Source organism: Prionailurus bengalensis, chromosome B3 (genome assembly GCF_016509475.1).
Source record: "Prionailurus bengalensis isolate Pbe53 chromosome B3, Fcat_Pben_1.1_paternal_pri, whole genome shotgun sequence".
Taxonomy (NCBI): Eukaryota; Metazoa; Chordata; class Mammalia; order Carnivora; family Felidae; genus Prionailurus; species Prionailurus bengalensis.
The window spans coordinates 653,219-773,330 of NC_057355.1; the positions used below are offsets into that span (position 1 = coordinate 653,219).

At 57.8% G+C, this 120,112-nt stretch overlaps 4 protein-coding genes and 1 long non-coding RNA gene across 12 annotated transcripts; 2 read left to right on the plus strand and 3 right to left on the minus strand.

Moving 5' to 3' along the window:
- Positions 1-8,948: 8,948 nt before the first annotated feature.
- LOC122468159 lies at positions 8,949-12,072 on the minus strand. Its single transcript, XR_006293141.1, has 3 exons — positions 9,534-12,072; positions 9,264-9,420; positions 8,949-9,149 (listed from the first exon to the last, which is right to left on the minus strand). It is a non-coding gene; the product is annotated as an uncharacterized LOC122468159 (long non-coding RNA).
- A 28,256-nt stretch (positions 12,073-40,328) lies between these two features.
- Positions 40,329-67,559, plus strand: ACSBG1 (acyl-CoA synthetase bubblegum family member 1). Of its 2 annotated transcripts, XM_043554579.1 has the most exons (16): positions 40,335-40,502; positions 41,007-41,153; positions 43,801-43,899; positions 44,702-44,802; positions 53,050-53,270; positions 53,650-53,738; positions 53,927-54,047; positions 58,970-59,050; positions 59,134-59,283; positions 59,543-59,719; positions 60,326-60,507; positions 61,280-61,510; positions 61,981-62,198; positions 65,867-66,006; positions 66,519-66,765; positions 67,309-67,559. In XM_043554579.1, the coding sequence occupies exons 2-16, from the start codon at positions 41,104-41,106 to the stop codon at positions 67,392-67,394; spliced, it is 2,193 nt and encodes a 730-aa protein (XP_043410514.1). In that variant the 5' UTR covers positions 40,335-40,502; positions 41,007-41,103; the 3' UTR covers positions 67,395-67,559. The 2 variants fall into 2 exon arrangements, with proteins under 2 accessions (XP_043410515.1, XP_043410514.1); XM_043554580.1 differs by lacking the exons at positions 65,867-66,006; positions 66,519-66,765; positions 67,309-67,559 and adding an exon at positions 65,012-65,203 and having other exon boundaries at positions 40,329-40,502.
- Positions 67,560-68,180: 621 nt separating this feature from the next.
- IDH3A (isocitrate dehydrogenase (NAD(+)) 3 catalytic subunit alpha) lies at positions 68,181-81,640 on the minus strand. Of its 3 annotated transcripts, XM_043554582.1 has the most exons (12): positions 81,528-81,580; positions 78,277-78,339; positions 76,714-76,815; positions 76,100-76,183; positions 74,807-74,921; positions 73,488-73,675; positions 72,906-73,039; positions 72,111-72,213; positions 71,949-72,013; positions 70,609-70,693; positions 70,012-70,164; positions 68,181-69,496 (listed from the first exon to the last, which is right to left on the minus strand). In XM_043554582.1, exons 4-12 carry the CDS (start codon positions 76,121-76,123, stop codon positions 69,413-69,415), a joined length of 951 nt encoding a protein of 316 aa, XP_043410517.1. In that variant the 5' UTR covers positions 76,124-76,183; positions 76,714-76,815; positions 78,277-78,339; positions 81,528-81,580; the 3' UTR covers positions 68,181-69,412. The 3 variants fall into 3 exon arrangements, with proteins under 3 accessions (XP_043410517.1, XP_043410519.1, XP_043410516.1); XM_043554584.1 differs by lacking the exon at positions 76,714-76,815 and having other exon boundaries at positions 81,528-81,640; XM_043554581.1 differs by lacking the exon at positions 76,714-76,815 and having other exon boundaries at positions 78,301-78,339; positions 81,528-81,628.
- Positions 81,641-90,624: 8,984 nt separating this feature from the next.
- Positions 90,625-108,737, plus strand: CIB2 (calcium and integrin binding family member 2). Of its 5 annotated transcripts, XM_043554588.1 has the most exons (7): positions 90,635-90,810; positions 95,092-95,126; positions 96,310-96,426; positions 103,075-103,186; positions 105,125-105,272; positions 107,788-107,983; positions 108,173-108,737. In XM_043554588.1, the coding sequence occupies exons 4-7, from the start codon at positions 103,118-103,120 to the stop codon at positions 108,192-108,194; spliced, it is 435 nt and encodes a 144-aa protein (XP_043410523.1). In that variant the 5' UTR covers positions 90,635-90,810; positions 95,092-95,126; positions 96,310-96,426; positions 103,075-103,117; the 3' UTR covers positions 108,195-108,737. The 5 variants fall into 5 exon arrangements, with proteins under 5 accessions (XP_043410521.1, XP_043410520.1, XP_043410524.1 ...); XM_043554586.1 differs by lacking the exon at positions 96,310-96,426 and having other exon boundaries at positions 90,625-90,810; positions 105,125-105,221; XM_043554585.1 differs by lacking the exon at positions 96,310-96,426 and having other exon boundaries at positions 90,629-90,810.
- Positions 108,738-109,043: 306 nt separating this feature from the next.
- Positions 109,044-118,193, minus strand: SH2D7 (SH2 domain containing 7). The gene is made up of 6 exons (XM_043554360.1): positions 117,686-118,193; positions 116,191-116,280; positions 113,217-113,382; positions 112,750-112,941; positions 110,636-111,390; positions 109,044-109,200 (listed from the first exon to the last, which is right to left on the minus strand). The coding sequence occupies exons 1-6, from the start codon at positions 117,859-117,861 to the stop codon at positions 109,044-109,046; spliced, it is 1,536 nt and encodes a 511-aa protein (XP_043410295.1). The 5' UTR covers positions 117,862-118,193.
- Positions 118,194-120,112: the final 1,919 nt, after the last annotated feature.

Below are 120,112 nucleotides of genomic sequence, written 5' to 3' on the forward strand. Positions count from 1 at the left end.
ACTCCTGAAGTCCTTCCTCCAAGGGCGAGCAGTGACACCCCACAGATGTGGGCAGTGCCGCCCTTCAGGTGTGAGTAACCACGTTTCCAGGTCTCCCAAGAGAGGGCAGTAGTCTCGCATCCACTAAGGCCGGACTGCTCAGGGACCCAGTGTTGTGCACGTTGGGGGTGGGGGTGGCGCTGGAGCCTGTGTCCGGACCCTCAGGGGGCTCGGTGGCCCAGGGCCCTGTGTGGAAGGGTACAATAACAAGTCTCTGTCTGACCTGCCCAGGCTGTGCCCAGCTCTCTGTAGGCGCCTGGTAGCCAGATCGCTACCCTCGGGCAGAAACAGGCCCAGAAGGAGGGCTATCCGAGAACTGCAGGCCTGCTCCAGCCACCTTGGCTCCCACTGTGGAACACTCTGTCAGGGCAGGGAGGGCTCTCCTCTCTGGGGTCCCCTGGTCTTGTGTGGGGTCCTGTGGCTGAGGCAGGCCCTCTGCCCTCCTCCACGTGTTCGGTGGGGGAGTGGAATGACTTTTAACATCCAAGCAAAATTAAACTGTCTCTCTGGTTTGGGAGACATTGCCTTTTCCTCTCAATTAGTCCCCTTTAGAGCAGTAACCTTCAGACGGAGAATGCAGAGCTGGAGGTCAGGGGGCCTGGACCCCCAGCAGATATTATTTGCGATGTGAAGCTTAGCCTCTCTCTGAGCTGGTTTGCTCATCCGCAGGCCACGGTCATTGCCACCTGGTCGCCTGCCTTCCTCGCGGGGCTCTCCAAGGGTCAGATGGGTTGATAACCGTGAAGGCTTCAAGCACAGTGGGTCTCACTCCCAGCAGCTCTCACAGGGATCACGTGGGAGCTTCTGAAAATCCCTGCATCCAGGCTGCACTGCGGACCAGTTCCATCAGAACTTTTAAGGCTCCCCAGGTGACTCCAGTGTGCCAGCAGAGCTGAGAGCCAGTGCCCAGTGCCACATGCCTCCCAGACACGTACCCTGGACCAGCCAGGGTCACGTCATGATGGCCATATGTGGGAGGCCAGAGCCTCTGGAAATCGTGAGGCCTAAGTTCAGATCCCAGCTTTGTTACTTCTGGCTGTGTGATCTTGGGCAGGGGCGTCAACCTTTCCGAGCCTTAAATTCCTTGATTTTTTTGGTGGGGATCATTTTAAAAGTATCCGCCTCATAATTTTGTAAAGCACCTGGTACGTAGTTTCAACACGTTGATGCGTTTTGTTTTCCTTTTTCCTTTTGTCTACACAAAATCGGCCGACAAAGATTCTTTCCTTTACGGACTCTACCCAAGCTCTCTGAGCCCTCTTCGCAGCTGGGCCTCAACCTTGGCCTATAAAGACTTCAGTAAACACTAAGGCCGTATCCCTGAGATGACACTGACCCTCAAAGCACCTGCGTGAGAGAGCTCAAGGCTGCCCAAACTTGTTACTGTCCCCCCCCCCCCAACACCTGAGGGCAGGGCCTGTGTCTCCCAGTCTCTGAGGCGAGTAGGGTCCTCACTTCAGGAACTGCCAGCCGGCAGATGCGGCCGGCCTGAGCGCATCCACACTGGCCCTTTGTAAGGGCCTGCCCCTGCCCCTGCCCCCTCCCTCCCTCTGGAGCACCAGTTACTTCTGCCTATGGCCACGCCGTTAAAATGCGTACTCCTTTGAACAGGGTCTTTGTTTACCTTTGACAAAGCCTCTGTGAGATAGCAGGTTGTTTCCCGTAGTTAGTCACGGGAGGATTTGAGGCTTTACGTGTTTATTTATCGGTTGTGAGTGACGTTGGTTTTCCAGTCGCAGTAAGCAACTTAAAGTTTCCTTTACATTTAGATTAAAAAAAAAAAAAGTAAGGACTTCTTGTAGGTCTATGAGATTACAGGTGGCCTTTGAATGACTGAAATTTGGGAAACGCGGATCCAATTCCGCACCTCATCTTACAGCCAAGGAGACTTTTAGGTGGAGAGGCGACAGTGAGAGGCACAGAACGGGCCTTGTCCCCGACTCACAGTGCCGGGTTCCCCTCGTGGCCCAGGTGGGAGAAGAGTCCAATTGGGCACAGAAACTGCTCTTCCAAAGTCAACCGGGAACAGGTTCTTCACGGGGTCTACTGAAGAGGGACAGCCACCTGTTCCCCGGGGAGGGAGGTCAGGAGGGAATTTGTGGAGGGGGACAAGCACCACACACCGGAAATGAGCAGACGGGTGGGGGAGCCACGCCGAGGGGGGCAGCAGAATAGAGGCAGAGAGCACGGTGCCACCGGTGGAGGGAGGCTCTGAACTGGGCGGGAAGCGGGGACAGGGGTGCCGGAGCCTGCCCGTGGGGAGGAGTCTTCTCGTCCTCTGATGGCCCTGGGAGCCATTGAAAGTCTTAGAGCGGGAGCTGCGTTCTGGGGGGACGACCAGCAGTACACAGCAGCGGCTGGGAGGGCTCTGACAGCACCGATTTGAGAGGCCAGGGGGTTGGCGGGCTGGCCCAGAGAAAGGGTGTGGAGGGAGGGAAGGGTGCAGAAACCTCTCGAGGAGGTGGGGGGAGGAAGAGCAACTGTCGGAGAGCGAGAGCGGGAAGAGAAGCAGGAGTGTGGACAGGAGCCAAGACCACGCAAGGCCAGAGGGGCCAGGCGGCAGGGGCCCAGGGGTTGCAGGGCCAGGGCCCCGAGGGGCGGCCACAGCGTCTCTCCAACGGCAGGATGTTAATTTGTTGGCTCCAGAATAGCAGGTGTTCTCCAGGCCCCTGTTTCAGTATCTGCTTCCCTACCGCTCTCTGGCTGTGTGACTTTGGGCAGATCCCCTCTCTCCAAGCCTCGGTTTCCCCTTCTGCACGGGGGGCAAGAACGCCAACCTCGTGGGGTTCTTGTAAAGATTGATGGGGGGGCACACGTCAAGCGCTGAGTGTGTGCCCAGCAGACGGCCGGGCTCATGGGATGGAATTTATTGATTTCCATCAATAAATGGATGGGCGGCGTGCACCTCCGTGTGCCAGGGCCACGTGGGGCAGCAGCAGCACCCGGCTGCATGAAGGGAGTGCCTGCCCCGGAGGAGCCCACGGACCGGCCACGCCTGAGCACCCGGGTCTAACCCTCTGGGTAACCCCCGGCGTGGGCCATTTTGCCAGCGTGCCAGCCCCGGGCATTCGTATCAAAATAACCCCCACTGCCTTGCTTTAACGGACCAAACCCGAGCTTCTGACGTTTCTGTGGGTTACAGTTTCCAAGAGCCCACGTACTCCCGGGACTCCGGCCTCACCCACAGCTGCCGCCCCCAGTAACGGGGTGGGGGTGGGGGGGGTCTGTTTCGGGAGAAAAAACTAAGAAAGTAAGGGAACGGTTTCCTTGGCGCATTGTTGTGCTTTGCAGATGATGTCCTGAGGTTCTCTCATCAGACCGGCGTCCCGTGAGGCCGCACGGCTGCAGAGAAGGCGGCCACCGACCATCTCTGCCTGTCTGTCCGGCACCGAGGGAGGCCCACGGGGAGCAGCCCAACTCTAGCCTGCGTGGGGCTCACATCAGCCAGCAGGGAGACCAGCCCCTAGCCACATGGTGTGGTGACAGCCACGAAGGAGACGTGCGGGCACACCCTGCACCCACCCTGCTGCGCCCTGCAGATACCGCCTTCTTCCACACCGAAGGTCTGGGGTGACCCCGCGCTGAGCGCGTCTCCACTGCTCCAACCGCACCTCCCTCGGTGTCTCTGTGCCACAGTCTGGTAATTCTCCCAGTATTTCAGACATTTCCATTACTATTCCATTTGTCACGGTGAGGTGTGACCGGTGATCTTTGATGTTAGTATTTTGATCGTCTTAGGGGCACAGGAACGGGGCCCGTGCGAGACGGCAAACTTAGCGATAAATGTTGGCTGTGCTCTGAATGCGCCCACCGCCGGCTGCCCGGCCCTCTCCCCCCTCCGCAGACCTCTCTCTTCCCTGAGGCGCAACAGTGTTGAAATCGGGCCAGTTAGTAACCCTACAATGGCCTCTAAGTGTCCAAATAAAGGGCAAGCATCACACGTCCCTCACTTTAAATCTAGAAAAGGTTAAGTTTAGCGAGGAAGGGCCTTTCATGCCAGTGAACCACATCGTGACAGCAAAGGCAAAGTTCTCTACAGAAATGAAAGGGCTCCACCGGTGGCTATGGATGATAAGAAAGGGAAACGGCCTTATTGCCGATGCAGAGAGAGTTCGAGTGGTCTGGACAGAAGGTCCAGCCGGCCACGATGTTCCCTTCAGCTGAAGCCTCATCCGGAGCAAGGCCTGAGGCTCTTCGACTCTGCGAAGGCCGAGAGAGGGCGGGAGCTACGGGAGGACCAGTCTGAAGCTGGCAGAGGCTGGTTCCTGAGGTGCAAGGGCGGACACCGTCCCCACGACAGGTGAAGCAGTGATCCGGGGGATCCAGCCAACATCGTGACCGAAGGTGGCTCCTCTGTCACATTTCCAGCGTAGATGAAACAGCCTTCTGTCAGAAGAAGATGCCGTCTAGCTGTCGTAGCTGGAGACGAGAAGCCAGTGCCCGGCTCCAGAGCCTCAAAGGACAGGCTGGCTCTCTCGTTAGGGGCTGACGCAGCTGGTGGCTTGAAATGGAGGCCAGCGCCCACTGGCTCCCCGGGGCCCGGGAGACGATGCTTCGCCCGCCCGGCCTGAGCTCTGTAACGGAACAACGAAAGCTGGGTGACCGCACGCCCGTTTACAACATGGTCTACTGAATGTCTTAATCCCACCGCTGAGACCTCCTGCTCAGAAGAAAAGGAGCCCTTTCCGAATGTGGCTGCTCACTGCTGACGTGGGGCGCCCAGGGGCTCTGCCGGAGGCGAGCGATGAGACCGATGGGGTTGCCGTGCTGCTAACACGACATCCAGCCCGCAGCCCGTGGCTGAAGCAGTCGCTTCGACTTTCCAGTCCTGTTACTCGAGAAAGGCACTTCGCAAGGCTGTAGCCGCCCGGGACAGTGATTCCTCTGAGGACGTGGGCACACCAAGTGGAAAACTTCTGGAAAGGGTTCACCTCCTAGATGCCATTGCTGGTGCACGGGAAGAAGACAAAATAACACAAACAGGAGTTTGGCAGAAGCTGATCGCAGCCCTCACGGAGGGCTCTGAGGGGTTCAGCACTTTGGGGAGGAAGTCAGTGCGGATGTGCTGGAAGCAGCCAGGGAACCAGGGGCAGAAGTGGGGCCCGAGGACGCGCCTGACTTGCTGCACCTCAGGATGAAACTCGGACAGGCACATAGCTGCTTTTTATTTTTTTTTAAATTTTTTTAGCATTTATTTATTATTGAGAGACAGAGAGAGAGAGAGCATGAGCAGGGGAGGGGCAGAGAGAGAGGGAGACACAGAGTCTGAAGCAGGCTCCAGGCTCCGAGCTGTCAGCACAGAGCCCGACGCGGGGCTCGGACTCATGGACCATGAGATCATGACCTGAGCTGAAGTCGGACGCTTAACCGACTGAGCCACCTGGGCACCCCTGACTAGCATTTCTCTTAGCAACAAAGCGTTTTTAGATGAAGGTATGTACATTCTGGGGTTTTTTTTTTTAGCGTTTCTTTATTTTGAGAGAGAGAGAGAACGATCTGGGGAGGGGCAGAGAGAGAAAGAGAGGGAGAGAGGGAGAATCCCAGGCAGGCTCCTTGCTGTCAGCGCAGAGCCTGAAGCGGGGCTCGAACTCACAAACCGTGAGATCATGACCTGAGCCGAAATCGAGAGTCAGAGACGCTCAACCAACCGAGCCACCAGGCGCCCCAAGGGGTGTACGTTGCTCTTTATACGCAATGCCCTCGCACACTTCATAGGCTATAGTGTAGTGCAAACCAAACACTCTGACGCGCATCATTGCGAAACCCGCGTCGCTGCGGTGGCGTGGAACTAGACGCAAGCCGTCTCCCAGGCTTGCCTGCGTCCTGTTGAGCTCTGGGTGGGCGGGCAGGCCAAACAGGCTCTACGCAGTGCGCTTTAAAAAAAATTGGTACATGTTTACATAGACGTTTGTTTTCTGCTTTATTTCAGAAGAACCACTATCTTGCTATAAACAGCGCTTTTGCATACTTTTCTATTTTCAGGAATGCCAGATTATAAAATGTGTCTTGAGCCACTGCAGCTCTTAGCTTTAATCTGGAGGTACTCTGCTCTTGTGAGGCAACAGCCAAGTTCTCGAAGCAGTGCTAAGATTCAGAAATGAATCATGAATTTTATGCAGCATGCTCAAACATTGTAATGGGGTCACATAAGGTAAATACGAGTTACTGTAGAAATATTACAAAGATTTAAATCTAAGTACTATCAGTTTTTTTAAACAGCTTTATTGATATATCATCGACATACGGCACAGTGCCCATGTTTAAAGCGTGTCTTTTGGGGGCACCAGGGGGGCTCCGTAGGTTAAGCGTCTGACTTCAGCTCAGGTCATAATCTCGCAGTCCATGAGTTTGAGCCCCACGCCGGGCTCCGTGCTGACAGCTCAGAGTCTGGAGCCTGCTTTGGATTCTGTGTCTCCCTGTCTCTCTCTCTCAAAAACAAATAAACATTAAAAATTCAAAATAAATAAGTAGACATTAAAAAAATGAAAGTGTGCCATTTGGTAAGACTTGACCCACGTACAAACATGGGAAACCATCACCTCGAGCAAGGTAGTGCGCAAACCCATGGCTCCCCAGAGTGTCCCGTGAGGGGTGTGCATTTAAAAGATGACCTAGACAAGCTCCTCAGGGTCAGCAGTGGGGCTGGGGCCAGAGGGCTATCCCACTGTGTCCTCTTTTCGTTCTTTCCGGGAAGTAGACCCCTCAGTCCCACCGGGTATGCTGCTGGTTCTGCCCCTTCCCAGCTGTGCGACCTTGGGCGAGCTACTTTGCTTCTCTGCCTCAGTCTCTCTGTAAAAGTACCCACCTCACGGGGCTGTGGGGAGTACATAAGAGCATATGTGTGATCACACACACACACGTGCATGTACATGAATATGTAAGTTATACGATAGAAAATCCTCAGGACCGGACTTCCCACAACATGCAGTAAATGCTGACCGTCGTCACTCGGTGCAAAAAACCCCATGAATGTGTTTGCTGCGAGTACCACGTCCGGAAATACAAAAAGCCCGTGCCCCTCCCTTCTCCAGCGGTCCTGAGCGAGACCCCGGCCCGGCTGGGAGCCCTGCTGGAGGGTAGCCTGTGTGTCTGCTTAATGCTATGCTGGTTTCAAGTTTCCTCGGACCTTCCCGTGGCCTTGGCCGGCCCCATCTCAGCAGTAATGGCCTGTGTCAAGTATGGTCCCAAGCAAATGACAGACTGTTCCGGACCAGGAGAGAGGAGTTGGCTTCCCCCTAGACAGCCGGGCTGTCATCCCCTCCTCTGTCAGTCCTCCCCATCACCGACGGCTGTCCCTCAGATATGTCGCCCGGACCCTAGAGTCCCTCTCCTGCCAGCTGCCTGTGCAACAGCCAGACGACAAGATTTCCAGAAGATTCCTGGTTCTGTCCAAATCACAGCCCTGCTCTGAAAGCTTTGGGGGGCCCCGGAACAGAATAATCAAATCCATACCCTCCCTTGGCATTGAAGCTGCCCCACGGTCTGGACCCGGCTCGCCCCGCTTGGCTCCGGGTCCAGCCAGGACCCTTGTGTGCTCTGTCCGAACAGCGCAGTGTGGCTGGCCAGCCCGGGAGGGCCAGGGAACGAGTCTGGAGTCGGTTCAGGAGCAGAGACACCGCACTTCGTTAGGGTGCTGGCAAAGGAGCGTCTAAAATGTGCGGTAGCTAGCTTTGAGTTGTTCTCACAGTCGGAAAAACACATCGATCAGCAGTTTAGAGAGGAGTTTGTGACTCTAAGGACAGGGTTCTTTGCAGACGACACCTATGTGGCCTGGCAGGCCCCAGAGGAGAAAGGAGAGTGGAGGCCAAGGGAAGGGGAGAGCGGACACACGAGAGCCGGGCGAGGCGACTGGCAGCTGTCCGTCTCCTCACCTCTACCTGCCAGCCTGCGTCAGCTGAATACAGGGACACGAGTGTGGGTGAGTGTGTACAGGCACGGGTGTGTGCAGGGCAGGGTAGGGTGTGGGTGAGTGTGTGCACTCGTGGGTGTGTGCAGGGCAGGGTGGGTCCGGAAGGGGACCCTGAGAGCACTCAGAGGAAGCCACGGGATGCCCCGCCTCTGGAAAGGCGTAGAAGCCGTGGGGGAGCTTGGATTTGAGGCTGTCGGATTTGAGGGATTTGACCCGATTTTACCTACTCTGATGATCATCTGATTCCGTTGTCACCGTCATTACAAAAGAAACACCCGCAGAAGGGACCCCTCCCAGGAGAAGCACAGAAGAGAGGAGCACAGTCTCGCAGGGAAAAGTAAAAATCCCTTCGGAAACCCTTGCTTGGCAGACGTTTGTCTTTCCTTTCTGGGTAGCGGACAAGCGGTTTGCGGACCGGGCCCTAGAAGACGTCAGGCCCTGAACAGAGAAAATGAAAATGGTCAGCGATCACGCTTTAGAAGTTCCCCGTCACTACAGACCAGAGCAATGCAGGTTAAAACAGCAGCGCCCTGTTACTCTTTGCCAGTGAGGACGGGGGTGGGAGGGTGGGGGGGTGGGCATGGCGAGGCCACCAGGGAGGCCACAGGTCACCGTGCAGCAGAGACCGCCCCGTGCTCACCTGCCGAGGGCTCGCGGAGGAGGCAGGACCAGTGAGACCGGGTGACCTGCATCCTGAGCTTGGGTCCGAGGTCCCCCTCCACCCGCCTCCGGGCCCGTGGGTCCCCGACCCGCCCAGCAGCCGAGGTGGGACCACAGTCAGAAAGGCCCAGCATTCACCAGAAAGGGATCACAGATTTTCACGGTACTTTATTAGAATATAAATCACATGCGGTCAAAGGCACAGCACAAGCGGACGGCTCGATGATCCCTGGCACATGTACCCAGTGACCACCACCCACGTCAAGACGGAGAGCATTTCCATCGCCCACGAGTTTGCTCCTCCTGAGCTCCGACCCCACGGGGAGGGTCTGCCTGCCTTGAACCCACGTCTGGTGGACCCCCGCGAATGCGTCCCTTCGGCCCGGCTGCTTTTGCTCACCGTGTTTCTGAGGTCTGTCCGTGGCTGTGTGGGGGGCAGTGGTTCCTTTGCGTTGGCGAGAGGTGTTCTGTCGTGCGAGCAGACGGCAGTTTGTTCGTCCCTGATCCTGATGAGGGACGTGCCATCGTTCCCGGCTCCCCCCTGTCAGAACAAAGCCGCGTGCAATCTTCGTGTGAACACAGGGCTTCTCTGCTCATCAGCAAATGCCTGCGAGGGCGCCGCAGGGTCACAGAAGAGCTCACACCAGCCACTCACGGAATAATTGTTCAGCGGCCATCGCACAGCCCCGCCATGAGCGTGCGGGAGTTCCAGCGGCTCTGCGGCCTCCCCGACACCAGCTGTCACCCGTCTTGTCCACTGGAGTCACGTCTCGTGAAGGGAGTCACGGCTCAAGGCTTCAGTCGGCATTTCCCTGAGGACCAACCGTGTCGAGCATCTCGTTATGTACTTATTTTTTCAAATGCCAACTAGGGTATGTCAGGGACCCAGGAACTCACAGAGGGAGGTCCCCCAAAGACAACTCACCTCCAGACTGGGAACGAGAGGTGAATTCTGCCTTTGTGGGCCTCCTTCCCTTCCCCTCCCGCTGCTTTCTGTGGGCTGGTCACCGTTGTGGCAACGGGAGGACTGGGGACGTCTTCTTTTTTACGTGGGGGCGTAACACAGAAACTTTGGTGACACGTGGCCCAAGCTGAGTCACCTTGGACTCCATGTGGCTGCTTTCCATGAGGCCTCTGGGCAGTTCCACTGACCAGATTGGCCTTGACGTCCCTCCATCCTGTAGAAACCCTGGGGCGGCTGTGGCCTCTGGGATGGTGGGGGGAGGCCCAGGGAGTGGGACCGGCCAAAGGACAGGGTCCAGGCCCAGCAACACAGCGCAGGGAAGTGCACAATATGAAAGACGGTTATTTGAGTGTCCAGCACCGATCTCCTGTCCCAGTAGCCCTTCAGAGAGTGGTCTCTCCCTGGAGAGAGAGAGGGGCGACCCCGGCAGAGGGCAGAGCCTTCCCCCCTGCACCGGGGTTACTGGAAGGCCAGGGACGTGGTAGGATTCGGGCTTGACCGCCAGTGCTCTCGTCTGAGACGCTGAACCCTGCGGGAGGGGCCCAGAGCCTGGGAAGGGTCCCTGGCAGCTGCGGTGGCCGGTCTCCCTGGCTACAGACGGCTGCCCTTTTAATGCCTCCCGCTCCGTGGCTCCCAGGGCACCTTGAGGGACGCTGGCCCTCAAAGCTGGAGCCTCAGCCTCCTGGCAGGTGGCCACGGGTCCGAATTTGGCTAACGGAGAGCAAAGGGATGGTCTGGACGCCACGCCCGGAGACCCCTCCTGCACCAGCTGCCTTCCTCTGCCCGTGGCTGCGTGTGGACGGGGGACCCGAGACCCAGAGCCACCTTCGGCCTGGGCGTCTGGGTGGCTGAGTGAAACCAGGCGGCCCCCACACCCTCCACCTGCTGGAACAGCTGTGTGGGGCCTCTCAGCAGGAAATAAATGTGCACTGTGTGAAGCTGTAGCAGTCTGGGAACTTTCCCGATCCAGCAAAGTGTGCTTTAATTAATACAGATAGCCGGAGTCAGCTTCGGCCACCGGCCACCAAAGAGTCTAACTCATAAAATATATCTGGTCACGAGGCACCTAAATCTGAAGGGCGTGCACAGCTCCTGTCTCCAGAGGATGAAATTACGGGTGACTTTTATTTTCTTACTTTGCTTTTCTACGTGTTTCTTTTCTTTTCCTTTTTCTTGCATGAGCATCTATATAAAATATAATTAGGAAAACGTCATTAAAAATAAGCAGATTTGGATTCTCTGACACAGGCTGGGAGAAGCACCAGCCTCCACACAGAAGGCCAGAAGTTCAGAGCCCCCTGGCTTGCAGCACTGGGAACCCTAGGCCCGTAGAAAATTCTCTGTGCTGCAGCGCCCAGCCAGCAGTCTTCATGGCTGTCCCTCGTGTGTCAGGACCCCCGCCCCCCCCGCCGAGTCCTGTTTGCTCCACAGAGTGCGGCCCCCACCCGAGCAGAATTCAGGGAGGCGTCTCCAGCCCTGCGGTTGCTGGCACGTCCACAAGGCCCTGGGAGCGTCCCACAGGGAGCGAAGGCAGGCCCCTAGGACACCAGCATCTACCTCTCCGTTGTCTCCTCTGCTCCTCCCAGGGCTCGTGGGCTGGCAAGGGGAGACCCTCGTGCCACGGCCTCTGCCCTACAAGGGGCCCCCGGCCACTTCTACTCTCTTTGTCTAGTTTGGATCAACAAACTGTCAGACTGATCAGATGTCATCCTTAGGATCCTCCCCACCCCGCTGAGAGTCCTCCCCACCCGGCGGAGGGTCCTCCCCAGCTGTAGGGAAAGCATGGCATCTACCTGAGCTTTGCACCTGCCCAGTGGAGTGGATGCCATCACACTCACTTCACCAGTGAGGAAACAAACAGAGGTTAAATAGCTAACCCAAGGTCACACAAAACTCCAGCCCGTCTGAAGGATCCCAACGCCCACCACGTTCTCTCCAGACGCCCACACACCTGCCCCTGTGGCCAAGGTTGGCAGTGGAGCCAAATCTTCACATGACCACCAACAGGACACGGGAAAACACGTCCAGCCCCAACCAAGGCCGGGAGGATACGGATTAGCTGCAGTTCGAACATTTTGCTCAGTTTCTACAAAAATCATAGAACTCACATGCACACCCTTCCAATTTTTGGATGAAGTTGAGACCCAAAAATGGGCCACAGTTTGCCCAGGGTCACGTAGCATCTCAGTGCAGGCAGGTTCGTGTCAGAGCCTGTGCGTCCTCAGTTCCAGACAACGACCTTTGTTTCGCAGAGCCAGCAAAATACCCTAATCACTGGCATATGCTCAGTTATTTTTTACTTTATTTTACTTTGTTTCACTTTATTTTATTGTAAATTCTAGTGTGGTTAACATACAGCATTATATTAGTTTCATCCGGTGCTTATCACAAAGTGTATGCTCAGTGATTTTAAAAATAAACTTCTTGGGGCGCCTGGGTATCTTAGTTAAGCGTTGGACCTTGGCTTAGGTCATGATCTTGGGGTTTGTGAGTTCGAGCCCGTGTCAGGCTCTGTGCTGACAGTACGAAACCTGCTGGGGATTCTCTCTCTCCCCCTCTCTCTGCCCCTCCCTGCCTCAGGCTTGCTCGCTCTCTCAAAAATAAATAAGTCTTTAAATAAAAATAAAAATGAACTTAATAACACCAGCATTCTTCACAGAGCTAGACCAAATAATCCTAAAATTTTTATGGAACCAGAAAAGACCCTGAATAGCCAAAGCGATCTTGAAAAAGTAAACCAAAGCAGGAAGCATCACAATCATGGACTTCAAGCTGTATTACAAAGCTGTAATCATCAAGACAGTATGGTACTGGTACAAGAACAGACACTCAGATCAATGGAACAGAATAGAGAACCCAGAAATGGACCCACAGACATATGGCCACCTAATCTTTGACAAAGCAGGAAAGAATATCCAATGGAATAAAGATAGTCTCCTCAGCAAATGGTGCTGGGAAAACTGGACAGCGACAGGCAGAAAAATGAACCTGGGCCACTTTCTTACACCAGACACAAAAATAAACTCAAAATGGATGAAAGACCTAAATGTAAGACTGGAAACCATCAAAATCCTCCAGGAGAAAACAGGCAAAAACCTCTTTGACCTTGCCCACAGCAACTTCTTACTCAACATGTCTCCAGAAGCAAGGGAAACAAAAGCAAAAAGGAGCTACTGGGACCTCATCAAAATAAAAAGCTTCTGCACAGTGAAGGAAAAAGTCAGCAAAACTAAAAGGCAACCAACAGAATGAGAGAAGATATTTGCAAACGACATATCAGATAAAGGGTTAGTATCCAAAATCTATAAAGAACTTATCAAAGTCAACACCGAAAAAACAAATAATCCAGTGAAGAAATGGGCAAAAGACATGAACAGACACTCCTCCAAAGAAGACATCCAGATGGCCAACTGACACATGAAAAAATGCTCCACATCACGCATCGTCAGGGAAATACAAATCAAAACCACAGTGAGATACCACCTCACACCTGTCAGAATGGCTCATATTAACAACTCAGGCAACAACAGATGTTGGCGAGGATGCGGAGAAAGAGGATTCCTTTTGCATTGTTGGTGGGAATGCAAGTTGGTGCAGCCACGCTGGAAAACAGTATGGAGGTTCCTCAAAAAACTAAAAATAGAACTTCCCTACGACCCAGCGATCGCACTACTAGTCATTTATCCAAGGGATACAGGTGTGCTGTTTCGAAGGGACACACGCACCCCCATGTTTATAGCAGCACTACTGACAATAGCCAAAGTATGGAAAGAGCCCAGATGTCCATCTAGGGATGAATGGATAAAGAAGATGTGATATATATATATATATATATATATGTGTATATATATATATATATACACACACACACATATATATATACACCATGGAGTATTACTTGGCAATCAAAAAGAATGAAATCTTGCCATTTGCAACTACACGGATGGAACTGGAGGGTATTATGCTAAGTGAAATTAGTCAGAGAAAGACAAAAATCATATGACTTCACTCATATGAGGCCTTTATGAGACAAAACAGATGAACGTAAGGGAAGGGAAACAAAAATTATATAAAAACGGAAGGGCACAAAACATAAGAGACTCATTAAATATGGAGAACAAACTGAGGGTTCCTGGAGAGGGTGTGGGGGGGGATGGGCTAAATGGGGGAGGGGCGTTAAGGAATCTACTCCTGAAATCATTGTTGCACTATATGCTAATTTGGATGTAAATTAAAAAATAAAAAATAAAATTAAGATTCAAAAAATAAAAATAAAAATGAACTTCTGGGGCACCTGGGTGGCTCAGTCAGTTAAGCGGCCAACCCTTGATGTCAACTCAGGTTATGATCTCACAGTTTGTGAGTTCGAGCTCCACATCAGGCTCTGTGCTCACAGCACAGAGCCTGCTTCAGATCCTCTGTCTCTCTCTCTCTCTCTCTCTCTCAAAAATAAATAAATGTTTTTAAAAAATGACCATATTTAAAAAATAAAATTAGACAAAAAATAAAATAAAATAAAAATGAACTTCTTTCAGCAATATAATGCGCACTCAGAAAAGACACTGTCCGTGAGTACACCGCTCAGCGGACTGTCACCAGTTCTCCCGAAGCCCAGCGCCCCGAGTCACGCCCGGCCTGGCAGCCCCACCTAACATCCAACACGCAGATTGGTGTTTCCTCCTTGTGAACACTGCATGAGCGGGGTCGTGCAAGAGGTGCTCTCTGGCTCGGTGTGAGCCTGATGAGAATTAGCAGATGTTTTCGGGGCCGTTCTAGTGCCCCACCGAGCGAGAAGGCGGCCCCCGAGCCGCCCTGCGGCCACCCTGCGGGTCATTTCCAGTTCGGGGCCAGTGTAGCCGCGGACGTGCCGGGCGGTGTTCGGGCACTTGTGTGTCGGCGCCGGTGCTGACCCCTCATGCCTCCCCGCAGGCCCGTGGAGACCCCCACTCGGTGCGATCAGGACCCCCTGCGGGGCGTGTGGGCAGCAGTGGGCACCGCCTCGCCCCTGCGGAGCCCAGCCCCACCGTCCAGATAAGCCCCTTTCTGATAAACAGAGGCCCTGCGTGCAGCCTGGGAGCGGGCTCTGTCGGCTGCCACTTACTGATAACCTGCTCGGCTCGAGGGGCCCCTAGTTCAGCGGGCCCGGGGCGGTGTCCCCCTGGCCACTGTGTCCCCGAGACCCATCACAGGGCCCGGAAGACGGAAGGTAGGACTGAATCTGGCTTTCTGAAGGACGGTGCTGTCCCGAGCCCCGTGTCTGCTCCGGCCGCTGCCGTTGGAACACACACGTGTTCTCTCCCAGCGCTGGAGGCCAGTAGTCCAGAGCGGGCCCACGGGGCGAAAGTCAAGGCGTTGGCCAGGCTGCGTTCCGCCTGGAGGCTCCAGGGGGAACCCCTTTCCTTGCCTTTCCCAGCTTCCCCGGAATCCACTCGGGTCCCTCGGCGCATGGCCTCTCCTCCATCGGTGGTGTGACGGCTTCCGCTCTCTCTCTGACTTTTGTCCCTTGTCACATCTCCCCTCACTCGGACCCTCCTGCCTCCCTCCTATAAGGACCCTTGGGACCACATGGGACCACCCGGATAATCCGGGATGATCTTGAAATCCTTAACTTGACCAAATTGGCCAAGTCCCTTTTGACGGGGGAGTTAACGTATTCACAGGTTGGGTCAGGACATGGACATTTGGGGGGCCATAATTCTGCCCCAAACCCTTAGCCTGCAATCACACCCTCAAACGCGGGAACTAGGGGTTAGTCCACACCCACCCTCCTGTCCCTGCCCGCATGCCCCCCCCTTCTCCAGGAAGCCACCCCTCGCCTGCCTCCACCCCTGAGCCGCACACGTGGATGATGGCTCTGACAGGTGGCCCTTTGGGGCTCAAAGTAGGGCTCTGGCATGTGCTGCCCGTGTGACCTCAGCAGCTTAATGTCTGTGTGTCTTAGTGTCCTCATCCATAACATAACGATAATCATGGCAGTTTTAGAAGGTTACACGAGGGTTAAATTGGAGAATGTGCGTAACATGCTTTAGCATAGAGCCTGGAAAACAGCAGCTTGATTTACACATTGGTCCTTTCTCCTCTGTTCCTGACGTCCAAGCCTCCCTTCCCAGCTGGGCCGGAACCCCATAGAAGCAGACCAGTGTGCCTCATCCCTGCACTGCGTGTGGTCGGGCCTCAGGGCCACCAGGAAGAGCAGGCCCCAGACGAGCAGAGGGGGCAGGGAGGAAGTCTCCATGGAAGATGCCAGGAAAGTTCGGAGAATACAGGGGCATCCGGGAAGGCTTCCCAGAGGAGGTGAGTGTGGGAAGCCTGGGGTGAAGGAGACAGGCTCTCTCCCTGGGCTCTCCCCACTTTCTGCAACTTTACCTCACCTCTTCAGGCCCCCACGGCCCTGTGGAGCGAATGTTCTTTCCAAACCGTGGCAGAACCCGAGAGGACTCAATTCCGAATGCTGAGACGGTCCCAGGGGTGATGGGGCTCCTCGGTAATGCAGGTCCTCAGAAAGGGCTGCCTGAAGGTGGCTCCAGAGGCCCCAGCAGGCTAGGATGAGGGCTGTCTCCCCCTGGGGCTCCACTCGGCCGTGTTGAGGGCTGGGGGTTCAAGGTCTGTGTCAGTCCCGCCCCAGGACAGCCTCCGTAAAGAGTGAAGTTCTTGAAGTCCGACCAGTCTACTGAGGCAATCAGATTCTCAGTTGGAAAAAGGAAAAAAAGGTTTTTAGACGCCTGGGCAGCATTCATTCCACTGTGACTGTGCCCTGTGCTGAGTTCCACAGGCGCCTGGAGCTCGAGAAGGGAAGACCCATCCCCTGGGTCCGTGGGCCTCCTCTGAGTCCCCACCCACCGTTCGCGGAGCCCTGGGTGCCAGCTGAGGTGCGTCTGGAAGTCACTGGAATCAGAGGGCTGAAAAGCAGCAGGCGAAGCGGGGAAGGGAAGTGACAAAGGCAAGGGAGGAGTGGGTTTGGTTTTGCAGAACAACGGCTCCAGGCCGGGGCCAGGCCCCCGGTGTGAGCACGAGCTAAGGGCCGGCACAACAGCCCCCCGGGTGGACGTTACCTTTAGCTCATTACAACCTGAAGTGTCCCTGCTGTGGGTGGAGTTTTCTACCATCTTTCGGACCTACAGGGTACACACCGTGTGCATGCACACCGACGTGTGTCCACAGTCGACCTGCTTACTCAAGCTCCCTGCCCCTGCCCCCAGCCCCCCGGTGAGAGCTTCCTGCACTGACCCCACGGGGAGCCGGTGCTTTGAGAGCGGTCTCCCTGTCTCCTCACTTGGAACAAGTAACACAAAGTTCTTTGCTTGCAACACACCCTCGGGTTGTGTATCCCTGGGGGATAAAGCCCTTGAGTTCAGTCACATCCGCTCTGCACACCCCGGCCTGGTTTGGACACCTGGGTCTGTTCGGCCGGCTGTGACGCTGGCATGTCTCATCCTCCCAAAGTGTCCCCATCCGTACGATGATGGGGCCGTCCTGACACACACCAGCCTTGGATATGGATGCTCTGGGCACGAGGGGCCCCAGTGTAACCCTGCTCCCCTCTCCTGTTTTAGGAGGCCAGGCTGCTGGCACTCACATCTGAGTGTGAGCGTACCTGGGCGTGTCATTTGGTCCCAGCTAGTGCCACCCGGACATCAAGGAGCAGGCCTGGAATAGGAAAGGGTCAGCTAGAACCTGAGAGGACCCCAGCCTGACTCTGCTAAAGACACTCCTCTGTTTCACCCCACTGCCTGGTCTTAGAGGTTTGCCATTAAGTAGGACACAGGGTTTGGGCAGAGAGCAAACTCCACGCCTGGATGTTCAGCCCCCGTGGTGACCGGTGCTGGCCTACCGCTGCCTCAGCCCTGGCTCCTGGCTGTCTGGGCCACTCACCAGGACTCTGAGGCCTCGGCGGGGGCGCCCATGCTCCCCGTTCCCGGCCATCCCCTGGAGAGGCCACAGACACAACCGACCCAGGCAAAAGCCACAGGGTCCCCAGGCCCGGCCCCCCGGCTCCCTGATGTTGGGGGGGTCTGTTCCAGAGGGCTCTGTGCTAGGCTGGGGATGGGACCTGTGTGCCTCCTCCCCCAATATACTCCTTGTCTCTGCCCGTTCCCTCGAGTTGGCCAGGTTACTTCCTCTCTCTGGGCCTCAGCTTCCTCAGTTGTAAAATTAGAGGCACGGGCACTTGGGTGGCTCAGTCGGTTAAGCGTCGGACTCTTGACTTCCGCTCAGGTCATGATCTGAAGGACTGTGAGTTCAAGCCCCACGTTGGGCTCTGTGCTGTCAGTGTAGAGCCTACTTGGGATTCTCTCTCTCTCCTTCTCTCTCTCTCTCTCTCTCTGCCCCGCCCCTGCTCACTCTTGTTCTCTCTCAAAATAAATAAAAACAAACTTAAAAAAATAAAAATAAAAAAAGAAAGCTTCCCCAGCTCCCAGTGCCTTCTGCATGTTTAACTCAGTGTAACCCATGAGATAGGAGTTCCTATGACTCCATAAGTCAGTGTAACCCATGGCTCCATTTTTCAGATGAGAGAATTGAAGCACAGACAGATTAAGCAAGTATCCAAGGTCACACAGCTTATGAGCAGCTATCTCATCCCAGGTTCTCTAGGAAACAGACCCCAAGGCAAAGCTTCTGCTGTAAGACTTTGTTAGTTCTGTATTCCCAGGGCACAGCTGGGGGGTGGGGTGGGGAATGAGGCACGAAAGCGAATACAAGGCAGCGAGCCGCCCACCGTTGCACAAGAAAACAGCTCTTTGTCACATCCCGTGTGACATCCAGACAGGCCCTGTGCTCTGCACTTGGAACCTTTCTGCTGAGAGGCCCCGGGCGGGAACACACCGCCGGCTCCTTCCAGGGTCCTATGTGTCCACACGAGGGAGCTGGTGCAGAGCCAGAGCCGAGGCGTCAGGGACAGACAGAACCGGCTGGGGAGGCGTGAGGCCCAGGCTGCCCCCCTCAGCCTGCCTCGTGCCCTGTCAGCCCTGCCCTGGAGTGCAACATTTTGTTGTCCTTTCATCGCCGGCTGGCTTCAGTTGGAGCTTCTGCCTCTTGCAACCAAGGGTCCCCCTTTTATAGATGAAGAAACAGACTCGGGTGGGGCTGGCTCGTCCTGGGTCGTGTAGCCAATCCCACACCGGTGTCCGGCCTCTGCCCTGGGCCGCCCGGCCCCGGAGGACACAGGCTGTGCGGCCCTCCGTCTGGGCCTTGCCAGTGAGGGAAGGAGGTGTCTCCTCCTGCACAGAGGCCGTGCGGGCCTCTGGCTTCACCCGCTTCCTTCCCATCCGTCCCAACTTCCTTCCTCAAAGGGCTTGCTCTTGGCAGCCCTGTGCCCCTGGTCGGAACCCCAACACACCTCGCTCTTGCCTCCCTGCTTCAGGAAAGCTCCGCCCTGGGGGTGAGTCCTGAGAGCCTGAGGCCCTGGGAGAGGAGTCGCAACCTCGGGAGCCCTGGGTTCTGTCCAGAGCTGGAGGAAAGCCCGCTCTGAGCCCGGGACCCCACCTGTCCCGTGCGGAGAGGGACCCCTGGGACACTGACGCAGCCCTGGCCACAGAGCCCTCAGGTGCACAGGGCCCTGACGCTGGGCTTCGGGACGCTGGGCTGTCCAGGGCACAGCAGGGCGGCTGACGGAACATCCCGCCGGGGTGGACGTGTTCTTGGAAAATGGGCGGTGGGAGCCGCTGGGCCCCGGGGCTCTAGTTCTCCTGACTTGCTGACGCTTTGCTTGGACTTGGGCCCAGAGCCTTCCACCCAGGGATCAGCATTTGGAAATTAAAAACAGAAAACAAAAACCATGCCCTAGTAATACACAGGCCTGGTAACAGAAAAGTAGCCCAGGGGAGCGGGAGCGGATGCCGACCGAGCCCTGGAGGCCTGCGTGGGTTTCATTTCTCTATTTTTAACCATTTCTGTTCGCAACACCTCTTTCTTGATAAAGTTCCACAGGTTTATCTCTCGAGGTCTTGGTTTTTCAGCAGTAAACTACACACGGTGACTTAGCTCATAACACTTAGCTCCCTCCAGCCTCCTGGCAGTGCTCGGTCCCTGTGTTCTGAGTTTTGGCTCCATCATCTGCTTCCGCGCCTTTAAAAACACGCTTATTATGCCTCCACCTTGCGGTCCAGCCACGTGCGCGGAACCCGAAAGTCCCCAGTGTAACATGGGGGTCCCAAGCACCCCACTCCCACTTACCCACTGGAATCTTCCCGGCAGGCATTCCTTGATGTTGGCGTTGTTAACATGAAAGACAATTACAATCCTCATTGAAAATGGAACCAATTTCCCCAGCCTTTTCCGTAGCAGATCCCAAAAGTGTCCCATGATCAGATATTACAGATGGATACAAACATGTTTTGCAAGTCTTATATTAATTTTAACATGCACTGGGAAACGTGTGTGTCAAGGTGAGTCCTTGGCTTTCCGACTTCACGGATCTTCACTGGCTTACGATGAAACCAGAGGCAATTTCTAAATTTTGAAAGTGGGTCGGGGTAAGCGAGAGTATTTAAGGCTGCCAGATGCCAGAGGTGTGCACGCTGTGACAGTGCTCTGGGATGGCCTGGGAAACTGGCCTTCATCGTCCAGACAGCTTACCCCACAGACGGGCGGCACCCCTGGAGCCCCCGCGGAGGATCAGGGACTAGCTGTTCTCTACAATGTTGCCAATTCATACTTGCCCCAGGTTTACCTCTGCAAGTTGTTTCTTGGTGTTCCAAATCACCTTTTGTTTTGTTTCCTGTAATCATCAAACAGCACGCCTTCAGGCTGAGTCATCGCGTCTGCCCCTTTCTAGGGGGAGACACCCAGGAGCTATCTCCAAAAGGAGCTCTTTATTATGCCCCGTGGCCAGGGGCCACAGCTCTCCACATTTACACTCATGGGGCACAGGTCACTCGTTTGCCAAAGATTTACTGAGCACCTGTTGTCTGCCAGGCACCGTTTGTGAGTACCGAGGTAGACAGGGAAAAAAGAAATCTCTGCCTTCTGGGAATGTGCATCCTAGTGGACAGGTAAATGATAAAAACCACAGTATTTAGGTGATGGTAGGAGCACAGAGGGGGTGGGGAGCGCTGGGTGGGCCTGCCTTTCCAGCTTGAGCGGTTGGGGAAGGCCTCCTGGGAGGGTGACACCAGAGCAAGGCTGAGGGAGGTGAAACAGCCCGCCGGTGTATGGGACGGAGTGTTCCCGGCCAAGGGAACGCCGTGCACAGGCCCTAGGGCAGCGGGAACAGCCAGGAGGCCCGTGTGGCTGGTGGGGCAGAGCACTTGTAGGAGGTGGTGGCAGGTGGTGGGGGCCACATCACAGCGGGCCTGCTGGCCCAGGGTAAAGACCGTGATTTTATTCTGACAAGGGAGGTGTGGCGGTGGGTCTGGCAGAGGAGCAACGCGCCCTCAGACTTCAGCCATAACGGGGCCTGCGCGGGGCGGAGACCCCTCTGTGCTCAGGAAGGCTCACTCAGGTGCACTCGTCCACCTCTGCTGAGGGAGGGTCTCCACCGCCCCCCCCTCCACGCAGTGCCCCAGGGTCCCTTCCAGGACTCCTCCCTCTCGCAACCCTGACCCACCCCAACCCCGCCCCTTCCTCCCCCCCTCCCCCCCGCCCCGCATTCGCCCCGCATTCCCGAAGCCCCACTTCCATTCCCTCCATTCCCGAAACCCCCACCCCAGCAGCACTGACACCCCCATCCCCTTGGCCCCGCCCCCTCCCCTCCCCTCCCCTTCCCCAAGCCCCGGCTGCCTCTAATCTCTGGGGAGGAGGAGGGGCTCTGTGTGCCCCTTCGCACCTCCTGTTCCAGGTCAGCAGCATCTGGGAACCTTTGCCACTGGGGCGGGGGCGGGGCGGGGACATCGTCCCCCTCGGGGAACTAAGGACGCAGAGACCAGGCTATTGGCACAACGGGCTCCGTGCTGGGCCCCTTCCCAAACTTGTGGTTCTCTCCTCACCCACGACTCTCACAGAGTGGAGTCGCCATTACGAGCCCACCCACCGCGGCAGGGCTGGGGGGTGCGGTCCCTTCCCGAGGTTGCCCAGCCCCTGAACCGAAGATCACAAGCTGAAGCCCGATCTGTGTAAAGCTTGGGGCTCACTGTCCGGTAGTCTCGGGGTCTACTAAGGGCTGGGAGTCCTCTCCCTAGAAAGCTGCAGACAAATGCGGACACACACACGTGGCCTGTGACCTCAGGGACTTCCCTCCCACACTGCAACAGAGAATACCCACCCCATCAGCAGCCCCGTCTTCCCGCACTGGGCCCGCAGCATCCTGGAGACCCCGTCCTGCAAGCCCTCCCCACCCCACCCTGCGCCCCAGGTGCCCGTTGGCGAGGCGGGCCCTCCAGCTGGTGCCGGATGCACAGCTTCCCTGGCCACAAACTCACATTTCTCTCTCTGTAACTTGGTGAAAATGTTTTAAAACCTTTGCCCCAGTTCCTCCTAGTGGCGGAATGTCCAATGTGTCCATGTCACGAAAACTGTTGTTTTTAACTGCAAGTCAAACCCCAGCAGCTCTGCTTGCGAGAACTTGTCCTGGGGCTCAGTGCAGACGCCGTTCGTCCGAAAAGAGCCCTCCAGAAAGTATTGTCAAGTGCAGGAAGCAAGGTGCCGGTGTGCACGCCGTGTGCTCCACCTTGTCCGCGTCCAGAACACCTGCACCCTGATGCAAGAGACAGAGGGGAAGGGGAGAGGGGCGGGGAAGGGGGGTACTGTTCACCGCGAGCCCTCTGCACCTTTCATTGAGGTGAGGGTCCCATAAAGTGAACCATTTTGAACTGCACAATCCAGCGGCGTTTAGTGCATTCACAATGTTGTGCAACCACTGCCTCTATCTACTTCCAGAACATTCCACCACCCCTAAAGGAAACCCTGTCCCCACTCGACAATCTGCCCCCTTCGTATGTTTTACGTGTCCCACTACATCAGGCAAGTAAGATACAGCCGCTCAAAGGGCACTTGGAGACTTTCGTGAGGGGTGGGTCAGAGAGGTGAGGGCAGGTGATGGGACCCCAGGGGACAGGGGGCAGCAGAGAGCCAGACTTGGCCTGTGGCCACGGATCAGGGCAGGGCAGCCCTACCCTGGGCTGCTGGGGGCCACGTACAGGAGCCAGCCCCCAGCCACTCTCTCCACCCTGTGTCCCCCTGGTGTCAGCCTAACTCAACCCCAGTGACATGCACACAGCTCAGGGACTCTGAGGGGCAGAGCAGAATAACCAGCATACCATCACCGCTGCCCTTCCCAGTGGGACAGGCTGACTGTCCATTCAGCTAAACCAGCCTGGGCTGCTCCCCACCCCTCCCTTCAGCACCGAGCCCGGCACCGATCCCCTGCATGGCATGTGCCTGTGGTCCTGACACCCCGTGGGGCACCAGCAGCGTCTCTTGCCAGCCCCCAACTCTGCCCCCTCCCCAGTCGGGCCCCTGGTCCACTGCCTGCTCTGAGGAGAGGGCTGCCCAGGCCCCTCCCCGCACCCCTTCCTAGGACCCCTAAGGACCTGAGGGAGGAGGAGGGGGACACACCTGCCAGGCCTGCTCACACGGGCTTCCAAACCCTTCCAGGCCTTCGTCTTAGCCAAGGATTCGACAGCTTTCTTCTCTGACCCCGTTGCCCCTTGGCTGGGGGCTCCCAGGTCACACCAGGCCCAGTCTTGCTGGCACACCCACCCAGGAACGCAGGCCCCCGTCACCTTCCGTGTCCAGGCGGCCGGTCTCAGGCCTTCACCCAAGGTCACAGGGGAGGGGGTGTGGGGGAAGATTCAGGCCTCCTGTCCTGCATACCTTCAGCAGCACTGGAGGCAGCCCCCCAAGGCCTGAGGCTGAGACCCCAATGTCCCTGGAGACAGCCAGACCGCTTCTCAACTGCACTCAGCCACCGGCCACCACCAGTGCAGATGGCATTCCCGGGGGCCCAGCTGAACCCTCTGACCCCTCTGGGGACACCTCACAGGAACCTCCACCAACACCTCCTGTATATAGTTACCGCTGGGTTGAATCAGTCCCCAGAACTCACGCCCACCGGAGCCTCGGAATGTGACCTTACTTGGAGGCGGGGTCTCTGCCGATGTGGTTAATTAAGATGACACCGTCTGGGATTAGGTGGCCCCTGGCCTAATGACTGCTGTCCTTGTAAAAGGAGACAAGGAGGGACATGGGCACAAGGAAGGAAGCCAGTCACAGCAGGGATGGGGGTGGGACACGCACGAGCCAGGCCATCGAGGGCAGCTGGCCACCTGTTCCGTGTAAAATCTCGGTGTGGCTTGTGCATTCCTGCCCAGAGCTGCGCGTGCACACCCACGGGGGGCTTAGTTGGCTTGTGCTCTGTATGTGACCTCAGGGTCAGAACGGGCCCTTCTGTTCCTGACATCAAGAGGGAATAATGTGCCTGAGTTCCTCCTTGAGCTGGACGGGGATGCGCCCCTGGGATGGTCGGAGTACACAGGTTCCAGGAGGAGTACACAGGTTCCAGGCTGCTAAGATTGCGATGTGATAAGAGAGACAAAGAAACAGAAAACCAGCTGGCTGGGGTCTGCACTTAGACAAACTCCGTGACTAACCACAGATCACACACAGGCGGTGCGTATGTTGACCTGGCAGGAATAGTCAGAAGCCTCACCCGAGGGGAGGACGCTTTGCCCAGGACCCTCAGTCAGGACCCCAACAGGACCGTTCACCGCAGGGCTCCCCCAGCCGGGAGGTTGAATGTTCTGAGTACCTGACCTGACGTACGGACCCTTCTCTGTTCTCTGAACTCTCTCCCTCTTTACGTTTATTCTAATTCTTTACTTCCTTATATTCCCTTCCCCGATAATTAATAAAGTCTTCCTCCACGAAACCCAAAGCGTGGCTATCTTGAATTACTGTCATTCAGAACAGCCCCCCCCCTCCCCCCAGCAGCTGGAAGAGGAGAAAGACGCTCGCCTAGAGCCCGGGAGGGAGCCCGGGGTGCTCGTGCCCAGACCGCACACTTCTGGTTTCCAGACTGTGAGGCAATAAACCTCTGTGTGTTGAGCCCCCATTCTGTGGTGCTCTGTCCCGGCCGCCTTCAGAGAGCAATACACAGTCAAAGTGCGGAGGGGTGGGGGTGGGGGGGTCTGGCATTCGGACAAAGCCCTCTATCCTCGCTGACCCACGTGCGTCTATTCATGGCTGCCTGCACACCCCCGTTGACACCCTTCTGCGCTTTAACTGAGGGGGCAGCGTTCCTGCTGTGTCTGCAGGCAGAGGGTGAGGTCGCAGGGCGTGGGTGCTTGGGATGGCCTCGCGGGTGGGCCCGGTGCACTCAGGTGCTGAGCTCTTGTGCTCTGGTGTGGCCCATACGGCCAGGGAGGATGTTCTCTCCCCTAATCTCCAGTGAAACATAAACCTCCAAGAAAAGGAAAGTTTTCTCCCGAGCAACGTCACCACTGAGGAGCAGTTTGAGCTTCTAAAAAGAGAGAGGAAAGGGCCTGGTTGGGCCGCTGCACGCGCCTCCCGCCCGGGCCCGCCCCCACTGCCCACTCAAGGCCAGCCCTCGCCCAGGGGGACACCGGGCTCCCACGCAGGTGCCCGCAGCTGATGCCACGCAGCTCTGAAGCCGGACGCGGCTGCCCCCAAGGACCCCAGCATGCCGGACAGCGGAGACGCCCCACAGGCGGGCCGGGCCCCCCGGGAAAGCTCAGCAGGCCTGTGTCTGGGGTCGGGGCTCTGCCGCATGGACCTGGGCAAGCGGCTCTGCTCTCCGAGCCTCAGTTTCCTCATCTGGGAAATGGAGGGAAGGGCCTGGTTGACGTCTAGAAGGAGCACCGGGCTTGGACGTGAGTCGTTGGAGCTGCTATTGTGTCCGCTCCCCTGTGTGGCCAACGGGGGCTCAACCGAAAAGTGAGTTGCCCCCCCAGGGGCTTGGAAGAGAGGCTGCTGTTGGATGGGGGGAGGGTCACTCGGTCCACAAGAACACAGGGGCCCTCTGGCCCGTGGAGTTGATAATGGACAAGGAAGGGAGAGCCAGAGGGCTCAGCAGTCGCTGGCTGTGTGGCCTTGGCAGGGCCCTGCCCCTCTCTGGGCCGCAGCTTCCCCAAAGTCCTTCCACGGTGCATGAGTCAGAAGAAGCAGGTTCAATCAGTCAGACACGGTGTCTGCTCTGGCCCAGGCTCTGACCATCCACGGAGCAGGGGCTCCTGTGAAGAGGGGACCCGGCCCGGGGGCAGGGGAACGGCAGACACCCCCCAGAGTCCAGACATCCGTGCTCTGTGCCCAGAAGGGGTGCTGGCCAAGGGGGAGGGAGAGATGCTTCTAGCCGGGGGCACTGGCTCCGGGTCACGTGTGACCAAGAGGGCAGGACACTGGGAAAGGAGAGGCCAGACCTGCAGGCAGAGGGACGACATGGCACTGGGCAGCCTGTGACAGGAGTCTGGGGATTCCGGGATGGGGGAGGTCCAGGGCCTGGAGGGCAAACCGGAAGAAGGCCAGGGTAATCGCCAGCTCTGAGGCCACGGAGGCCACTGTTCCGATGCGGAGGGGGCGTGAGGGGGGGAGGAATGAACGCCAACGGGCCTCAGGCACAGAGGCCCCTCCAAGGGCCGCGAGCTGGGTCTCCAGAAGCAGGGGCTCCTTGCCTGCAGGGCCTCGAGGGCATGGGGTCCAGCCCCTCCCTGGACATGGGCCACACAGGGAGGGTCACTAGACCCCTTGAGGAAAGCCGGCCAGGACTCCCTCACCCAGGGGCAGTTTCTGGACTGCTCTGGACACCGGTGGCCCTGCCACGTCCACTCCTTCCTGGGGGCAAAGCACTCACAGGCCCCAAAACCTCAGCCCTTGGTCAGAAGAAACTATCTCTGCAGTTTCTTGAGGGTTCCCTGTCCCCGTGAGTAAAGGGTCAAGATGGGGGTCAGGACCCTAGGGTATTTTGAGGTGACGAGGGTGGCAGAGGGGTCCTGTGCCTGGCTCAGGCCTGGCCGCTCTGGAGGGGCTGAGCACCAGGGCCCGCACAGGCTGAGCCCTCTTTGCAGACACCGCGAAAGGGAGGCCGTCAAATGGGGCAGAGTGCCCATCGGGGAAAAGGGGGCTGGAGACCCAGAGCTGGAGGGCCAGCCCCTCTGCTCTCCCGCTTGGGGGCTTTGGGTCAGCTACTGATCTTCTCTGAGCCTCACCATCACCCTCTGTGCAAGGGACGACGGGACACTGACTCCCACTGACCTTGCAGGAGACGATTCGCTGTTAGCTGGGGTGGATGGCACCCGCTTTCAGAAGCAGGCCAGCCTCCTGGGCATGGTAAGCATCCTGGCAAGGCCGGGAACTCTCCGAGCAGCCGTGGGCCGTGCTGGGCTCGTGCCTGGGGTTCCCATCCAGCTCTGCTCTGGACCTACTCTGACCCCGGGCAAGATGGCCTCCCTGAGCCTCAGTTTCCCCATCTGTCAACTGGGGAAGACATTCCTGCTCTGTCAGCCTCGTGCAGCTGAGAGGAGAGAACTCTGTTCTAAAGTCAAAAGTGGCTACGGCTGCTGCAAAACTCGTCTCTGATCTCTGCCCTGCAGGCCCAGCACCCAAGGCCTCCACCAAGGCCTGCCCGTTTTCTGTCTTGGCTTGTGGCCACCGCCCTGAAGATGGTGGGCCTACAGCCAGAGACAGACATATCTTCCCAGGGTTGCAGAGGGGAGGCTGGAGGTCGAGGGGGAGGCAGGAACTGGGACACAGAGGAAGTCTGCCCAGCGGCCTGACCCCCGTGGAGCTGAGCGGCATGGGCAGTGTCTGGAGGGAAGGAGCCAGGCCAGGGCCAGAGAGGTGGGACCCGCGGAGCTGCAGCCGGGGCTGGCCTGTGCCCTTCGAGGCTGTGGCGGCGGGCCATGGCATCCATCAGGGGCACCGCTGCGTATGTCCAGAGCCCCTGTTCGATTCTCCCCCAGCTTGGAGGAGGTCTTCACAGGAACCAGAGAGAGGGGTGCTTCCTTCTAGGTTTGGAAGGTTGTGGATTCCCTGGGTGGCAGGCAAGGGCACCATAAGAACTGAAGGTGTGGGTGTGGAGGGGTTACAGGTGCCATCAGACCGGTCAGGCAGGGACCAGGCTAACTTCTAGGTCTGGACAGGCCGGTGTGGCCAGACTGGGGGCGGCCAGGGCCAGAGGAAGAAACAAGGAGCCCCTGGGGGCATAGGAGCAGCAGCGGCAGAGGAGAGCCTAGTTTTCGGGGAGATGAAGCCGGAAGGGGGGCCTAGAGGCAGGAGACTGGAGCCTGGAGGGTGGAGTCTGGCCCAGGGAAGGGTGGTGAAGGGACCACACTTCCCCTGGGCTCCCAGCTGCCTCTCCCAGCACCGCCCACCCAAAGACCGGGTGCAGAGAGGAGGCCCCTTGGGGCCAGGGACGTGGAGCAAGTTCAGCAGCAGCTGGGAGCCCAGGGGGAAGCTGCTCCCTCAGCTTTCCCAGGGCGACAAGGGGTAAGCTCCCCATCTCGGGGGTATGCAAGCCTGGGAGGAGCAAGCGGTCAGAATGTCAATGCTCTGGCAAGAAAATGGAATGTCCAGTGCCTTCTGGTTCTTGCCAGCCTCCTCCCCACTTCCCCATCGTATGAAACCCAGCTGTGGCAGTTCGTTTTTTATACTTGGGTATCTTTATTGTCTTTCTCTGTTTTCATAAATATACACCCGTTTATTCAGAATTATTTATTGTTGAATCTGCCCAGCACTGCGCTAAGCACTGGAAAATATCATGGAAAACAAGGCAAGCTTCTGACCTAAGGAGTCCGCATACTTTCAGGGAAGACCGACAGTGAACATTAAGTGTATGGTAACCTATTAAATCGTGGTGTGACCGGTGCCACGAAGGAATTAAGAAAAAGAAGGGTGGAGTGTGATCAATGCCACCAAATTGCAACTTTCTTTAGGGGCACCTGGGTGGCTCAGTCGGTGAAGCCTCCAACTTCAGCTCAGGTCACGATCTCACGGCTCGTGGGTTTGAGCCCTGCGTCGGGCTCTGCGCTGACAGCTGGGAGCCTGGAGCCTGCTTCGGATTCTGTGTCTCCCTCTCTCTCTCTCTGCCCCTCCCCTGCTCACACTCTGTCTTTCTCAAAAATAAATATAAACATTAAATTAAAAAAATAAATAAAAATCAATCAATCAATCAATAAAGATTTTTAAAAAATGTTTTTTTTTAATCTTTAGAATGTCGGTAAATTTTTTTTTTTTAAATAATGGACAGAATGTAACAGATGTCCCACCCTAGTCTTGGGGATTGAGGAAGGCTTCTTTAGGGGAAGCAACATTTAAGCTGAGACCTAATAGATGAGTAGGTGATTAGGGGAAGAGCTTTCTAGGAAAAGGGCACAACACGTGCAAAGGCCCTGGGGTAGGAAGGAACTCATAATGTTTGAGACTCTGAAAGGCCAGTGGGCACAGGGCAGAGAACTTGGGAGTATAAGTGCCAGAGGAAGGCAAGGTGCCAGTGTCAGGAGTGCCCAGACAAAGGGCAGGGCACATCTCGGATGTCACAGTCCCTGGTCCCAGACATCCAAATACAGATCAGGACGCCTTCAGGATGCAGGTCAGCCCAGGCCATCCCTGGTTCCTTGCAGGGGATGCCCAGTTGTTGCCTGGGGACCATACAGCCTAAGCTGGCCTGGAGTCAGGACGCTGGGCCCAAAGCTGACTCACTCTGTCCCCAGGCAAGCCCCTGAATGACACTCTCAGGCCAGTGGGGTTTTTTAGGTCACTAACCCACTCTGTCACAACATTCACATATGATCGACCTACCCTCGGCTTGAATACCTACAGGGATGAGGAACTCACTACTTACCTCTTTGTCTCTGCAAAGACATGGCTTCGTCTAGGGAGAGAGTGCTGGGAGAAAGCTCCACGTCACCCTGGGTCCTGGCTCTAGTCCCTCCTCCCAGCAGCACCGGCTCCTTGCAGGGGCACTTGTGAGGGACACCTAAGATCTGGGAAGGTGCTTCGGAAGCAAGGTCGTGACCACGTGAAGGACATGTAGGACCTGGCTTGGACCCTAGCCGCAGGAAGCATACGACTAGATTCTCGCAGAATCTAATAGTTGTGTGTTTTGTTTTGTATCAATGGAAACACATTTTTCATACAGTGCAATGTACAAAGATGAGTGGAATGTGATGACTTTTGACAAAAAGCATGCACTTCTGTAATCGACAACGCTGTAGAAATACAGACGTTTCATCAGCCCGGAACCTTCTTTGCTCCCTTAGAGGCAACCCTTGCCCCCTCTTGTGTAAGCAGACTGTTTTGACAGACACTGTTGTGGCTGTTCCTGAACACCTTGTAATGGGGATCGCACAGCGATACCTGGTAACATCTGGCTTCCTTCACTCGTTACGTCCGTGTTAAGTGTTTTAGCAGCTCCTCCCCGTGTGCTGTTGATGGATGCTGCTGTGCGGCTGGCCCACAATCCCATTATCCGGTCTTCTGTTGAGGGCCTTTGGGTCGCTTCCAGTTTGGGGACTTGATGAATATTCTTGTGTGAAGTTTTTTGCATACGTGCATATTTCACTTTCTTGGATAAATCCCTGGGGTTACCATTGCTGGATCAATGCGTTTGAAGAAGTCACCAGAAGTTTTCCCACATGGTTGTACTGTCCTCACTAGCATTTTGGGGAGCCCCGCATCCTCATCAGTGCTGGTATTGTTGTTCTTTTTAACTTTAGCCATTCCGGTGGGTGAATGGTGGGATCTCATGGTGGTTTCAATTTTAATTTCCCTGATAACGATGTTGACTGTATTTTCAGGTGCTTACTGGCCATTTCTTATATTCTTTTGTGAAGTGTCTATTCAAGCCTTTAGCCCATTTTGTAACTGGGTTCTTAGTCGTTTTGTTATTGTTTGTAGAGATTCCTCATACATTCTGGACATCTGTCCCCCATTAAATATATGTATTGCAGGGGCACCTGGGTGGCTCAGTCAGTTGAGCGTCCAACTTTGGCTCAGGTCATAATCTCCTGGTCTGTGGGTTCGAGCCCCGCATCAGGCTCTGTGCTGACAGCTCAGAGCCTGGAGCCTGCTTCGGATTCTGTGTCTCCCTCCCTCTCTCTCTCTCTCTCTCTCTCTGCCCCTCCCCCACTCATGCTCTGTCTCTCTCAAAAATAAATATAAACATTAAATTAAAAAAAAACAAAAAACAAAGCCAGAGGGGTCTGAAAAGTGGCATTTATTTTCAGGATGTCCACAGGAGAGTGTGGATTTCTCTAAATCCATAATGAGATATTCCTTTTCCTTTAGAAATGATCCTGCAATTCTCAATTTAGCTTCTTGATCTTCTGGGGCCATACACTGAATCAATCATTTCTGCAAGGCGTCAGATTTTTCCTAATTAGGGAAGAAGGATCGACACTAAATGCTAAGAAGGAAGCAGGACCATTTTCTTCCTCTGCAGAGAATTTCGAAAGCCTTCAGACCAACAATCTAACCAGACAAGTGGAAGCTCCAGGATCTGAATTGGAGCTATAGGTGGGATATTTCCCATGTGCATTTATTTAACAGAATGGACTTAATCATTAAAATAGAATTAGTCAAGGGGCATCTGGGTGGCTCAGTCGGTTCAGCGTCCGACTTTGGCTCAGGTCATGATTTCACAGCTCATGAGTTTGAGCCCCGCATCACGCTTTGTGCTAACAGCTCAGAGCCTGGAGCCTGCTTCGGATTCTGTATCTCCCTCTTTCTCTGCCCCTCCCCTGCTCATGCTCTCTCTCTCAAAAATAAATTAACATTGGGGTGCCTGGGTGGCTCAGTCAGTTAAGCAGGCGACTTTGGCTCAGGTCACGATCTTGCGGTCCGTGAGTTCAAGCCCCACGTTGGGCTCTGTGCTGACAGCTCAGAGCCTGGAGCCTGTTTCAGATTCTGTGTCTCCCTCTCTCTGACCCTCCCCTGTTCATGCTCGGTCTCTCCCTGTCTCAAAAATAAATTAAAAAAAAAAGTTAAAAAAAATAAAAAATAAATAAACATTAAAAAAATAAATACATAAAACATTTAAAAAAATATATATATATATTGCAAATATTTTCTTCCAGTGTGTAAATTATCTTCACTTTCTTACTTGTGTCTTGATGAACAAACATCTTTTATTTGATAAAATCCAATTTATCTGCTTTTTTCTTTAATGGTTACTGACACGTGTCCTCTCTAAGAAATCTGCCTACACCAAGGTCAGAAAGATACTTAAAAATTTTTTTAATGTTTATTTATTCTTATTCTTATTCTTACTTATTCTTTGATTGCTGTCCCTCACTTTCCTGCCGGCTCCAAGTGAGAGGCCCATGAGGCAAGGGCCGAGGGAGACCTCCAGCCAACAGCCAGAGAAATTCAGTCCAACAATTCACTTCTGGAGAATTCAGTCCAATAACCACCGGCAGCCACACGAGTAAGCTTGGAGGCAGGTCCTCCCCGGGTTGGGGCTGCAGGTGGAATGCGGCCTGGCTGACGGTTTGCGGCCCCGTGGGAGACTCTGAGCCATAGGCACCAGCTAAGCCCCACCTGCAGTCCCAACCCATAGCAACTGCATCGTGGGACACTTGTTATGCAACAACAAGTGACTGATACACTCACTCCTTTGTGTTTCCGTGCAGCATTTAGAATCATCTTGTCAGTTTCTACAAAAGAGACTGTTGGAATCTTGACTGGGAATGAACAGACTCTATATTTCAAGTCAGGGAGAATCTTCTGGTCCACGAACATAGTGATATCTTCATTTATTGAGATATTTGATTTCTCTCATCTGTGATTTATAGTTCATCGCAGACACCTTACACGTCTTTTCTTAAATTTGTTTCTAGGAATTGTATGCTACGTAATTGATGCTACGTAAGGATGCTACGTAATTGATGTTACGTAAATGTATTTTGCACTTAATTTTCTAACATTTGTTGTTTGATATATAGTAATACAACTGATTTTTTAAATGACCGACCTTGTATCCTGTGATCTTAATAAAGTCTTTCATTAGTTCTAGTAACTTTTTTTGGAGACCCCCCCCCAAGCTTTCATATTTGCACAGTTTTATTATCTATCAATAAGGATACATCTACTTCTTTGTTCCCAGTCATTTTGCCTTTAAATTCTTCTTGCCTTATGGCACTGGCTAGCACCTCCAATATCACGCTGAATAAGAAGGAACATCCTTACCTGTTCCTGATATAGTTGGCATTTCCAGCGATCTGCATTCCTTTCTGTAGATTCATGTTTCCTTCTGATGCAATCCTGTCAGCCTGAAAATTCCTGTTGCATTTCTTGCAGTGAAAGTGTCCTAATTATCCTGTGCCTGAAGAAATCACTCAAGGGGCACCTGGGTGGCTCAGTCGGTTGAGCGTCCGACTTCGGCTCAGGTCATGATCTCACGGTCCGTGAGTTTGAGCCCTGCGTCGGGCTGTGGGCTGATGGCTCGGAGCCCGGAGCCTCCTTCCGATTCTGTGTCTCCCTCTCTCTCTGCCCCTCCCCCGTTCATGCTCTGTCTCTCTCTGTCTCAAAAATAAATCAACGCTAAAAAGAATAAACAAAAAAAAAATCACTCAAAAGTGTGGTGCCTCAAACCGGTAACGATCGTTGATTATTTCTCACGGGTCAATAATCTACGGGCACCTTAGCTGGGTAACTCTGGCTCAGGGTCTCTTGAGGCGGCAGTCAAGGTGTCAGCCAGGTGGCCGTCATCCAGAACTGGAGCTTCTGAGCTCCCTTACGGCTGTATTAGTTTCCCGTGGCCGCTGTGACGCGTCGCCGCAAACCTGGTGGTCTAAGACAGCAGGTGCTTATTCTTGCGTGGTTCTGGAGGCCATACTCTCCCTGGACTCTCAAGGCGTCAGCAAGGCCCTCGGGGAGAGTCCGTCCCTCTGTCCCATTTCCGGCGTTCGCCCCGGACCCGTGGCCGCACCACTCCCATCCCTGTCTCTGTGGTCGCTCTCCCCTCCGGTGAGGGTCCCTCTGTCCGCCTCTTGTAAGCATTACGTGGGATCGCAGGGAGGGCCCACCCGAAGGATCCTGATCCCTCTCCCTGTCTTAAGACCATTAATTTAATCACATAAGCAAAAGTCCTTTCTCGGTTAGGGGTGGGGTGGGGTAGTAAAGGGTAATGTTCACAGGTTCCAGAGATTAAGATGTGGATATTTTGGGGGGACAGTTCTCCACTTACCACCCTGGTTGCTGGCCAGACACTTTAGTTTTGCCAGTGGACTCTCTGTAGGCTACTTGACGTCTTGACCTGCCAGCGGGCGGCTGAGCCAGGGTCATCCCAAAGTCTGTTTTACTTGTGCAGACGGCAGCTGCCTGAGGTGGAAAGGCTCGGGATCTGGGATTTGGAAGCTGGGCTCCCCATTGTCTCCCTGTATTTCTACGTGGGGCCTTCACGTGGCCTCCTTCCTGGTGGCTTCAAGGCAGCCAGACCTCTGATGTGGTGGGTCAGGGACCCAAAATGCCGTGTCCCGAGAGCCAGGCGAAACCATATCACCTTTTAGGATTTAGCCCTGGAGACCAGAGCGTCACTGCCGCTACGTTGTATTTGATGGAAGCCCGTCATTTAAGGCCAGCCGTCTCTGAGGACACAACCCCAGTCAGAGGGCGTGAGAGGATTTGCACACACGTGCGGGGGCAGGGGGTGGGAAGCCCTCCCACCTGCCATTCAGATGAAATGTCAGCACTTCATCTTTGTTTTGAAAGCCAATTTACGGGAAAGAGTGCCAGGGTGACCACTTACTGTAGCACTTGAGCGCATAGGGTTCCATCGTCTCTCAGGCCCCTTTGTCCTCATGGAAAGTCAGTCGTCGTGTCCACCTTGGTGTCCTGTTAGGTGGCACACTTCCCCTCCACCCGCCTTGGTTGCTTTTCAAACGTTGTCTGATTTTCTGTCTCTCAAAAATAAATGAACGTTAATGAAAAGAAGTGGGGGGCACCTGGGTGGCTCAGTCGGTCGAGCGTCCGACTTCGGCTCAGGTCACGATCTCAGGGTTCGTGGGTTCCAGCCCCTCATCGGGCTCTGTGCTGCCGGCTCGGAGCCTGGCGCCTGTTTCGGATTCTGTGTCTCCCTCTGTCTCTGCCCCTCCCCCGCTCGTGCTCTGCCTGTCTCTCAAAAATAAATAAACGTTAATAAAAAAAATTTAAAACAGGGTCTGATTTTCAGCAGCTTCACTGTGATGGATTTAAGTGTGGGTTTACTTTATTTAATGCAGATTAGGCTCAGTCAACACGTATGATTTCTAGATTTTGCCTGTAATTTGTAGGCTGGTGTTTTCCCCAAATTTGGGGGAAAATTAGACATTATGTTTTCCAATTTTTTTGGCCCCATTCTCTTTCTCTTCTCGGGGGCTCCGATTAAATGTGCGCCAGACCATTTGATACTGTCTCGCAGGTCACTGAGGCTTCGCTCTTTCTTTGAACGTAACGGCTTTATGGAGGCAGAATTCATCTGTCATACAATCCACCTGTTTAAGCTGTAAAATTCAACGGTCTTCAGTGCGGCCGTCACCACAGTCACTGTCAGGACATTCCTGTCCTCCCCCAAGAAACCCTGTTAGCAGGGGTTAAGCCTGTCAGCAGTTCCCTTTCCCCTCCAGCCCCCGACCCCAGGAGACCACGGACCTCCTTTTTGTCTCTATCGATTTCTTCTTCTGGGCATTTCGCTTCCGTGAACTCGTGTGACTTCTCAGCCGCCGTGAATGGCTTGTCCACCGAGCGTGTTTCCACGGTTCAGCCACATCGTGCCGTGGCCGGCGCTCCTTCCTCGAGTGGCCATGGGTTCCAGAGCACGGACGCGCCTCATTCTGCTCACCTGCTTGCCCGCTGGATGACGCTTGGGTGTGGTTTCCCTTCCGGGCGTTCGTGAACGATGCTGCTGTGCGCGCCTGTGTATAAGTTTTTATCTGGCCACGTTTTCCTTTCTCTCGGGTCTCCGTGCAGGGAGGGAATCGCTGGGTCATCGTGTAACCTTTGAGGACCTGCCAGACTGTTCCCTGCGGCCGTGTGTGAGGGCTCTGACTCCTCACGTCCTCGCGACGCTTGCTATTATCTGCCGTTTTGATTACGGCCGTCCCCGGGGGTGGCGTGGTGTCTCGGGGGTTTGGGTGTGCGCTTCCCGATGGCTGACCTTGCGGAGCACCGGTTAACGTGCCCGTGGTCCATTTGTGCGTCTTCCTTGCAGAAATGTCCGTCGACATCCTTTGCTTTGTTTTCATCAAGTGATTTGTCATTTGATCACCGAGTTGTCGATGTTCTTTGTATATTCTATGTGTAAATCTCTTATCAGATGCATCATTTGCCAGTATTTTCTCCCACACTGAGGGTTACCTTTTTGCTTTTTGTGAGGTCCCTTGAAGCACAAAAGGCTCAATTTTGATGGAGTGCAACTCACCTGTTTTCCTCTTTTGCCTGTGCCCTTGACATCGTATCTCAGAACGCTGTGCCTAACTCGAGGCCGCACAGACTTATATTTCCTTTTAACAGTTTTGAAGTTTTAGCTCTCACATTTAAGCCTTTGATATGTTTTGAGTTAAGTTTTTGTGTGTATGACGTGGTCCGATCTCATCCTTTTGCGTGTGGATGTTCGGTTGTCCCAGAATGATTTGTTGAAAAGACTATTCTTTGCCCCATGAATGGCCTTGGCACCCTTGTGAAAACCAAATGACTGTGAGGTTGGGTTCTGGAGCTTGCACTCTGCCCCATTTATCTAATGTGTTTATTCTTATACCAGCACGGCATTGTTTTAATTACTGTAGGTGTGTGGTATGTTTTGAAATCAATCCAACTTTGTTCTTTCCCAACATTGTTTCGGACATTCTGGGTCTTTTGAATTTTCATATAAACTTTAGACCAGCTTGTTAATTTCTGCAAAAAACATCAGCCGGGGTTTGATGGGGATTATGTTGACCTGAGGATCAGTTTAGGGGGGTATTGTCATACTTACAATGTTACGGCTCTTGATCTCGAGATGCCTTAACATTTGTTCAGATCTTAATTCTTTTTTTTCAACAACGGTTTGTCATGTTTAACTTTAAACCTCTTTTTTCCCCTCTATTCTTTTGATTGAGAAATTTCTATTATTCTATCTTTAAGTTCACAGAAATTTTTTTAACAGTTTCCAATCTGTTAGACTCATCTGGTAGGTTCTTCATTTCGGAGATTGTACTTTCCTTACCCTTTCTATTTTCATGGGGCAGTCCTCCACTGCTCATCAATTATGTCTACATTTTTTCCTTTAAGTTATCAAACGTGTTGATAACTGCTTGAAAGTCCCTGCACGTTTACTGCACCGTCTGCATTATATCTGACTTTGTTTCTATTGACTGCCTTTTGTCTTGATTTTGGCTCACATCTCTTGCTTTTTCAGAGGTCTGGTCATTTTTTGTCATATGTTGGAGATTGCGATGATCTGTTAGGAGTACGTCGATTCAAAGACTTCAACTAGCGTCTCGGCCACAGTGCTCTGCCTTTCTGAGTCAGTTGGCCCTGAGAAATCCCTTGTTGCTGTTGCCGAGCTGTGTACAGAGATGTCCGGAGCCCCAGGTGAGGCAGCTCATGTGGTGCCTCAGAGCTCAAAATCTGGAGTCAGACCATCTGGCTTTGAATCCCGACTATTCTGATGACTAGCTGTATCGCCCTCAGCAAATTACTTTGTCTCTGCGCTTGCTCAGCCCCATATAATGGGGGTTATATTGTAATCCGGTACCTACTTTATAGGATTATTGATATAATTAAATGACTTAATACATGGGAAGCAATCGGAAGGGTCCCTGGCATATGCTAAGTCCTCCGTACATGTTAGTTTGCACTTAAAAAAAAAAAAAATGAAATGGAGGCACCTGGGTGACTCCGTCGGTGAGGCCTCCGGCTCTTGGTTTTGGCTCAGGTCATGACCTTGAGGTCGTGGGATCAAGCCCCACGGCAGGGTCCGTGATGAGCGTGGAGCCTGCTTCGAATCCTGTGTGTCCCTCTCTCTGCCCCTCCCCTGCTGGCGCTCTCTGTCCCTCCCTCTCTCTCTCAAAAACAAACAAACAAAAAAGAGTATAAACTCTGAAACCTACCTGCCTGCATCTGTTGCCTGACTCTGCGAACCAAGGGACCCTGAGCAAGTGACAAAAATCTCTGTGTACCTCAGTTTCCTTGTCTGTAAAGGGAGAATGGTAGTGAGAGCCACTTCTTCGGGCTGCCTGTGGGTCGGACGTGCTGATGTGCATGAGGTGCAGACGGAGTGGCCTGGCGGGCGACAGGTGCCGCACGATGCCCGGTACCAGCTATTACGTAAGTTTATTACGTCACCCTCTTCCCTCTGCCCCTCAGGCCGAGGGGCCTGGCAGCACGGAGGCTCGTGGCCTTGACCCTGCCTAGGGCAGCAGAATTCCAGTGAGGCACCCAAATCCGGTCACAGACGGAAAATCAGAAGGCCCGGTATCCGGGACGTATCTGAGGAAGCTTAGTCCCAGAGAGGACCAGGGACTCACCACGTTCAGCCAGCCGAGGCAGATCCCAGGCTAGAACCCACATGTCCCAGGCCCAGAGAACTTTGTCTCGGGCACAACCGGGTTACCTGCCGGCTCCTTCTGGGTCTTGCAACAGAGCCTGAGGATGGATGCGCTTATTTCTAAGCAGCTTTGTGATCTGTCCTGACAGCGCCCTTCATGCGGCTCTCGCCAACTGGGTTAGAAGTGAACTGGCCGGTGGCGCTGACCCCACCCAACGCGGCAGGAGCCAACCCAAGAGACCGGGACCAGCCTGGGAGGCTGAAGCCTCTTCCCACACCCGCTCCCACTGCTGGAGGGGCTCAGGCCGCAGGGCGTTTGCCCCAGACACCAGGTCCGCGGAACGTGTCTTACACCATCCTGCCCTGTCCTCACCTTTCGGAGAGACTGTGGGTCCCCAGAAGACCTCTGCTTGACCGAGGTCCCCCGTGAGCTGACCTGTCACCAGGGCCTTGGCACTTCCCCCTCGGGGCCAGCCTCCCCCACTGCACCATTGCCTCGGGACACTTGTAAAATAGTCGAACCTTCGCACCTTGCCAACTTTCTAACCCCAGCCCCAGCCTGGGTCTGGTGACCCCAGTGACCTTGAATGCTTCTCTGTTTGCTGACTGTCAATGCCACCATCTCTCAGCCTCCAAGGCGAAAGCCAGGATCTTGGTCCCTCTGCCCCATGCCCCCGTAGTGTCTGCATAGATTGCTGCTAAGCCGGTCGTCACCATGGGAAAAGGACCCTCCTGGAGCCGTTCGCGGTGCGGAAGGGAGACATCAGCTCTGAGAATGTGGGCTTAGTTAAGATTTTTATTTCATGGTAGACAACTATGTTTACTAAAATAACACCCAGCCTCTATGCTAAGTGCTCTGGGAGGGCTCAGCCAGGGCAGCTCCGGAGGGTCCCTCCCAGAGGGCTTCTTGGAAGAGGAGGGATCTGAAGAACAGTGGGCAGGCCAGCTTGTGGGCACTGCAAGGAGATGGAAAGCCAAGATGACACGTGTCCCCAGCCATCCCGAACCTGGAGTTAAGCCTATTTGCCTGGCCGCCTCACCAGTTTAGAAACTGTACCTCCAGAGGGGAGGGCACATGAGGCTGCCCAGCGGGGCTGAGAGAGCCACGCCTGGGGTTCTTGCCAGCCCTTGAACTTTCTGCCGCTGGCTCCCAGCCACTTGCATGCCCAGCACCAAGTCCAATGATTAACATCGCCTCCTGGCCCTCTTCGGGAGAGCAGTAAGGGAGGCCAAGAGCCAGGCGCATCCTCTGAGACAGAGACATGTCCTCAGGGGTTGGGTCAGAGCACAGGTTTCCAAAGTCCACTGGGGACCCCAGGGCGGAGGACGGGGAGAAGCCGTGGGAGGCTGGGGGCTAGTACCGCAGACCCAAGCTGCCGGGCATCCGCGGGTAGCTCTGGTCACCTATTGCAAGGAACAGAGAACTTGAAGAGTTGGGATTTGGTGACGGGCAGAATTTTCTTGAAGTGAGCACGCTGGCACCGACCCACCCCCTCCGCGGAGTGGTCTGCAGGTCTTCTGCCCTCCGACTGGGTTCAGGGCCTTGGAACGGCCCAGCCCTGTCGCGGCCGCTGTGCCCTGCTCCTGGGCCTTCACATAGGATTTAAAATTTCCCCTTAACACCCAGTAGGGCTGTCTGCAGTAGGGGTGAGGGATCCCGGGCCTGCAGGGGTGCCTGGGTGGGGGGCGAAAACTCCAAGGAGCAGGGGCCCTGGTGTTAGAAGGTTCAGGTTCAAGTCCCTGGACCGAGACAAGCCCTGGAGGAGCACCAGAGGGCAAGGCGCAGGCGCGAGGTCATCCTGGGGCAGGGGGCGGGGCTTCCCGGTGCGCAGATGGCTTGCACACGGTGCAGTGGCGTCCTGGTTCCAGCGCGGAATCCGGGAGGCGTGGCGTCCGTCCGGCTCTGCCTCCCTCTGCGCACGGACACCGTGCCCCTGGGCCTGTGTAGGTGCCTCCTCGGGCCGTGGAGCCTGTCCCCAAGTCCCCGGCACGGGGCTGCGGGCAGGGCGCCGGGAGCCGACGCACACAGAGCCTGGGCACGGTCGTGCATTCCGGAACGGTTAAAAAGGCAAAACAAAACAGGGCGAAAAGTTACGCTTCCGGCAGCCGCGGGGCCCAGGCCGGCCCAGGTGCAGGGCCCAGTGGCAGAGCGATGTCGCCCTGCCGAGGACCGCTGCCAACAGGCCTCCCGCCCGCCCCCTCAGGCCCCTCCGGGTCTTCCCACCTGCTTATGTAAGGCCTGCAGGTGGGCCGCTGGGCCGGAGCCAGGTGGGTCAGAGGTGTCGGCCACGCCTTCCCCGGTGCCTCGGGCGGTCCGGGGCGGGTCCCCGCAAGCACGCCCAGCCTCGGCCGCCTCATTACCGGGAGCAGCGCTGGCTCCCAGCTCTCGACGGCTGGCTTGGCCAAGGGCGCGGGCACACGCTCCGGACCAGCCAACATAGAGGGGGAAGGCCCGCTGGGCTCACGCGGCCCAGAGTCCTCGGCGCGGTCCTCTGCCTGGAAGCCGGGTCCCTAGAGAGCTGCCGGGACTGATCTTCGAGGTGAGACGGGCCACCAGGGGCGTGGGCCACTGTGGCGGGGGTCCAGGAGCCGGTGAGGAAGCCGCTACCGGGGCAGGCTGCGACCGACCGTGTGACATGAAGCGGGGCACCTGGAGGTGATCTGGCTCAGCTCTCAGCCTGGGCCTCTCAAGGTTGGGGAAATGTTTGGGCCACACCCTGCACAGAAGACACTGGGTGTTCCGGAGCTGGGCTCTCTGAGTGCCCTGGGCAGAGGGATGTCGGGAACAGGGTTGGGGAGGACTGCCAAAGGCGGTGAGGACTTTGCGTAGCAGGAGGCCTGGGGGTCCAGTCTCTTGCCTCATCCTAGTGAGCGGGCCCGCCTGAGAGTAGAGACAGAGGCCTAGGGCGGGTCGGTTTCTCAAGCTAGTGGCCTGTGGACTCAGGAGGCAGCAGATTAGAGACCGGTGCCAGGCCCGGAGTGGGTGAGCCCTGCCTGGGGCCCGAGCGGCCTCGGCCGTGACACGCGCTGTGTCTCTGTTGCAGGGCGGTCTGGTGGAGCGGGGCCTCCCCCGGGCTGATGAGTTCCCTGCGGTCCCGGCGCTGTCCTGGGTGAGCCGGAGGCCGCGGCCCCGCGGGGACCATGCCAGAGATGCTCCTGCTCAGGTCTGCCGGCTCCGTCCTGAGGACCGTGTAAGGAAGCAGGCCCCGCCTCCTCCACCGGCGCTGGACCCCCGGTCACTGCACTTAGTCACCCTCCCAGTCGTACCAAAGCACTGTCTTCTCCTCACTCCCAGAAAGATCCGTGACGGCCCCGGAAGTAGGAGGAGAGCAGACCTGCACCTGCACCTTGCAGGGCTCACACGTGCTCATGGCGCCACAGGGTTGACACGGAGCACCGGGGCTCAGAGAGGTGCAGTGCCTTGCCCACAGTCACCCAGCTAGTGAAGCGAGCTGAACCCAGGCAGGCCAGTTCTGACGAACCTCAATGCTATATTGTCCAAGAAGGCATTTATTGAGCCCCTGTTGTGGACAGGACAGTGACCTGGCTGCTAAAGGCTGAAAGGGAAGAAAGACCACAGGAATAGCCAGGCGATGCACACCCCCGTCCAGGAGGGGCTCCCATGGGAAAGCCCATGGGCTTGTGTGTCTGCTGACTCCTGCTCTGCATGTCAGTGTGCCCCAGGGCCCAAGGACACACGGCCCACAGAGCTTACCAAGCTATGTGTGGCCTTCAGAGCCTAAACCTGAGTGTTCAAAGGCTGTGAGAGTGAGAGTGTTGCAGATAATCCCTGAGGGCCCCCTGGAGGAGTTGCTGAATGAGGCTCAGTGGGCTCTCCCATCAGCACCTCTGGCAAGACAGGAAGAGAAGGGAGAGACCACCTGACCAGAGATGGTCAGGAGAGGGAGTGCAGGCTCCCCCAGGCCCCCGCCCAGCTCCCACCGTGCACAGTGTAGGCACGCCACGCGCCCTTCGAGGGCTTCCTTGCTCCCAGAGCCGCTGGGCAGGTGCTAAAGACATTTGGTTTCTGTGTAAGAAGAGGGCTAGGTGCTTATGGGGTGTGTGAGGGCAGGAGTGTGGTGTTCCAGAAGGCCGGGAACACTGTGCTAGCCACCTGCGTCGGGCCGGGGCGCTAATCACGGTGGCCCCACCTCACCTGAGGGTCCCTGAGTGGATCCCGGTGCCACGCTGTCCAGAGCGCAGGAGTCAGAAGGGCCCAGGTGCGTGTGAGGGGTCAGAGCAGTGGGGACGCTTCGCATGTCACGTGCCCTCTTTTGAGGATGACAGATCCCGCTCTGGAAGCTGTGCCTCTGGCTTACAGTCTGGGGACAGCAGGCTGGGTGGTCCGGCTTCGCCATGATGCACCTCAGGGTGCCCCAGGTGAGCGGCTGCCCCCACAGGAACACAGGGAGGGTGAGCGATGGTACAGCAGCGGCGTCCCCAACGCTGATATGGGGGCTGCGGCCACGTGGGAGGGCGCAGACCCCAGCGCGACAGAGCGTGGCTCCCTTCCCGGGCGTGTTCTGAGTGGACAGGACACCAGTTACTAGTTATGGCCCCGAGTGAGCAGGAACGTTATGGGAAGGTCGGGCTCAGTCGGTGGGCGAGGGTGACATCCCCGGAAAGAGATGGGATCTCAAAGGCTCTGGTGAGGGGAAGAGCGTGCTTTCCTCACTTGGAAAATTGGAATTTGGCCTTCTCTTTTTTTTTTTTTTAAATTTTTTTTTTAATTTTTTTTTTCAACGTTTATTTATTTTTGGGACAGAGAGAGGCAGAGCATGAACGGGGGAGGGTCAGAGAGAGAGGGAGACACAGAATCAGAAACAGGCTCCAGGCTCTGAGCCATCAGCCCAGAGCCCGACGCGGGGCTCGAACTCACGGACTGCAAGATCGTGACCTGGCTGAAGTCGGACGCTTAACCGACTGCGCCACCCAGGCACCCCTGGAATTTGGCCTTCTCTTAATTAGGCATCCGGTATCCTTCGGGCACAGGGCTTAGGGGTTGAGTGGGAACCTCTTGCCCGACATGGGCCGTGAGCAAGGTGTCCCTGTCACGGCAGGCAGAGGCAGGGGACCCACTCCACCCTGTCACCGAGGGAAGGACAGAGCAGGATGGGGGAGTGGACGTCAGCACATCTGAGTCACGAGAGACTGGCCAAGGTCCCCAGCAAACAGAAGGCTCTAGTCATGATGAGTATGTTTGGCTCGCGGCTTCCTTAGGTGGCCGTCTTTTCCTGTTTTGCTGTTTTAAATCCAGAACCAGTTTATACAGATTTCATTAGCGGGGGAAATGTCTGTGCCTTTTGATGGCGAGGGTTTCCAGACTTGTCTGTGAGGAGGTGGCTCGGATGGCGAGCGATCACAGCCAGTGGCGGCCCTGGCCCGTCCGAGGGTGAGCTGCCCAGCGGGTGCTGTCAAAGGCCAACCCTCTGGAAGACTCGCTCGTCTTCGGGACGTGGCCGGGACAGCATGGACATTGCACCAAGTTTGTGGCACCTGCGTTGGGGCTCCCGGTGGGGGACCCTCATTCGTGTCTGTGCCCAGAGCTCAGGGCTGTTTGTATCAGTATAATGTGGTGGGGCCCCTCTGCGACCCCAACGTAATGGTGGTGACCAATGACCCACAGTCGGCTGGACAAGCTCCAAGCTCAGAACCCTCCGCCTGGTGCAGAAGCCCCACCCCAGAAATTGTATCCTTTCACCCCTCCGGTGGCTTCCCTGGGACAGGCCACCTTGCTCACACACAAGAAGGGGACCAACTCAGCCCCCACTCAGCCCCCTTGTCCCTACGCCCCTCCCTTCACAACCTCCTGATGTCTTTCGATTTAAAACCTATCAGGTTCTTAAGCAGACTGCCTCCAGGTGGGCCTGGGTGTGTTCGCAAACTTAGTTTGAACCTGCAGTACCAGCAAGAAGTAAGACCGAGTGTGACAAACAGGTAACTGGCCCGACAGCCTGGGAACTGGGTGGGGGTGGGACTAGCCCCACCCTGACGGGAGCCAGGGTCCTGTCCTCAGGGCTGCCGTGACCAGTTGTGCAGGCTGCAGGCTGCACAACTCCAGTAGGCACTGTTTGCATAGCCGATGACTGTGAAATGTGTCCCTGGAGTTGTGTGGGGTTACATTCCTGCCTGGCTGAGGTGTGCACTGACCTCCGTCTGCTCATCACCCGGGCGGTTGAGGCCCTATAACCCCTTGGGCTCTCTGGCTGGAAGGGAGATCATTGTCCAGGGCCACCATGCCTGGGAAGCGAGGAGGGTGTGGGCCGGAGCTCTCTAGCCCACGCCTGTCCTCTCCACTGGGGAAGGCATAGGGGACCCCGCACGCCCTCCCGGGGAGGAGAGGCCCGTGGGAGCCCTGGTACCATCCTCAGCTCTGCTCTGAGCTTCTAAGCGTGACTGTTTTCAATGCCTGAGGCCTGGTGGGTGTGGGGTGAGGAGGGGGGCCCCCCGCTGGAGTCGTGCTCGGAGTCCTGTCCTGACGGGGACACCGAGTCCAGAGAGAGCCACACAACAGAGGAGTGTGCAGCAGCCCTCGGAGCCTGTGGGACAGGCTGGGTGGGCTGAGGGTGGCCCTACAGCTACTGAGGTCCTGTTCCCTGACCCCCACGAGGACGCAGAGCAGCCCGCGAGGCGGAGAGAGGCCGGCGGCACCCCCAGGTGCCGACGTGGGTGCGGGGCTGGCACCGGAGAGCCGGGCCAGGCCCCGAGGGTCTCACGTTGTTTCTCCCCTCCCCTCTAGCTCTCCGAGTGATGGGCAGGCGCTCTCCAAAGAGTCCCTCGGCCATGCTCACCCGCTCTCGTCCCTGGAGAAGGCGAGGGGTGCCCAGCTGGATTGCTCAGGTGAGCGGCCGGAAGGCTGTGGGCTGCGGGCAGAGGCAGAGGCGAGCCGGGGGCCCAGCACACCCTTCCCTCGTGGCCACATCGGGGCCGAGCGCGAGGGAAGGCAGGGGGTGGTTGGGAGGGCCGCGGCCGCGGTGGGGCCTCCCCTGGGGCCGGGCTGCCGGGCCGCTGGGACCCGGTGGAGCCCCTGTGGCCTGCGGCGAGGCCGGTGGGTGGCAGCCAGCAGAGTCCGTGCGGAGGCTTGGAGAGTCATGTGCCCTTTTAAAGACTTTGACCCTCAGATAATTGCGCTTTGAGGGAGGCAGAGTTACCATTTACCCCGAAGAGTCATCAAAACGGTAGTAACACAGGGTGTGCTTGTTTTTAATGGCTCATGACAACACTGTGGCAAAACACAAGCTGAACGAACACGGACACGGCGAGTGCCTGGCACGGGGGGTCGCCGTCTCCTGAGTTCTGCGCTGTCCGTGGGGTGGTCCACTGTTGTCGCTTGTCCCTGTCCGGTGTCACCTCTGGGGGGCAAAGAGCGGCCCGCGGAGGGGCGGGTCTTCCCGGGCTTGAGTCCCCCGGGGCTCCTCAGAGCAGCCCCGGTCCCCAGAGCACCCCAACCCCCAGCCCAGGGCTTTGGTGGAAGCCTTTGTGGCGGGCGTATCTCTGTGGAATGATCTTCAGTCCGGGCCCACCTGGCGTCCTCCCCGTGGTCAGCCGAGGCGTGGGTATCGGGGAGCAAGCGGTAGTGTGTGAGGTGGTGTTTGGACCCCTGGACGGGTGAGGGCGGAACCAGGCAAGAGGTGGAAGGGGAGGCCCGGGGTCCCCTCCCCCAGATTTCCTCTGGCCTGGCTTTCCTGGGCGGGGGACGGGCCTGGTGGGAGGACAGAGGCAGGGTCAAGGCGGAGGTCGCCATGCCCGTTGGAAGAGACGCGAAGAGGCGTACGGAGGGCGGGTTCCTTGGGCGCCCAGGGCCGCCTGGCTCCCTGCGGAGCAAATGCCGGTCGCCTCCGCCGTGGGGCGCCTGCTGCCATCAGACAAGCTGCTCCTCTCCCAGGCCGAGCATCGCCGGCCAGAGGGGTCTCCTGGCACCGTTTCTGTCAGCGGGTACCAGGAGGAGCCGCCCCACGGGACCCTGCACTGCCCAGGGCACTGCCTGGCAGGCCTCCTGAGCCCCCACGGGCCTGGCGTGCGGCTTGTGCTCGGCCCAGCCTCCCCTGTGCAGCCCCCGTGTCTCTGGGGAGCAGCTACGGAGACGCGCCCGGCCAGGTGCCAGCCTGCTGCCAGGGGCGGGGCGGGGGCGGGGTGGGGGGGTGCTTCTCTCCAGACTCCCAGGCAACTTGAGGAGCCCGGCTCTCCCCGGGGAGGGGGCGGGAGCCTGTGCTTCTCTCGAAGGTTGGGGGAAGGCGCTGGCTGCGTGGGAGACTAAGGGGCGGGGCTTGGAGGCTACCACCGGGATTGAGCCCTGAGAGGAGGGCGGACTTCTGTTGGACTTGTCCCCTGGGCCGGGCTTTGTGCCGCTGGCACTCTTCACCTCATCTTCAAAGCAGCCCTGGGGCGGGCACTTTCGCATTCCCATCTGATGGAGGAAACCATCTCAGAGAGGCCCCGTGAGTTTCTCAGAGTCACACAGCTAGTGAGAAGTAGAACTCTCAACTGGCCACGCTGCCTCTTTGGGCCTTGGTCAGTACAGTCTCCTCCAGGCCTGGCCAGCCCCTGCCTCCCCTCCAGCTAACTACTGGGCAAGCAGCCCCCCCGGGCATCTTGCCTTCAGGAGTGAGCGTCCACCTGGGTCTCCTTGAGTTCCCAGAAGCTTGGAGGTCCCCAAGCCCCTGTCCAGGCTAGGCTCTGAGCTGGTGGTGGGGGTGGGGGGCGGGAGCCCCTGAATAGGGCCACAGAGCTGCCAGAATCTGACCCCTACACAAAGGCAGCCTTGTGCCAGGGCCTGGAGACACATTGCTTTCTAGTTCTTTCTAGCTGAGCACAAACCCCCAGCTGGAGCAGGGCAAGGCCAAGACCCCAGGGAAGGGGAGGAGGGCAGGGGAGAGCAGCTGCTGGGGACGGGGCTTCTTCCCCATACCCGTGCTTCCTAGGAACCCCCCACACCCACTGGGGAGCTCTGGTGCTGGGGGTTTCTAGCCCCGTGAAGCCCCTGGTGGGTCAGGGGGTACACAGGGCCCCGCTCAGCCTCTCAGTCTTGCCCTCCCCAGATGCTCAAGGTCATGGCTTCTCTTTGGCTGCAAGGAGACAGATACCACCCTTGACCTGGGGAGCCCACAGCCTGAGGCTGGGGACAGTGGGAGGCAGAAGACAGCTCAGCTGAGCCTGGGGTGGGGGTGGGGTGGGGGTGGGGAGGGGATGGGAGGGAAGGCTTCCCAGAGAACAGAGGACACTCGAGCAGATAGATCCTCACCTGAGAAGCGGGAACAGTGGGAACCCCAGCCTCCTCAACCACAAAACAGTGGAGCCTCTGGGGATCCTTGCAGAGACTTTTCCTTATCATATGTCCAGTTCTGTCAAGGTCAAGTGTGGATCAGAGGCCGTGTCCAGGCCCAGAGCTGCTCATGGCTCTCCCCGAGGTGCTGACAGGGCGTGTGCACAAAGGAGGGGCCAGGAGGCTGGGCTCGAACCCAAAATGACACAAATGCAGCCTTGGGCGACTGGGGTCCAGCCCCCGGGGTGCCCCTGAAGGTGGTCTCTGTGGGGCTGAGAAGTCTCTGGGGCTTCCAGAGGGAGGGCACCTCTGTCAAGGTTGGGGGTGCCTGCAGGTGTCACTGGGCATCAGGCAGGGACCCGGGGACCAAGGCGCCCACACAGCCCCGGCCTGGACATTCTCCGGACCCCACCTGGATGTTCCTTACCTGGCTATTCCCTGCCCGGCCCTGCCCGTGCGTGTCAGGTTGGGGGCACCCGTGCCCTCGGGCTCTGGGCTGAGCTGCTCCCACCCCGGGCCCAGACCTCTCTTCTCTCCAGCCGGTGGAGACCAGCTCAGGGTCCCCTGTGCATTTCCGGAGCACGTCCACCGCCGTGTCCCCAGAGCCCATGGCAGCCCGCCCCAGCCCCGCCCTGCAGATCCAGATTGCAATTCAGATGGGGAAACGGAGGCCCAGGGAGCCCAGGGTTTCTCCGCTTAGTGGCCACAAGTCCACAGCCCCTGGCCCTCGGGCAAGAAGGCTGGCTACCAGGTGGAATGGGTGTCTCCCCTGAACCACTGAGAAACCTCAGACACCGTGCAGCCAACACTCCATTCTAGTGTGTTCCGTACAAGGGCTAGACAAACGGTTCTGTCCCAGGCCGGCCTTGTCCTTATCTGGAGTCACGTCCTTCTCTTTCTCTTATCCGTCCCCTAGAGTGCCTGCATGGGGTGGGCGGATTCCAAGGGCCCGTGTGGAGCGGGAGCGTGCCGGCTCTAGTCCGTGACTGGCCTCTGTGGCAGGGACACCAGGGTCCAGTCAGAAGGAGCATTCTTGGAGAGAGATCTGTCCCTGGCCGAGAACCACCTTTCTCCTAGGGCCAGCGTACCCCTCCATCTGTACAACAGGCCACTTCCCACAGAAAACATCCCTGGGGCCTCTCCTCTCTGAGTTCTCCTCCCCAGACAACGGAGAGTGATTTCCTCTGCTATTCAGATGCTGTTATTCCAGAGCCCCAAGGAGAATAGCTCCCTGCCTGCCCAGCCACCCCCTGAATAATGGGTGATTGGTAAGGTCAGGCCGTGACCTGGGAGGGAGAGAGATAGGAGGAGGAGGGAGAGGAGGAGGGAGAGGAGGAGGAGGAGGGAGGAGGAGGAGGGGAGAGGAGGAGGGAGAGGAGGAGGAGGAGGGAGGAGGAGGAGGGGGGAGGAGGAGGGGAGGAGGAGGAGGGAGAGGAGGAGGAGGGGGGAGGAGGAGGAGGGGGGAGGAGGAGGGGGAGGAGGAGGAGGGGGGAGGAGGAGGAGGAGGAGGGGGGAGGAGGAGGGGGAGGGAGGAGGAGGGGGGAGGAGGAGGGGGGAGGAGGAGGAGGGAGGAGGGGGGAGAGGAGGAGGGAGGAGGAGGGGGGAGGAGGAGGAGGGAGGAGGGGGGAGAGGAGGAGGAGGAAGAGGAGGAGGAGGGGGGAGGAGGAGGGGGGAGGAGGGGGGAGAGGAGGGGGAGGAGGAGGAGGGGGAGGAGGAGGGGGAGGAGGAGGGGGGAGGAGGAGGGGGAGGAGGAGGGGGGAGGAGGAGGAGGAGGGGGAGGAGGAGGGATAGGAGGAGGAGGGGGGAGGAAGAGGGAGAGGAGGAGGAGGGGGAGGAGGGGGGAGGAGGAGGAGGGGGAGGAGGAGGGGGGAGGAGGAGGGGGGAGGAGGAGGAGGAGGAGGGGGGAGGAGGAGGGGGAGGGAGGAGGAGGGGGGAGGAGGAGGGGGGAGGAGGAGGAGGGAGGAGGGGGGAGAGGAGGAGGGAGGAGGAGGGGGGAGGAGGAGGAGGGAGGAGGGGGGAGAGGAGGAGGGAGGAGGAGGGGTGAGGAGGAGGAGGGGAAGGAGGAGGGGGGAGGAGGAGGAAGAGGAGGAGGAGGGGGGAGGAGGAGGGGGGAGGAGGGGGGAGAGGAGGGGGAGGAGGAGGAGGGGGAGGAGGAGGGGGAGGAGGAGGGGGAGGAGGAGGGGGGAGGAGGAGGGGGAGGAGGAGGGGGAGGAGGAGGGGGGAGGAGGAGGAGGGGGGAGGAGGAGGGATAGGAGGAGGAGGGGGGAGGAAGAGGGAGAGGAGGAGGAGGGGGAGGAGGGGGGAGGAGGAGGAGGGGGAGGAGGAGGGGGGAGGAGGAGGGGGGAGGAGGAGGGAGAGGAGGAGGAGGGGGGAGGAGGAGGAGGAGGGGGGAGGAGGAGGAGGGGGGGAGGAGGAGGAGGAGGAGGGAGGAGGTGGAGGGAGGAGGGGGTGGAGGGAGGAGGGGGAGGAGGGGGAGGGGGAGGAGGAGGGAGAGGAGGAGGGAGGAGGGCAGGCGGGCCCTGGGAAAGCCCACCCGCAGCACTCAGCCGTCACCCTCTGCCTCGTGCTCTGGGCTGTGGGCTGCATTGTTTGCTGGCTGGGTTCTCTGTCACTTGAATGGCTGGTTGCCTTTTGGAGCTGGGTCCAGCCGGGATCTAGGGCGCCTTCCTGGGTGACAGGGACCGTGATTGGGTCCTGGCCGTGCCCTTGGCTGTTACTGTAGCAGTGAGCTTGGTTGGGTCTGGCAGATCTGTGTCCCTGTGAACTTCAAGGTGGGGTGTGGACAGCTCGGTCGGTAGAGCATGTGACTCTCGATCTCAGAGTCGTGAGTTCAGGCCACACGTTGGGGTGGAGCCTGCCCTAAAAGAAGAAAAAACGAAAAGAATAAAGGACTGGCAGGTCACCCTGACTTCGTATGTCTCTGCCATCAGCCTGGGGACCACATGGCTTGTGCCCTCCCTGCTGCTTGGTTCCGGGCGGCCCACCCCGTGGCAGAGGGTCAGGGGACTCGGCCACCACTTTCTCCTCCCCCAACAGCATCCCCAAGGGAACGGACTGTGGCCCTCCCAGGCCTACACCTGTTCACTGACCCACCTCTGGGTGCAAGGCAGCCCCCAGGACGGACTGAGGTCTTGTCCCACTTCTGCCTCTACCCTGCTGTGACCTTGGCTATCCCTGCCTCTCCGGGACTCAAGCCTTCTCACTCTGACGTGCTGTGTGGGAATTTGCGACTGGCCCTCTAGCCCCCAGCTAAAGTTCTGTCTGTCGGTATCCCTAATGGGTGGCACACGTGTTCCCACCAGGGGGCGCTTGCAGGGGTGCGGAGTCTAGGGGAGGAAGGGAGAGGTTCCTGAGGCCGAGCGTGGGAGCTTTGTGACGCTCACGCACATGTCTGCGCTTGTGACGCACACTGTCCACCCGATGTCCTGTGGACGTTTCCTGGTCATTAAACGTCCTTAAACACTTCGTTTTAATGGCCACCGAGAGCCCAGGGCGTGGCCGCACCCTGGTGGGTCCCCAGCCCCTGTTGGACATCGGTGACCACAGTACTGTCTCTGTATCTCTGCTTGGTTCCCGTGGGCGCGTCCTGGAAGCGTGATTTCTGGCTCAAAGGTGACTCCGTCTTGGAGCCCGTGACGTGTGTCACCCGCTTGCCCCCAGGAAGGTTGCGCCAGCTCACACTCCCACCCTGCACGGCACCCTGGCCGGCAGTGAGTGTCGTCTGGGTGCCTGGGGACATCTCTGCTGCTTCACGCTTTCCACTTTGGGAGAGACCCAGGTCAGCAGGCTGGCGGTGGGTCCGGCGGCTTCAGTCCCAGCAGGTGGTCATGAGGACAGGCAGGGAAGGAGAGAGCCCAGGAGGTGGCCAGGGGCTCCGCTCCCCGCCCGCCGTGGCCTCCGTCACCCCGTAGGTCAGCGCGCCGGCCCCAGACAGCAGCGGCCTCTGTGGCGCAGTGGCCTCGCGGGCCTGGTTCAGGGCCTGGGCTCTGTGCCCAGTCCTGCGGTCGGGGGACACGGCTGGGGTCCACGGCTCAGGCTTGTGGGCGCGTGCGTCCTTCCGAGTGCTCCTTGCTAAGGACGGGGCTTCTGACTCAAGGTCCAGAGACTCCTGTTTGGACAGAGATAAGGCTGAGCGGTGGGAGCACGTGGAGGTGAGGGGACAGAGGGGAGCGTGAGACACCCCAGGCTCGGAGATGCTCTGTCTTCCTTCCGGCAGCCGGCACCGGAGGCTGAGGCCCCGCGCTGTGGCCGAGTGCACCAGAAGGGTCCTGAACAGGTCAGGGCCTCCCAGGCCTGCAGGACGGGAGGCCCCCGTGCGTGGTGGGGGCAGGGGGCCGAGCACCGCTCAGGCGGGCTGTGAGGAAGGGGGCGGGCCGAGGCCACAGGGGCCAGGAGCCCTTTGGGAGGGCCTTCCTAGAAGCCACAGTGTGGACACAACCCTGTGGTCAAGGGCAGTCGTGGGAGGCCCTCGAACAGGTCAGATCTGGGTTCAGAAAGGTCACTCCGGGAGCCCCAGAACATGGGAAGAGGCAGTGGCCTAAGGTGACAGCTGTCCAGGATCACGGCTCCTGAGGCTTCTAGGACTCGGGCAGGAGGCAGGACAGTCCTTTCCCAAAGGAGCTGGGGTCAGCATGGGCCCGTGGGTCAGAAACCCAGCTTTGCCCCCAGCCGGAAGCTGTTCCCTGGCCTGCTTCTCATGGGGTGTGCAGGGATGGAACAGAGGTTGTGACAGGAGACACGCACCTCCACCGGGCACGAGGCAGGTGCTCGGGAAGCAGGACCTCTGACCACAGGGGAGTGACTCCAGAGGGTGAGGACTGGGTATCGAGAGGGGCTGGAGGTGGAGCCCGGGCCCCGCCCCTGCACAGAGACAGAGGGCCCTTCTCTCCTCCTTCCCCTCTGTCCTCCCTCGAGCGGGAGCGCGGGTGCCGTGAGGTGAGGCCACTGACGGGGAGGGGGGTCCGCGCCGGGCGCAGGAGAGCAGAAGTTAGATGAAGGAGCTCTAAAATGTCCCCCAAAAGTCCAAAAGCTTTTCCCTTCTGATCCAGTGAACACTTCTAGAACTCTCTCCTTCGGGGAGCCTAGAACGAGGGTGAAAGCTGGGAGCCGTCTGAGTGTCTGGGGGGGGCGGGGGGGGGCTGAGATGTGCTCCACCGGGGACTTACTGGGGTCACAGAACTGAGGATGGGTGACCTGGTCCACACAGTGTTTTCTAGAAGTGTGAGCTGACATTTACAACTCCCAGACGTCGGGTGAGCCTTGGTATCCATTCCCGCCAGGCGGCAGCTCCTAGGCCGAGGGCAGCCTCCCCTTCAGCGGGGCCGTGCCCCCCAGTCCCCACCACCCCTGTTCCTCCCTGACACAGAGTCTGGGGTGAGGTCGGGCACCGTCCTGGTCTTGACCAGAAACAAAGAAACGGAAGGAGGCTCAGATCAGCCCCTCGGGGGGCTGCCACTCTTGTTGCTTTGACCTTCTGTCCGGCCGGTCTGTCCCCGGCCCATTCTCAGGAGGCAGAGGCAGGACCTCGGGATCTGAGGGAGCCCTGCCTTGGGACAACTTCCAGCTGCCATGACGGCGGGAGCAGACACAGGGGCCTCCGCGTCTCCAAGGCCTCTGCCTCCTTGCTGCATCCCAAAGCCTTGTCCGTGCTTCGGGGCCATCAGACCTCCTCCTCCGGGCAGCCTCCCGCCTACCCCAATCCCTCGCCTGTCTGCCAGCAGCCAAAGCACTTTTGGGACCAAAGTCCCGGCCCGAGGAAGGCCCAGGGGCCCCGGGTGGGAGTGACCCTAGGCCGGCGTGATCCCAGCCGCTGTCTCCCCCTGCAGAGGAGCCGCTGTGGACCACCCGGGCCGACGGCCGCGTCCAGCTGCGTGTCCACCCCACCTGCCCACAGCCGCCCTACACCGTGCACCAGATGTTCCACGAGGCCCTGGACAAGTACAGGGACCTCAGCGCCCTGGGCTTCAAGCGCCAGGGCGTGTGGGAGCACATCTCTTACTCCCAGTACTACCTGCTGGCCCGGAGAACCGCCAAGGGCTTCTTGAAGGTGAGGGCCCCTCCCCAGACCTGCCCTCCAGCTCTGGGCCCTCGGAGGCCTGCTCCCCGACCCCCGCCTGACAAGCCTTTAGAAATGATACCTGTGGAGCCTCCAACACTTTTTGGGTGGGTGCGGTGGGCCGGGCCCCGTTCTGAGGGTTTTACCTTTACTGAGCCCTCATCACCCGCCGGGCACTCAGCACTTACTTTTCGTTTGTGCTCGCGTTCGGATGAGCGGGGCCGCCTGGTGTGCTGGGCGGGAAGGGCCCAGGGTGCCCTCTGACTGGGTGCCTGGGAGGCTGGTCCCTGCGCTCTGGAAGGGGCCCTGCTGGGCGTGAGAGGCCCCCTTCTGAGCCGGCTGACAGGGCCTGTCTGCCTCGGTCCTGGAGCTCGGCCTGGAGCGGGCCCACAGCGTGGCCATCCTTGGCTTCAACTCCCCGGAGTGGTTCTTCTCGGCGGTTGGCACGGTGTTTGCAGGGTGAGTGGCTGTGGGTGGGGCAGGGTCTCTGGTGGGTCGGGGGTGGGCCGAAAGTGGAAGGAGGGTTGTTTCCTCTTTCCCCGACTTCCCCTTCCTCCCGGGGGCCCCCTCTGCCTGTCCGGGCCCTCCAGGGCAGGGGCTGGGCCTCTGCACTGGCTCAGACAGGACCCCTCCTGGGTCTCCCGCAGGGGCATTGTCACCGGCATCTACACCACCAGCTCCCCGGAGGCCTGTCAGTACATCGCCCACGACTCCCGCGCCAACATCATCGTGGTCGACACACAGAAGCAGCTGGAAAAGATCTTGAAGGTCTGGGGGAGTGCGGAAGTGGGCTTGGGGGCCCCGGGGCCGGGTGTCCTTGTAGACCTCCAGCTTACAAAGGGCTTTTCCATCCCTCCCTCCCGGGCCCCTCCCCCTCATCCTCCACAGCAACCCCACGTCACACACATACACGTACAACAAGACAGGGCAACGGGTACCCACCCACTCGCCTGGTCGGGCCGCTGAGGCCCAGAGTTAGGAAATGTTCACCCCGGGTGAAATTTGCATCATGCAAGCTTCCGAGCAGACCAGGCTGCGAGAGTGTGGCCGGCCCTCGTGTGCTGGTCCCACATGTCGTGTTCCGTCGTGCAGTGCGCCGGTCTGCCTCTTTCGCTGAAGTTTTTGAAGCAAATCTCTGACATGAACTCATGTCCCCCCTGAGTATTTCAGTAGGCATGCATTCTCCACGAGCACACGAAATGTCTCTCACACGATCCCGGTGCTCTCATCAGCCACCCACCGCAGGGCCGTTTTGACATAGGTGCCTTTGAATCAGGACATGAAGTGGCCACAGGCCGTGTGTGGCCATGTCTCTGTCTTTAATTCAGAACGAAGCCCAGGCTGGCTGGCCGGCCGGCCGACAGCGTCCTTACCTGGGAACCTGCTTGAAATGCAAACCCTGAGGCCCCACCCCAGACCCGCTGCGTCTGACACCGGGGGCGTGGGGCCCCTGCACGCTGTCCTGAACACGCCTGCCGGGTGGGGGGTGGGGGGGTGCGGCATGGGACCACACGTGGGGGCTGTTGCCATCAGCCTGCGGCAGAAGCCGGGTCAATGGTCCCGGGCAGTGTCCCGAGATCCAGATTTATCTGCTCTCCTCCTCTCCCTCAACTTCTGGGGGCAGGGGCGGGGGCGGGCACTGCTCCTCCACCGTGACGGTCCCCACCAGCCTTTCTCCACTGATGGTCACCACTGAGTGGAGGCAGAATGTCGGTTTTCTTTTTTTTTTTAATTTTTTTTTTCAACGTTTTATTATTTATTTTTGGGACAGAGAGAGACAGAGCATGAACAGGCAAGGGGCAGAGAGAGAGGGAGACACAGAATCGGAAACAGGCTCCAGGCTCTGAGCCATCAGCCCAGAGCCTGACGCGGGGCTCGAACTCACAGACCTGCGAGATCGTGACCTGGCTGAAGTCGGACGCTTAACCGACTGCGCCACCCAGGCGCCCCAAAATGTCGGTTTTCTAATTCACCGGCTGGGACTTTTCTCCAGAGAGAGAGCTGTGTCTCACTGCCTGGGGCACTTTGCCACCGGAAGCCCCTGTTTGTACACCCGTGTGGTGGGCAGGATGACGCGGTGTCTCGGCGACTGCTCCCTCTGTGCACGTCTGAAAGGACACGCGTCGGCGACGTGAACGTCGGCGTGGCTGATGGCTTCATCGTGTGTGTCCTTGTCGATTTTCTCTTTGTTCCGCCGAAGACCAGGGCCGAGAGCTGAACCCCCCGTTGTGATTGTGGATTTGTCCGTTTCCGCTGTCAGTTCCATCAGTGTTGGCTTCGGGGGTTTTGCAGTTCTGTTACATATATACCTGCATGGAGTTGTGTGTCCCCTCAATTCGGTAACCGCTTTGTCCCTAAGAAACGTCCCTAAAGAGGAACATTCTTGTCCCAGAGCTACTCTGTCTTACGCTGCAAGAGCCACCCCAGAATTCTTGTGATTAGTGTTTGCACGGCGTGTATTTCTGCTTTATTTTGCCTGGAACCTATCGGGTCCTTAGGTTTAGAGCAAGTCCCCCGTAGACTGCACAGACTTGGGTCCTGCCTTTCTGTCCCACCGGACAAACTGTAAATCGACCAGTTTGCTGCTCCTATGTGTCCTGTGCTTTGTCCCTTTTCTCCCCTTCCCGGAGTTCTTTTGGATTGAGTTTTTTATTTTTACTTTATCTTGTTTTTTGGTATTCCGTTTTCTCTCCAGTGGCTAATTAGCTCCCCCTCTTTGCTATTACGCTAGGGTTTGCCTTTGCCTTTTTAACTACGCACAGTCCACTTTATCACACGATCTATACTGCCATCTAGTGTCAGGCCGTACTACTTACCATCACACGACTACATTGCTTCACATGTAATGCAGGAATCTTGCAACAACATACTTCCTCCTCCCTGCCCCCCCCGTCCTTGGCGCTGTTTGCAACGTACTTCTATAAGGTTATAAACCCTACAGTACACTGTTTTGAACACAATTAAAATTGTTTTAATTGTTTACTTTGAGAGACAGAGACAGAGTGCAAGCAGGGGAGAGGCAGAGAGAGGGAGACACAGAATCTGAAGCAGGAAGCAGGCTCCAGGCTCCGAGCTGTCAGCACAGAGCCCGACGCGGGGCTCAAACCCACGAGCTGTGAGATCGTGACCTGAGCCGAAGTCGGACGCTCAACCGGCTGAGCCACTCGGGTGCCCCACAGACATTTTGAAAGAAGGAAAAATGTCTTTCATATTTACTCACGTTTGCCACCTACAGTCCTCATTCCTTTACGTGGATACATGTTTGCATCTGGTGTCATCTCCTGCCTTAGGAGTTTTCTTCTGGGCGCCTGGGTGGCTCAGGCAGTGAACATCTGACTCTTGATTTCAGCTCAGGTCATGATCTCAGGGTCGTGAGTTCAGGCCCCGTTCTGGGCTCTATGCTGGGCGTGAAGCCTGCTTAAAAACAATTTTTTTTTTCTTGTAACACAGATCTGATGGTAACACATTCTCTCAGCCTCTCTTTGTCTGCAAACATGTTTATTTCCATTTTTTCAAAAGATATTTTCATGTAGTTTAAAATTCTGTGATGACAGGGTTTCTTTTATTCTTTTAGCCTTTTAAAGAGTCCATTCCAGTGTTTTTAACTTACATAGTTTCTGGTGAGAAGTCTATTATTTCATATGTTTGTTCCTCTCCGTATATTTGGGTATCTTGATTCTTTGGCTGCTTCTACTTATTGATGTTTTTTGGCCTCCTGTTTTTATTTTAATTCCAGCACAGCTAACATTCAGTGTTATGGTAGTTTCAGGTGTACAGATAATGACTCAGCACTTCCCTACGTCACCCGGTGCTCATCGGGACAAGTGTCCTCCTTCCCCATCCCGTTTCCCTGTCCCCCACCCCTGCCCCTTCAGTAACTGTCAGTGAGCTCTCTGTAGTTGAGAGTCTGTTCATTGGTTTGCTCCTCTCTTATTTCCCTTTGCTTGTTTGGTTTCTTAAATTCCACATGTGAGTGAAACCATACGGTATTTGTCTTTCTCGATTTATTTTACTTAGAATAATACTGTCTAGCTCCATCCATGTTGTTGCAAATGGCAAGATTTCGTTCTTTGTTTTAAAAATATTTTTATTTATTTTTGAGATAGAGACAGAGCCTGAGCAGGGGAGGGGCAGAGAAAGAGGGAGACACAGAATCTGAAGCAGGCTTCAGGCTCTGAGCTGTCAGCACAGAGCCTGACTCAGGGCTTGAACTCACTAACCACGAGATCATGACCTAAGCTGAGATCAAGAGTTTGATGCTTAAATGACTGAGCCACCAGGTGCCCCACGATTTCATTCTTTTTGATCATCGAGTAATACTCCCTTATATATATATGTATATATATACACCACATCTTTATCCGTTCATCCATCGATGGACATTTGGGCTCTTTCCATATTTTGGCTATTGTCGATAGCGCTGCTATAAACACGGGGGTGCATGTGTCCCTTCGAAACAGCACACCTGTATCCCGTGGATAAATGCCTAGTAGTGCGATCGCTGGGTCGTAGGGAAGTTCTATTTTTAGTTTTTGGAGGAACCTCCACACTGGTTTCCAGAGCGGCTGCACCAGCTTGCATTGCCACCGACAGTGCACGAGGCTTCCTCTTTCTTCTCTGGATGCTTTTAAGATTTTTTCTTCATCGCTGGTGATCAGCGTTTGATGACGTTGTATCTTGGTGTGGTTTTCCTTTGTTTATCCTGCTTGGGGTTCGTTGTGAGTCTTGAACTGGTGGGTTTATAATAAAATTTGGAAACTTCTCGGGCTGCTTTTCAATTTTCAGAAAAAAATTTCCTGGGACTCCAGTTACATGTATGTCAGGGGTCTTGATATTCTCCCACAGGTCATGTTTTTCCAGGATTCCTTTTTCTCTCTGAACTTTACTTTGAGACTCATGTTTGGCCCTTCTGGGCCGGTTTATATGGTCTTCACCCTCAGGCTAGGTTAGCTCCAGCGCTCAGATCTGACCTTTCCAGGTCTCCGCTCCGCACGGCAGGGGCCCTGCGTCCTGCTCACAGACACGTGGATGGTTCTGGCCCCTGTGGCCTCCCGTGGTCCTCCAGCTCCCTGGTGGTTCACTCTCTGCCGTGCACACTGGCTCAGCCAAGGACTCGGGAGGACAGGGCCCCTGACTACAGATTTCTAGAACTCTCTGTCTCCATAGTGTCTCCTTGCTGGTGTCCAGTCCCATGCATGGGCTTCCTGAACTCTGGGCTCTGTTAACCTCCACTCAGCAAGATGACCAACTTCTGTTCTCCCTCTGTCCCTCTCTCTGTCCTCCCATCCCCTCTGTCCCCCACTTTGTCCCCCCCGTCTGCCCCCCAGTCTGTCCCCTCCCTCTCTGTCCCCTCGGTCCCTCCTCATCCCTCTCTCTGTTCCTGCCCCAGTCTGTCCCCTCCCCTCTGTCCCCTCATCTCTGTCCCCTTTGTTCCTTCCCTATCCCTCTCTGTTATGGGATGAACCATACTTGGGGTTCAGCCAGCCCCTGGGGTGCTTGGTTCCCTCCTGAGGGAACGGCTATGCACGAAGGGTGGCCAGCATCCCAGTGGGTCACAGGTCAGAGCCAGGGGACCCAGCGACCACAGTGCCTGCCAGGCAGACTGCAGCAACCACAGTGCCTGGAGACGGGGCTCTTGTCAGCGGGTAACTTTCGTTAACGAGACCCCATTGTGTTTCCCGTCCACACAGATCTGGAAAAACCTGCCACATCTGAAGGCCGTAGTGACATACAGAGAGGCCCCTGCAAGGAAGATGGCCCGTGTGTACACGGTATGGGTGGAGGTCCTGGGGACAGGGGGCGCCCGGCCAGTGGCCCAGCTGACTGAGTGCCCGCTCTCCCCGCCTGGCTGCAGATGGACGAAGTCATGGGGCTGGGGGACGAGCTGCCGGAGGAGACCCTGGACGCTGTCATCAGTGCCCAGCAGCCCAACCAGTGCTGTGTGCTGATCTACACCTCGGGCACCACCGGGAGCCCCAAGGGCGTGATGCTGAGTCAGGACAACGTAGGACGGGGCCCAGATGGGTGGGCGTGGCTGCCGGTGGACGTTGCTCTGGCCCCGCAGCTCAGGGGCCCAGGAGACCTAGGACAGCCTGTGGGTCTGCGTCCCGCCCGCACTGAGCCCAGCAAAGGCGAGGAGGGGGGCAGGGGAGGCCTGTCCTGGGAGCTCCCCGCAGAGATGTCCCCGAAGTAGCCGAAGCCCCGGGGTGAGTCTTCCAGGGCCGGCTTGTGGACCCTGCCGGGGCCATCTGCCTGTCCTCCAGATCACGTGGACGGCACGGCACGGCAGCCAGGCTGGCGGCATCCAGGCGGCAGAAGTCCAGCAGGAGGTGGTGGTCAGCTACCTGCCCCTAAGCCACATCGCCGCGCAGTTCTACGACTTGTGGACGGGCATCCAGTGGGGGGCGCACATCTGCTTCGCCGAGCCTGACGCCCTGCAGGTCAGTCCGCTCGGCCCGTGCGCTGTACCCCCACCCCCCGAGCGCATGTGCTTGTGAGCATCTGTCACGTTTCTTTCGGTGGCCGTCGGCATGGCCCGCGCAGCCAACAAGAAGGGACTGACCGCCGAGGTTACACAGAGGAGAGGACCAGAGTGGATGGGCGGGTCCACGCGCCATTGAGGACAGGCCACAGGCGGCCACAGCCCTGCTTCTCAGTCCCATAAACTACACCCATGCTGTGAAAACTCCCGTTAACCATGAGGAGCTGCCCCCCGGCCCCCCCGGCCCCCCGCAGCTCACTGGCCCTGAGTGGTGTCCCTTGTCGGCTCCTAAACTGGTCCATTGCTTCGGGGGGTTCGACGGTCACATCTGGGGGATAGAGCCGCCCCCAGGGCTGGGAGGGACCCAGGAGCTTCGAGGCCTCTGGCCACGTGACCAGGAGGGTTGGCAGCATGAGCACACAAGGCGGGTCGTGTGCAGATGTACGTGTCCACGTGTGGGTGCCCGCGTGGGGCCTGTGTGCAGGACGCCTCGGAGGTGTGCACACAGACTCGGGTGTGGGGGCTCCTGGCACTGACCGCAGGCCCCCCCTCTGGCGGTGCACAGGGGAGCCTGGCGAACACGCTGCGGGAGGTGGAGCCCACGTCCCACCTGGGGGTGCCTCGGGTGTGGGAGAAGATAATGGAATGCATCCAGGAGGTGGGGGCTGGGTCCGGCTTCATCCGGCGCAAGATGCTGCTGTGGGCCATGTCGGTGACCCTGGAGGAGAACGTGACGTGCCCCAGCAGGTACCACGAGGGCCGGGACAAGGGGACAGGAGGCCGGGTGGGGGCAGGGCGGGGGCCATGCGACCATGGATGGGACAGGCTGGGCTCATCCTGGGGACCCCTGTGCGGAGGCCCTGGCGGGTGCTGGGCGTGAGACCTCCGTCACCGCATCTCTGTGCTCTGAGGGGAGGGACCAACTTGCTCCGTCTGGGGTGGCATTCACCTCCCGGGAGCGGCTCCTGGGTCTCCGGAGGGGTTTCCTGACTTCAGTAGGTGTCTGGGGAAGGGGTCACACTGACAAGGGCTTTTCCAGCCTCCAAGTGACCACTCGGAGGTCACCCCACTGCCTCTGACCACTTATCACATTCCCACAGGTGCTGTGGGAGGGTCAGTGGCATAAACCTGGCCTGTGCCGATTTAGAAACAGTTTCCATTACTAGTGAGTCTGCGAAACGGTATTGCGTCTCATGAGACATGTACATGTGTGCAAATACAGCTTCATTTGCACAGACACGGAGCGTGAATACGCATGAACGACTCATTCGTGGGCTTCAGACGGGGTCAGACGTGTGTGTGCTCGTGTGTCCACGCACATGTGCTTCGAGTCTCTGTGCGTACGTGCGTGTGCGCCTTGGACACAGCTGAACCTGTCTGACCTCCGGGCTCAGGACGTATCACACCTGTGTGTGCGTGCACGTTCACAGGTGGCCAGGCCGCATGCGCCCACCAAATACTCACCTTTTTCATGTGAGCGTGTGGTTCTTCCTGTGGACCGTTCTCCTTCCCCCACCAGTGACCTGAAGTCCTTCAAGGCCAGGCTGGCAGATTACCTGGTGCTGGCCAAGGTCCGCCAGGCGCTGGGCTTTGCCAGATGTCGGAAGAACTTCTACGGAGCAGCCCCCTTGACCACAGAGACACAGCAGTTCTTCCTGGGCCTCAACATCCCCTTGTATGGCGGCTACGGCCTCAGCGAGACCTCAGGGCCCCACTTCATATCCAGCCTCTCCAACTACCGCCCCGGCAGGTACACGCGTGCCCGTGTGCCCGTGCTGATAGCCCAGGGGATCTTGAACAGGTTCTGACGGAGGGACTTCCCTCCCTCCAGTAGGGTGGGGTGTGTGGGAGGGGGGTCCCCCCAAGGCTGATGGCCCGGGCTCCACTGGGTGGGGGGTTGGGGGACGGGGCCAGCCCCCCGTAGGGGGTGAATGGAGGGTCACCTGCTGTGCCTCGAGACCTCCCCTCCCTGCCGGCCCATCACAGGGCTTGAAGTTGTGCATTGGGACTCCATTCATTCGTTCATTCGCTCATTCATTCATCTGCCTTAAAGCTTCTTATTGGCGCCCCCTCAGCTCTAAGTCCCCTGTTGCAATACAGAAATCCTGGGAGGGGACACCTTCTGGCTGTCGGCCAAGAATGAGGAGCTGGGGAACCCGGGGGCTCCCAGGTGAGGCCTGACCCTGCCCTCAGGCACCATCTCCCTCTGACCGCCCCCAGCTCCGGCAAGGTGGTGCCAGGCTGCCTGGTGAAGCTGGTGAACGAGGACGCGGAGGGCGTTGGGGAGATCTGTCTGTGGGGCCGCAACATCTTCATGGGCTACCTAAACATGGAGGACAAAATGAGCGAGGCCACCGACGCCGAGGGCTGGCTGCACACAGGCGACACCGGGCGGCTGGACAAGGACGGCTTCCTCTTCATCACTGGACGCCTCAAAGGTGAGCTCCACTGGCCGGCCTCGTGGCTGCAGGCGTGGGGGGGCGGGGGTGTACTGCCTGCACTGTTTGTACCCCGAGTACGGAGCGCATGTTAAGTTCCTGCACTTGGACTGACATCGTTTTATTTACCCCGACTTCCCAATGACGACACCCAGAGAGGTTAAGGAACTTGCCCAAGGTCACTCGGCTAGTAAGTGGTGGAGCTGGGATTCAGACTTCTTAAAGAAACAAGGCAAGTCTTTCCAGAAGATTCTGGGGTGTAAATATCACGTATTTTTACACGCAAACACGGGGATGATATCGAGAACACAGATTGGCTATAAAATTTAAAATAGAACATGAGACCTCAAATTTCCCATGACGAACGGGGCCCTCCCAAGGAGGAGAGCTGGGGACTTCCGCGGAAAAGGGGCTTTGCCCACTTGGCCCGAGGGGATGTAATGCCCAAACGCATCCCTGCAGGAACCGCCACCCGTTTCCTGGGGAAACCGGCTCCATGAATGGATCTCTCCAAGGCAGGGGTGCCATCGGGCCGGGCTCTGCTGGCCGTAGAGGGCGGGCTCTCGGCCGAGTCTGGGCGCCCAGGCTGCGAACTCCCTGCTGCAGGGGTGGACTGACAGCGCCCTCTAGGGCTGAGCTTGGTGATGGCGGGGGAAGGGTGCAGTGTGGTTGGAGGTCAGCACCCAGCATCACCGCCGAGAAGCCCGCCCGTCCCACCGCGTCTCCGTCGGGGGCTGGTCTGCCCCCCTGGACTCGCACCAGCTCCCCGAGTATCTTTGTGACACGGCCAGACGTCCACGTGAGGCCGTGGCCTTCCTCTGTGAGACGGTGCTGGCTACCAACAGGCCTGCTGCCTCCAAAAGCCCTCCAAGATTTCGAGTTTGGTTCCATCGGATCTACTGACTGATGGGGTGAGAACGTATCTCTTTGCCACACTGAGTTCCGATCCATAAACGCGGTACCAATCGCTCAACACTGGACAAACACGTTTGAAAACGTGAATGAGATCATTTTGTGGGAAAATGCAACTACTGGCAGAAAAGATAGTAAATTTAAACAGACCGGTTCCCATGGAAACAATAGTGACTGGCCCCTCCCCGCCCCCCGCCACACACACACACAAAAGACAAAACATGGAGACCAGCAGGTGTCCTGAGGAATCCCAATGACAATCCAACTGTTTTTTTGGGCACAGAAAAGAAGGAAGAATTCCAAATTTTTGGTGAGGTGAGTATAACATCGATACCAAAATCTTGAAAAGGTTGTATTTAAAAAGAAAACTGTGGACCAATGACGTTCATGAGCATATATGCTAAAATCCTGCATAAAATACTCGCAAACAATGTCTGCCAGCACATTAAAAAAATAACCCATCATAACTAAGTGGGATTATTCTGGAAATGCAGGGATATGTATTAAGAGAACTTTAAAAGTTTTATCATCTGCACGTATGTCGAAAAGGTATTTCCCAAGAATCGTTAATGTCCTCACTCGTGGAAAAAAGCACGGGATAAAACCGGAAATGGATGACCACTTGCTTAGCATAATGAAGCCAGAAGCCAGGAGCAGGACCGGATGCCCACCATCCACGTCCCGCAGTGTTCGTGGTGCCAGCCACGGCCGCGGGACAGAGAGCCAGCTCCCTAAGGAGGGTGACAGCACCGCGCGCACGGAAAGCCAAGACTGCCACCGGTCACCGTGGCTTCCGTTTGCACGGCGATTTAGAAGGACCGCGGAAGAAACTAGTCCATCTGCGATCACAACAGAGAGGATAAAACATTTACGCTCAAAGAACGGAGCCCATGTGACTACTGGAGGAAAACAGAAAAACAGAAATTCTGTGTCGTGTTGGAAGGCGGGAGGTCTGTGGCTCCAACCATGGGAGCCGTGAAAAGGGACTAACAGACTTTTAGTACATTACAGACAGAACAAACCAGTGGTCAAACCACCACGAGTAAAGGTGGGCGATGAAGCTGGGAGTGTCTGCAGCCCCTGTGGTGTCAGTCGGGGTCACACGGTCCAGTTTAAACAAGGACCCCGTGTATCCCTCGGCATCCTTAAATTTTTTTTTTAATGTTTACTTATTTTTGAGACAAAGAGACAGCACGAGCGGGGGAGGGGCAGAGAGAGAGGGAGACACACAATCTGAAGCAGGCTCCAGGCTCTGAGCCGTCAGCACAGATCCCGTCGCTGGGCTCGAACCTGTGAACCATGAGATCGTGACCTGAGCCGAAGTCAGGACGCTTAACCGACTGAGCCCCCCAGGTGCCCCCCGCCCTCGGTGTGCTTACACTGAGGTCTGTCGGCAACGTTCACAGCGTGCAGTTATTTGCACGCCTCTCCTTAGATTTGCCCTGAGTATTCAACGTTTATTTATTTTTGGGACAGAGAGAGAGCATGAATGGGGGAAGGGCAGAGAGAGAGGGAGACACAGAATCGGAAACAGGCTGCAGGCTCTGAGCCATCAGCCCAGAGCCCGATGCGGGGCTCAAACTCACGGACCGCAAGATCGTGACCTGGCTGAAGTCGGACGCTTAACCGACTGCGCCACCCAGGCGCCCCATGCCCTGAGTATTCTGTCGTGGGTGCTGTCGTAAACCACATCACATAAAATCTGCGTTCTGCTTGCCTGCCGAGGGCACACAGGCTGCTTCCGCGCCCTCCTGGGGTGGCGGGGCCTCGACGAGTCATGTGACTCTGCTGGCTTGTGTGTTCCTTCCAAACCTTCAGGGACACGGTCGGATCGTCTTCAAATAAGGACAGTTTCGTTCCTTCGTTCCTTTCCTGTATCTCTCTTGCCTCTGCGCCGGCAGGACACCTGGAGCCGCATGCGGTGAATGGACGTGGGGACGGCGATCGTCCTGTGTTGTTCCTGATCTCGGGAGGGACACTTTCAACATTTTATCCTGGAGTGTGTTTCGTGTGCGGTCTTGGGGGGTATTCGTCTCCATGCCGTTTGCCGAGGGTTTCTAGCGGGTACTGACGGTGTAAGACACAGGTGGGGGTGAGCGGGTGGTCAGGGAAAGCGCAGGAAGGCAGGGGTGGTGAGGGACGCCCACTCTCGCTGCCCTAGACACGCCCGGTCTGACGGCTTCCTCCCCGGCCGTCCTCTGTGCCACGGCCCGGTGAGCTCGCCGCAGCCAGGGGCTGTCTCATTCTTCTCCTCTGCCCGATGTCAACATAGGGCCCGCACACAGTGTGACTGATTCCTCTGTGTCCAACTAGAACAGGGGGCACAATCCAGCTAGAGCAATCCAGGTGTATTCAGTAAACGTCCGCTTACTCCCACCTGGCCTGGGGGGAAGAGACCAGAGCACTGAGTGCCAGCACCTGCTCGTGCACGGCCCTCCGCAGGACGAGGGGCTGACGCTGTGAGAGCAGCTTAGACGAGGGGGGGCCAGCGTGGACGAGGCGGGGGGCCTCCTGAGCTGAGCGGCCCTTGAGAGCAGGCGGTGCGCTCTGGACTGCTGGGGAGGGGAGGGAGTTTGGGAAGGGGGTAGGCGAGTCAGAGGTGCTTCCGAGGGTGTGCGCCGCCGCCCCCCCCCCCCCCGCTGCACCTCCCCCAGTGGCCGGTGTGGCTTCCAGGGGCCGTGGCCCAGGCTTGGGTCCTCGTTCCGCGGGGGTGCTGGACTAAAGCCTGTGCCGGGGGCCTGGCCCTGCCTCCCCAGAGATAATCATCACAGCCGGAGGGGAGAACGTGCCCCCTGTGCCCATCGAGGATGCCGTGAAGATGGAGCTGCCCATCATCAGCAACGCCATGCTCATCGGGGACCAGAGGAAGTTCCTGTCCATGCTGCTCACCTTGAAGGTGCGTCTGGGCGTCTGGCTCGGGAGGGGCGGCCGGACTGGGGGTCCGGCCCCAGCAGAAGGCATGCCCGGCTGGGGCACGCGTGGGGTCTCGTGACTATATCCTGGGACGACCTGTTGGCTACCTGCACAAGGGGTGGTGTAGCTTGTGGGAACATGCTCTGCCCTGCACGCCACCCCCGACCCCCACAACTGATAATGTACTGCTGTGACCGTCCGTCTGTCCCAGCACTGCCCCGCTCACGTGCTCAGAGCCCAGGATGCCGGACGTACAGGAGAAGGTCCCTGCTTTAGACCATGGTGTGCTGGCCAAGGGCCGTCCGGTGTCATCCCACCACGGGCTCCACGCACCATGGGCCCCACACAGCCGGGGTGGCGTCCTACCCACCGTTGAGCCATCTTTCGGGAACAGCTCACAGTGAGCCACATCCTTGGCCCCAGCAAACCCTCCTCAAGATGGGCTCGCGTCTCACGGGGTGAGGCCCGCGCCGGCTCTGACCTCTGGCTTTTCAGTGCACGCTGGACCCAGACGCCTGTCACCCAACGGACCACCTGACCAAACAAGCCGTGGAGTTCTGCCAGCAGGTGGGGAGCAGCGCCACCACCGTGTCTGAGATCGTGGGGAGGAGGGACGAGGCCGTGTACCGGGCCATTGAAGAAGGGATTCAGAGAGTCAACAGGAAGGCAGCCGCCCAGCCCTACCACATCCAGAAGTGGGCCATTCTCCAGAAGGACTTCTCCGTGGCAGGGGGAGAGCTGGGTAGGGGTTCCCTCGTTTGTCCCCACTACTCCGGGGGCCGTGCGGGAAGACACAGCTGGCCAGGGGTGTGGGCTGGCGGGGTGAGCCTGGAGAACCCACAGATCGGTTCCAACACGACCCTTAACTCTGCCTCGAGCGTGGGACCGTTTCCCCCGAAATCACAATGGGACCCCCGGACTGACACCGAGGCCCTACTGGTGCCTGGGCTGGGGCCAGCTGGCTCCCGGGGGGGCGAGACCACCGGCATCTCCTGTGAAGTCGGGGGTGGAGCCCCCCTGCGGCACAGCCCACAGACCAGAGCAGGCCTCTGGTGCCGCCTCAGCTGGACGCGGGGGCCGCTGTCCACTGTAGCACGCTGGGGTGTCCGCCCCGGGGCGGGTGGGAGCGGCTTCCCCCGGGAAGTGCCCTCTGAGCCATCAAGGCCGAAGCGGGGCGTAAGCACTCGGTACGCTGAGCTGCCGTCAGAGGCGCGGATCCCCACGACACATCTTCCCGGATTTCTCCGAGCCCGGGCCTCACCCCTCCTTCCACTTGCTCTCTCAGGTCCCACGTTGAAGCTGAGACGGTTCGCAGTCCTGGACAAGTACAAAGACGTCATCGATTCCTTTTACCAGGAGCAGAAGAAGTGACAGGGGGACATCCTCCCAGCCTCTGCCGAAGACGGCAGGCCTCCCGGGGACATCCTGAGCTCCAGGTCCCCTTCGGTCTGGGAGGTCTCCGGGTCAGGGTGAGGCAGTGACGCTTTGCCGACGGCAGCTGACAATTCCAGGAAGCTTCGCGTGTGGGTACTTTTCGTTTTCAGCATTGCCTTTTGTTCAGGTGACAAGTGAGCTCGGCTCTCCCCCCGGAGCTGACGGGGGGGGGGGGGGGGGGCGGGGGACGGGTCCCGGCCCGAGCGCCAGGAGGATTCAAGGGCTGCGGCAGCCGGGCCGGGGCGCAGGCCGTGCACAGGGGGAGGCCCAATCGCTCCGCGTGGGCAGGAAAGCCCGGTCAGCGCCTCCTGACGGCCGGCTTGCCCTGGATCTAGCGGACGCTGCCGCTCGGGCACCAGGCCGTCCAGTGACTCGCACCTGCCGACTGATCTGACGCTTGATAAAACTGCGGCTGCCGACGTGATTGTACGGAGAGCGAAATTTGAATATTAAACTATTCGACAGAATTGCCGCCGAGCCCCTGACTTTTCTTGTCAGTTGAGCGGGCGGGACTAGTCCCGAGAGTCGTGGGTGTTTAACCCGGGGACAGCGTGCCACAGGCGTGAGACCATCGGGCAGGACGGCACCCGGGGGTGCTTTGTGAGAACGCGCCGGCTTGTGCCGGGGTGTCACCGCCATCCCACCCCTTCACCCCAAATACCTGGAGCCGAGATGGCCTCTGGCGTCTCGCCAGGAAACAGGTGGAGAAAGGGTACACTCCAGGCAGGTCTGGAATTCTTTATTAGGGCGAACCCGAGGGTCACTGGTAATTAGCACAATGCAACAGAAAAGAGGAAGCTGCGGCTTAAACAAAGTAAAAGACACCTAAGACTCGGGCCTGGTTACAAGCCTAAAAAAAGCACCCAGTCAGTGAGAAACCCCTGTGATCTGGGTGCTCTCTGCGAAGCCCCCGGGCCTGCAGTGGCACACGAAGGGCACTCTGTTCGTGAAAATAGCGACTGCGTGTCTGCCATAAAGGACAATGTGCTGGGGGCGGGGGTGGGGGGGAGGGCAGGGTCACAGCTGCGCCCAGCCCCCACTGCGGGCTCCTCTCTCACCAGCGCTGGGGTGGGTGGCAGTGATTCGGTGCTTTGGGGAAGGGGAGGGGCAGCCACTGAGATAGGAAAGTAACGGCCAGCGTCCCCAGTTAACTGGGGGCCGAAATACTCGTGGTCAGGCCTTCAGGTCGCTCTGGGCCGAGCGAGGCTCACGCCACAGGCTCCCACGGCCGACCCAGAGCCTCGCACATCCAGTGAAAGGAAGTCCCCTCCGCGCCATTAAAGCTCCCGCCAAGAAGAGTACATCTGGAGAAACCGAACCATCCACACAGACGCACGTGCGTCTTCCTATCCCACACTCTACCTGCGTCTACATCTCGTATGGATTTCTTGGATTTGAGGTCTTTATTCATACTCAGTAATTCACGGGAGAATGTACCTAGCTGTCTACTTCCCACAGCACTAAGAGATATGCCGCATTCACTGGGGGAGGGGGGGTGGCCTGAACTTCCCGGAACCCTCTCCTGTGGCCGTGTGGCTTTATGAGAATGTCCTCTTGTGCTATCCTGCCAACATTCCGTCTTATTCCAATTATGTTTTTCATAAACCAAGGAAAACAGGGTTTTCTTTAAAAAGTTAGATGTTTTCTCTTATTAATCCTGTATCATATTTACAGCTGAGGAAAAACCGTTTTAACTGAAGTGTAAAATGATTAACATGGCCAATGATACAGTCCACTGAGAGCTTACAGAAGACGCACACCGGACAGACACGTCATCAATAAAACGGGCCCTCAGGAAAAGTCCTCGGAGAGCAGGCCTAGCGCGTCCCTGCACCCTCCACAGAGATCTGGTTGAGAAAAGGCCGGATCTAGAAATGTACTGTCAGGAAAGAAGCAAACCGCATGTGTGCGTGACGTGGTGCGCGTGACGGACGCGGGCTCCACGCGCAGGAGCTTCAATCCAGATCTCGAACTCGACGACAGATTTCCTCCGTGAAGTCTGAGCACTTGGCATTGCCTCCTAGATCTTTTGTTAAGCTCTGAGAAAAGAAGAACAGCCAAGATAAAATGGATCCACACCCTAAACAAAGCCAGGATGCTTTTCCGGAAAGCCCCCAGGGAGATGTGGGCCCAGCCGATCTGGCTCCCGCTGGAGAGGGAGGCCCCCACCCCGGAAGACCAAGGCCCAGGTTAGCGCTCAGGGCACCCTGAGGAGGATACAACAGGGTCGCGACGAAAGGAGGCAGGGAGGCTTTCCAAAACATCCCCTCTATCCCTACAGTACACGTGGGAAAACACTTGGTTATGTTGGGGAGGAAACGCTGTCTAGAAAAATGAGCCGACTTGACCCAGATCGTACACTGACCACGGGACCCGAGGCCTCACTGACTGTGGCTCCCAGGCCATGGCTCTTCTGCCCGGGCGTCTCCGCGTCACCACTTCCCGACCCTTCCCCGACCTGACACGCGGCTCCCCCCGCGGAAAACGCACAGGCAGCGGACACAACGCGGGGGGGCGCGTCTGACACGGCCCAAGCACGGACGACCGCCGATACCTTCCCATCCTTAATTGTGGCAAAACACGCAGCCTCGACCCTGGCGGCGTGGTCGGAGAGTCCCATGTGGCGCAGCATCATCACGGCGCTGAGCAGGAGGGCCGTGGGGTTGGCCATGTCCTTGCCCGCGATGTCCGGGGCGGTGCCGTGAACCTGCCCGTGGGAATGGAAGCATAGTCAGGGGGGCCCCCGCAGACAGCACTCCCCTGGGGACGCGGGGCCCGGCCAACCTTTCCTCACCGACGAGGGGCATCGCTGAATGGCTACCGTGCCCATTCAGCAGACGCGGGTCTGAGAAGGCAAGTGTCAGAAAAAGAGCCAAAGTAAGGGGGAGAAAGTGCACACGTAGGGACTAACCATCATGCCCAACTTTCGGGAAGATGCTCTGAGGGAGGACGCCCAATAAATAACACGGACACAAAATAAAGAGGGAAGTGAATGAATAAACCAGGCTCACATGACAGACCTACACAAAGCATCAGTTTCTTTCGACAACAGGGAAAACCCATCACTCGGAACCTATTTACACAGCCAACCCCGCCAGGGGCTCCCGGGCTGTGCGTGTGAGTCCCGCCTCAGGCCTCACCGGGGTCTTACCGACTCGAAGATGGCGACCCCGTTGGCTCCAATGTTGCCACTTGGTGTCACACCGAGACCGCCAATCAATCCCGCGCACAGGTCACTGGGGGCGGAAAAGCATTTTGAGAGTGTTCTGAAAAGTGAAGCTTCTCACCCAGCACCCAGACTTCGGTTTTTAACTAGCACCCTCCACCAAAGGGCACGGGGTTCCTCGGAGAAATGGCCAGTCCCGGACCACAGTGAGAAGGTCCAGGATAAGTCTGCGGCATCCTGCTGCACCGGAAAGCAAATGGTGGGCCGCGTCCAGAGGACACAACACAGCTCACAGGGACCCGCACCGGCCAGGATGGGGTGACCCGAGCACCAATCCGATGATGGCCGTGGTGGTCCTGCCCACGGTGACATCCATGCGTCCAAACGGAGAAGTACGTACGCAAAGAAACAAGCTTATGCGCACACAACGCCAACCAAAAGGCCCTTTCTCCTGCTTACCCTCTTCCACCAAATCCTCCACTCACATCATGAGCGAGACTCAGGGGGAAACAAACGTGGCATTTTTCAAAGACAGACCACCACTGCTGTACGTCCAGCCCCTCCTGCAGGAGGGGGGCCCAGTCGTTGGGGCTGGACACTTTGGGGGCCTAAATCGAGGCTTCCCGAAACTTCCAGCTAGTTACTTAAGGTTCTCTGAGCCTCGGCTGCCTTATTTATAAAACGGAGGCAAAATCTATTCTATGGAATTGTCAGGATTAAATGATATAATGGGATAAAAGAACTTAGCAATGACTTTTAGTCAAAAGTTAGTTGTTGTCCCTCTAGGTTTAGCACTTCTGTGAGCAATGTGTTGAAACTCCTAAGGCCCAAGTGAAGGAGCTAGAAACGTAGGAGTGACGGCCAACTTTGTGGGGGGGCGGGCAGCGAGGGCAGCCGGGGAACCATAATGTCGGTGTGGTCAAACGTCAGCACCTGGGGGCTGTGGGTGCCGGCACACAGGAAGTCCCTGTACCTTCCGGCAACCTTTCTGTAAGTCTGAAATTGTGTCAAGTGTCACAAAAATTCTGAACAAATTTACCACTCGCTAGGTGGCTATACATGACAACACACTGAAATCACTCAACCAATAAAACATCTCAAAACGGGAAAAGGGACTAATCATTAGGGAACAACAGCCCAGAGCCGATTTGGCAAAGAAACGAATGACCCACCCAATGTGTAATCGCTGACACGGCCGCCTGAATCACGAGGACCCGTATAACACACGCTGTAGTTCATGGCACCTGATCGAAACTCTGTAAGCCACGTTGACTTTACGACATTTATAAATAAACGATAGGCGGAAAAGGTGTAGTCGGACTCACCTGAGGATGTCTCCATACAAATTCGGCATAACGAGAACGTCAAACTGGGACGGGTCTTGGACCATCTACGAGGAATGCGTCGGTGTGTTTAGCGATCAAAGCCACAGCCCGCGCACGGGACGCACCGCAGAAGGCAGCAGGCAAGGAAGCGGGTGTACTTACGTTCAGACACACCGTATCAAGGTACATCTCGTTAAATTTAATATCTTTACAGTTTTCAGCAACTTCCCTGCATTTTTGCAGAAAAAGCCCATCTGACATCCGCCTGCATTTAATTAAATAAAAACTGTTGAAGGAAAGACTTGCAGAAAGAAAAGGATCAGATCAAAGAAGGTGAACAAACGTGAGTTCCAGAAGCCCAGATGTCCGATTTCAATCATAGTAAAATTGTTTTTCAGGCAGTTAATAAGACACAAACTGAAAATGTCTGGGGATGTTTACGGAAGCACAAAAGGATACAAATATAAAATAGTTTTGGTCATAATAAAGACTATTATTTTTTAATAGTCTTGTCTACCAAGAATTAAGAAATGTGTATTAAAAAAGACTAACTCATCGGATCATTTAGTTGGTTTTACTATCGTACATGCTCAACACCTCCCCGTCCGCCCTGGGGAAACCGCTTCTGCGCACGCCCGCCTGGCCTTAAGCGGAGTGGGGGAGGTTGCTCGCCCGTGAGGGGAAGCCGAGGGAAGCCCCCGGCACTCGGTCACCGCAGAAACGCTCCCAGTTCTGCCTGGACATCAGCGCCCCTGCCCTGTGACTCGCAGCCTCAGTGAACAGCCACAGCGTCTGGGGAGCCTGTCTCCAGCGGCTCTGACGGTTCTCAGGCCCGCCTTATACCCCGGATCCTGAGCTCCTGCCCCCCGATCTGCTCCATAACCGGGAGAAGGAAGGAGAGCCGGGTCTCCGCTCCCTGCACACAGCGAGCGGGGCTCTGCCCGGCCCAGGACTCACATGATGTTGGCCTTGTGCACGGCCGTGACGTTGCTGCGGTGGTTGTTGCGGGCGTACGCAAAGGCGAACTCGGCGATGCGCCGGCTGGCCTCCTCGGTGATGAGCTTGATACTCTGCACAACCCCATCCACGATCTGAGGGAGAGGGGGTCCTGCCTCACCGGAACGGCCGCACTAGGCCGCTGGCAGCGAGGGGGCACCACCACTGGGGGTGTGCTCACGCAGTGCCAGCTGCCACGGCTCGCGTCGCGCACGTGGGGTGTCGCCGGGGCCGATAACATCGACCCCGGCCCTACGAGGTAGGTAGAGTAAGGCCCACTGCGCAGATGAGGAAAACAGGTGCAGAGATGGCCCCGGGCCCCAGGACCCGCCTGTGAAGCTGAGGACTGTAACCTGAAACAGAGGACACCCCCCGCCCCCCTCCTGCTGCCAGGCAAGGCGGGGCCAAGGCAACCGCCCTCGCCTCCTGGGGGTCAAGGCGAGCCGTCTCTGCCAGGTGTTCTCAACAACTGGGGGTCTGAACAACTGTCCCAAGAGCACAGAGAGCAACCCCAGTAAGAATTTAAGTGTGGAAGGAACATACCACGTGCTCAATGCCACTGTATTCTCCTTCTGTGTTCTCTCGGATGGTGACAATGTTTACGTCGGTGTAAGGGGTTTTATAGCCCTCGATGGACACACACGGCCGCACGTTTGCATAAAGGTCAAAGGTCTTACGCAGCAATAAATTCATAGATGGGTGACCAGCTGCTATTGGGGTCTTTAAAGGGCCTGTGATAAAGAAGAGAACCCACATGACAACAGGGTACGTTCGGGGGTGTTTCTTCTTGTTGCTCTTTTTTTTTTTTTTTTTAAGAATTCATTTCCAAGTAATCTCCACACGGGACACGGGGCCCGGACCCACAACCCTGAGATCAAGAGTCGCACGCTCCACGAACCGAGCCAGTGGGCACACCTTCTTCCTTCTAAACACAAGTACCTCATGATTACTGGAAATTCCAGTTTTCCTTTGTTTTACTTTTCGGTCGCAGCTCAGCTAGGGTCCTTCCTTCGGGGGAGACGTAGCCGTGCGGTCGGTCTAACGTGCGTGCCCACGAACAAAGGGTCCAACGAGCAAGGCCCCAACAAAGGGCCCGACGAGCAAGGGTCACCTGCTAACTCCCCCGGGCTACTCCGGAGAAGGCACCTGTCTCTAGCTTTACCCTCTACTCCGGTGAAGGAGGAAGATCCGGACGGAAGCTTTCGGGAACATCACCGTGCACCCGCTGGTGGAGGACCAGGCTCCAGTGTGTGACCCTCGCGACCACCCGGGAGGTGACACCGCCCTTGCTGTCAGTTAAAAGTGAGCAGGAAAACCACAACCAAGAGAAAGAAACTTGCCGGAGCCTCCCGGCGGTCAGTGGCAGACAAGAGATCGCAACTTGGATCTGTCTGGACTGAAAGCCTGGGCCGAACGGGTGTCTGGCACACGCCAGTGTTTTGAACCGTGACCTGAAGCGCATGCTAATTAGAATAGCACCGAACACATGAGAAGTATGCACAAGATAAATCCAGGTGGAGATAAACACATACTTTCATTTGACACTGGCCAGTAACACCTTCGTGTTTTTACTGGGGAGAAATACGTCCCCAGATGAAAACCGCGGCATGTCACTGTAAGTTGCTTCGCGTGGTGACAACATAACATGGAGAAGGCGTCACTACGATGCGCGCCTGAAACCAGTATCGTGTTGTGTCGGCTGTACTCCGGCAAAAAAATTTGGAAAAGGAAGTAATAAGTAAACTGCTTCAAAAAGGGTGGCTTCACTTGAACACGGTCAGGCCGTATCTCGCTTACATGCATAAACTTTCACAAATGTAACCGCTGTAGCAGAAAGCCACAGTCGCCATCGGATCCACTACCTTTCAAGCCCATCTTGTTCTTATCCATGGACTCTTTGGCTTCTGGAGGGATCATCCACTTTCCTCCGGGTCCCTGGATGGCGGTGACATTCCGCTCCTCCCACTGAATGGGCGCCTAGAGGCGGCACAGAGCACAGGAAGCTGCAGAGTGGGACTCACACGACACTGGTTACAAACTGCTTCACCTGCCGGTGCAGCCGGTGGAAACGTACAATAAAGGTCCGGAAAGTTCCTGACACGCGGGAAGAGAGGTCATTCTCCGCGCTGCCCTGTCCGGTCCACACCTCACTGACACCTGCCCACTTATGTGTTTTCACTACTCTTAACGCGGCTAAAATTAGCAAGGAGCTGAGAAACATGGTCCGCGGAGACACGACATGGTCCCGACACGCGGACGAACCTAGCAGTCCTTGTGCTGAGTGAAGGAAGCCAACAGAAGACGGCATGAGATTCTATTCCTGCGAAATGTCCAGCAGAGGCACATGTAGGGACAGAAAGTAGCCAGGTAGCCGCCTGGGGCCGGCCGTGGGAGGGGAGGGGACGGACGGTGGGGGTGGGCAGTGACTGCTAATGAGCCCAGGGTTTCTTTTGGGTGGTGACGGCGCTCTAAAGTTAGACACGGCCCTGGGCTCGTGTGCGCCTCGCCACTAGCTTGGACCGCACACAGCAAATGGGGGAACCGTGCAGTTCCTTGGGGACTCCGCCACCAGGCGAGCTCCATCTCCTCTGTGGGGGGTGTGCTTCGGGGAGCAGGGTATGGACAGTTCAGACCTGCCCCCGTCCTCCCCCTGCACGTGATGGCACCTGGCAGCTGTAACTGCCCTAACTGAGCATCGTGTCAAATAAAGCCCAACGTCCCCTACCCCCGAACGAAAGCATTTTAAAATATCTACCTGCGCGGAAGGCTGGGCTGCTAGAATAATCACACCTCATGCTGGATGGTGACACCACATCAGAAATTTGTTTTCATCTCTGAAAATCTCCTACACAGTGTTTTGCAAAATCGGTTCTATTCTTCTCGGCGGGAGGGCACATACTGAGGAGACAGGTGACCTGGCAGGGCTCGGGGACCCACGCGCACGGCCGCTCGACACCGGCCTCTTGGCGGACGGCGGAGCCGGCGCACGGGCTTGCCGTCCCCAGCACGAATGCTGCTGACGTCGGTGTTGTGGTGATGGCCACACGCCTTCCCGCGTCGCCAGATGGGACGGTTGATCCCGAGGCCACGGACTCCGGCCGGCTAAGACAAGTTTTCTGCAAGCATTACCAAAGGTCGTTTTCAAGTGTGCTTACCTTGGCAGCATCAAAAATCTTCATAACGGCCGCCGAGATCTCTGGGCCGATGCCATCCCCGGGAATTAAAGTTACTGTCTGAACCTGAGTGGAAGAGATCGCCAGAGAAGACAGGAAGAATCAATTTTTGGCGGTCTGGGAAAGAGTATCCCCGACAAAGAAATCGGCTTACGGGGGCCGGGGGGGTGTCTCAAGAAGACCCAAAGGCCTTCAAGAAAATAGGGGTGCCTCCCAAGAGCTCACCGGAACGCAGGCAAGAGTCAAGAGACTCCATTCTACTCTTTACCTGAGTTCGGAGGCTTTAAAAAAACTGAGGTGATGCTCTACAGAAAACAAAAATAAATCACAGAGAAGACCTCCTCATTCGTATTTTTTTTCCAGACAAGCTACAAAGAGCCCAATTAATTCAAGTCTGTGAAAGCAGAGAGAACAAAAATTTCAACCATGTTCTCTCGCTGAAATTCAGAGAGTTTCTCAGGAAGGCAACCGCTCTCCTCTCCACTGGGATCCTGGAAAGTTAGGTTTCTCACACAGTTTGCTCAGTCTTAAAAACACTTCAGACACATTTCCAGAACACTGCTGAGGTCTGTTTCGGAACTCAGAGAAAATCAGACCTCCAGTCACAAGGGGATCCCCGCTTCTCTGAGCCCCTCTGTGAAGCCGGCTCCTCGAGGACAAATGTCACCTAACTGAGCTCAGCGCAGCTCGTCTGTCACCTGTAGGAACAGCACACGTGCTCGTACTGGCAAAGTCTGAGTTAGACGCGGCAGGACACGAGTGTCTATAGTGTGACACCAGTGGTTTATTTCAAAGGCTTCAAACAATCAAGCCAGCATTTCAAACACAGAAATAAAAACGCGTAGAGGGAAATGATGACAGGGTTTCAACGAGTTAAGGTAATATTCAGACCCTCTCTCCCTGTTTGGAGACCCTACATGTCATTAGGTGGGGCCTTTCTCTTGCCTGGGGGTCTGGCCCGGACGACGGTCCCGGTCTGTTCCAGGTCTAAGTCGTCTGTGCTACCTTGTTTCAAATCACTGATTCGGGTTTCCCTGCTCTTCTGCCCTTCCACTGCAGCTCACTGAGCGCGTGGACGGTTTCTCAATTTTTCTGTGTCACTGAAGAAATCTTCTGAAAACTTAGTTCCTCTTCTTGTTTCTTTCAAATATAAACCCTTCCCCACCAGGTTAATATTTTTTACACGTGGACGGCCTGAAAATAAATAATAGCAGAGAGCAATGATCTTCTCACTAGCTTTCAGAAAACGTTTGAAATGCCAGCTTGGCTGTCCGTGAGCTAGGGGTGCAAGCCTCATTCTGTGTCTTCTGCACACGCAGAGCCAAAAGAACCTTCTGGCTTCTTGTTCCTGTTCTCCCAACATGTAATAATAAGTGTCACCAGGCCACCAGAAGAAGTCTACGTCTCTCCCACGGACCAGAGGGCGACCGGAGCGAAAAGGGACGAGGACCCAATGAACCCTCACAGAGTAAGACGTGATATGGGAGCACAGGAATTGTGAAATCCAAATCAGATTCTGTAGCAAGGGGTAAAATAAAACCAAACAGGAACTCACTGACCCACAGTCTTAGAAGGCTCTGAAAACGCGGTATCAGCCTTAAAAGCACCAAGTTCTAACGCCGGGATTCTAAAAGCGGCAGATTTGATGAGAAATAGATGACCCACTAACACGATCCTCTCTGAAGGCCGAGGAGGGGAGCGTGAGCCCACGGGGCTCAGAGATGTGTGAGCTGCTCCTCGTTAGTGGGCCATCTACCGTGTTCAGGGAAGCCCACAAAATAAAGATGCAAAGCAGGTTTTGAAGCTTCTCAACAATTTTCTCTCAACTTGCACTAGTTTTTGAAAAAAAACGTGTCTTACAAAAACGAGATTGTGAAATAAAGTAACAGGTTCAAGGGCCATTTCAATTTTTAACAAGGCTCCTTGAAGATACTAACGTGACAGGCTTACGAAGCCAGCTGTGATGTAATTCTTTTAAATGTGCAAGTGACCTGATGCATTCGTGCGTGCGAGCCAGTGATTTAAATATCCAGGAGAAGTATGGCAAATTTTCCTTAATTTGAAGTAAACAGAGACAAGAGACTGTATGATAAACATGTTAGAGCATCTTTCTTGAGAAACTTCTAAAAGGAAAAAACAAAAGATGTAATTGTACTCACACCACCAGCGAACCCTCGGGTCACCTGTTTCTGGTTGTGCAGCGCCCCCAGCAGCCGAGAGACCTACGCCAACATCAACAAAGAAACGTCACTCACAGAACTAAACCACTCGGGGCGAGAGGCACAGACCAGGCCATTTCCGAGGGCTGACAATGTTACAAGTGTGCACGCATATATTCAGGAACTCTGAGGAGTCGTCTTCTCCTGTATTAGCTCAATGTGACAGGCCACCTCAGATCTGAAAACCTAACTGTTCGGTTTACCTTCGCTTTGAAAATTTAAGTGCTGAATGCTTTCAACGTGGATTTGATGCATATGAGTTGTCAAAAAGGGTTCACAGTGGAATGAGACTATATACCTTTTTAACTCAAACACTGGATTTTTCTCAGATGATCTGGAAGGTTTTATGCCAACATTCTCGACTGCTGCTTCAAGGTGGGGGTACCACATAATCTATCACTAATTTTAGAGCTGGAGGAGTCCTTAAAAACTCCAGAGCCCAGTCACTCATCACACAGGTGGAGACACTGGTGTCTAAAGGGTCAGGATTTGCCTCAGGCCACAGAGTGACCAGAGACCAGAATTCAGGTCTCCTGACTCCCAGTCCAGTGCTCCTTTAATTAACATTATGCCTATTCTTCTCGCATGAATATTTAGTATTTACTCTTTACAATAACAAAAAAATCTAACAAAGTTGACTTGATACTTGGCTCATACAGAATGAAGACTTTAAATAAGTTACTTATTTTTTCTCACAACACAGGTAACATGGTCATTACTGTTAATTACCGGGAAAGGGACACAAAAAAAAGAAAAGTCACCTACCAACCCCACTAGCCCAAGACGGTACCACTGGTGTACTGTTTTCCACGTAACACTCTTAGACACCAGAAACAGAAACTTTAAAAGGTCATTTTGAACTTTAATAACCCAGTCACTGAACACTGGGACAAAGTCCTACTATGTTAGCATAAACAGCATACCATCAAAGAAATTGAGTACATCAACCAAAGCTACCCAAAGCCGTTAGCAGTTTTCAAGGTAACTTTTTTTCACGCTGATACATAAGCGAAGACACATTTGTTACGTCCTGTCTTAGTGTTTCCTTTTGGGGTCACTTCCCAGGAGGCCCGAACCTTTGCGGTGATACTGGCATCTACTAACGAAATGCCAACCAACAGCCAAGAAGGTACAAACAAGCGGTATTCTCCCATCTGGCGTCCACGGGCATCTGCCTGCACTGAAAATACAAGATGGGGCCAGATCCAAAGAGCACTCGATGCCAAAACCACTGGCAAAAATGTTAATCCTGGAACATGATTCACCCGCGGACAGATGGCTGCTGGAAGACAGATCTGCCCGAGTGCTTCCCCTCCCCACCCCTCCCCACCCCAGAAAGAGGGGAAGGACATCCATCCGGAACAGGCCCCCCCCCCCCCCCCCCCCCCCCCCCCCCCCCCCCGTCTCCGTGACCAAGACCTAGCTTCAGATGTGAATCCGCAAGCACCTTGGGATCCCCAGGGCCCAGGGCAGCTGGGGGCTCACAGTAGGTGCTCAATGAATATTTTTTGGAAAAACAAAAGCCTGCTTCAATCACCTCTCTGTCGGCCAAGTTCTCACCCCGCAAACGCCTCTAATACTTGCAACCAGTCGGGTCGGGGTCTGTCATCTGTCCTATGTGACCTTAGAATAAGGCAGGATTCGTCCAAGTCATTAAAATGACCCAGAACTCTAAGCAAGATTTTTTCGAGCACAGGCTGGCTTGTACTTTACAATCTACATGTTAGTTTCTACAGAACCTGGAGAGAGAGGTGTCAGTGGCCCTTTGCAGATAAGGAGCCTGAGGCCGGGACCTCCGGTCCTTCCCCTGTCACAGCCCCTCACCTCCTGTCACCTTCCTGCCCAACTCAGACATACAAATACAGTGCGGGGCGCATGGCTGGTACGCTCTCAGTAAGTGTCTGCTGCAGGGAACTGGCTTGTTGTAATCATAGCATGTTAGAACCAGAAAGGTCTTTAGAAACCTAGTATTTTCTCAAAATCGAGGCTTTTTTAGGAAAAAAAAACAATTTAAGTTGAAATCACTTTTTTCAAATAAAAACTTGAATGGAACCCCAATAAAGGAACTGCTCTGATTGAAGCCGCCACTAGCTCAGCGTCTCCCACATCCCGGGGCGTCGGTCCAACCCCCAAGGGGAGAACCGGGCCGCACAGAGGTCAAAGGCCTCACAGCCAGTCCACGTCAGAGGGGAACATCTTCTATCACGCTGGGCCCCACACTCTGGGCAAAGCGCACTGACCCGCACATCCCTCACCAGGTGGGCTGCTCAGGCTACCGTCTGAAGGCGTGGTGAACCCACCAAACAGGAATCAGGTGGTAAGTGGGGCGACAGGGGCACGAAAGCCACTCCACCTTCTGCAGCAAGTGTGGCCTAACAGTCACCGTCACACACAAGCCCAGGTCTGAAGAGGCTAACCAAGCAGAACCGCCGTCTGCTGGCGAGGGCGAGCTGAAAGCTTCAGATCTGTGTGCTGCTGCTTTCACGCCATTTAACCTCCACAACTCGGGGAGCAAGCATAGGTGTTTCACAGATGGGTGCACACACGACCAGGGGCGTTAAGTCATCTGCTCAAGGTCATACAGCCAATCAGCAGCACGGCCCGAATTCGAACCTAAGACTCTGGTGTAGGCGGCGGGGAACGAGGCAGCGAGGCCCCTGGGGCCGCCCGCAGCTCCGACACCGACTCCCGCGTGACCTTGAGCGGCAGCATCCGCAGACGCAGGCTGGCTCCGCCGGGGAACCGGGGAACTGCGGGGAGCCCCTGAAGCCCCTCCCGGTTCCGGCTCCGGCTCCGGCCTCGGCCCCGGCCCCGAGCTGCCAAGGGCACCACAGCTCTCGAGGTCGCGGCTTTCTCCCCAACATCAGCGGCCGGGGGGGCTCGGACGGGGACTCCCGCGTGCAGAGGCCCCGCGCCCTCCGAAGGGAGCACCGCGTGCTCCCGCGAGCCCCGCGCCCACACCCCGGCCCCGCCGGCCGCGCTCGAGCCTCCCCGGGCTCGATGCCAGGCCCAGCCCGGCCCCGGCGCGGCGCTCGCGGGGGCACCCGGGCCCCGCCGTGACCTTGGCCGGCCCCGCCTCAGGTGCGACCGTCCGGGCGCAAGGCTGCCCGCACCGTCCGCGGCCCCGGCGCCCGCACCGTTCCCGCCCGGCCCGCCGCCCGCCGCCGCACACCGGCCCGCCCGGCGCTCACCTTGGAGATCCACGCGGGACCAGCCATCGCGACCCTCCTCGCGCCGCGACGACAGCAGCGGCAGCAGTGCGCAACCGCGCAATACGGACCGGGGCCCCGCCCCCGAGTGACCACGCCCCCCGGTCCCCGTCCCGCCCCCTGCCGGCTCCGCTGGCCAATCGCCTGGCTGACCTCGCGGTGACGCGCGGAGGCGCGACCCGGAAGCCACCCAGCGCGCGTCTCCAGGAAGGCCCCACCCTCTCCTCGCGGCTGCCGGCGTCGGAATCCGTTGGATCCTCTGAGCCTCCGACTGCCGGCGTCCAGGTCTGGGTGGGCGGTGGGCTCCCTGCTGCGGGCGCCCGCGCCTCCCCGAGACTCGCAGGCTCAGGCTACGGCTTCTCTCGCGGAGTTTGCAGTCTCGTGCAGGTAGATGGGACGGCTCACTCGTTCCACAAATGCTTATCGTGTGCCGGCTTCATCGACGGGTAACCCACGGACCCGGGGGTCCGATGGTCTGTAGTGAGCGCAGACGGCTGCACGGCCGCCGCCGCGGTCCTGTCCAACGCGCGGGTGTTGCGGGCCTGCGCTCAGCCCGCCCGCGCGCTCCGGGCCTCGCGGGGACGCGCCGGGAAGCGGCGGCGCCAAGGAGGTCCGCGAGGCGAACCCGGGGACCCGGCTCCAGCCCATCATGCCGGAACCGGCCCCTCTTGGCCGCCCTCGCCTCACTTTGCGGGGGGGGGGGCGCGCGGCCGGGGTGACTTACACGAGACCTCCCCTCCCTGCCCTGCCAGGGCTCAGTCCGGAGGGGAGCCGCCCCCGCGCCCAGAGAGGTGATGAATCGGGGCGGAGGGGGAGCGGGAATGACGCCAAAGGCCTCGGGGATAAAATAATCTGCAGCTACGTCTGTGGCCTGGTCAGGGCAGAGGGATTTCGCCAACCTCCCGCCGGCCCTTCCTGTCCTCTGACCTGGCAGTCCTGCCCTGAAGAGTTCACAGACCCTCGCCTCCGTCCCCACCCTGCCCTGCCCCCCCCCCCCTCAGGTGCGACCTGACCACCCTTCCTCCCCACAGCCCGCCCTCAAGCACAGCTGCATCCAGGGACCAGCCTGGCTCCCCGACCCCTGGCTCCCCCTCGCAGTCACCTCTCACCGCTATTTTCAGCCATAGTGTCCCGCCACTCCTTCCAGCCCCACTGTCCTGGAGCACCAGCCAAGTAGGACTGCTGGCCAGCCCCCAAATGCTTCCCATGGTTTACTTGCCCCATGCTCATGTCATTCTGACTGTCCCACTGCCCTTTTGCCCCCATTTCCACCTGCTGAAATTCCAGCCACTTGTTAAGACAGCTCGGATGTTGGTTCCTTTGGGAAGCACCCACTACCTGCCCACCTATCCCTCTCCCTACTCGGGACCCCCACCCCCCACCCCCACCCCAGCGCCAGCACTTGGTTCCCACCTCCCCGCTCCTGGGGACCTTATGGCATTCTCTCCTGCTACGTGTCTTTGAGAAGATCTTCCTCAAGCCCAGAGAGGATCTCTCATGGCTTTGCTTCCGGAACAGAAAACAGCACATCCAGCTGCTCAGTGACTTTGAGACAAAGATTGGAGGACTTTCTCCAATCCATATCCAATCTTCACATCAACCCCATGAGGAAACCGAGGCACAGCGAGTAGCAGTGATGGTGGCATTACACAGGGACGCCTGATTACTGAGACAGGTCTCCTAACTGCTAGGTTTCTGTGAGGGGCCATGCAGTTCAACAACGGCTTCCCAAGAGAAGTCCTATCAAGTGCTGGGTGAGGACGAGTAATGAATACGCCCAGGCCTACCCTCCAAGTCTAGTGAGGGAGAAACACAGAAATTCAGTGACAGGTGCTTGAAGGAGTTTGGACAGGGTGGGGCTGGCTGGGAAAGATCCCGTCTTGGAGATGGTGTTTAAAGCAGTCCTTGAGGAGGTAAGATGTCAGCAGCCTGAGATGGGGTCCGAACGGACCGGTGCCAGCAAAGACTTGGAGGCAGGAAAGCGTTGAATCCTCACAAGCTTAGGTTCTCAGACTGAAACAGCCCTCAGAGGTCGCCCGGTGCAGCCCCCATGGCAAGGTGCTCCCTGCTTCCCGAGCAGCTGGAGAGACGTCATCTGGGAGCCCCTCCCTCGATGGGCCACAGGTTCCAGAACTGCTCATAGACGTTCTGGCATTCCTCCAACATGCAGGCCAGTGTGTCCCCTGGACAAGCCCCTTTGTCCTGTGCTGGCACTTGGGAGCGCCCAGACGTGCCATCAGCAAGGCGTGTTGGGACCAAGGTATGCTTGCCACTCAGGAGAAGGATCTGGAAGGTGTGTCCTTGTTTGTGACTACAGCACTACCCCGTCCAGGGGTGCTGTACTCTACAAAATGGTTTTAGGGGCGCCTGGGTGGCGCAGTCGGTTAAGCTTCCGACTTCAGCCAGGTCACGATCTCGCGCCGTCTGTGAATTCGAGCCCCGCGTCGGGCTCTGGGCTGATGGCTCAGAGCCTGGAGCCTGTTTCCGATTCTGTGTCTCCCTCTCTCTCTGCCCCTCCCCCGTTCATGCTCTGTCTCTCTCTGTCCCAAAAATAAATAAACGTTGAAAAAAAAATTGAAAATGGTTTTAATCAAGGTGGAGGCCTTTAAATTAATAAATCAGCAAAATACATTATATTTATTCACATGCTAAATGCTTCTTTTTGCTTTTTTACAAAAGGAACACAAATTTTTTTCAGTAGAGTTTCCCTAATTTATTTTCCTAAATATTAGAACTTTAGTAAATAAATGGGCAAGGGACCCGAACAATCCTTTCACAGCCAAAGAAACCAAGAAACTTTTAACCAACCTTAACCATAATCAAGTACATGCAAAATTTTTAAAAGTTAGAAACGTCTTTGGCCCTTTTATTAGAAAGTTTGGATAAAATGCTCATGTCCTCTACGGTCTAATTGGTGGTGGAATGGCTACACTCTGAGTTCTGGCTGGCTCCCAAATACTGTACCGCCACCACCTTTCTGGAAACAGTTCAGTGTGTCTCAAGACTTCGGTGTCTTCACTCTTTCACCTCGTACGTAAATCCGTTCCTGAGAATCAGTCCCTCGAAAAACCCCACAAAGATCCATCGGCACAAAGATACTCATTATAGGGTTGTCTATAATATCGATAATTGGAAGAAAAGCAGTCTTAATGGTTAACGAGGGAATGGTCGTGATTTAGGGTAAAGAATCGAATGGAGCGCTGCGCCGCCCTCAAAGGTGGCCATTGGGAAGACTCTTTGGCATCTTGGTAATTCTTTACAGTTCAATAGTCAGAAAAAATACATGGAAACTTAACGTGTCTTCTGTGCTCGTCACCTCTTCCTACGTGTGAGCGATGACGAGTGGGAACCAGCTCCCTCACTCAGCCTTCCTCTCCGTGAAATGCAGCTCCAGCCTCCCAGGTGCCCCGGTCAGAAGACCTGAGGGTCAGCTCTGTTTTCTGAGGTCGAGCTACAGGCAGACACTCCCCGCCTTCCCAGGTCTAAGCCAGAGTCCTCTCTGGGCAGAACCAGGGCAATAGCGCGCACGCTGGTCTCCCTGCCTCCCCCCTGCCCCTCACCGTCCGCGTCCTGCCTTAGGGGTCCTGTTAAAGCGGGAGACAAATACACCGTCCTCTGCTCAGAACAGCCAGCGACCCCTGTCCCTTGGAGTAAAAGCCAGCGCTCTGACCACGGTGCCTCAGGCCCTAAGTAGTCTGCTCTTGCTTCCCGCCCCCCATGGCCCAGATGGGGGGTTTTCCCCACGACAGGCAACTCTCTGCAGCACCAGCTGGGTGTCCTACCGCTTAACTCGATTCTGACGCCATCTTTCCGGAGCTGTCACATCCCGAGGACCAAGGGCTCAGTCCTGTAAGACTGTCCCCATGACAGCACTGGGTGCAGGTAGTCCCTCCTGCCTCTGACAGTCAGCTGCCAACACGACCTGCCCACATTCCCCTCCTTGGGTCCGGTTCATTTGCCAGGGTGGCCCCCCGAGCTCAGGGAAACTCTTTTCACCGGTGTATTAAGGGGGGGACCGAAGGGCGCAGGTGAACAGCCAGGTGCAGAGATACAGAGGGCGGGGTCTGGGAGGGTCCCGGGCACAGGAGCTTCCGTCCCTGTGGACTTGGGGTGTGTCACACACCCCCCCCCCCGCCGGCGCATGGGCGTGTTCACCAACCCGGAAGCTCCCCAAACCTCACGCGTGTGCGACTCTTACGGAGGTTTCATCATGTAGGCATGATCAATGACTAACTCTGCTTCCAGCCTCTCTCTTCTCAAGAGGATGGGCAGGGGGTGGAAATTCGAAACTTCTGATCATGGCTGGACTTTTCTTTTGACCAGACCCCTCCAGGAGCCCACCCGGGGTCACCTCATTAGAACAAAGGACGCTCCTATCCCTCACGAAGTTGCAAAGGTTTCGGGGGCCCTGTGTCAGGAAAGCGGGGGCTGGAAAACTACAGGCCACGGGTGAACTCTGGCCCACGGCCTCCTCTAAGCTAAGGAGTTACAGAATTGCTTTCACACTTACACTTTTAAAAGTGTATAAAATCAACAAGTTCATAAAAATCGGTAACACTTGGTGAGACTTCAATTATATGAATTGGAGTCGCAGTGTCGCTAAGTAATGTCTTGCTGGAACACCGCCAAGCCCGTGTGTTTGGTGGCCACATCCACAGTAGAGGGGAGTAGATGAACCAGAGGCCGTGGCTGTGGGGCCAGCAAAGCCTGAACTCTTTCCCATCCGGCCCAAACAGAAAAGGCTCACTGAACCATACAGTAACGATGCTCGGACATTTTGGTCTCAAGACTATTCTTAAAACTTGAGGACCCAAACTTTGGTAATACAGATTATTAATATTTATCGTATTAGAAGTTAAAGCTGCACACGACCCCCAAGAGCTATTTTAAAAATATGTTTTAAACAATTATAACAATAAACCCGCTATGTGCTAGCTTAGTGCACATATTTCTATGGAAAATAATATTTTTAAAGACGTAAACATTTAGTGAGAAGAGTGGCGTTGTTTCACATGTTTGCAAATGTCTTTAAAGCCTGGCTTAATTTAGCGGAAGGCAGCTGGATTCTCGTGTCTGCTGCTTTGTTCAGCCTGCCGCAGCACCGTGCATGAAACTTCTGGAGAATTCCGCCGTGCACTTGTGAGGAGATGAGAGTGAAAACAGCGAACGATGTTTTACATTGTGGAAATAATAATGCTGACCTCACAGACCTTCTGTAAAGATCCCGGGGACCGTGCTTGGAGGGCAGCTGCCTGGAGGCGGGCAGACTTTCCCCAGAAGCCCACACTCCAGAGGCTCGTCCTCCAATGCCTCCGGGGTGTGAAGCCATCCCAGCAGTGGAGGATCCGCTCATTAGCAAAACGGATGGGCAAAGCGCCTGGCCTGGCTCAGACAGCGGTGCCCCAAGTGTGTTAGGTGCCGCCCACGGGCCTCTCCTCTCCCACGGACAGAGCACGAGACTCCATGGGCTCGGGTCTTAAAGGACCACGTGGCCTCGGGGTCAGGCTGCTGAGCGAGGGCACGGTGACCTGATCCCGAGTCGAAGGTTGTGTGGATCCTGATCCTTGAATACCGTTGCTTCTGCTTTGGACTGAGTCAGCGCCTGTTATGACACCTAAAAGGACAGGTATGGAGTCCACTGTGCTCACCGAGCAGGTTACGTAGCCGCTGAGGACCTCCTTGCTAATAGGTGACGGTCCGCGGCGCAGAATTCAGCCTGAGACTTCTTGCGTCGCTTCAGCCACCCCGCTCCAACAGCAAAGCTCTGCTCATCTGCCGCTCGCCACTGGAGCTGACTCAGATCCACGACTAAACTGAGTCCGGTGGTGAGTGCCCTGCCCTGGTCATTTCCTGACAGACACACCACAGTGATCCCAGAGTGATGGGGATACAGTGCTATAGGTAGGGGCTCTGGCTGGAGCAGGCTGTGCTGAGGGGTGGGTACGGGTAGGGAAGGAGGGGGTCACGGATGTCCCCGAGGATTTTAAAGGCACCTGAAAGGACGGTTTGCAGGAAGTCACCATCAGGTCGGTCCCGTTCTCAAGCACCTGGGAGCCTCCCACATCCAGAATGTCTTCCGGCAGAGGGTCCGGAACAGGCCCACAGGGGCCATTCGGGGAGAAGGTGGGCTCACCTCATTTGCCGTGCACTAAAGGGCTTGGTCTCTTGATCCTCCAGCAGGAAAACCTTCTCCACGTCAGAATATTTGGGGAGTTACTTGATTCAACGTGTGAACAGGCCCAGGAAATGCAGGCTTTTAAAGAATGTTGATTCGCTATTTACCAAGACCGTGTCCTAGACCCTGGGGATAGAGCCAGATAAGATGTGCTGCAGCCGTCCTGAACCCTAGTGTTGGAGAGGAAGCAACACCTGCCCCCTCCAAAAGACACAGCCCCAGGCTGTGTATGCATCCGTCCCAAAGTAGCAAGATCTATGTGCAAAATGCTGGAGATACGGGGAAATGAGGAGACAAACTGTCCAGTGCTAGGACTGAGTTAGGTTAAAGAGGCGGTTGCAGGGGTGTGTGTATGAGATTGAGGTGGACCCAGTAACCGCTCCCAGAATATAAATTGCAGCTTGGGAGAGGCCAAGATGACCAGTGCTCTGTGCACAGTTAAGACTTCCGGGAGGAATGAGGTTTGAACGGCCACTAAGATAGGGAAGCCGAGATAGTGGTAGCACGTTCCAGGAGGGGCCCTGAGGCGGGACAGCAAAGGCCGGGTCTGCGGGAGGGAGGCGTCTTCACCGTAGAAGACATCCCGCCCAGGCCTCGGCCCAGGACAGCGTCTCCGTCCCCGTCATAGAGGTCCCCTCAGGCTCCAAGTCATAGAAGACTACTTGCAGACCAAGGACATTTCATCACAAAGAATGGCAACTAGTGCAGGAGGAAGGACAGGGAAGAGGGATAGAGATTCGTGTTTTGTTGTGTAAGTTCACTCCTTGGGTTTTGATCCCTCGCGTTTTCCGTCCAACTTTTAAACTTTATGGAAGGAGTCAGAAATGGAAAAAGCCAACGTTTAATGAGTGCTTGCAAAGTGCCGGGCGCCACCATGGGACCCTCAGCTCCCTCTCGGCATACCTTCTCAGGGCGTGTCATTTATAAGACGGCGGCTGACTAGGAGTCGAGCTCCCGGAAGCAGTGGTAACCCCGTGTTCCCATCATCGTGTAATCAAGACTTAAATCCACCTGTTACCACCTGAGCAGCTCTTCTCTGAGACTATTGCTTCATCTGTGAAATGGGCAATAAGGCCAACTCTACAGACTTAAGAGGCGTGGATAAAACGTTTTGTGTTGCCCCTTCCTTGCTGGGTGGCTCCAGGCGGGTCACTCTGCCTCTCTGAGCCCAGGCTTTCTCAACTGTAACATGGGACTGTAACTTGCCCCCTCACGGCACTGCTGTAATAGTTTAGGACAGAGGGCCTCCTCCACTATTGCCATTGCAATAGTGATCACGGACGTTTTAAGGGAACTTTCACATGGGTGTGAAGACAGAATCACAGAACTGAAAACCTAGTCTTCTTCACAGAGGTTCTGGCTTCTCTGCATGGAGCGCATGTCACACAAATACGCAAGCGTGTTAGACAGTGTACCCGGGCAGGATCTGAACACTGAATTCCGGCCTGCTCATGGGCAGCGTGGCGTCGAAGATGACGAGAGGGAAACGTGTAACAGTGACTCTGTGGTCTAAGGGGGCTCCCGTCTCCCCAGCTCTCTCACACGGGAGAAAAGGGAGGTGCAGAGAGACTCTTACAAAGGTGTCTCTGCTCTAAAATTCCACAGTCTCCGAATTACTGGTCACATAGCCTGCCTTCTTTCCCACGGCTGAGACCCCATCGCACGTCTTCTGAATTGCTTCCTGCCCTTCTGATTGCCTCTCGTGACTCTTTGGATTTGAAGAGGGTGGCTTGTCTGTTTAGCTGATAGCTGCTGTCCTCACCTGAAGGTGGCAAAATGTTAGGTAAACCCCAAACAGGAACCTCAGGTAAAAGGAACATGTAGAAACACCTGGGAAATCTGCCACACTTGGAGCCTCTAACCTCCAGCGATGATTCTCAAAGTGTGGTCGGGGCCAGCAGCACCAGCAACACCTGGGATCTTGTTAGACCCCCACGTTCTGGGCCTTCCAGACATACTAAATCAGAAACTCGGGGGGGGGGGGGTGGAGACTCCCACGTGCTTAAAGAAAGGAACCATCTATTTTTAAAGCATAACATGCTGAGTTCATGGAAGCCCAGGTGTGGAACAGCAGGCTGAGTCAGCACCTGAGTCCAGCCCAGTCCCGCTGCTTCCCAGCTGTAGGACCTGGAGTGTTACTGATCCTCTCTCAGCCTGCTTCCCCACCTATAAAATGCAGATAATGCCAGTAGAATCAACTCTCCTGGGGTTGGAAATAACACATGTATGGGTGGGATTCCTGGAAGGACTTAGCAGTGGCTCTGTTTGCTGTGGTCTTTGGCATTTGCTTAGAAGTCCCAGGTGAGGCGCCTGGGTGGCTCAGTCGGTGTAGGAACCCTCTTGATTTCGGCTCAGGCCATGATCCCAGGATTGTGGGATGGAGCCCAGTGACCATCTGCACTGAGCCTAGAGTCAGCTTGGGATTCTCTCTCTCCCTCTGTCCCCGTCTCCTGCTCGCGCACGCGCTCTCTCTCTAAAACAAATAAATAAAGACTTTAAAAGTTCCTGGCCTTTGTCACACTTCACTGGACACGGTAAGTCCTGTAAATCCTCCTCGGTCTCGTGTGCAGCCAAAGATGCAAAGAAAGGCTAGTGAATCCTGTCCCGCTAAGGAACCCAGAGGGCCCGAGATGCACACACCCCTCCCCCCCGCGCAGCGGCCAGAGGTCCGCTCACCTGCAAAGAAAGGCCAACTCACTGACCCATCCTTTGCAGCGGAGGGCCGGCCCGCCGAGCCAGGAGTCCTGGCCCCGCCCCGCCGGGGGTCCTGGCCCCGCCCAGCAGGGAGTTCTGGCCCCGCCCAGCTGGAGGTCCCGGCTGCGCCCTGCCCCAATCCTGGCCCCGCCCAGCCGGAAGTGAGGCGGGGAGAGGCCGGGCAGCACCTCCCGCGGAGGGAAGGGGCCGCCCCCTGACGGGGTGGGCGCACCGCACCGCGGGGCGGGGTCGCCCGGCCTCTCCCCGCCCGGCTCCGGTCGCACTCCCGCCTCCGGGTGGCCGCGGGCTCGGGCTCGGCGCCCGGACGACGGCGCGGCGACCGCCATGGGCAACAAGCAGACCATCTTCACGGAGGAGCAGCTGGACAACTACCAGGTGAGCCGGCGCCCGCCCTCCCCTGCTTTTGGCCGCGAGCCGAGGCCCCCAAAGCCAGTTACTGGGTTCGGACTCTGCCCCTGCCTTCAGGTAGGAGCGTGACCTTGGGATGTGACTTGCAGCCTCAGTCTCCCCACCCTTGCGATGAGAGCGCTTTCCTCGCGGTAGCCGTTCCTTTTCATCCCCGTTTAGCCTCCTTACTCTTGGCCCCGCGCTGGCCTCGAACCCCTCCCGAGACACCTGTCCCAGCGCCCACCTTGGCACGGAGTTGGAGGGTCATGAGACGTGGGCTGCAGGGAGGGTCCCCGATCCCAGGAATCAGCCCAGGAGAATGAGTCTCTGCAGAGCAGAAATGACCTGGGGGCCTGTCTGGGTGGGGAGTGAGGTGTATCGGCCCCCGAGTCAGATTTAAGTTGGGGGTGTCCTGTTTACCCGTTTGGGGTCTCTACCTCTGGCCCCAGCATGGAAATAATTGGAGCAAGAAGGCAGGCCATGTGCCCGTTCCCACGCCCCCCTGCAAGGTCCCTCAGCCCCCAGCAGCCACCTGCTAAGACCCTCCTAGCACCTGCTGCCTCCAGAGCCAGGAAACTGCCCAGATCCGAGGCCCCGAAGCCCTTCTGCCACGGGGAGGCTTGTGTGGTTGCAGGATGAAGCCCAGCCCCCTGACTTGCTGGGGCCCTGGCCAGCCTCCGGGCCTCCTTCCCTGCCCTGTGTGCGGCAGCCACCCCTGGGCTGTCGCTGGCCTCCTTCCTCCCTCCCTTTGCCCATGCTCTGGGACGCCCCTTCAGATTTCCCTCATCCTTCAAGGCCCAACTGGGACGCCTCTGCCCGACTCCCCTGGGCAGAGGGGGCCTGCTTGGAGTGTGCTGTGGGAGAGAGGCACATCGGCAGTGTCTCCTGTGGCTGCCTGTTGCCTTCATGAATATTTCTTTTCGTAATGGGCCTGAAGTGTGAGTCCTCTGAGGCCCCTTCTCCTCGGAAACGCTGGCCGTCAATAATGGTTATCAGCTCCATGTGAGGCCCTGAGAAGGACCAGGAAGCCACATTCATGGAGCACTGCTGTGTGCCAGGCATTGGAACGGATACCCTCTAGGATCCTCACGAGGGGGCGGATTATCAGCCCCATTTCACAGAAGAGTAGACAAAGGCCGAGGAGCCACTCAGTGCCTGGCACAGTCCAGGCTCAAACTGGAATTTGAATCCTTTAATCCAAGGCTCGCTGCTTTTGTTTGGGGGCAGGGCCTGTGTGTGCTCTTTGTCCCGGAGAGGTCAACCTTGGCCTCATGAGAGTACGATGTGCTCCAGGGAAGGAGGCTACTAGTGGTCCGTGGAAGACCCGGAGGGAAGGGGAACTTTTGCTCTGCAAGATTCAGAGAGAATGCAGTGCTTGAGCAGGGCCTATGAAAGGTAGGCCCCCGCAGGCCCAGAAGGAGGCGTCTGGGTGGAAGGGAGCACGTGGGTGAAGGCTGGGGGGTGGCACAGGCAAGCAGGCGGACCCTGCCCAGAAGTGAAGCATAGCCCCATGGGGGGTGGGGAGCCTGAGTTTCCGCTCACACCAGCCTAGCGTTGGGTTACACTTGGGAGCCAGTCCCAGTGCTGGGTTGTGATCCTCCACCAGAGCCAGGCAGGGTGGGAGGAACGAGGGCTGACGAAACCTGAGAGCCCCAGTCTCCCGCCCTCTGCGCTCCATCCAGCCCCACGCCTGCCAGGCTCCCAGTTACGGCCCCCTGTCCCCAGTCCTCGGGTGCCAGTGATTCCCAAGTTCAGGTTTCTTTCCAGACTTCTCTGCCCTCCAGATCAATCTCCCAGACCCCTCAAACTGCAGAGCAGGGCTCCCAGCCTCCCCCAGAACCCACCACTGCTCCTCTGGCCATTCAAGTCTCACAGGCAGCCCACATTTTCAGTTAAGAGCAAGCCCTGTAACTCACCTGGGGACCCCCTCCTCTGTCTCCACCCAAGGATCCAAGGCAAGACAAGACACTTAGAATCTGAGTACGAAACCTTATTCTCTGCCAACACTGCCAGAATCCTGAGAAGCCTTTACGGTACTCGCCACGCTCACCCCCCGGGAGCTGCCTCCCTGGGATGAGGTCCAGGCAAGGTCAGCAGAAGAAAAAGCAAAACGTTAGTGGGTGAGCAGGTTCGTGGCAGTTTGGTGGTAATGTTGAAAACCTACAAACAGCTGCTGCCACGTGTTCAGGACGAGGAGAAAGTTCGGTTAAGCAGGGCCAATGCCTGTTGTGAGACATCCTGCAGCCAGTGAAGCGTGTGGAGGGCTTACCTGGGAAGACCTGTTCCTCGTCCCGGAGCCCTGTGTCGAGCACCCATGGCGCTGGATGTGGAGTACGCGGCCGAGGCAGGACAGGAAGCGGTCAGTGGACGTGGTCATGGCTGGACTCTACAGTCTGTGGACTGCGGTCAAGAAGCAAAAGCCCCAGGTTGCAGTCAGCCCTCTGGGCTGCGTGTGCAACTTAGAGCAAGTTATTCAACTTCACCGAACCTCGGTTTTCCCATCTGTAGAGTGGGGAGATAATGCCTGCCTGCCTTCCCCCCCTCCCCCCACCGTAGGCTAGGGACGAGGGTCGAACAAAATTGGATAACCAGAGCCCCCACGGACCAGGCCTGCGGTGGGGTGTGGTTCTCAGCCTGGGCTGCACGTTGCAGTCGTGGAATGTCTCTGCAAACTCTGATGCCGGGCTCCACCCCAGGTGACTCTGCTCCAGAGCTGAGGCCCTCGTTTTAGCAACAGCATCACTGCGGGTGGAGGATCTTGGAAAGATTCGGATTCCTGGGCCCCACCCCCAGAATTTCTGGTGCAGCAGGTCTGGAGCGGAGCCTGAGAACCTGCATTTGCACTAAGTCCCCAGGTGATGCTGGTGCGGCCAGTCCTGGAACCACACCTTGAGGACGGTTGATGTAGACAGGTGTAAGTGGTTGTGATAAGGGACCAGGGCCCTTTCGCTCGTAGGGCCTTTGGGTCAGGACCCAGACATTTCCTTTTCAACCCAGGGCATGGGAGAAGGGAGAGCAGAGGGGAAGAGGGGAGGCCAGGGCCTCTCCCTGTCCCTGGTTATGCCGACACCCCCACCAGGCAGGTTGGGAGGGGCCGAGGAGGGTCTGTGCCTGAAGACTCAGCTAGGCTGCAGGGTCTTCAGGAAATCCGTCCCCGCGTCCCCGCCTGAGTCGGAGACAGGGACTCCGAGCTTGGTGAGGGTGGGGGCAGAGGAGCTATTGCCTAGGGCAAAGCCTAGCCCGCTAGGACAAGTCCCTGGGGTCCGAGAAGGGCAGGGCGGCCTGCGGGCCTTTGGCCTAACTCCTGGGCGGCAGACTGGGTGGCAGGGGACCCGGAAGTTCCCACCGGCTCCCCCTTTCCAGCCCTCCCGCGGGCGCCTCCTCTCTGGGCTTCCTGAGTGTGCGGCACAGCTGCTCCGGTGCCCGGGGACTCCGGGTCTCACGCGGGGCAGGCCTGGCTGGCTGCAAGCCTGGGCCGCGGCTGTGAGCCCCTGGTCAGCACATCCCCAGGGGCAACGGCGGCGAGGGCAGGGGGGCCAGGGCCAGGATGAGCACAAAAGCCCTTCATCCCTGGGGTGTTTTTGCCTCCATACATCGCACCGGGGCCAGGCACCACAGCCACCGCCACCAGGCAGGCCGGCCCGTGGACAGAGGCAGGTCACACAGACAAGGCAGGACACCGGAGACCAGTTTATAACTGGGTGACCTTAGGACCCGAGTGCTGCCCCCACCCTGAGGGTCCTAGCCGCTGCCCCCTGCCTCCTCCTCTCCTCGCTTCCGCTCACCTGGCCTCCACCGCCTCCCCGTGTGACCCCCTCTATTCCTGTGGCTTCAGATGCCACGTAGATGTCGGTGTTTCCCCAGCCTGTGTGCCCGGGACCTTCCGTCTCTGTGCCTGGGACACACGGCACGCGACGCGGGGCACCGATCTCGCGCTGCAGTGTGGATGGCGCCCCCTGCAGCTGAGACCCTGCCGGCCTTACCTCCTCACTGGTCTCCCCGCCCCTTTCCCCGCCGTCCCACAGAGCAGACCACAAGTCGGTGCCATCCACCTCCGGCTCGTCCCCCGCCTGTGCGTGCACGCCCCCAAGGCTGCCCCACAGACCCCCACACCATGCCGCAGTTCCCTGGGCCAGGCCACGGCTTCAGGAGGTGGCTTCCGGGCCACCAGGCTGCTCTCTGCCCAGGCCGAGGCGGTTCCCGAGAGGTCCCGAGGGAAAGCGGGGCGTGGGCCCTGCAGCGGACTGTGTGTGTGTTTTCCCTTCACAGGACTGCACCTTTTTCAATAAGAAGGACATCCTCAAGTAAGTGTGGCCTGCGGTTCGCCCGCTGGAGCTGGGCCGGGCACCTCGCGTGGGCTGGCTGCACGGGCTGGGACCGAGGGGGGCATCTGCCTGTCTGGAGCCAAGCGCAGGCCGCTGTGAACTGGAGAACTTCCCACCCCGCCCGGCGCCCAGACACTTCTGCCAGGAATCAAGTGTCTCCGTCTTGCGTGCCCGGCTCTTTGGGGGGCCGTTTCAGGCACGTTTTCATTTTATCCTCCCTGCGACCTTGTAACAGGAAAACCTTTTGTCCCTACTTGGCTGTGGGGCCTGAAGACCTGGCCTCTGACTCCAGGCCCCTTGCTGTTTATTTGACCGTGTCCGGAGATCTGTCAGACTCGGGGTCCCTGAAATGCCCTCTGGCTCCAGCCCTGATGTCCCTCTGCCCTGGGAGGCCCAGAAGTCAAGGGCCTGGCCTGCATGCCCCCAGCATGCCAGAGCTGCCTGCCAGGGGCTCTTCCTTTTCCGGGACAACTCCTTTCTTTGGGATGGAGGAGGCGGGCTCTGAGGGAAGAGATGAAGGGGGTTGGCAGCCTTGGAGCCCCAGGCCCAGGCAGTGAGCACGACCCACAGGATGCCGGGCCCGGCCCCTCACGGGCCCTGTGCCTGAGCTACCAGGTGGCGTTAAAAGCCGGCGAGGTCACAGGACCGCTTTCCCCGGAGGCCGATGGGCGGGCTGGGGCTAGAGCCTGCAGCAGCTTCCCAGGCGAGCTCTGCTTTGTCACTGTCCTGACCACTTCGCTCACACGGGCAGCTCCCTCCGCCTTTCCCCTCTGCCCCGGACACTCTTCAGCCTGCCCCCGGGTAGACAGGGGTCCCCACTTCTCCACCTTGGAGAGGCGGGGTGACGGGCAGAGCCCCGGCTGTGGCATCAGCAGACCTGGGCCCTACTCCCGCGTCCTAGCTCTGTGGCCCCGGGCAAGCTTCGAGCCTCGCTTCTTCTATAAAGTGGGGGCGGGGACACTTACCTCATGGCGGGGCTGAGAGGTGGGAGCACCAGGGCGCGGCGTTTGCACAGTGGGATTTGGTCTGTGACTTGAATGATGTGTGGGGTGGGGTCCCCGTCTGGACGGGGTGGCCCGCAGAGCCGTAACGACAGCCGTTGCCGGTGGCGTCCTGGGCACAGACCCTCACCGAAGCCTCACCATGCTCATCCTCTGTGCAGGGCCCCTGCCTCTGGAGAGGCCACACCCCGGCTGCTCGTCCTCTGAGGCCCCTGCCCGTTCCTGCTCTGGCAGCGAAAGCTTGTCTCCGCCACCCGGCGGCCCCTTCTTCACCTCTGGTACCCACCTTGTTCCCGTGCCCCCTTCCAGACCCACCTCCGTGGTCGTCCATGCCACCCCAGCTCATGTGTCCTGCTCGTGTCCCCTGTGTCACTGCTCGTATAGTGTCCTGGATGCTCCAGGGGCTCCTGGCCCATGTGCTTGGCTCCCCCTGAAATCTCAGTCAGCCGGGCCCCAGCCTCCCCGCCCCGTAATTGGGCACAGCACCTGGTAGCCCCCAGTGAGCGCTTGAAGACCACGTGGGTGAAGAAGGCCATGAGAGAACATTCCAGGCTAGGAGCAGCAGGGCCAAGGACACAGGCCTGCTTCACCCCATGCCTACCTCCAGTGGTCTCACTGAGAGCAGCAAGGTTGCCCATGGTACGGGCACGTGGCACGAAGGCCAGGCATTAGACCAAACGTGGTAGGTCTTTGGGGTGTCCCTTGTCCCCTGGCAAGTGACGAGCCCCAGGCAGATGGGGGGATGCCCCGCAGTCCTGGCCTGCCCAACTCTGAACCCTTCAGCACCCCAGCCTCTGTAGCTCGACCCAGAGCCCAGGCCGGGCCTGGGGTCCAGACACGGGTAGGATCCCTTCTGGCAGCTGGATGCCCCTTCCTGCTTGTCCCGTCCCTGGTTCATTCAGGCTCTGCCACTGTGTTAACACTCACTGGGGACCCAAGGGACCAGACCTGTGCTTTTTCTGCTAAGTGGTCATGTCAGGAGGAGGGGGCGGGGGATGGAGCGCCTGCTGTGGGTCATTCCCTGTCTCTGCACTGTCCCCCCGCCCCCAGCAGGCCCCTGTGTTCAGCACAACACGGGGCCGCTTGGGGTTTTATGGCCCACCCGTGCACCCTCGGCAGGGGTGGTGAGAGCAGGCAGCACGTGGGATTGTGGCCCCTGGAGGCACCACGACAGCTCCGTTCCATTTTGGCCCCTTCTCTTTTCTCCAACCTTCTCTCTGGGCCCCAGCGAGGGCCAGTGAAACCTACCAGGGACGGACCACCCCTGCCAGGTGAGCCCTCTCCGCCGTTCACACCTCAGGTCCAGGCAGGGCAACCGAGGCCCGGAGCCCAGCTCGGCAGCGTGCAGCAGGCCGTCGGCAGAGCCGGGCCCCGGCCCGCCTGGTGAGCTGCCCCCAGCCCTGGCCCGGTGGATGGATGGTGCAGAGGAAACCCGAGCACAGGTTCTCCTTGCAGCGGCCCTGGGTCACAGATAACCATCGGCGGTCCCCCCCCCCCCCCCCCCCCCCCCCCCCCGCCACCGCCAGGTGGATACAGTTGCTCGCGTGCACCTTTTCCACCCTCATGCGGAGCCCTCTTCCTAGCAGGTCCCAGGTGGCACTCTGACTGCCCTCTGCCCCCCGTGGGCCTGTGCTCCTCGGTGAGGGGACCCGAGTCCTTGCCCCCCGGTGCAGACAGGCCCTCCAACTAGCACTGCAGAGTGTTTCCCTGTGTCAGTGTTTCGTACCTTGGTTTCTCAACGTGCTGAAAACTCTGTGGGCTCTGTTTTAATTAAGCTTTTTATTTCATATGTGATACGTGATGACCATAGAGAAATTCGAAAACAGAGGCACCTGGGGGGCTCAGTCGGGTGAGCATCTGACTCTTGGTTTTGTCTCAGGTCATGATCTCACGGTTCATGAGTTCGAGCCCCGTGTCGGGCTCTGTGCTGACAGTGCGGATCCTGCTTGGGATTCTCTCTCTCCATCTCTCTGCCCCTCCCTGCTCACTCTCTCTCTCTCTCTCTCTCAAAGTAAGTAAATAAACATTAAAAGAAAATCAGAAATAAAGCCAGTCGAGAGAAGACGAAAATTACCTGTAACCCCATCACTTGGCGGTGATGAGTGTTGATGTTTTGCTGTGTATCGTGTCAGTGTTTTTCCTCTGTGTGTGTTTATCAAAAATGTGTCTCATGTTGTTTTATAATGTGCTTAAAATTGCTTTTCCTTAAGCAAACTGTAAAAATAGGTTTAAAAACATGATCTTGCCACATCCTTAATTCATTTGGCTGGACGTGTAGGTTTTCAGCCATTGTAATTAGTTTTGTGACAGCATGGCTGTGCCCCACACCCCTGCGGTAAATTTCTTTTTTCTTCTTTTTGTTTTAAACTTTTTTTTAACGTTTATTTATTTTTGAGAGAAAGACAGACAGAGTATGAGCAGGGGAGGGACAGAGAGATAGGGATATACAGAATCGGAAACAGGCTCCAGGCTCTGAGCTGTCAGCACAGAGGCCGACGGGGGGCCTCGAACCTACGAACCGTGAGACCATGACCTAAGCAGAAGTCGGCCACTTAACTGACTGAGCCACCCAGGCGCCCCTGGGATAAGTTCCTAACAGATTTCTGAATTGAAAGGTATAGACCTTTCTTTCTCTCTCTCTCTCTCTCTCTCTCTCTCTCTCTCTCTCTCTCGGTATAGACATTCTTAAGGCTTTTGATTTTTACTGCTAAATTGCCCCCCACCCCTGAGAGCGCTTTTGAACCATCTGCTCTGCCAGCTGCCCTGCGTGAGGTCCCATCTCCCCCCTTCCTCAGTCACGCTGGCCGTTGCATCTTTGTCTTCCGTTCCCCCAGTCATTTACTGACTGCCCCGGGGTTCTAGCCCACAGTCGGGCCCACCCGCACGGTGGTGGCTTTAGGGGGACTCTACAGGAACCACCGCTCATTGGCCCGGGGCCAGTCCAGACTTTTCCTGTCCTGTTTTCACTTGTAAGTTTTGGCAGCCAAAGTTTGGATTACTGTTTCAATTTAATTTAATTGTATGTACGTGAGCGCTGAGCCCAAATGCGGGCCACCAACCAGACTGCGACTTCCAGAAGAATCCGCTTCTCCCAGTGATTTCAAATGCTCTTTGTCGTGGACCGTCCTCACCCCCGTGCTGCGCCGTGTCTGTGCCGCTCGGGTCCGCGAGGTGACCGGCTGTCCCCTCAGACTCTGTTGTCACAGCTGAGGGGCAGACGCCCCCCCCTCCCCGGGTGCCCTCTTTCAGGCCCTCCCCCCTTCCCACACTGGTGCTTTCACAGACTTTTGAATCTGGTCGGCAAGTTCTTTGTTTCGTTTTCTAATTTAATTATTTTTTAAAATTTACATCCAAGTTAGTATATAGCGAAGCAATGATTTCAGGAGTAGATTCCTTAATGCCCCTTCCCCATTTAGCCCATCCCCCCCTCCCACAACCCCTCTAATAACCCTCAGTTTGTTTCCCATATTTGTGAACCTCGTCTGTTTTGTCCCCCTCCCTGTTTTTATATTATTTTTGCTTCCCTTCCCTTCTGTCCATCTGTCTTGTCTCTTAAAGTCGTCATATGAGTGAAGTCATATGATGTTTGTCTTTCGCTGACTGACTAGCATAATCCCCCCAGTTCCATCCACGTAGTTGCAAATGGCAAGGTTTCATTCTTTGTGATTGTGGTCGGCAAGTTCTCAAACAAACCGCTGCAGGTTTCAGTTAGGATGGTCTTCATTTGGCAGAAATGTGGAGACGAAACAGAGGCACTTACCTTGCCACCCAGATACTTTACATCTTTTTACACACTTGGTTTTCATACTTAGTTGTTGTTGGGGGGGTAGGTGATTTTTGTTTCCTATTGTGATTTAGGTCTTTTATATCTTATTTTCGAATAGGCTGATGCTGGTACATAGAAAACTATTTTGAGGGCACCTGGGTGGCTCCGTCAGTTAAGCATCTGACTTCGGCTCCGGTCATGACCTCATGGTTCGTGGGTTCGAGCCCCTTGTTGGGTTCTGTGCTGACAACTCAGAGCCTGGAGCCTGCTTCGGATTCTGTGTCTCCCTCTCTCTCTGCCCGTCCCCGGACTCATGCTCTGTCTCTGTCTCAAAAATAAATAAAACATTAAAAAAAAGAAAACTATTTTGTGCAGAAGGGCTACTGAGCCCTTTCTCATTCAAATAGTTTTTTAACTGATCGTTTTTGGTTTTCTGGCGAATAATAATTCTCCTCCTTTCCAATATTTAAATGTACCGTCTCTTCCCGCACTGACCACCGTGGCCAGCGGTCACGGGGCGATGCCGTGTAGCGGTGGTGATAGGCGGCCTCCGGCTTTTCTGGGGATGGCTCTGGTGTGGCGTGGGGTGTTGATTTGGGGGTAGAGCATCCCTTTGTTTCTGAGGATTTTAAGCTTTATTATTGATAAAATTACTACTTAAAAATATTTATATTTTAGTGACCACTTTAAAAATTCAAGCAGTTTGGGAGCAGGTGAAGTGACAAGTGAAAGCTGGCCCCTTCTTCTCGCTCCTATCTGCCCCCACCTCGCAGGGGCCAACAGCGTAAATGTGTGGTCCACATTTTGGCCTTTTTTCCTGTGTCCATACACCCATCAGGTCATAAATGTAGCTACCAACTTGACAAGACAATTTTTTTGCCGATTAATATGATTCGTAGTCACAGATTTTCGAAGGGTTAGTCCAACGGCGTATTCCTGGCTTAAATCCTACACGGTCTGAATGTGTCACTCTCTCAATACCGTGGGACTTGATTTACCAATATTTCATAAGAGTTTTGCATCTGTGTGCGCGTCGTTGGTCCCTTTTGGATGCCACCCGTCGGGTTCTGCGAGCAAGGTTCTTACTCGGTTTCTAAAATGAACGGGGAGGCGCCTCCCCGACTGCTCCGTGCTCCGGGGAGTTGAAGCAGCACAGGTGTGACTTGTGCCCCGGGGTCTTAGGACAGGGCCAGCATGCCCTGTACTGGGACGGGGTGACTGTTCGGTTTCCCCACAGTGATTCAGCCTTCCAAATTCTGAGTTTGGCTTAGAAAAAATAAGTAAATAAAATAGCAGGGTCACCTTAGTCCTGGCGTCAGGGCAGGAGTCGGCCCTCCCGCCCCAGGGGACACCCCAATCTGCCAGCGCTCGGCCCTCTCCCCACCTCCCTGGTGGGGTGCCCCTGGCGGGCAGGCAGCTGAGGGCCAGGTGGCCTTGCTAATGCCATCCTCCCTGACCCCGCAAGTGTGAGGACAGCAGGACAGCCCCCATTCGCTGATGGGGAGGTCCGTGGGGCTCCGACCTCAGTCTGCCATGTGGCTCGTGCTGCGGCCACCCTGCACGCCTTTGGAGGTGGAGGGCAATGCCCACGGCACCCAGCATCACACCCCACATGTCAAAGGTCAAGGGCAGGGTGAAATGTAACAGAAGTTTAGCATGTCTGTCAAGAACGCGAAGCCAGCTGTGTAAATTGTGATATGCAAGTGCTGGCTCTGTGTTTGGGGACAGTAAACAAGGACAGGTTTTTCCTCGACTCGGAGAGCGAGAGCGAAGATAGCCCTTGAATGCCCCTGGCGGAGAGTCCTGGCCCCATGCTGTCACTCGGGTATCTGCTGACGAGGGTCGGGCTTTGGGATTTCCCTCCAGCCCTGTGTTTCGCAGTGGTGGCGCTTCTGTGCGATTCCGGGACGGTCGTGGGGACTTGTGGCTGGGGGAGCGGCCTCATGGCGTTTTGCTCTGCGTTCACCCGGCCGGTGCAGAGCCAGGGCGGCCTGATAGAGACGCCAGCATCCACGTCCCAGGGTGGTTGAGGGATTAAACTGAGTCATCCACAGTGGGGAATCGACCCAGAGCCTGGCACAGAGTGAGGACTCGCTAAACGGGGCTGGTGTTACGTGTGCACCGGGCGGGTAGTAAAGTGCTTGGCCGGAGAGGGCTGCGGGCCTGTTGCGGGGGCCTGGGGTGTGTCAGTGGGCCAGCCGCTTAGAACAGGGGAGTGGGCCAGGCAGGGCGGGGGCTCTGGGGGTGCTTTGGTCCAATTCCCAAGAGTCCTAGGCCCCCCGTTGGGTGGGTCACCCGCCTCAGCCCCTGCTCGGTGCCCCCTGAACTCGTCCGCCCATCTGGCAGCACGTCTTGGACACGATTTCATCTGACCTGAGCTGCATTTGTGTGGGGCGGGACTTGGGGGCTCTTCTCCCGGATGTTAGGGGCAGAAGAGGACTGAATAATGGAGGATGGGCCTCCCCGTGAGCTAGCGGCAGGAGGTCCCACACCCTGGAGGGTCCTCGGGTCGTTCAGGCCAGCTTGTGTCCTGGGGCCACCTGAGCGCTGACCGGGCTGCCGGCAGGGCGGGAGGTGGGAGTGACTGGGGCCCTGGCAGGGCCTGCGTGTGGGCGTGAGGGCTGCCGGCGGCTATTCCAGAGACCCGACCCTCGGAGCCTGCTCGGGACCCGGCAGCAAACGGCCGGGGCTCGACGGCTTAAGGACTGGGGGGGAGGGGTCAGTGCGCTGGACCTCCAGGCCTTCGTTCCAGCCACGTCCCTCGTACTTCCAGCTGTGTGGCCCTGGACAGACGGCTCTTAACCTCCTCAGGCCTCGGTTTGCCACGCGGAGAGCTGGGGGGCGCGGCTCACCCGTGTGCACGGCCGGGGGCAGAATTAATGGGGCGACACCGCTGGCATACAGAAGGCCTTTATGGGGCCCAGAGAGGGAACGCGGAGAGCTGGGGGTGGGGGACTCGACCCGGTTATCAGCATGGGGGCCTGCTGCCCCCCCCCCCCCAGGCCCCACTTCCTGCGCTCAGAGCAAGGCAAGGGGGCCTGTGCGGAGCGGGGGGCCGGGTGCAGGTGGGACAGCATCGGCTGAGGGGGACTCAGGGGATGCACACACCCCCCCACACCCCCCCCCCCCGCCCAGCTCTTTCCCTCTGCCTCCCTCGCAGGTTGCACGCACGGTTCTACGAGCTGGCCCCCAACCTCGTCCCCATGGACTATAGGAAGAGCCCCATCGTCCACGTGCCCATGAGCCTCATCATCCAGATGCCAGAGCTCCGGGTACGACAGAGGCCGCTGCTGCTGGGCAGGTGGGCTGGGGGGCAGGCAGCGGAGGCACCCAGACCTGGTGGAAGCCGCTCTGCCCTTGGTGGCTGTGTGGCCCTGAGAGGATCACTGGACCTCTCTGTGCCTGTTTCCTCCCCTGTGCTCTCTGAATAAATGAGCCGCACATGTGGGGACTGCATACGGGTGGTCAGTGCTGCCCTATAGTCTGTGTCACCTGCTTGCCCCTTTGTGACACGGCTGGTCATCTGTGCATGGCCGACCTCATGTCTGCTTTTCTAGATTCCTCTGTCTCCCTGTCTGGCATTAGCCTCTCTAGCACGGCTATCCACACCATCACTTCTCAGACTTGAACGTGCACAGGGCTGCCTGCGGATCTTGTCAGGGCCAGCAGGTCTGGGCCAGGAGGTAAGGGTCAGCGGGTCAAGGTCGGAAGGTCTGGGCCAGCAGGTCTGGTGAGCAGGTCAGGGCCAACAGGTCAAGGCCAGCAGGTCAGGGTCAGCAGGTCTGAGCCAACAAGTCAAGGTCAGCAGGTCTGGGCCAGGAGGTCAGTGTCAGGGCCATCAGGTCAGAGCCAGCAGGTGTGGGTCAGCAGGTCAAGGTCAGGAGGTCAGGGTCAGGGCCAGCAGGTCAGAGCCAGCAGGTATGGGTCAGGACGTCTGGGCCAGCAGGTCAATGTCAGGAGGTCAGGGTCAGGGTCAGCAGGTCAGAGCCACCAGGTATGGGTCAGCAGGTCAAGGTCAGCATGTCTGGGGCAGCAGGTCAAGGTCAGGAGGTCAGGGTCAGGGCCAACAGGTCAGAGCCAGCATGTGTGGGTCAGCAGGTCTGAGCCAGCAGGTGTGGGTCAGCAGGTCAGGGCTAGGAGGTCTGGGCCAGCAGGTCAATGTCAGGAGGTCAGGGTCAGGGTCAGCAGCTCAGAGCCACCAGGTGTGGGTCAGCAGGTCTGGGTCAAGAGTTCAGGGTCAGGGCCAGCAGGTCAGAGCCAGCATGTGTGGGTCAGCAGGTCAGGGCCGGCAGGTGATGGTCAGCCGGTCTGGGCCAGCAGGTGGGCACTAAGATTCTGTTTTGCAGCATGTTCCCAGGTGAGGCTGTACCTGCTGGACGCCACACCACATGGGTATTTGACACGAAGGTTTCATTTCACAAGCTCCTTGCCTGTAGTACGTCGAGGGCAGTCCCGCAGTAGGGAAGGTTGGCTTTCGGGGCACAACTCCACACAGCTGTGCAACTCTGCCAGCAGCCCCCTGCCAGCCCTTGGGTGTGTGTTCCCGGGGTCAGGGCACCACGTGGCATCCACTCCGGCGCCTCTGTCCCAAGGGGTAGTGAGGCACCGGCCTGGCCACGGCTCAGAGGGTACCTGGAGGGGTGGGCAGTCTGGCAGCAGCCCCTCGGCTGTTCCAGAGCCTCCTGGGCTCGGCACAGAGTGGGGGCTAGGGTGGGGGCTCCAGGAAACATGAGCCCCCAGAGACCTGGGATCAGAGGGAGGAGTCGGGTGTGGCTCCCCGGAGGAGGGGCCCCCTGGAGCTGATCGAGGCCCGGGGTCTGACTGCTTGTCCGGGCTCGTTTCTCCGAGCCTTTGGGGCCCCACTTCTGCCCGGCAGGACCCTGGCCTGACCTCGCATAGCCAAGGGCTGCCTGCGCCCTGGGCCTCCTCTTCTCCTCCCCATGGTGGCAGGCACCCCTGTGCACCCCTTGGGGCAGTGGGGAGCACACCTTGGCCCTGCTCCGTGCAGGTCTGAGCGATGGGTGGGACACGAAGTGCGGTGCGTGGACTGGCATCCACACCTTCCGTGCTTTGTCTGCCCTCACAAACCAGTCACGCAGGTGTGGTGGTTCCCACTTTGCGGGTGGGACGGGGTGGAGGGTTGCTCGGGGTCAGGTCACTCGTCCAGGGTCACCCTGCACCCACACAACCACTGTGGCTGTTTCCTCCAGGAGAACCCCTTCAAGGAAAGGATCGTAGAGGCTTTTTCAGAGGATGGCGAGGGCAACCTCACCTTCAACGACTTTGTGGACATGTTCTCCGTGCTCTGTGAGTCGGCTCCCCGTGAGCTCAAGGCAAACTATGCCTTCAAGATCTACGGTAGGGCCCTCGGGCTGCGTGCTGGTGGTGGGGGTGCTCCCCTCGGGGACTGTGTGCTGGTGGTGGGGATGCTCCCCTTGGGGGCTGCTGGTATTGGGGGTGCTCCCCTCAGGGGCTGCTGGTGTGGAGGGTGCTCCCCTCGGGCTGCATGCTGGTGGTGGGGGTGCTCCCCTCAGGGGCTGCGTGCTGGTGGTCGGGGTGCTCCCCTCGAGGACTGTGTGCTGGTGGTGGGGGTGCTCCCCTCGGGCTGAGTGCTGGTGGTAGGGGTGCTCCCCTCAGGGGCTGCGTGCTGGTGGTGGGGGTGCTCCCCTCGGGGACTGTATGCTGGTGGTGGGGGTGCTCCCCTCAGGGGCTGAGTGCTGGTGGTGGGGGTGCTCCCCTTGGGGGCTTCTGGTATTGGGGGTGCTCCCCTCAGGGGCTGTGTGCTGCTGGTGATGGGGTGCTCAGGGACCCCGGGAGAGTGCCTGACCTGTGGGGAAAGATAGTGTGTGAGGACTCCAGGGGTCCTGGGGGGGAGGGAGGTCCTGGCTCCCTGGGGGCAGGGGGCTGTCCCTGGATAGGACAAGTGGGGGTGGGCCTGCCCAGTGGAGGGAATGACAAGGACATGCCAGGCTTGAGGAGGTGAGATGCACCCAGGTGGTGTGAGCCCAGGGAGGTCACAGGACAGGCTGTGAGGAGCCAGCCAAGGAGTTTGAATCTGGTGCCCAGGACTACGGGTCCACTGCAGGGTTCCAGGTAGGTCAGGACAGTTCTGGGCTCTGGAGAGGTCACTGGGCGTCCTAGAGGTGTGAACTGGAGACCAGGGGACCAGGGGCGGGGGAGGGCGCCTCTGCCAGGCAGAGAGGTTCCCAGGCCCCCTCACCCACCCCCTGGAGGTGGAGGTGGGCGGCCTGACTTCTCACCCCAGCCCAGCCTATGACAGTGGTCACACGGCCACCAGAGGGCGCTGGACCCCCAGAGGAGAGAACCTCATGAGCTGGGCCTGCCCAGGGCCGGTGGTCCTCATGGGAACACTAAGGCCCAGGGAGGGGCTGGGACCCATCGTGGACCAGAGGAGCCTTGGGCAGACCTCCTGTCTCAGCACCTTTGATCAGCTGGTGGCTCCCGGGCCTCTCAGCCTTTTTCACTTTGTTGTAGTCAGCTTGTCCATTTCAGAGGCCTGGTCTGGGTCCACGCATGCACCCTGTGTGCGCACATCAGAAAGACAGCAGCTGGTCTACCCTCCAGTCCCAGGGCCCCGACATCGCTCCCGGGGAAGGCTGTTGTCTGCCAGCCGGGGGGTGGGGGTGCAGCCGGGCAGGAGGGGCAGGCCCCTTGCTGCCCTGCTTCTGGACAGAGGGGGTTTGGTGCTGGGGAGAATCAGGACCTGACTTCCAGCGAGGGTCACCCCCCCCCCCCCCCGCCTCAGCCTGTGCACGTGAAACGGGCACAGGAATCCAGCCAGCAGCCCGCACATCTGCACAGGGCTTGCTGGGCGCCCCTGTGGGGCGGAGATGAGTCCCACCCCTGCCTGTCCCAGAGGCGGTGCTGTGGGCACACGGCGAGACGCTGGGGTCCAGTGCTGACCAGGGATGTCACTGCAGGACCCCAATGCTTCATCCTTGCACAATGGGGACTCTGCTGGACCTGCCAATCAGCTTGTGTTTTGGTGGGGGGCGAGGGGGGGCATGAGGCGGAACACGTGATGTCCCTCCAGCAGCCACACTCTTCATCACTGTCAGCGTCTGGGTGCGGCCTGTGCAGGGGGCTCAGCAGGAGGAGCCCGGAGGTCTAGAAAGCCCCCTGAAGGTGGTGTTTGAGCTGAAACTTAAAGGACCAACGGGAATTTGCAGGACAGACAAGTGGGGGACAGTCTGGGCGGAAGAAGGGCAGACATCTGGGAGCTAGGCTGGAGACTGGGGCCCATGTCGGGGTCACTGCCGTGATCACATGCCTCTCTGAGCTGTGCGGCTGTGCTGTGGGCAGCAGAATCAAACCATGTGCCCGGCTCTGTGCACAATGGCCAGCCTGGGCCTCCCTCCGAAGGGCTTCTGAGTCCTGATGCCCGTGGTGCCGGGCGGTGCAGGGGGGCGAGGGGTGGGGCACCTGCGGGAGGCTGCAGGGTGCAGTTTAGGGAAGGGTGTGCTTACCGGCCAACAGGCTCGGCTGGCGGCCAGTTCCCCCTCCAAGCCACCCTCAGACCTGGATTCGTTCACTTGGCCTTTCTGGGCCTCAGTTTCCTCTGCTCCAGGGCGGGGGGCACAGGGCCTGCTGTGGGGTGCGGCCGGGAGGTCCTGGTGTCCCCACAAGCCTCAGATTCAGACTCTGAAGTGTCTCAGACCAGGTTTGTACCTGTGGCCATTGTGGGGACTCAACAGGGTCATAGATGTTGACTTGGCGGATGTGGTGTTCGTCTTGTGCCCCCTTGGCCCCCGTCGGCTGGGCACAGGGTCCGGGGGCCCCGGAGTGTGAACGGGCTGAGGGCCGTGGGGTGCCGGGCGGGACCCCTGGCCTGAGCACCTCCACCCGCCCCCAGACTTCAACACAGACAACTTCATCTGCAAGGAGGACCTAACGCGGACTCTGGCCCGGCTCACCAAGTCTGAGCTGGACGAGGACGAGGTGGTGCTTGTGTGCGACAAGGTCATCGAGGAGGCCGACCTGGACGGGGACGGCAAGCTGGGCTTCGCCGACTTTGAGGACATGATCGCCAAGGCCCCCGACTTCCTCAGGTGTGGCCCTGCGGCCGTGGCTGGGGGCTGGGGTCCCGGGGACAGCTGGGTGTCCAGCTTTCTGCCTGTCCTTGGGGTTGCTCAGTTGTGTCCTCTGCACCCTCCCTAAGGGACCGTCCAGCACGGGCCAGGGGCCTGTCGGCGTCCCACCGAGGGGCCCTCACCCAGACAGCCCTCCTCTCTTTCTAGCACCTTCCACATCCGGATCTGAGGACACTGCTGAGGGTGCGGGGCCCAGAAGCTGACCCTCTGGCTCTGCTGTCTACACGAGTGACCTCCAAGCTGCCCGGAAAAGACGCTGTGGCCTCTGGGGTCATACCAACATTTCCTTGGCCCTTTCAGCAAAAAAATCCTTAACCAGGGAAGGGGGGTGTGAGGGCAGGGCCCTTCCCAGACCCCAGACCCCACCACAGGCCCTCCTCCATCCCCCCCGAGCTCCCCAGACCCTCATCCTCTCCCCGCCGGAAATGGCTGCACCGAGGGGGGAAGGCACAGGCCTCGCGGGGCAGGGGATACGGACGCGTCCCGGTGCTGGGCAGGCGTCCTGGTCGCCCAGGGCAAAGTGAAAAATGAAAGAGACCAAGGTTTTATGAGCTGCGTGGTCTTTCTCTAGAACCCAGTGTGAAGCTGTGTGGACGCTGGGCAGAGGGCTCCATCCCTGTCCCCGGCGCTGGGCACGAGACAGAATCCTCACTGGTGCGTGCTGTCCACACACTGGTGAACTTCTGGGAGTAAAGCACTTTTGCGTCCCTGTGCTCTGCCTGCCATCATTAGGACGTGCTCAGTGGCCCCTTTCTCCTGACCCTTGAAATCCCACGGCCAGCGCGTCACCTCAGGGTCAAGTGTTGCCCTCCGGCTTTGGGCAGGAACTTTTATTTCAACCTTTGTGCCTTTGGGAGGAAAACACATTGGTGCCCCAGATCCCCAAGGTGACAACCGTGTCCATTTCCCTCATGACCGTGGTCGTTCCAGTGACAATTTATGGAGCGTTTGCTAACCATGTGTCTGAATGGGGCTGCTGGCTGTACCCTTGTCCTATAAGGCCCCTGGAGGGGGCCTCTCAGCGGCACAGGCCACCACAGTCCACAGGCGTGGCCCGAGCCAGCTCGGGGACACGGGCGGAGGCCACGGCACTCCCTCTGGGGAGGGTCAGTCGGCTTTCTGCCTCCACCGCCTGCTCAGTCTTACACGAGGGGGACGCGTGGGCAAGAGGGACCCTGTGGGCGGGGACCCAGGGAGAGCAGGAGACAGGAGCGCCTGCGTCCAGAGCCGATCGCCCGGTCGGGCCGCCCGTCGGGTCTGGGTCTCAGGGGAGAGGTCTGAGAACTAGCCGGAGAGGCCAAGACCGGCCGGAGGCAGAGGGCAGGTGAGGGTGGCCCAGGCGTGCACCCGGGCTGAGCCCCGCAGCCAGCCGGGCCCGGCCTGCTTTACGGGGGTGTGTGTGCAGGCTGTCGGCGTCATGTCAGGCAGCTTCCCGCTCCCCTCTGGGCCTGGGATTTCCCGCCCGCGCCAGGAAGGGCTTGGGTCAGGGCTGCCCGGCCTGCATGATCCGGCTGGGATGGGCGGGGGGCAGAGAAGGGCCAAGGGGGGCTGCCCCCGGGAGCCCGGCCCTCCAGGGTCAGAACTGTTGCCTCAGGCCAGGGCTTCCCTGGCGTGGCTCCGGCCGGCCGGCCGCCCCTTTCTGCTGACGGGGCCACAGGAGGGAACCGGCCTGGGTCTGAGGAACAACCACGTGGCCTTGCCCAGCCCGACAGAACGGCCGCCCCAGCGCAGGGCTGGCCGCGTGCTCGGTGACGGTCAGCGGGGTGGGGGGAGGGGCGGGCCGGTCAGCGAGCCCAGGCCTCAGGGTGCTCACCTTGGGGATGGGGGTGCTGACCCTACCTGTGGTCAGTCCCCCACCTCCCGGGCCTCCACCCCTCTTGGGGCCAGCGGGGGGCACTGGGGAGGCGGGGGTGGGCCGCGGGCCCCCCGGCAGGCCCCCCGGCAGGCACTCCTCAGGCTCTGTGCTTCCTGTCTGTGAAGAAGATCCTCCGGTGTTTGTCGGGCTGTGAAGAGGGAGAAGATGCTGGAGCCCGGGGCCCCTGGACAGGGGGAGGCCCGGCACGGCCTGCCGATTGCAGACCGGGGCCCCAGCCCAGGGACGGCCGCACGGTGCCCCAAATCCCACCTCCAGTCCCCGGTTCTGGATGAAGGGTCTGTCCCTTGTGGCTGAGGGGAGGAAGGGGTCTCCCAGAGCTGGGGTGTGGCCGGGCCGGTACCCGGGGGGTGGGGGTAGGGTGGGGGTGTCCGTGGCACCAACAGGGACCAGAGAGGGCGTGGGACTTTGCAGGGGTGGGGGGGGCTGCCACGGGATTCTAGAGGGCCTGCCCACGGGCGGGGTCTGTGGTCCCGGGAGAGTCAGGGCCCCGCCCTGGGTGACCTGGGTCCCAGGATATGTGGGGTGGGGGTGGGGGGCACAGCTCCCAATCTACCTCTCACAGGCTCTGAGACCCCGGCAGTGGCCTGGACAGGGAAACCTGGTCTGTAGAGGAGGACCTCGGAAGGGCCCAGAGACCCCCCCACCTTACATCCAAACAGAGCACCTGTGAGCATATGACAGAGCTGGAAAACTCTGGGTCCCTCCGGGCAGTAGCAGTGACCTGAGCTGCTCACGCATGAGGACCACAGGTCCCTCTCACCAGCAGGGGCTGGTGGCCACCCCCTCCCACCACAGAGCCCACCTTGTGTGTCTGTCCGGTCTCCTTGCTCCTGGCTGCCGGGATTTGTTCATAGGTGTTTCTGGGCTCGGGGAGCCCCGGGGCCCCCGAGAGACTCTCGTAACCGTAGACTGTGGATCCTGGCAGCTTGCTGGACGGGGTGCCCGTTCCAGGACATGGGGGCCCAGCCGAGCTGCCCCAGCAAACTGGGGCCGGTGCCCAGGTGCCGCCTTCTTGGTCTGGCACATCGCCGGGCTCTGGTGGGGGACCTGCCATCTGTAGGAGCTCGTAGGCGTCTGCAGGGCTGTCCTGGGAGCAGGGCTGAGCCCTGTGGCTCAGCTTTGGGGACGCCTGGCTCCAGGTGGCAGCAGAGGGTCCTAGGGCCTCAGAAGGGGGGGCCGGGAGGTAGCCCCGGGAAGTGGGAGGCACCACAGGACCCCGGTCTGGGCTCACCCCAGAGAGGGTGGGCCCTGGGCCGTCAGGCCTGTCCCGGCCTCCATCCGAGCGTCTCCTCGGGGGCCCCTTGCCTGGGGAGCAAGCCAGGCTGCCAACTGGGCCCAGGCTGTGCCTGCTGGACACCTCCGCGCCCAGGCCTGGCCGTGCCTGGTTCATCTTCCTCAGGTCTGAGTAGATGATGTTGTTGGGGCTTCCGAAAGACTCGTCCAGGAGGAGGGCACTCCTCTCAGGGAGGGGAGGCACCCTGACAGGGACCTGGGGAGACAGGAAAGAAACTGGGCGTCTTGCAGGTGGCCTTGTCGCTAAGGTGCCCTCAGGTGAGCGGAAGACTGTCTCGGACAAGCTGAGAGCCCCGCACTGGCTCCGTCTACCTGCTGTGTGTCGGCATTCGTTGCCATTCAGGTCCCCGCCGCCCCCGTACTCCTGAGTCTGGCCTCTGCCTTGGCATCCGAGGCCTGCCGTCGACGCCCAGACTCGTCCTGCCCTGTCCTCCCTGCACAGTGGTCCACTGGTCCCTCAGAGCCCCTGAGCCCACTCACGCGCCGCTCCCTCCCTCTAGAACAGACCACCCCCGAGTCCGTCATTTGGGTATTTATTCCACCAACGTTTACTGAGCAAACTGTGTGCCACACACTGTCCCAGGTGCCAAGGACTGCGTGGCGAGCGGCGAGCATTCCCACTCTAAGCTGGGAGACGGGCAACGACCCACCCTGTTACGTCATCTAATACGACTGACTCACGATAACAGGCCACGAGATGATTGACTGTCGGGTCAGGATCGGTGGGACGAAGAAGAGTGAGGCAGGGTAATGGGATGGGCACAATGACGGGTGGGCAGGGCAGCCTCTGGGCTTTCTGGAAAGATGGCATGCAAGCAGGGAATGGAGTGCGAGCTGCAGGCATCTGCAGGAAGGACATTGCAGCAAGGGCACAGCAAGTGCAAAGGCCCTGAGGTAGGAGCGAGGTTGGTGTGATCGGGGAAGATCCACAGGCCAGTGAGGCTGGACAAGAGCGAGAAGGGGGGGGGTGGTGCAGGAGCCCTGCTGAAGCCCCCACGGACCCTGGGGAAGGCCTCAGGCCTGGGGTGTGCTGTGATCTGTGTAGGAGGAAAGCCTCCCTGAGCCCCTCTCAGGAGGTGAAGGCACCTCCCCTACAGTTTAGAGGAATTTTCAGGCATTTTTTTTGTATACAAATTTTTAAAAATATTTTCGAGAGAGAGGGGAGAGGGAAGGGCAGAGAGAGAGAGAGAGAGAGAGAGGATCCCAAGCAGGTTCTGCACTGACAGCACAGGGCCAGATGCGGGGCTCGAAAACCCACCAACCGTGAGATCACGACCTGAGCTGAAGTCAGATGCTCAACTGACTGAGCCCCCCAGGGGCCTCCTTTCGGGCATTTCTTACTCATTTTCTCATTCAAGCCTCAGGGGACCTTAGGAATGGTAAACTGAGGCACACAGCTAGAAAGACCCAGCCGAGGCTTGAACACATCCGGCTGGCCGGAGCCAGGCCCTGGCGTGGGTGAGCCCGCACCGCTCTGGGCCTGGCTCTCACGCCCCGCAGCCCAAGGGCCGGGCCTGGGGACACGGGCACAGCCCCGCCCCGAGAGGCTCCTCACCGCCATGCATTCGTCCTCAGAGAAGCTGCAGGAACTCACGTCCAGGTTCTTCTTTGTGTGGAGGAAGGACACCGGTGGCTTTGGACAGGGGCAGGGGCTGGCAGCCTCGACTGGGCCCCCGGGGGCGGACGCCGTGGCAGGCGGATTTTCCAGGCCAGGGGTGATGGCATCGTACAGATCGCTGTCCTCCGGCTGGGGTGGTGGGGGCAACGCAGGCGTGTGGTCACGCACCCCCGGCCGGCCTCCAGCCTCCTGCCGGAGATTGCCATGTGCCCACCTGGCCCCTGACCTCAGGTGGGATGCTGCCTCGGTCTCCCCTTTCCAAACAGGGACCCCGAGCCGGCACCGAGTGCCCCTGGATGGCGGTGAGTGGGGAAGGCGAGTGCAGTCACGTGCCCCCGCGGTGGACACCCCAGGCCTGGGCGCCCTGCCCCACCACCCCCACTCAGGAGGAGAGGAGTGCGTACCCGGGGGCAGGCAGCAGACAGGGTCTCCCCAAAAGGCTCAAACTGGACCTCCTGGTAATGGCGCACAAGCTCGGCCAGCGTGCCGTGGCTGCACGTGTCCCCCGAGACGAGGTAGCGCCGGTCGGGGAGCTGGTTGATGACAAAGTGCCGACAGCGGTCACTGCCCCTGCAACACAAGCACATGTGGCCTGGGGCTGTGGGCGGGGAGGGCGCAGGGTGCGGGCTTCAGGGCCGGGACTCGGGGCCCCCGAGGGTGCGGGGCGGGGGCTCCAGCACAGACTGCCCAGCCTGGCAGGTGGCTGTGCAGGGTCTGCACCCCTGGAGAGTGCCTGAGCCTGCTCCAGCAGCGGGGGGGGGGGGGGGCACTCACTGGGGTGCAGAATTTGAAGGGTCACCACAAAGCTCCGTAATCAAAATAACCAGTAAGGCAATATTCTAGAAAATTAAAATCAACACCAGAAGTTCTGTGATGGACAAAGTCTTAAAACAAGACAAGGTCCGACCCTGGGCACACACACACACTCAGCCTCACTTGTCCCGCCCACCCCCGTCCCCGCTGTAAAGATGGGGCTCCGGCCCCACCCCCAATCCAGCCTGTAAAACCCTGCCCCCCTCCTGTCCTCTTTCATGGAAGGATAATTCTACAGCGACACACACACGTCCCAACCGTGGGCAGCGACGGATTTCCACACATGAACACGCCCAAGGGACCGGCACCCAGAGCAAAACTGGAAACACATCCAGCTCCCCAAAGACCCCCTCCTGCCCCCTTCCAGCCTGGGCCCCGACCCCGCCGTCAGAGATCAGTTTGCGGGTCGTGGAACTTCACATAAATGGAATCAGTTTTTCTTCTTTGACTCAACGTTGTATCTTTGAGATTGATTCCTGTCGGCGTGGAATTAGCTTCCTTCCTCCCTCACCGATGTGTAGTATCCCATTTAATGAAAAGATCCGCAATCTACCCATTATGCTGGTGGACGTTTGGGTCCTTTCCAGATTGGGGGGTGCTATAAATACAGCTGCCGTGGACATTGTTGTACGTGTGTTTTGGCGAACGTGTGCACTCACTTATGCTGGGAATACACCAAGGAGTATGCTGGTGGGGCCAGCACCCCCGTCCTTCCCTTGTAGCCCTTCGTTGTGGGTTCCATTTGTATCTCCCTGTCACCGATGCTGCTGAATGCCGACATATTATGGTCCTTGGCGTATCCTCTTTTGTGAAGCGCCTGTCAAGTCTTTTGCTGTTATCATATTGTCTTTGTCTTATTGATTTGAGGGAGCTCTTCATATATTCCGGTACGAGTCCTTTGTTAGATACATTTATTACAATACATAACTTCTCCAACACTCTGGTTTGTCCCTTTATTCACTTGATGACATCTTTTGATTAACAAAAGTCTCAGTTTGAAAGAAATCAGATGTATCGACCTTCTCTTTTATGGTTAGTAGGTTTGTGTCTTAAGAATTGTTTGCCTTTCTCAAAGTCTTGAAAAACTTTCCCATTTTCTTTTAGGATTGTACCGTTTTGGGGCACCTGGGTGGCTCAGTCGGTTGAGCATCCAACTCGTGATTTGGGCTCAGGTCATGATCTCATGGTTTGTGAGTTTGAGCCCCATGTTGGGCTCTGTGTTGAAATCATGGAGCCTGCTTGGGATTCTCTCTCTCTCTCTCTCTCTCTCTCGCTCTCTCTCTCTCCCTCTGCCCCTCCCCTGCTCGCTCACACAAGCTCTTTCTCTCAAAATAAATAAATAAACTTAGCAAAAAAAGAGAAATGTACTATTTTGCTTTTCTCACCGGGATCTGTGATCCGTCTAGAATTAGTTTCTGCGTGCGGTGTGGGATGGGCGGGCCCTTGCTTTCCGGCTGGATGTCTAGTTGCTTTCCCACCACTTACTGCCTTCCCCACAGGACTGCTGTACATCAGGCGACCGAATGTGTGGGACTCTTTCTGGACCGGGTGGTGCTCCACGGATCGATCCATTCCCAGAGCTGAGCAGTAGTCCATCAAAGATCATGTTTGGAAAAAAGAGCCTTGATGCTAAAAAGACATTTGACAACTGCTGAGCTCACGTGTTTCAAAGTACTTAGCGTAGTACTGGGCACGTAGAATAATAGTGTCTTAATAATGACTGATGTTTATTTAGTCCTTAGGATGTTCCAAGCACTGTTCAACGTATAAACTCATCCAACACGTTCGGCAATCCTACAAAGAAGACACTACAATGTTCCCATTTTACAGATGAAGAAACAGAGGCGCAGAGGCAAGGTTAGGATCTGAAGTGCAGCGGTCTGAGCAGGCGATAATTTTGAATCTGATCCCAGGCCTCTGAGGTTGGCCCTGGAGCCCTGGCCCCCCTTCCTGACCGGGGGAGGGGACTTCTCTCTTCCTGCCTTCCCCCACCCAACCTCCTCTCCAGACCGGGTCTGATGTCACCATCTCCGCTCCGTCCTGGCTGTCCTGCCCCCTCTCCTGTACCGTAGCCCAGCCCTCGTCATCTCACAGGGCGCTTGGGCCTCCCCGCGCAGGCTCCCCGGAGAGTCCTCGAACCGTGCGAGCCGAGCCTGCGCCCTGCCACCCCGGCCACCGCGCCTCCCCCAAGCCCGCAGTCTCCCCTGCCCCTGTACCTTTGCACGTGCGGCCCCATCGGCTGGAAGGGCCCTCCTGGACTCCCATCGTACCCTCTTTCATCCCTGGCGGATGGCTCAAGCTTCACTTCCGGGAAGCCCCCCAGCCCCCCCCCCCCCCCCCCCCCCCCACCAGGGGACGCTCTCTCCTGCTCCCAGTCCGCTCCCTTTGAAGGCCGGGGCTGCCTCCTAGGGCCAGTGCTGCTCAGGAAACGTCCGCTGAGCCTGTGATCGGCGGACGGGATGGGAGACCCGCACCCAGGGAAAGCCGAGCCCTGTGGCCTGTCGGGCCCCTGTGATTATCTGCATGGCCGTGTTGCGGGGGCCTCACAGACGGCCCCTCTCCTACCTGTAGGACAAGATGTAGCCGGTGGCCCGGTCGCTGAGGCGGATGAGGAAGGAGCCCAGAGCTTTGTCCCCAAGCAGCTTCTCCGTCTGCCTGGGCAGAGAATGCGCAGTTAACGGGGGCCTGTGCCCTTCCGGCTGGCTGGCCCCGGGCCTGCCTCAGAGTCCCTGCTGGCCACGCCCTTGGGCGCCAGACCCAGTGCACACCCCTCCAACCCTCTGTAGAAGGCTCTCTCAGACCTTCGGCTGGGACTGAGCTCTGTCCCGGCTCCGTCAGGCAAACTCAAGACTTACTCTTGGGCTGGGTTGGAGTCCCGCCCCCACCGCCCCCACCGCCATGCACCACCCTCCACTGCAGCCTCACTGGCAGGCACAATAGCCGCTGACCCTGGCCACCCACTCTCCACCCGAATGGCTCTGTGGTAAGAATGAATCCATATAGCTAGAGATCTTTAGTTTCGGGGAGCTCCCTGCCACAGGACCACTCTGTACAGTTGTGCACGTTGTGCACTACACAAGAAGTTTCTGCAGGGAGGAGGTGCTATTATGTCTGGAGCCCGGTCACAACAGCAACCCCCAGGTCCTCGTCTCCCCTGCATGTCCCTTCCAGCCCTAGGCAGCTCTGGGTATTCCTGAATGGTGCCAAGTATTTTGGAGACGTGGTGGAAAATTCCAGCTATCTTCTGTCTTGGCAGTAAGTAGACCACTTGCTCCCCAGATACTGAGTGCCTACTCTGTGAAGGCCTACTGCAGGTTTTACCCAGCCCAGCACTGAATGAAAATGCGGAGCCCCGGGGTGCCTGGGGGCTCCGTCGGTTAAGCATCCGACGACGACGACGGCTCAGGTCATGATCTCACGGTTTGTGAGTTCGAGCCCCGCGTCGGGCTCTGTGCCGACAGCTCGGAGCCCAGAGCCTGCTTCGGATTCTGTGTCTCCCTCTCTCTGCCCCTCCCCTGTTCATGCTCTGCCTCTCTCTCAACAATAAACATTTAAAAAAATTAAAAAAGAAAGTGTGGACCCCCTTGCTCAAAAAGTAAGCATTTCAAGACGGGGACCGCAGAGGGCTAAGTGGAGCGCGGGACCCCCGAGGGCTGCTGGCCGGCGTGTGCTGTGGGACGGCCAGGCTGGACTGCTGTCCCTCCTCTCCTGCTCTGGCAGCTTGCAGATCCCACACTGCAGCCTTTATTCCGGAGTGAGTGCACGTCCAGGTTTGCCCAGGACGACCCCCACCCCAAATGGCTCTGTCGGCCTCCTTATGAGCAGTGTTCTGGTTGGGGGACGGGTGACACGGTCCCCGGTCACTCACCCGGTTCTCCGGGCCTGGTCTGCACTCACCCTGCGCCTGCCTGCCCTCTCGGTCAGAGTGGGGGCCGGCGTGCCCCCCGCCCTGCCCCCAGGAGCGGACCCAGGAGCCAGGCTTGTCCCAGGGCCCCCAGACCACTCTCGTGGCCCCAAGGGGCTGTGGGTCTTGCTGGGCATGTGGACGGGGCAGCCTTACTTGCGGGTGACGAATCCGTGAAACCAGGGGGGCAGGGCTCCGTCGTGCAGAATGAGGGGCGCCTGTGTCTCCATGAACCACGTCCAGGCCAGCTCCTGCAGCTTGGCCAGGGCCTGGCTGTCCCCCACCTCTTTGGGGCCCTTCCCCTGGCCGGGCTGCTTCAGGCCGCCCTCCATCGTGGCCAGCACCCCGTGGAAGCAGAGTGCAGACTGCCCACACGCCTCTATATCTGCGCGCCCCGCTCATTTGCCTGAGTCCCTGCCCTCCCCGTCGCACAGGAGCCCTATTGTCACCTCTGGCCGGCTCTCCTTCCTGACTCTGGGGCGGACACCTGGTCACATTAGTAGTGAGCGGGGGGTGGTGGATAGGGGAGGAGACCTCAGACTTCCTGGCCCCTCGCCCCCAACCTCCAGTCTCTGCCCTGGCCGACGTCCTCAGCCCAGCCACCATTATTAGCTGGGCAGTGGAACTAAATTCTAGTTCCCTCTCCCTCATGGAGGCCACTTGTGTTTTGGTGAAGTGCTGTGCTGATTAATCTCCTTCCGCTCAAGATTTATTGAGTGTCTACTGTGTGCACGAACCCCGGGCTGTCGGCATAAAGTCGTGCCCCAAACAGCATTTCGCCCTCCTGGCATGTACGTTCTAGCTGGGGCGGGAGGGTGGGACGGAGACCTGAGGGGTCCACACAGAGAATGTGCCGTGGGGGGTAGTGTGCATCCCGATGACGAGGGAGAGGGAGGAGGGGCTCGCACCACTCAGATGGGGGTAGGGACAGGGGCGGGGGCCGCAGGAGCCTTGCCCAGGGGGAGGCCCCGGAGCGGGCAGGTGCCCGGGGAGAGACGATGCTCGCCAGCAGAGGGATGAGGAGGGTCTTTGCCGGAGGCTCATGTCAGGGAGCCGAGGGGCCTCTGGTGTAGACGGGCCCCCTGGAAGGGCCGGGAGGATGTTAGGGTGCAGGATACCTGCTCATCCGTGAATCCCTCGCGTGATCCTGAGCCCCACAGCGGAAACCCAGGCCTGGTCGACATCTGGGCAGCAGGTGCACAGGGCCAGCCCCAGGGAGAGGCTCCAGGTTGGGGGTCCTACCTCCACGAGACGCCAGGCCCTTCGCGACTATGTTGCTGCAGGGAGGGAGCTCCGTTTCGTCGCGTGTAAAGTGGGAGCAGAAGCAACAGCCACTCTTTGACTGCGGGGCCGTGAGGACAGACGGTTAAGGTGACACACGTGGACCTTGAAATCCAGACGGCGCTGCAAGGTGGTGGCAGACGCGGGGACAGCGGCTGCCTGGGGGAGCTCGTGGCCAGGAGGCGCAGGGAGTGGCCGGGAGCCCCTGGCGTCCTTCCCTGGGTCTGGGCGCCGCGTGTCCCCTGTGGTTCCTGGAGCTCTGCACCCCGGGTCTGGCCCTCTGCCGTTTATGTTCCGGCCGTGGGACCCTGAGCAAGGGATTGACCTTCGCTGGGCTGCAGCGTTGTCTCTGCAGCAGGGCCAACGCTCCCGTGGCGGGAAGGTGGACGAGCAAAGTCCCAGTGATGGCGCTGGGAGTCTCGGAAAGAGACAGAACCAGCCGCTACTTTGACCGTGAGCGTGCCCTGACCTCACGGCTCTGAATCGCGGTTGTTAGAGCTCCACGTGCTCATCCCAGATCAAGATCAAAAGCCTCTGGCGGCCGTGTGACGCACACAGTCATGAAACTCCCCACCCCCCCCCCCATCTCGGAGTCTCCGTTTCCACGTCCACAGAAAGGGTGCCAGGCGGTCCAGTCGCGCCCCCCAGGGACGGAGAGACATCCTCAGGGCGTGTCCTCTGCACAGGGACAGGCGCACCGGCCCCACCAAGTGCTTCCGGAGGGTCGGCTACTGGGCACATCACCTTCAGGAACAGTTAATTTCCAGCCTTGATAGCAAGGCTCCAGCCGGGGGGCCCGGGACCGACACAGGCACACAGGCAGTTCTAACCGGCCCTCCTGCCACAGATACAAGTCTGGAAAATACTGGGCTCAGAATGGAAATCCCAAGGACGAAAATTTTCTACATGGGGATGGGGGGGGGGGCGTGGGGGCGGTGTGTGGGTTATATCTTTATTTTCCCTAATCTCGAACTGAAATTCAGCAATTTCTCCCATGACTAGTGCAGAGAACAAGGCTCATTCGTGCTCACGTCACCTGTGACTTTGTCGCCAACAGAAATGACGAGACGTTTGCATGTCCAGCTACTGCAGACATGTGGAGATGCTGCATTTTTCTCCTCGTTCCGTCAAAAGGATAGTAGTTGAGGGGCGCCTGGGTGGCGCAGTCGGTTAAGCATCCGACTTCAGCCAGGTCACGATCCCGCGGTCCGTGGGTTTGAGCCCCGCGTCGGGCTCTGGGCTGATGGCTCGGAGCCTGGAGCCTGTTTCCGATTCTGTGTCTCCCTCTCTCTCTGCCCCTCC

What these genes read in the sequence shown, in the direction of transcription:
- CIB2 (XM_043554585.1), top strand. Translation starts at nt 90,760, where the DNA reads ATGGGCAACAAGCAGACCATCTTCACGGAGGAGCAGCTGGACAACTAC. An exon ending in AATAAGAAGGACATCCTCAA is followed by an intron (nt 95,127 to 103,074) that starts GTAAGTGTGGCC and finishes CCTCCCTCGCAG; the next exon opens with GTTGCACGCACGGTTCTACG. An exon ending in AAGGCCCCCGACTTCCTCAG is followed by an intron (nt 107,984 to 108,172) that starts GTGTGGCCCTGC and finishes CTCTCTTTCTAG; the next exon opens with CACCTTCCACATCCGGATCT.
- IDH3A (XM_043554584.1), bottom strand. Translation starts at nt 81,554, where the DNA reads ATGGCTGGTCCCGCGTGGATCTCCAAG. An exon ending in AGATTTTTGATGCTGCCAAG is followed by an intron (nt 74,922 to 76,099) that starts GTAAGCACACTT and finishes TGCCGCCTCTAG; the next exon opens with GCGCCCATTCAGTGGGAGGA. An exon ending in GAACAAGATGGGCTTGAAAG is followed by an intron (nt 73,676 to 74,806) that starts GTAGTGGATCCG and finishes TCTTTATCACAG; the next exon opens with GCCCTTTAAAGACCCCAATA.
- ACSBG1 (XM_043554579.1), top strand. Translation starts at nt 41,104, where the DNA reads ATGCCAGAGATGCTCCTGCTCAGGTCTGCCGGCTCCGTCCTGAGGACC. An exon ending in CCGCCAAGGGCTTCTTGAAG is followed by an intron (nt 53,271 to 53,649) that starts GTGAGGGCCCCT and finishes TCGGTCCTGGAG; the next exon opens with CTCGGCCTGGAGCGGGCCCA. An exon ending in AACGTGACGTGCCCCAGCAG is followed by an intron (nt 60,508 to 61,279) that starts GTACCACGAGGG and finishes TTCCCCCACCAG; the next exon opens with TGACCTGAAGTCCTTCAAGG.
- SH2D7 (XM_043554360.1), bottom strand. Translation starts at nt 117,861, where the DNA reads ATGGAGGGCGGCCTGAAGCAGCCCGGCCAGGGGAAGGGCCCCAAAGAG. An exon ending in CACGGATTCGTCACCCGCAA is followed by an intron (nt 116,281 to 117,685) that starts GTAAGGCTGCCC and finishes TTCTCTGCCCAG; the next exon opens with GCAGACGGAGAAGCTGCTTG. An exon ending in CTGAGGACGAATGCATGGCG is followed by an intron (nt 111,391 to 112,749) that starts GTGAGGAGCCTC and finishes CTGTCTCCCCAG; the next exon opens with GTCCCTGTCAGGGTGCCTCC.